The sequence below is a fragment of the Canis aureus genome, chromosome 21 (genome assembly GCF_053574225.1).
Source record: "Canis aureus isolate CA01 chromosome 21, VMU_Caureus_v.1.0, whole genome shotgun sequence".
Lineage (NCBI taxonomy): Eukaryota > Metazoa > Chordata > Mammalia > Carnivora > Canidae > Canis > Canis aureus.
In genome coordinates, this window is record NC_135631.1 from 4,005,671 (window position 1) to 4,143,697 (window position 138,027).

Genomic DNA, 138,027 nt, shown 5'->3' on the forward strand with positions numbered 1-138,027 from the left:
TGCTCAAGTAGGGCTCTTGCCCCTGCCTGTGCCAGGCACACGACCTCTGGTGTCAGGCTCTGGGAGGGGCGTCGGTGGGAAGGGGGCAGAAAGCCTAGGAGCTGGGGCTGGGCCAGGGCTCCTGGGACCCTCCTACCTTGGAACCCCCTTCTGTTTGGTGGCATGTCCCCTGGTCCTGGCTGTGCCTGTCCCCTTGAGACACAAGCCTAAGAGTGGAGCAAATGGTGAGCAAAATCCCTGTGCTCTCACCAAGTTTCCTGGCTCCATGTCCCAGACCTCGTGCCCGAGGAGGGCCACTGCCTCTTCCTCACTCACAGGTGCTGGTAGCCTGAGGCTGCCCTCCCTATACTCTTGCATGGCCATCCTGTAGGATTCAGGCTCTGTCTCCAGGAAGGTCAGGGGAGAGCTGCTAAGGGGGACCCCAGTGGGATCTAAGAAGGAAGCTGGGGGATTGGAGTGGCAGAGGCACCCAGAGGAGGGCTGGGGCAGGGCCATGACTCTGCTCCTTGGGGCCTCCATCCTGCTCTGCCTCTGCAATGACTTTGGGCTTGGCGTTTCCTTTCCCTTGACCTGGGGTCACCCAGCCTGGCTCAGCCTGTCTTGCAGCTTCCCCTGTTGCTGGGAGTAGCCTTCTGGGCTGATTTTTCATTTCTGTTTGGTACATATTTCCTTTCCCCTGGCTGAGCCCCCCGAGAGCCAGTCCTGGTTGGCCACACAGGGCGTCTTCCTCCACACTTGAGCCTTGTAACTAATGAGACATGAAGGGCCTTGACTGGCTGGGAGGAGGGGGGAGGGTTTTTTTAAAAAACTTTTTAGGGATCCCCGGGTGGCGCAGCGGTTTGGCGCCTGCCTTTGGCCCAGGGCGCGATCCTGGAGAGACCCAGGATCGGGTCCCATGTCGGGCTCCCGGTGCATGGAGCCTGCTTCTCCCTCTGCCTGTGTCTCTGCCTCTCTCTCTCTCTCACTGTGTGCCTATCATAAATAAATAAAAAATTTAAAAAAAAATTTAAAGATTAGTGAGATATGTGACCAGCATCATACCATGTACCATTCAGTGGGTTTTAGCACATTCACAAGGTCATATAAACATCATTACTATTGAATTCCAGAGGCTTTCCATCACCTCTGAAAAACCACACCCCCATTAGCAGGCACTCTGCACCCCTGGTCACCCCCATCCTCTGGAAAAGAGACCTACTTTCCACCTCCACAGACTTGTCTGTTCTGGGCACATCACACAAGTGGAATCACACAATTCATAATGCTCTGCATCTGGCTTCTCTGAGCATCATGTTTTCAAGGGTCATCCACGTTGTCACAGGTGTCGGGAGTTCGTTTCTTTCTTCCCTCGTTTTTTTTTTTTTTTTTTTTAAGATTTTATTTATTTATTCATGAGAGACACAGAGAGAGAGAGGCGGAGACACAGGCAGAAAGAGAAGCAGGCTCCATGCAGGGAGCCCGACGTGGGACTCGATCCCCGGTCTCCAGGATCACGCCCTGGGCCAAAGGCGGCACTAAACCACTCAGCCACCCGGGCTGCCCTCTTTCTTCCCTCGTTTGAGTGATATTCCATCATACAGATAGTGTTTTCTTTTCTCACCCATTGGGTGATGGACACTGCGGCTGTTTCCCCTTTCTGGCTGTTGTGAATGATGCTCCAGGGTCGGAACATCCGTCTTCAGTGCTCTCATTACAAACCCTGGCATGGGAGGGAAGGGGCTTTAGGTTTATGGGGGAAGGGAATGCAAGGAGGGAGGAGGACAAGAGGAGGAAGGGGAGGGGCAGAGAGGGACAAAATGAAGCTCCGCCTGGGATGGAGCTTTGGAGCCAGATAGTGAAGTAAGGAATGCCTTGCAGAGGAGTTTGGACTTGATTCACCCCAGGGAACTTTGGAAGGCTTCTGAGTAGAGTGGAAGGACAGTATGGAACCTGCGTCTTAGGAAGGCCTGGCAGTGCCACAGAGGGCAATGTGGAGCTAAGAGAGGCTGGAGGCCAAAGACACTCTAAGAACTATGGGAAGACAGAGCCACCCGGTACCCACTCTCCGTTCCCATGGAAACAGGACCCCAGTTTCCCTGTGGGCAACCACCCCTCCTCCACACTCCTCCTTTGTCTAAACCAAGCAGCACATTGCACCTCCCTGGCCTGGTGAATGGCCAAGGATAAGCATGACCAAAGACAGTCCAAACAATAACTCCAGGACTTCTGCAGAAACGGTAGGAAAGACACAGCCAAAAGGTGGAGCTGCTGCAGCCATCTTGCCACAATGAGGGAAACCCATCCTGAATAGGGACTAACCCAGAGGACACATTGCCAGGAGTTAGAGAGGGAGAGGTTAGCACCAGGCCACGTTGTCGGAGCTCTGATGAAGCTAGCCCCCACCCCCCAAAATCTAAGCCACAAATACCACCCCCGCTTTTTCTTAAACTAGTGGGAATTGAATTTTCTGTCATTTGCAACCAAAACAATGAGGGCCTGATCCAGGACAGAAGGACTAGGATGACTGCCAGAGGACAAACGGAGAAAACACAGTTCAGATGGGAAGGTGAGAGAGTTAACATTTCTGAGGATGTTCTGTGTGCACTTAGAGATTATGTCAAACTCTCCCAACAAACCCTGCTGGCAGGTGCTAAGAGGTTGGAGGGCAGCCCTGGTGGCTCAGCGGTTTAGCGCTTGCCTTTGGCCCAGGGCATGATCCTGGAGACCCGGGATTGAATCCCACGTCAGACTCCCTGCATGGAGCCTGCACCTCCCTCTGCCTGCGTCTCTGTCTCTGTCTCTCTCTGTCTATCATGAATAAATAAATAAAATCTTAAAAAAAAAAAAAAAGTGATGGAGCTGGGATTTAAGCTCCAAGTGCTTTGTCTCTCTGCCCTGCCATGCTGACCAACTTGGCACACAGCAAAGACACACTCAGAAGGAGTTGGAGGTAGCAGTCCAGGTGCCTGGGAGCCCAACAGAGTTGGGGGAGTTCAAGGAGGGTTGTTTGGGGGGGGGGTGCCTGGGACTACTGCGGGCAGGTTGGGATGAAGGGGGACACCCAAATGGCTACTGGGCTGAGCTATTGGGTGACAGGAGCAGCACTCTGGTGAGGAGTGGGACTAGACTGATTGATCTGGGAGTTGCCCGCCTAAAGCTCACCGCACTCAAAAACTAGAGGACTAGGAGGTACTGCAGGTCTGGCTGAGGAGCAGGGAGCTGGAGGTGGAGCTGACACTGCTGGCCTCCCAGTCTGGAGGTCACTAAGGTGGCTGTCATGGAGGCAGGGCTCCATCAGCTGCACTCGGGCTTTTGGGTGCCTTTGTCACCCTGGCCTCCATCGTTCTGGTTCCCTATCCCTGAGCAGCCAGGTCTGTTTGCTCCCTCCGGTCTGCTCCTACCTGGGCCCACAGCCAGTTCCAGATTCCCCCCACTCGACCCACCCTCCTGGGGTCCCAGGCTCCCTGCCACCCTGCCCTCCACAACCTGCCTGACAGCTGAGAGGCCAGCAGCTGCCTGGGCCAAGGGGTGCCTTGAAGGTCTCTGGGACAGCTGCTGCCCTGTGACCCTGCTGACCCTCTGCTCCCTGCACTCTGCTGCCTGAGGGCCCAGCCAAGCCCGTCTCCTCTGCCCACTCCATCACTCCCAGATCTTTGCAGGCTCTAAAGCATCTACACTAAGAAAGACCTCAAAGGTTGAGTCAGCAGGCCCCACTGCTCCCTCCAGGAGCAGGAGAAGAACCAGGCCAGAATCTAGAAGGCATAGCCATTCCTGATCCCGACAGGTCCTTCCCAAGGCTTGCATTCCCCGCGAGGACTCTGTTCTCTTCAAATGCTCTGTCCCTTAGGACACTTCTATAAGAGTGGTTTGCTTCTGGGGATGGATGTGGAAGGGCTAGGAGTCAAGGGCAAGAGAACTCGGAGAATTAATTGTGTATTACATACACACACAGCGGGCAGCCCCGGTGGCGCAGCGGTTTAGCGCCGCCTGCAGCCCAGGGCATGATCCTGGAGACCCGGGATCAAGCCCCACGTCGGGCCTCCTGCATGGAGCCTGCTCCTCCCTCTGCCTGTGTCTCTGCTTCTCTTTATCTCTCTCTGTGTCTCTCATGAATAAATAAAATAAAAAATCTTAAGAAAAAAAAAAAAAACATACACACACAGCGATCTGGCCCCTCCACTCCTCTGCTCTCCATGTCCCATCCCATGGGTAACCCCCTCCCCATGAATCCATCAGGATGCCTGCTTCCTGAGAGCAGGGAGCCTGTCCCATCCCTGTGCAATGCATCGCGGGCAATAGGCCCACGGGAGATACCTGCAGAAGGAACGCCTTCCCTTCCACCTTCCCAGGCAGGTGCCTAGAGAGAAGGAAGCAGGAGTGCCTCTGCCCCTGGTGTGTGGACCTGAAGCTGAGCCCATCAGTTCCCACACCTGCTCCTGTTTGCAAACACTAGCTGCGGGCCCACTCTGTGTCAAGATGGCATCAGGATGGCTTCGGGACACAGAGGTAAACCGAAAACACAATGCCTGTTCCACCCAGAGCTCCCGTCCAGTGCAGAAACTGCAAACAAGCAAAAACACCAGGCAGAGATGCAGGCAAATGCTGTGGAGAAAACCAAGGTGGGCAGAGCACAGACAGAGAAGCCCTTGCCTCTAGGCTCTTACTTCCTAAACCCTGTCTCCTCTCTGCCCCCTTCTGGTTGTCCCAAACATCATGCCATTTATTCGCGGATCTAGTCGTTTGCTCAGCTCATCAGTTACCTGCTACGTTTCACACACTCTGGGGGAGACCCTGGTGGCTACATCTGGTGGGGGGTGGACATGAATCTGTTGCCAGTGGCACAGAGGGTAGTCCAGAGTTTCTTCAAAGGTATCAAGGGGACTTGACATGAACTGGGGGTGCAGAAGTCTTCCCTCGGGGAGAGATGCAGCAGCCCAGAGCAGCAGGATGTGCTAGGGAGGTGGTCAGATGAGGCCAGGGACCCGGCATGCGCAAGGCGGCTGCCCCTGCTACAGAGGGAGAGGGGGCAGGGGAAGCCCTGCTCAAGGATCATGGGCCAGGACGTGTGTAAGCAAGGGTATGTGGGTGCAGAATGGGCAGGTGGCATATCATCTTCACCCTCAGAATCCTCCACCTCCCTTGGTGGCCCCACTGACCTCCTTTCCCTCTCTCACCCACTCCACCCTGAGTCATCACCCTGGATTGGGCTCGACCTTTCCTTCTCCTCCCTGCATGGGCCCTGTGGCTGGTCTGTCACCAAATTCCAATCTTTTTTTTTTTTTTTTTAAGATTTTAGTTATTTATTCATGAGAGACACAGAGAGAGGCAGAGACATAGGCAGAGAGAAAAGCAGGCTCCATACAGGGATCCCCACGTGGGACTCGATTCCAGGATCCCAGGATCCCGCCCTGGGCCAAAGGCAGGCACCAAACAGCTGAGCCACCCAGGCATCCCAATTCCAATCTTTCTATTTTATTATTCCAACTCTGGCTTTTACACCACAGCTCAGAGCCAAGTTCTGCCTCTTTCCTGAACCAACTGTCTCCGGAGTGGCCCTTGCCTCTGATCAGGCCTCCCTCCAGATCCCCCCTCTGAAGCCACCTTCCTAAGCAAAACTATGCAGCGAGTCCACAGAGAAGAAACTAGGAATGGCCCTGAAGCCAGTGCAAAGATGGCCAAACTCACTTAGTGTAAGAAAATCACAAACTAAAACTCCACTGAGGCTTCTTTAGCTTGGTTTAATTTTTCCCTTGCAGGCTGGCAGAGATCAAAGAGCTTGAGAACCAGGCACTGGTGAGGCTGAGGAGGAAGGGGCCCTGCAGTGTGCACAGGGGCCTGGTACCCAGCATATCCCCTAGAAGAACCAATAGACAGAGCTGACCAAATGACAACTGCAAGTGCCCTTTTACCCTCAGGCATGTAGCAAGTATTCTGCAGCTGTGCTCACATGTGTGTGAATGGACATCCGTAGAAGGTGACTCACTACAGCCCTGCTTGTCATAGGAGAGGGTTGGGAACAACCGAGAGGTCCACTGGCTGAAACCAACTAGGTATACTCTGACACCCTGGAATACTAGGCAGCAGCCCCAAAGTGAAACTGGGGACATTTTCTGTGTGCTGATATGGGGTAGTCAAACATATAATGTTAACCGGAAAAAAATAAGGTGCAGAACAATAAGAGGAGCAGAAGCTTATGAGCTGTGGTTTCTCAGACTCCCTGCAGAGTCACCTCCCCTGCCTGACAGCAGAGACTGTCCTCTCCCCACTGCCACCAGGACCTGCAGTACTTGGGGGGCTCTCCTTGCCTATATATTGCTATTTGAGATAAATCAATCAATCAATCAATCAATCCTTGGATGGCTCAGCAGTTTACTGCCTGCCTTCGGCCCAGGGCATGATCCTGGAGGCCCGGGACTGAGTCCCGCTTTGGGTTTCCTGCATGGAGCCTGCTTCTCCCTCTGCCTATGTCTCTGCCTCTCTCTCCTCTCTGTGTATTCTCATGAATGAATAAATAAAATCTTTTAAAAATATAAATAAAATATAAATAAATAGATAGATAGATAGATAGATAGATTGATTGATAGATAAATAATGAGAGGGGCTCTGCTTGCACAGGCAAAGAGTATCTCTAGAAGTGTTTGTAAGAAGCTGATGAAGCTGGTTGTCCCCGAGGAGAACGGGTGCCTAGGGAACAGAGGTGAGAGGGAGATTTTGCCTTGAGGATGGGGTTAGTCACACTGGAAGCTCTGGAAAATTGAGTGATGGTCACCAGAATAAGAGGGATGGATGCTGGGCAAGGAAAACAGAGCTCACCCACTATCCTCTTGGACTCTCCCCCTCTCCTATGCCATGGTCTAACTGGATAACTCTTGTTTTCTTATCACACCTCACATCTACCTGTACTCCTCCTGACCCTTGCCTTTGCCTCTGCCTGCTTCCCCTGGAAAAGCCTTCCCTTTCCTTCCTTGGTGAACTCCTACTTATCTGTTAATACCTGCTCATATATCACCTCCGCCTTGAAGTTTTCTTAGCACTCCCATCTGCTTCTTCACCTCTAGCAAAACAAATCCTTCTCATTTCTGTTCTTTTGAGTTCTTTCAATCCACAGACACTGACGGAGCTTCATCCATGCTGGCCTGGGATAGATAGAAGTGAATCAGAGCCAGCCTCTACTCTGGATGACCTCCTTTATGGCACAGAATGTGCAATTTTAGAATTGGTTATTTGTTTTATTTGAGGTTATCTGTTCCCTGCTGGCTGGGGACCAGCCTTGGCCACCTACGTCTTCTCTAGTCCAGCCCAACCATAGGCAAGTAGAATCAAATATGAATTTTCTTTTTTTTTTCAAATATGAATTTTCAAAATCAACAGTGATAAGGTGTCTGGAGGAGGTGGGGAGTGTCAAAGACTGCCTCTGCTGACTCTGTGTTCCCCAGGCCAAAGGACAGCAATGTAGCTTGGATGCTCCCAGAGGCCTCTGGGGAAAATGCCTGGGCCTCCTAGGACAGAGCTGTCACCACTCTGGAAACTGCCATGGCCCTAGGCCTGGGGCCAAAATCCTGACCCAAAGGAAAGTTCCCCCACAAGGTCCTGACACCCAACTCCCCAGGAGGGGTTCAAGACAGAGGCAGAAACTGGGGGGCAGCTCCAAGGGGACTCTCATCTGGAATCCCAGCCCCTGGCAGATCAGAGTTTGCTAAAGGAGGGTGAAGAGCGACAAGGGCAGGGATGTAGTTGGCAGGAGCCCAGGGGAGGAAGGAAACAAGAAACAATCAAGGAAAAATCCAAACCAGGCCTGGGGTTGGCTGAGGCCATGGGCCAGCGGCTGAGCTCAGGCTGGGGTGGAGGAGGCTCCTGCCCAGCTCCCTGCTGCCCTGTGGCCCTGCATGGTGGGGGTGCTAAAGCCTCTTCCAGATACTTTATCTCTTTTTACTGGCCCCCGGAAGTTCCCCCAAGATTCTTACTACACTTCCTTTGTGACCCTCTGCTCCTAGACCTGCCCCTAGACTCCTGGTCACTATGGTCCCACCTGCCTCCCAGGGCCCTACATTGCCGGGTAAGTGAAGCTGCAGAGAGCTTGTGTCATCCTGGGGTCCTTCCCTGCCAGCTGTCCATCCTCCCCAGCCAACCTTGGAGGAGGGGGCTTCTGACTCTCTCCATGACTGCTGGGGATGCTGACGTGAATGATTTCCAGGAAGAAGGGCCTGGGAGGGAAGGAAGGGCTGAGTCAGTCAGTCACTGTGTGGTGATTACAGAGCTCTGTTGGTGGGGGCGGGGGGGACGGTGTGGGAGAAGCCAGCGAGACCCATCCCAGGGCCAGGGAGAGCTCCCAGCGGAAAAGAAAGTTGAATAGCCCATTCCAGGCATTTCTCCATCCTAGCCTTCCCTGCAGCTAATCCCTCCCAAACGCCCTTCAGGGTCCTGCCCCCACAATCACCAGGGTGTCCAGGAGCCCTTCCAGTGAGAACAGTCCAGGCTGTGGCTGAGGTATCAGACCCTGAACATGAGGTGCATGCAGGAGGGGCCGGGGGTAGGACACTTGTCCAGAATATCTGTTGCATCAGAAATGCAGGAGCACCCTGGTTATCCCCTGGCCCAGGATCCCATCCTCCCCACCCACACTCAGGCCGTTACACACAGCCAGAGAAGTTGTGTAAAAAAGTCAATTTTAGCAAATGAAATCCTGTTTCATAAATGTGCATTAATTGCAGGGCTTCCATAGCAGCTGGGTGTGTATGCAAAAATCCTGCCTATTCAGCAAAACCTTGAGGAGAGGAGCCGTCAGCAGGCTCCTTAGGGATTCCTCCAGCCACAGCCTAGTGACATAACCTCATGTGCGCATGGAGAGAATGAACTGCTCACCTGAGTGCTTGTAAAGCACAGAACCCACCACCAGGCCCAAATCATGCTTTGGATGTAGGCTTCGTGCGGGTGGGCCCTGAGCTCTGGCTGATGGCAGGAGTATACTGAGCACCATGGGGAGATAGCACTTAGGTGGAAGCTCGTCACGTCCAGGCGAATTTAAACAGTCCCCAGAGCACAGACGGTGATTCCTATGCTCTGAACCTTGGTTAGGAGTCCTGGCCTGGCAGTCATGCTAGAGAGGTTTCTAACTAGTCCCTGAAGGAGGTAGCAGGGGCTAGGCCAGGCTGAGGGAGCCAAATCTGCTGTTCTCTGCTAATCCCCCAGTGCTCCCCATTGCCCACCCCCTCAGCCTCTCCAAAGAGTTCTGGAACTGGTTCCCAGTTTCATGTGGCCCACCTGCTGTCCCCCAAAGAGACTGTTAGCATGTATGCATGAAAGTGCCATCTGTGGGGCCTGTGTTCCCATCCACAAAACACACATGTTTCTTATCTGGTTTGGGATTCATATAACTCTCTTTTTACAGGCAGAGAGGCTCAGAAAGAGACTGTCCTTTGCCTGTGGCCACAGAGCAAGAGGACAGCAGAGCCAGCCCAGAACCCACGTCCATGGCGCAGAGGCAGTCCTCAAGGCTTGGCACAGAGCTGTAGTCCCCTCCCAGGGCTGTGCGACAGAAGGCAGGGCAGCACAGAGGGGACAGTGGCTGGGTGAGAAGCCTGAAGCAGGAGGAAGGCCCAAAGACCACAGGTCTTGAACTTTCAGGCCAAGCAGATCACCATCAGGGCCCTGAGCTTCAGTTTTCCATCTTTCCTAGGGCGCTGAATCCCCAGCGACAAGAATAGCACCTGTCACCTAGTAGATGCGCAAGTCTCTGTTGAATCACTGAATGGAGCGCCCTGTCTCCAGCGCCCTGCAAAGGGCCTGCCCTTCAATAAATATTTATAGTACTGAGTGAATGAATGAATGAATGAATGAATGAATGAATGAAAGAAACAGTTGGAAGGAGTCTAAGTATGGATTGCACCCTCGCCCTGGAAGCCACCTAGACTGATGGCACACCGGCGTACCCAGGTCACTGCCCACACACCCTCCGTGCCCTCTCTTCAAAAGGGCAGCAAACTCCTTAAAGCTCTCACCAAGTGTGTAATATTTTAACTCGGGGCCTCCGAGGCCTCATTCATTCCCTTAGCCCCCACTGAATACACTTGCGCCGGCCCCTCCCCGGACCCAGCCCCAGGAAGGGAAGGGTCCAGAGGCACTCGGTGAATCCTGAACTGTAATTCGGTCTTCCCGCTGCCGCCCCCTTAGCCCTCCGAACACCGAGAGTCTGGGCCCGGCAGGCGCAGCGGGAGTCCGCGGAGTCAGCCCCGGGCCCCACACCTCCTGGCCCGCAGCCGCCGAGCCCGCGCTGGAACCCGCGCTCGCCAGCGCCTGCTGCTCGCGGGCGCCGCGCCACGGGCCGGGGAGCACCGGCGGGGCCCGGAGGGGGCGGGGCCCGGAGGGGGCGGGGGCCCGGAGGGGGCGGGGCGTGGGCGGGGCCCGGCTGGGGCGGGCCGAGCATTGGCTCCGCGGGCCGGGGGCGGGGCCTCGGGGGCCAGGGACCTCTCTGCGAGTTCACAGCCGGGATCGTGTCCCAGAGCCGCTCGGTCCAGCTCTCGAGCCGTCGTAGCCCGCGGGTCCACCGCCTGCGCGCCTCAAGGTAAGTTCGGCCCGGGACTCTGCAGCCCGTCTGCGACTCCCAGGGGCCCCCCGAGAGGGCTACCCCCGTGGGGTCCCTGCTCCTGTGTCACTACCGCACAGGCCCTTTCCCCGGAGCCTCGGGCTACACGGTGTTTCCCGCCCGCGCCTCGGTCCAGGCGGCCACGCCCGCGCCTCCTCCGCCTGCGAGGCGCTGCTCATCCCGCACCCGAACTCGTGGGCCCGCCCTCACTCTGCGCCTTCGCCCCCTCCCCACACCCGGACGCGGGAGCGCCCTCCCGCCGCCCTGCGTCCCCGCCCGGGCTGGGGGTCGTATTTTTAGTCTGTGATGAGGTGTCCTCCTATCTTTAGCCGGGGCCGCGAGTGTCCTGAAACGGATCCGGGCTGGGCGCTCGGGCAGAGGGCGGGGAGGCGTCGGCGCGGGAACCCGAGCTGCGGCTGGGGAACCGGACCCGCGGGAGCCAGGGGTGGGGGCCTGCACGCCCGAGCTCTGGCCCTGCGCCGAGCGGACACTCGGACATCGCCCAGGCCGGAAAGCACGGGGGAGGCTCCTCCCAGAGCTTGGAGACCCTGGCAAGGTCCCCATCATCCCCTCTCCCCGCTACTGTCTGGTTGTGAGACCAGAACGCTCCGAGACAAGAAGATCCCTCGGACAATCAGTCTCTGGTACGTGAACGTGGGGCCCCTTGGAGGGCCCCTGTCTGGAACCCCAAGCGCGCTGGAGACCCTACAGCGCGCCGGGACTCCTGAGAAGCGGGGCGGCAGAGCGCGCGCCACCTAGCGGCCGCGGAGCCGAGCGCCGCCCCGCGCAGGGACCCCGGGAGACTCCGCGGCCAGCAAGCGAGCCAGCGCCCTCCGCCCCCAGCGCAGGCAGGCAGAGGCGGTCGCTTGGAGGATGGGGGCATTCGTTGTTGGTCTTGTTCAGAGCGCTGTCCTTGGATAATCAAAATGCTCGAGGAAGGCCCTACGGCTATTTGCGGAATGAATTGACGGGACTGACAGTGACCCGCTAACCCTGTCTGTTGTACATCTGCTCCCACTTGCACTGTGGCGGCAGCGTCTTCCAGTAGCCCTCTGTTGATGGCTTTGTCAGCCCATTTTATAGATGGGGAAAGTGAGGACCAAAAAGCTGAGGGCCACAGAATGAGTCCCAGATGGACATGGATTCAAGGTCCGGCTGCTGATTTTAACATCAGGGGGCTGCTCTTTGAACATCACTAGTGGAGAGTGGCCTAGTACTCCTCAGGCGACAGAAGGGGCTGTGCCTCCCGGAAGTCATTTTCTCTGAAGGAGGCCCAGGGCTCCTGCCCAGAGCAAGCTCCCGTCTGCTCCTCCCACTGCTGGGGGAAGCTGCCCCTCTGAGGCCCCCCACAGCCTTGTCCTGGTGGAGAGCTCATTCTCATATCTCTGGATCCTTGCAAGTTGGGGACCAAGTGACCCCAGCCTAGCTGGGAACCTGTCCTGCTCCTGTTTTCAGAAGTTGGGTGGCCCACTGCGTCCGAGCCACAGGGACCTGGTGCGTGCTGATACTCACTTGTCCTCTTACCAGCTGGGTGACCTCAGCAACATTCAGGTCTGTGAGGTTCAGCTTCTGCCTCTGTAAAAGGCTGTGCCTGGGAGCTTTAAAATGGGAACTATGCAAGGGCAGCTGGAGCCTGGGGTCTCACACTTGCCAAATCAGAATACTTGGGGCTTGATGATTGCAATTCCCAGCTCTCCCCTGGGTGGCTGACGCTGGCCCAACCCTCCCCCCCAGCGCCAGTTCTCCTCACATCTGGAATTGGGCGGGTACATCTGGCTCAGAGTGAGACAGCTGTCAGGGACGCCTGATTTGTTGTGGAAACACTCAGGCTGTCTTGGCGCCCTGTATGATTGGAGGGGGGACGACAAATCCCACCAGTCTGCCCCACTCCTTATGAGTGGAAAGGAAGGAAAAGCTGCCCCAGGACTGCTCGCCTACCAAGGAGACAGGTAGGATGTGTATGGGCATGCCCCCTGGTCTGGCATGGTAGGCGCAGGTAAATGTCTGTTCAATGAGTGAGGGATAGGATCCCAGGACCTCGAGGTACCCACTGCCTCCCCCACTCTCCCTCCAGATCCTTTCAAGCTTAGCTGGAATTCTGCCATTGGAGACTCATTCCTTTGTTTCCTGTTAAGCGGCAGGTGCTCAGGGAGGGGCAAGATGTCCGGTCTCTGTGGCTCAGTGTGGCTGACCTGGGGTGTCCGGTCCTGGGGTGGGGTTTCCTGAGTGAGGGCCTGGGCTGGGAGTTGGGACTCTGCCTCTCCTGCATCCTCCTTCCTGCTCCCTCCTACCAGCCCCCTCATTCTCCCTTCTCCTTGCCCAGGATAGAGAATTGGACCGGCCAGGCCTCCCAGCCGTTTCTCCGCCCCTCTCTGGCCTATTTCCCACCTGCTCAGCTCCTGGCCGCCTGGGGAGGGGGCCGTGGAGGAGGGGTGCTCATCTGGCTACCCTCTGGATGACCTTGGACACGTTTCTTTCTTTGCTTTTTGTGCTCTGATTCTCCATCTGGGTTCTCTCGGATCCATGTACAGGGGCCAATCCCCCACCGTGGGAACGCCAACAAGGCCTTGCAACCCTTCCTTTTTCTATTAAACCACTATGACACCCCACCAGAGTGCTCTTATTTTCTCCACAATAAAAATAGCTTTAGTCTTTCTGATTGCATAAATACTATGTGCATCTAAATAATACATGCTGGGATCCTTGGGTGGCGCAGCGGTTTGGCGCCTGCCTTTGGCCCAGGGCGCGATCCTGGAGATCCGGGATCGAATCCCACATCGGGCTCCCAGTGCATGGAGCCTGCTTCTCCCTCTGCCTGTGTCTCTGCCTCTCTCTCTCTCACTGTGTGCCTATCATGAATAAAAAAAAAAAAAAAAAAAAAAAAAAAATTAAAAAAAAAAAATAATACATGCTTATATTAAGAACTGAGCTTATAAAAGTATGAAGAAGAAAGTCAAAGTCATCTGAAATCTGCCACCTGAAAGATGAAAGAACCATCACCAACATTTTGGCAACCATCCTTTTCACAGTTACGTATATCATTTTAGATTAACAGTACTGAATATTGCAGGGAATTTTTTTTTCCAAGAGAAATTTTTTACTTTATAATGTATCCTTTGGTTACCTCAGCTTGCTTTCCCAGCAAATATCACAGATAATTTTTATCGAGGACACTTTTCCTCCCTTGGCACTGACCCCACCCCACCTTCCCTGCCCCCCACCCCAGTCTACACAGCCCATATAACCCAGTGCTGGTCTTCCAGATTCTTCTCTCTCTTCCCTAAAGCTGGATTATTTATTTATTTATTTATTTATTTATTTATTTATTTATTTATTTATTTATTTATGAGAGATACAGAGAAGCAGAGAATTAGACAGAGGGAGAAGCAGGCTCCCTGTGGGGAACCCAATGTGGGACTCTATCTCAGGACCCTGGGATCACAACCTGAGCCAAAGGCAGATGTTCAATCACTGAACCACCCAGGTGCCCCCTCTTCTCTTTTTATATAGGATATTATCCTATTCGTACCTGTATCTGTAGGTACACGTGCATTCACGGAAAGGGACAGAGAGGAGGGGAGTTGGTCACTGCTATCAGAAATGGAATCTTTGGGCAACCTGGGTGGCTTAGCGGTTTAGCGCCACCTTTTGTCCAGTGCGTGATCCTGGAGAACTAGGATCAAGTCCCACGTCAGGCTCCCTGCATGGAGCCTGCTTCTCCCTCTGTCTCTCTCTCTCTCTCTCTCTCAATCTCTCTTTGTATCTCTATGAATAAATAAATAAAATCTTTAAAAAAAAAGAAATGGAATCTTTTTTTAAGATTTTATTTATTTATTTATTTATTTATTTATTTATTTATTTATTTAAAAGATTTTATTCATTTATTCATGAGAGACACAGAGAGAGAGAAAGAGACAGACACAGGGAGAGGGAGAAGCAGGCTCCATGCAGGGAGCCCGATGTGAGACCCAATCCCGGGACTCTAGGATTCTGCCCTGGGGTGAAGGCAGGTGCCAAACCACCGAGCCACCCAGGGATCCCCTATTTATTTTATTTTAGAGACAGCGAGTGCTCAAGTAGGGTAGAGGCAGAGGGAGAGAGAGAGAATCTCAAGCAGACTCGCCACTGAGTGCAGAACCTGTTTTGGGGCTAAATCCATTGACCCTGAGATTGTGACCTGAGCCAAAACCAAGAGTTGGATGCTTAACCAACTGAGCCACCCAGGCACTCCAGAAATGGCATCTTCCATACTACTCTTTTGCATTTTGCTCTCTCCCTCAGCAATGCCTGTGCAAATCCCTCCAAAATGTTTTCTTTTTTTATATATATATTTTTATTTTTATTTATTTATGATAGTCACACACAGAGAGAGAGGCAGAGACATAGGCAGAGGGAGAAGCAGGCTCTATGCACCGGGAGACCGACGTGGGACTCGATCCCGGGTCTCCAGGATTGCGCCCTGGGCCAAAGGCAGGCGCTAAACCGCTGCACCACCCAGGGATCCCTCCAAAATGTTTTCTGGCTCCAATTTTTAAATGGGGATGAGAGGAGGGTGGTTGCAATGATGAAATGAGATGCGTTTGCAAAGAACTCAGCAAAATACCAGGCACAGAACAGAGTCCCCCAAAATATGTGTACCCTCCACTCCATCTTCCCCTCAGGTGCAGGGCAGGGCAGAGGGATGGTAACTATGGTTAGACTCAGTCCCAGAGCAAGGAACTGCAAACCTGGATGATAAAAGAGGAGCTGTGAGGTGACCTCACTTCCGGATGGGACTGAGATTGGGTCAAACAGAAGGGATCTGTCATTCAGTCCTGTTGGCTGAACACATACCATGTGTCCAGGCCTGGCACAGACAGGTAGGAGAGACAGAGGTTACGAGATCTCTCTCCTTGATCAAGCTGGGGATTGGGACAAGTCTGTGAGAACCCCACAAACTTGGCACTTGCTATGTCTTGGGGCACAGTCAATGTGCAGTAGGTGGTGAGTACCCAGACAATGGTGATGAGCAGAGCCGGAGCCCCAGGGCAAGAGACTCAGGCTCCCAGGACTCAGGTTCGCCACTGGTCAGGAGAGGGGCTCGGTTCTAGCAATCAGGCTGTAAGGTGCAGGAAGCCTGTAAGCAAATACCTGCTTCCTCCAGCATGGCTCATAGAGGGAGAGTGACCCCACTTGGACTCCCCTGGGGCGGCTGATGCAGGGGGCCGGGAGATGACACGGATGCTTCTGCCTTTTGTCCTTCTGTCTCTGACTTTAATACCTTTGGTGTTTCAGCTCTTCAGCCCCCAGGAAGACACCTACGAGAACAAGACCTGAGAGCATCGCTGCATACGAGAGCTCCACCTTTCTGCTGCTGACTTTCCAGATCCATTTCAACTCTTTTGGGAGAAAGTGATTTTTGTTGTCTCAACCTTCTGACTTCATTGACTATTAATCTTTCTTTTTCTCATTCCTTGGGCCAACTTCGATCACATTCCACATCATAGTTTTAGTCCTTTGGTAGGTGTCTGTGTCAGGAAACCACGCTCAGGGTGTCTCTGGCTGAGGTGATAAGAGGAGGCAGCAGGAGGCTTCTGTCCCCACGGGTGCATTGTCCCCAGCCCCAGCAGCCAGGCCGGGGCACCGAGGTCACCATGTCCACCAAGGTGCCCATCTATCTGAAGCGCGGCAGCCGCAAGGGCAAGAAGGAGAAGCTGCGGGACCTGCTGTCTTCAGACATGATCAGCCCGCCGCTGGGGGACTTCCGACACACCATTCACATTGGCAGTGGCGGTGGCAGTGACATGTTCGGCGACATCTCCTTCCTGCAGGGCAAGTTCCACCTCCTGCCGGGGACGGTGGTCGAGGGACCTGAGGAGGATGGCTCCTTGGACCTCCCCTTCCAGTTCACCCGCACTGGCACGCTGTGTGGGCGTGAGCTGCCCGACGGGCCGTCCCCTCTGCTCAAGAATGCCATCTCCCTCCCTGTCATTGGAGGGCCCCAGGCCCTCACCCTGCCCACTACCCAGGCCCCACCCAAACCCCCGCGCCTGCACCTGGAGATCCCACAACCTTCCCCGCACCCTTCCCCACAGGAGGCAGGGAGTGTGGACATCTGGAGGATTCCAGAGGCTGGCTCTGTGCACAATGGGCTGACCCCTGAGTTGGGGGCGGAGGAGCCCTTCCTGTCCCATGCCAGCTCCCTGCTCTCCCTGCACGTGGACCTGGGGCCTTCTATCCTGGACGACGTCCTCCAGATCATGGACCAGGACCTGGGACACATGCAGATCCCCACATAGGACCAAGGCTGGCCAGGCCAGGAGATCAGGATGGAGTGAATGTTAGAAGGCAGAGGGTGGCTGCAGCCCTGGCCTAGATGTCGGGATCCCGAAGTCCCACTGTGTGGTCTCTGGCCAGTGATTTCTTTCTTTGAGCCTTTGTTTCCCTGCCTCCCAGCCTCTCCCCAGGGGCAGTGTGCCTTACTGCTTTCCCCTAAAACCCCCCGAGGACACCTGCGGAAGTCAGCCCAAAGTGCTCTGAGCATCTTGGGCCAGCTGGACCCCCAACGCCAACTGCTCCTCCTCCTGCCCTCACATCCCTTGGATGAAGGTGCTGTCAAGGTGGACTCCTCTTCCCATCTGACTTCTGCCTCAGCCCCATGGGAGTTTGGAGGCAGGGGAAGCAGGGCACAGCCAGCCAGACCTTTGGCTCCTTGTTCTGGATTAGGAACATGGCATCAGTGACCGAATGTCCCTCTGCCCCACCCTCTCACATGTCAGGAATTCTGGTGGCAATGAAACTTGCTGCTGCTGGTAGTCACACTCCCCACACCCTTAACCTAGGTTCCCTCCTGAAAACAGACCCATCTCTATGACCTGGGCTCACCCTGGGAAAGACCCCAACCTCAGAAGTCTTCGTGCCCTTTGAAATCTTCTACCTGATTCCAAGCCCATAGTGAAAAGGGAGCAGGAACAACCCAAATGGCAACTGGGGCAATTACAACATTGCTTCTGGTTTACAAGAGGTGGCTGAGAGCTGGTGTAAGTCAGGTGCCATCCCCAGGCTGCTGGGGTCTATTGGGGGAGACCCAAGCATGAAAGAATAACCCCAAGTCCTAGTGCAAGGGACCAGCAGCTTCTCCAGCTTCAGAGGACTAAGGGAGCACACAGGAGTGAGGACCCCAGCCCGGGGCTGAGAGGGATCCAACAGCGCTCATCAGCACTACTTAGTGAGCATTTACAGGGCACGCAAGGATGTTCCAGGTCCTGGGGATATCAGGCAGACTCAATCCCTGCTCTCCTGTAGCTTATATTCTAGTAGGAAAAGATGTTCAATTTGTAAGCAAGTAAGATGATTTCCAATTTTGTTGAACACCATTAAGATAATGAGATCAGGAATTCCTGAGGTGGAGGTGCAGCTGGTATCAGGGCCCATTAGGATGGTCAGGTGTGACTCTGAGCCAAGCCTGAAGGCTAAGATACGCTTGTGCATAAGCAAAGGGCCTGAGGCACCAGAATGAATGACAGAGGAGCCTCCATGTGGTGAAGAGAGCATAGATCTCGGAGTGATCTAATCTGTATGAAACTCAGTTTTTCCATCTCTAAAATAGAGTCAATGATACCTACCTTGCAGGGTTGTGGGAAAAATTAGGGACAACGTTTACGAATTGCCACGTGGAAGGTATTCAAAAGTGGCTGTGGATATGAAGGAAGGGGCTTGGGAAAGGCAGGACTGAAGCTGGAAAAGCAGGTTGGCGTCTGCTGGGAATAGCTTTGCTTGCAAAGCTAAGGAGAAAATGGGGAGCTAGAAGGATTTTAGCAGGAGAAGCATGTGGTCAGATCCAGGTTTTAGAGGGATCACCACCCGGGCCAATGGATGATGGACCATAGGTCAGAAAGGAGGAAGCCATTGCAGGATGTGGAGGCCTGGACGGGCCAGGGACAGTGGGGACAGAGGACGGGACAGTGTTAAGGTGGGGGTTGTGTCTGATTGGTACAGACCACGGAGGGGGGCCAGAGGCAAGTTCAAGTCTTGGTCTCCCCTTCTTCCATTCTCTGCTAATTCTTCTCCATCCTTCTGACCCTGCGAATCCAAGCCTCCCACCTTGCCCCCAGTCTTTCCTGCCTCCAGCCCCTGTGTCGGATGTCATAGTGGGGAATTTGAATTTGACCAGGAGGCATTTTGTTGGCCACAGGGCTATGAGTGTGTGTGTTAAAATATATACAATATGAAATTTACTATTTTAACCATGTTTTAAGTGTATGATTCAGTGCCATAAAGTATATATTTTGCAACCATCACTACCAACCATTCCCGAACTTTTTTTATCTTCCCAAAGTGAAACTCCATACCCATGAAACACTAATTTCCCCTTTCCTTCCCCCCAGCCCCTGGTAACCACCATCTACCTCCTGTCTCTATGAACCTGACTACTCTGGAGACCTGATGTAAGTGGAGTCACACAGTATTTGTCCTTTGGTGACTGGCTTATTTTGTTTAGCCTGACGTCTTCAAGGTCATCCACCCTGCAATGTGTGTTGGAATTTCCTTCTTTTAAAGGCTGAATAATATTCTATTATCTACCTTTACCACCTTCTGTTTATCCACTCATCCATCAATAGACACCTGGTTGCTTCTACCTTCAGGCTATTATTGTGAACAACGCTGCTATGAACATGAGTGTACAAATATCTGTTTGAGTCCTTGCTTTTAATTCTTTTGAATATATACGCAGAAGTGGAATTGCTGGATCATACTATGGTATGACATACTGTGTCATTCTATATTCCTCATTTCTTGAGGAACCACCATACCATTTTCCATAGAAGCTTCATCATGTTATATCCCCACCAAACTTTGTCTTTTTAATCTGAAAATTTTGCCATCACTTAGAGATTAGGGGTTTCACTATCAGTAGTGGGATTTTATTTTATTTTTTTTTAAGATTTTATTTATCTATGAGAGACACACAGAGAGAGGTAGAGACGTAGACAGAAGGAAAAGCAGGCTCCTCACAGGGAGTCCCATGCAAGACTCGATCCCTGACTCCATCCCTGGACCCGGGATCACACCCTGAGCTGAAGGCAGACGCTCAACTGCTGAGCTACCCAGGTGTCCCAGTAGTGGGATTTTAACCCAGGCCTGTGCCTCTACCTGACTGCAACCCCCTCCTCCAACAGGGGTTCCACCTTAGCCCCTGGGAAAGTGTGAGGGCAAAGCAAGAGGAGCCGAAGCCCAGCAGCTCCTTGCCTGCAGGCTCCCTCTCTGTGCTTAAAAGGCTTGTCCCTTCTGCCTTGGAAAAGGGAGACAAGAAAAAAGGAAACCCTCCTTAGAGCTCTACCCAGCTGGAAGACCACACCTTCACCCTGGACCTGAGCTGAGATCAGGGTAGCCATGCCTGTCTTGGTTCCCCTGGAACCGTTCCTCACCCACCCTGCATCAGGGACCCAAGGGCCCTGGGAAACCACTCAGGGCTGCTGTGTCAAGCTGGAAAAAGGGGCCTAGGCAGGCCATCTGACCTGAAGCGTCAGATGAACTAAATTAGGAATACTTGTGAGACACCTGGGTGGCTCAGTGGTTGAGCATCTGCCTTTGGTTCAGGTCGTGATCCCAGGGTCCTGGGGTGGAGTTCTGCATCAGGCGACCTACAGGGAGCCTGCTTCTCCCTCTGCCTATGTATTTGCCTCTCTCTGTGTTTCTCATGAATAAACAAATACAATCTTTTTTAAAATAAAAAAACTAGGAATACTTGCTTGCACCAAAGTAGCCATGGATGAACAGAAGGATCTTTCCTCTTCAGTTTGTACAGTACTACCCGGGCACCATGCCCTACAAACACCACCCACAAAAAGGAATTCCCAAAAATAGGAACAGAAACTGTGGGGTGGCCAAAGAAATGACTGATGCCCCTATAGTCTACTGTTTTAAATGCCCAACATCCATGCAGTACTTACTATAAACGTAAGATAATATAAGCCTCCCTAGTATAATGCATCTACTCTTCTTTCTGTCAAAAATATATTCACACACACAAAAAATATATATACATACATATATGTGTATATATATATATACACATATATGTATGTATTCACTCTTCTTCCAAAGAGAGACAACTCAAAATCTTGTCAATGATCATATCCACTTACAAGTCCAGGATTCCCAGGTGTTTTGTTTGGGGGGTTTTTTGCAATTTTTTTTTTACCAACCCATCACAATGTTTTGCAAACTATGAACCATACTGTAAAGTTAGTTACCTCCAATACATCCTATATTTGAAAGTGGAAAGGAGAGAAGAATGGGAAAATTAAAATATGTAAAAATATACTTGACACAGCAAGAAGAGAAGTATCTGTAGAAGCTATAAACTTTGGGACGCCTGGGTGGCTCAGTGGTTGAACGTCTGCCTTCGGCTCAGGGTGTGATCCTAGAGTCCCGGGACAGAGTCCCCACATCAGGGTCCCTGCATGGAGCCTGCTTCTCTCTCTGCCTGTGTCTCTGCCTCTCTGTCTCTGTCTCTCATGAATAAATAAATAAAATCTTAAAAAAAAAAAAAAGCTACAGACTTTTTCTACAATGGAACTGTAGCTGGTATGAATAACTTCCCTTCCTTCACTATCCAGTTTGTATTCCCTTTGCCTTCAAAGATTTTCTTTTACTTTTTTTTTTTTTTTTTTTTTTTAGGGATTTTTTAAAAAAGATTTTATTTGACCGAGAGAGAGTACAAGCAGAGAGAACAATAGGCAGAAGGAGAGGGAGAAGCAGTTTCCCTGCTGAGCAGGGAGCCCAATGTGGGGCTCTATCCCAGGAAATGCAGGGCTCAATCCCAGAACCCTGGGATCATGACCTGAGCCAAAGGCAGACACTTAACCGACTGAGCCATCCAGGCATCCCTATTTAAAAAAAAATTTTAAAGTAACTCTACCCCCAACATAGGGATTGAATCCACAACCCTGAGATCAAGAGTTAGACTTCTATTTTTAAAGAACCCGAGTCCTCCATGGATCTCTCTGTATAAGAATTGACTTTTTCCCCAAAACACTTACTTTGAAACATGTCAAACCTACAGAAATACTGAAAGACTAGCACAATGTACATCCACATACCTTCATCTAGATTTGGTCATTTTTACCATTTGGCCTCGTTTTGCCTTATTCTTTGCCTATAAAAACTTTTTTCCTAACCTTTTGAAAATAAGTTGTGGACACTGTTACCCTTCATCCCAAATACTTCTAGCCCATGAAGTCTTTATTTAGCTTGCTTTAGTTTTATTTGGCTTCTTCAATCTATAGATTCACATCTTTCACATTGTTGGAAAATTATCATTTTCTTTTTCAACGTTGCTCCTGCTCCTTTCTCTCTCCTTACCCTCTGACATTCCAATTACAATTAATGTGTTTTAGGAGGCACCTGAGTGGCTTAGTTGGTTAAGCATCTGGCTGTTAGTTTAAACTCGGGTCTTGATCTCAGGGTCATGAATTCAAGACCTGTGTTGGGCTCCACACTGGGTATGGAGCCTACTTAATAAAATAAAAAATTTTAAATGTATAATAGATCTCCCAATATATCTGTTTCTGCTCTACTTCTGTATTTTTTGTTCTTTTGTTTTTCTATGCAGTGTTAAGGACAATTTCTGCCTACCTAGCTTCTAGTTTCTATGTTCCTTCTTCAGCTATGAGTAATCTGCTTAAAGGATTCATTCACTGTGTTCTTAATTTTGGTTATCTTATTGTTCAGTTTGAGAAGTTCCATGTTGTTCTTTTAAAATTCTTTTGTGGCACTTCTTAATAAGTACTTGTCCCCAAAAGATGTTTTTCTGCTCATTTTTAACTCCTCTAAACACAGTAAGCCATGTTATTTTATGGTCAATATAAGATAATTCCAGTATGTACAATCTTTGGGTCAATTTCTGTCTTATATTTTTTGTATTGTTTCTTGTGCCAGGTTTTTCCTCTCTGTTTGCCTGGGTATCTTTGATTACAGGCTGGATGTCATATCTGAAAAAGCTAAAAAAATAATTTGAGGACCAGGATAAACAGTGCATTCCTTCATAAAACCTATTACTCCATACCAATATGCATGTATCTGCCAGGTGACCTGGGGCAGGATAAGGATGGGTCTATTTTAATCCAAATTCAAGGCTTAAGCTTCTCTGAACCACCCAGATACAATTCTGGGCTACAAGTCCATACAAGTTGGGATCCCATCTTAAAGTTGTCCGTCTGTGGAGGGGTGTCCATCTTCCTCCCTTCCGCAGGCTTTGGATTTTGATTTTTAACCCTCCCCACCAAAAACCACCAACCAACACCTCAGTTTCACCTCAGTTATATCCTCCAGATTAGTAAATGTCCCCAGGACAAAAATTGCTTCGAATTCTGAGTTTACCTCTTTGGGTTTTAGTTTCCTAAATATCAGTCCAGTTATTCTTCACATCATTAGCTTTTCAATACCTTTAAAAGTTTTTTTTTTTTTTTCATTTCCTGTTTTTTAGTTTGTTCAGTTGATAAGATTGGAATTAAATACCTAACTAGGGATCCCTGGGTGGCGCAGCGGTTTGGCGCCTGCCTTTGGCCCAGGGCGCGATCCTGGAGACCCGGGATCGAATCCCACATCGGGCTCCCTGTGCATGGAGCCTGCTTCTCCCTCTGCCTGTGTCTCTGCCTCTCTCTCTCTCTCTCTGTGACTATCATAAAAAAAAAAAAAAAAAAAAAAAAAATTAAAAAAAAAAAAAACCTAACTAGGAGCTTGTCTCTCATTAGCTACCCAAATGTAATTTTAGGGAGATGTCGAGTTTCATTTATATTTCTCCATGCCCCCACTGGTTAGTAAAAATCCTATTTCACCTTGACAATTAGAATCAATCACCCCAGCCAATAGTAGTACTTCCTTTTTACTTTTTTGCCCAGTGGCAAGCTGAACGAAAAAAATAGCCAATTGGCAGTCTTAGTTCCTAATTCAAAGGAATCGTTGTTGTGCCCCCTGGTGGAAGCATTCCTCCCTTGGCTCAGGCTGAACCCAGAGGCGCAGGAATAGGAAACATTTTGCAAGTCATTAGTTGAGATTGGGAGAGACTGCATCCCACTTCCATTCCTTTGTTCCTCCCTGTAAGAGAAACACTGTATATGCAGGTCACTGGTTCAGAGCATCTGTTGTTCAGTGATGTGGCATGTCTTAAAAGAATCCTAAAACAGGGACCCCTGGGTGGCGCAGCGGTTTGGCGCCTGCCTTTGGCCCAGGGCGTGATCCTGGAGACCCCAGGATCGAATCCCATGTCGGGCTCCCGATGCATGAAGCCTGCTTCTCCCTCTGCCTGTGTCTCTGCCTCTCTCTCTCTCTCTCTGTGACTATCATAAATAAATAAAAATTAAAAAAAAAAAAAAGAATCCTAAAAGAACTGAAAGACATTCATTCTGGGCCCTTAAACTACCTTTCTGGTTATACGGAAATGGCCTACATATTATTTCTAATGCTTTTCATTTTAAATTTATTTTTTTTTTAGATTTATTTATTTATTCATTCAGAGAGAGCGAGAGAGAGGCAGAGACACAGGCAGAGGGAGAAGAGAAGCAGGCTCCATGCAGGAAGCCCAATGTGGGACTCGATCCCCGGTCTCCAGGATCACACCCTGGGCTACAGGAGGCGCCAGGGTGCCACTGGGGCTGCCCTCATTTTAAATTTCTTATTGAAATATACATGCTGTGAAGTGCCCAGATTTTGTGTGGTTCAATAAAATTTTATAAAGTGAACAAATCTATTGTACCCACTACCAGATGAAAAAGAACATAACTAGCACCTTTCATTTTTTTAAATAATAAATTTATTTTTTATTGGTGTTCAATTTGCCAACATACAGAATAAGACCCGGTGCTCATCCCATCAAGTGCCCCCCTCACTGCCCGTCACCCACTCACCCCCACCTCCCGCCCTCCTCCCCAACTAGCACCTTTCATGGCACTTCTTGTCACTATCCTCTGAAGAGAAGTACTCTTGAGTTTTCACCCCAGAGATTAGTGTCTGAGTAAGTTTTTTTTTTGTGTGTGTGTGTAAGTTTTTATAAGCGGAATCATACGCCATGCTTTCTTTTGAAACTGGCTTCTTTCACTCAATATTAAGTTTTTGAGATTCGCTCATGTTGTTGTAGAAAAATAATTTGTTCTTTCCATTTTGTTTAATTCATCCTACTGTTATGGGCATTGTTTTTTTTTTTTTTTTTTTCAGGCTTCAAGCTACTACAATTAATGCTGTGGTGTACATACTTGCACGTGCTTTTTGGTGTATATATCCACAAGTGAAGTTGCTGGGTCATAGTATCTCTGTGTGTTCAGCTTTAGTGATAAAACTGTCTTAGTCAGCTTGGGCTACTATAACAAAATATTATAGACTGGGTGGCTTAAACAACAGACATTTATTTCTCACCATTCTGGAGGCTGGGAAATCCAAGATCAAGGTGCCAGCAGATTTGGTGGCCGGTGAGAACCCGATTCCTGGCTTGTAGACATCTGACTTCTTGCTGTGACATTACATGGCCTTTATCAGGGAGAGAGATCTCTGTCTTCCTCTTCTTATAAGGGCACTAATCGCATCATGAGGTCCCCCCCACCTTCATGACCTCATCTAAACCTGATCACTTCCAAACAGCTCACCTCCCAAATATCATCATGTTGGGGGTTAGTGCTTCAACATATGAAGAAGGGGAGCACAAACATTCAAGCCACAACATACACTGTACTTTTCACTCCTGCTTTGGAGTCTCCTCTGATACTCTTTGTTCCCACAATCATTTAGTTCCTAGGGGTAAAAGAGTGGACCGGTATTGTTTCTGGTTTTTTTTCCCAAGCTGCTGGCACCTATTCTGCAAGTTGAGTGCAGGGTAGGCAGTGACAAACACCTTGCAACTCTCAACTGCCAAAAATTATTTTAAGGCACAGTGATGGTAAGATGTCACCTGGTTCTGAAATATTAAAATAGGGGATGGGGGCAAGAAATATACGCATCTCGGAATTTATGGAATGAGGTATATGGCAAAGACCATGGCCTGAGGACTGTGACATTTACAAGTGGAACAAAGGACAGACTTAACAAAAGAGGTAAAGGAACTTCAGTGTGCTTAGAGCACATCTAAGAGAATGCTGGTCTCAGAGACCCTGAAAAGAGCTTGAAAAAGGAGGGAATGTGGGGGGAATGTGGGTTGAACGCTGGACTCTTGATGTTGGCTTAGGTCATGATCTCAGAGTCATGGGATCAAGCACCCCCACCCCCATCGGGCTCCTTGCTCAGCGTATCCCTCTCCCTCTTCTTCTCACCCCCTCCTTTCACACGCTCTCTTTCTTAAATAAATAAATCTTTAAAAAGGAAAAAGGAGGGAATGGTCAGTGGTGTCATGGTGTCTGTGTTTCAACGAACCAGTAGGAACAAAATCACCATTAAACTGGGCAGAAGGGGATCCCTGGGTGGCGCAGCGGTTTGGCGCCTGCCTTTGGCCCAGGGCGCGATCCTGGAGACCCGGGATCGAGTCCCACATCAGGCTCCCGGTGCATGGAGCCTGCTTCTCCCTCTGCCTGTGTCTCTGCCTCTCTCTCTCTCTCTCTCTGTGACTATCATAAATAAATAAAAAATTAAAAAAAAAATTTAAACTGGGCAGAAGGGGCCTTGGAAATAAGTCAGTAGAGATACGGAGTATAAACAGAAACTTTGCCTTGAAAGGATGGAAAAAATGGGACGATAATCCAAGGCCACCATGGGCTGCAGGAAGGGCTCTCTGATTTTTATTTTTTAAATTTGTAATTTTTGTTGTATCATTTATTTATTATTTATTTATTCATGAGAGACACAGAGAGAGGGAGGGAGAGAGAGGCAGAGACACAGGCCGGAGAAGCAGGCTCCATGCAGGGTGCCTGACGTGGGACTCAACCCCGGGTCTCCAGGATCAGGCCCTGGGCTGAAGGCAGCGCTAAACCGCTGAGCCACCGGGGCTGCCCAGGGCTCTGATTTTTATTTTATTTTATTTTATTATTTTTATTTTTTTTGATTTTTACAGGGGCTCTGATTTTTAAAGATGTTAAGCCATGTTCGTACACGAATTTGCGATTCAACGGTGAAGGAGAAATGAATGGTACGAAAGATTCAGGGATAATTGCAGGAGGGAAGTTCTTAGAGCCTAATTGGAGGGACAGAAGTAGGAAGCAAGGGAGGTGGGTAGCACTGAAGTTGGTGGCAGGGTTTTGTGGGAGGAAGGGGAGGCAATTTTTGCCAAGACTCCAATACTCATGCCAAAGAACTGCTCAGTTCGGGACGTTAATCTTCCTCTCCCTGAACGGGCACACGACTGGAGGCCCAAGCGGATGGTGCACCGTCTTCTGCTGTCCACCAACAGCCCCCTCCCCGCGCCCGTGAGTGAGGACAAAGGGTTAACCACAAGGTTAAAGGTCGGTGAGGCAGCAGTACGCATAGGCTCCATCTAGCCTAACTCTGGGCCTCCAGTTTTCACCAGCTTCATGTCATCATTTCATCAATCCTCTCCTTTCTGTACCAGCCCAGACGCTCCCTCCCCGGTCCGGTCCTCACGGTGGAAGACCCCGGGCTCCCCGCCCCCCGCCCCCGTGCCCGTCGCGCCTGCGCGTTGGGCTCCCTGGGCTCCCCCGCCCCTGTGGACAGTCACGAAGCTGCTCTCGGGCGCGCGTGCTCGGGCGGCGCCTGCGCAGAGGAACGAGGAAACCGGTTCCCCGGTGCGGTCCCTGCGCCTGCGCGCTGAGGGCTCCGGGCCTCCCGGCCTGAGGGAGAGGAGCAGGGAAGATGGCGGCTGTGGTAGAAAATGTAGTGAAGCTGTGAGTAGTGGTTTCTTTCTCTCCTAGGCCAGGAGGTCTTGTAATGGGCCTGGGAGTAGGGGGCGGCGCGGCAGGGGACTAGGCGGAGGGAAGGACGTGCCCGAGAAAGCCTCGTTGCGACTCCTAGTAGGGAGGGCAACAGGAGACTCACAGGAAGACGTTGCGCTTCTTTGGAAACTTGTGGAGGCCCTGAGGGGGGCACACGGGAGCCCCTTACGGGCAGCCTCCCTGCGGGGCTGTGCGGGCTGAGCGCTCCTTCGGGCTCGCGGTGTCCTGAGTATGGCGCCCACGTTGCAGACGAGAAACACGGTCTGAGTGCGCTCCCGAGACCAGACGCCTCGGTGCGGAGGGGCCGGGGCCGGGCCGGGCCGAGGGCGGCCCCGGGACCCACCCGCGTCCCCGCGAAGCCAGGCGCCCCCCCTTCCCGCCCCGCTGCCCGCAGCAGTCCCTGGAGCAACAGGCTCAGCAGCCCTTGCGTGGTTAAGCATGGCGGGGCTGTTTTAACAGCCCTGTGACGTTCGGGGGTGGGGGGTGGGGGTCTTGAGTATCTGATACCCGAGACCAAAAACATTATTGGGAAGAATTTGTTGAGGTGCGGATGCAGCAAGGAAAGAACTTGAGGGCCTTTGCGCCGGCCAGTCCAGCCACCGAAAAACGGGAAGTGGACGGAAGCGGTCCAGGACGCCTCTGCAGCCTAGAGGGGCATCTAGGTCGGCGTGCTGCGCGCTGTGCAGTCAGTCCTCTGCTGCTGGGCAGGCTGCGAGCAAAGTTAAAGTTCATGGTTGTTGGGGAAATGGAGTGTGGTCTGTTGGCCGTGAGTTAAAAATGCTTTGGGACTTGATTTAACCCAGCCTCCTCCCTGAGGAAGATCGAAATGGGTTCCTACCTGGTGGACGAATAGAGCAAACTCTGTTTAATGGGTGAATTGGGCTTGGTGCAGAGGTGGGAAAATTGAGAGGTGACTAGTTGTCCAGGCAGGGCTTGTGGATTTTGACTGGATGACAAGGTAAAGATTTGGAACTATTCTGAGGGACTCAGCTTCTCAGCTGCCTTTGTGGTGGGCTGAGCCCCCACTCTTCCCAAGAGTCTTTATAGAGAGTACGTTGCTTTGCCCACATCCCCCCACCCCCACCCCTCCCCGCCTGGAGCCTTTTCTTTGAGAATGCATTCCCACTTCCATTAAGCTAAGTGCCTTCTTCTCCTCTTGTGGGTTTTTTTTTTTTTTTTAACTTGCTTTCAGCTCCATCCTGCGGCCTCTTCAGCTACCCCTCCTCCCAACACTATTATCTTTCTCTCTGATCTGCCCACTCCAGTTTCCCCCAGCTCTTTCTTCAGGCTGACATTTCCCTCAATTTAGAAATGTCGCTGTTGATCTACCATTTATATAGTTATCCTTCCTGACTCCTGTTCTTTGTTTCCCTGCGTTTCTCTTTGTTGATTACCCTCCACCCCAATCCCATTGTAAAGGGAGGTTTTACACAGTTTTCATGCTTCCCAGAAAAGAATCAGAGCTCCTACCTTGGAAATTTACTGTACTGGGGGAATGTAAGACTTGCCTAGGTTTTGCGAGTTCACGGGTAATGGGACTTTATGTTGGAAGACTTTCTTCAGGGGAATAGAGTTGTCAACCCTTTCATGTAGTACTAGAAGGGAGGAGTTGCCCATTTCAACAGAGCATGACTTACTTCTATTAAAGGGACTACAGAGATTGTGAGGGGCACCAGCCACTAGTTCCTGAGTACTAGTAACGAGAAACCAACTTTCTCCTCAGTTCTAGCTGCAGAGGACTATGGACCGCAATTAATACATTTCCTTACAAAACTTGCCCTTTGAGAAGGGGTTTCCAGTCTTCCTGTACTATTCTCACCCAGGAGAGAGATACTTTTCTGGAGCTTCTCTTGATCGTGGTATGCTTGTTTTTTGAACAGCTGAGGTTATACATTGAGGTCAGCACTACTAGCTCATCTTCTCTGGCTTGCATCTTGTTCTGAGAGAATTTTCTTATTTATAAATTCTCTCACTCTCTCTTAGTTTCTCCTCATCAGATTCTCTCTCCCCCCCCCAACTTAGGCATTTCATTCCCAGTTCTCTTACTCACAAGACAGTTTGAACCACCTTCTGAAATCCCACTTAACTCACAAGTGCTTTGATAGAACATCTCTCATTGTTCCCCAAAAAAACCAATTCTGGCCTCCATGCTGTGACTTTGCAGCCCTCAGCCTGTCTCTCCGTCCTTCCATTTGACTTCCAGTGTCAGTATCCATTCCCATCAGCAGAAACAAAGGAGCTGCTGCACTCGGCCTGTTTATCCAATTTTCCTCTGTGTGGTGAGGACATGGCTGCCTCCTAAAGGCCAGCTAATGTGAGCCTGTTCCCTTCTCTTCACTCTCCAACACAAAATTCATGCTTACCTCAAATTACAGGCATTACTGCTCATTGAATCAAGCCAGGCATCGCCTTGTGTGTGATGTATGTCTTTTTCAGTTGCTTGGGAACATACTAAGCTGTGCCTAAGTACTATATTGTGACTGCTCTGGGAAGCCCCCCTCAGATTCCAGAGCATGGTTTGTCGGTGTATCTTGAATTACGGACATAAGCAACAGAGACTCACTCTGCCCAGCTTCTCATGCTAGGGGTCTCCCTCATGTAGAATATGTTAGAGCTTATCTAGTCTAGCAGAGGAACTTGAGCTGCATGTGGGCTGACTAAATGTCCACGTTTGTGTGACTTGCGGCCATGCAAGGTCTTTTTACTCCCAAGTCAAATGTCCCAGACACCTTCATGGGTGCTGGGGAAACTATGGGTAAGAAACCACCTCTGCCCTCAGTTTATTTAAGATTGATTGTATATGTAAATACGAATCACTGTAGTTAAAGTTCCAATATTAACATGCTTGTTAAACCCTGAGGATGAGGGATCCCTGGGTGGCGCAGCGTTTGGCGCCTGCCTTTGGCCCAGGGCGCGATCCTGGAGACCCGGGATCGAATCCCACGTCAGCCTCCCGGTGCATGGAGTCTGCTTCTCCTCTGCCTATGTCTCTGCCTCTCTCTCTTACTGTGTGCCTATCATAAATTAAAAAAAAAAAAAAAAAAAAAAAAAACCTTGGAAGATGAGATTGCTTCTATATACATGCTTCGTAGAACCAGGTTAACTCCTGGCACTGTGTAGTTTTCCAGCTTTTTGAAGCACTTAAAGGTTTGCCCTTGATTTAGATTTCAAACTGAGTCTTTTGAGTATAAGAAGGTTCTTTCCTATATAATTTGATGGTGTGAGGGGCGCTTGGGTGGCTCAGTTGGTTAAGCATCTGCCTTTAGCCCAGATCATGATCCCAGGGTCCTGGGTTGGAGCCCTGAGTCGGGCTCCCTGCTCCCTGCCACTCGCCCTGCTTGTGTTCTCTTGTGGGTGTGTGTGGGTGTGTCAAATAAATAAATAAAAATCTTAAAAAAAAATAATTTGATAGTGTGAGAATGGAAAAGGGCCTAGGATGGGCCTCTCTGAGCAAACAGGGTTTACATCACTCTGATAGTACTCAGTGAAAAAGTAGGCTTCAAGGAAGTTCAGGTATTTTCAGATGTTTTCCATTGACTTTAAAATTAGCATATAGGGATCCCTGGGTGGCGCAGCGGTTTGGCGCCTGCCTTTGGCCCAGGGCGCGATCCTGGAGACCCGGGGTCGAATCCCACGTCGGGCTCCCAGTGCATGGAGCCTGCTTCTCCCTCTGCCTGTGTCTCTGCCTCTCTCTCTCACTGTGTGCCTATCATAAATAAATAAAAAAAAATTAAAAATAAAATAAAATAAAATAAAATTAGCATATAGAAAAGAATTTTTTTAATTTAGCATATAGAATTAATTAGTTGGCTAAATACAAGTTTCCCCCCACTTCCAAACAAGTAGAGTGTTCATATGAAACTGTTTATAAGCCAACATGGCATAAAGCAAAGAAGCAATTACCACTTCTTAAAAGTGACAATCGGGCAGCCTCAGTGGCTCAGGGGTTTAGCACCACCTTCACCCCAGGGCGTGATCCTGGAGACCCCGGGATCAAGTCCCGCATCAGGCTCCCTGCGTGGAGCCTGCTTCTCCCTCTGCCTGTCTCTGCCTCTCTCTCCCTCTGTTTCTCATGAATAAATAAATAAAAACCTTTTAAAAAAATAAAAGTGAAAATCCTCTCTGGATCTTTTGGTTAGTGAAAACAGATACTAATGTAGGTCTTTTGTAAAAGCGAAGTGACATAAAGTAAATATGTCAGATAAGTAAATATGTCAGGTAGTAGGAGAAACCTGTACCTAGTTTAAAATTCAAAAGACATAAAATAGCATATAGGAAAAATTCCCCCCAGTCGCCCCGTCTTCCTTTCTAGAGGCCTACAGTTTCTTTTCGCCTCTCGTTACATAAATGGTAGCATCCTAATACACTTCTCAGCCTTGTACCTTCCTTTTTTTCCCCTAGTCACCTTGGAAATTGTTTTATGTCTGCACATGAAGAGCTTCCTTCTTTTTTTAATGGCTAAACAATTTCATTGTGTAAAGATGTGCTATAGTTTGTTAAATATATTTTAGAAAGCCCCACCATCCCCACCCCCAGAACTTGAACTCTTACTCATTTGTGATAAAACTAACCTCTGCTTCTTAGAGTCATGAGGGTTCAGAGAAACAGCATCTTGACTAGCACAGGGCTGGACTCAAGAGGCACAGAATGAACATTAGTTTCTCTCTCCCTCTTTGTGGGTTAGGCTTAAGTTTGAGTAGACACATGAGAGATCATGTTCCTGAAGGTAATTTATTTATAAAGTTCCTTTCCTCATAATGACTTAGTAAAGGAGCACAGTGTCCCATGAGGCAGAAATGGAGGCAAATAGGACCAAAGCCACAGTCTCCCGGTCCCTTGAGCCTTCCAAAGAAGCAGATGGCAAGGGAAAGGGGTAGCTCAGCACCCTGTGCTCCACCCTGCCCCAACATACACACACCTGATGTTTGTCTCTCCTGCAGCCTTGGGGAGCAGTACTACAAAGATGCCATGGAGCAGTGCCACAATTATAATGCCCGCCTCTGTGCTGAGCGCAGTGTGCGCCTTCCTTTCTTGGACTCACAGACTGGAGTAGCCCAGAGCAACTGTTATATCTGGATGGAAAAGCGGCACCGGGGTCCAGGTGAGGGTTCAGGCTCAGGAGCACAAGGAAGGAAGAAGCTTCTTTATCTTAAGTGATTAGTCAGCTGAGACGGTTTTCCTTACTGCATTCCACCCATGAGTGAATACGGTCTTGCCTTGATTACAATCCCAGGGAGGATGAAGCAGACAGGTTCATAACAGCATCTTTGTTTTCTGCAGGGCTACCCTACTAAAGCTGTCGTTGGGCTTCTGGGGAGCTATGTGTTAACCAAGGCCCCTGAGCTTACATCTGTTTTTCTTTTCCATAAACTGTCCCTCCTACCCTCAGGCCTTCACTGACCATATTCCTCCCTCACTCTAGAACATGGTGGGCAGGAGGGGATGGGGAGAGAGTGCTACTCCCCTAGAAAGTGTTTGATATTATTACCTAGGACTCGATTAGAGCTTGACTTTTCTCTCTTTTCTGTATTTCCACAGGATTGGCCTCTGGGCAGCTATACTCCTACCCTGCTCGGCGCTGGCGGAAAAAGCGGCGAGCCCACCCTCCTGAGGATCCAAGACTTTCTTTCCCGTCTATTAAACCAGGTAAAGCACGCCCCTCCTTGAGCAGGGGTAGGACCTGCTGCATGTAAGAGGCCTGTTATTCACCTGTTCTGTACCAGGCCCAATGCTAGATGCCGAAGATGCTAAAATGAATGAGATGTCATTCCTTCCTTTAAAGAACTCAGTCTAAAAAAAAAAAAAAAAAAAAAAAAAGAACTCAGTCTAATAGAGGAGACAGGTAAACAGGTAAGTTGCAATGCCGAGTGTATTGAGTGTATTGGGGTGTCTTCGTTCCTGGGCAATCAGAGACCAAAAGACAGTTACTGGCCCATGGCTGGCCTAGCACTGTGTAGACCCAGAGCGGTCTGCTTTCAGCCCTTCTGAGTCTCGCCTCATCCTGATCTTGCCTACAGACACAGACCAGACCCTGAAGAAAGAGGGGCTGATCTCTCAAGACGGCAGTAGTTTAGAAGCTCTATTGCGCACCGACCCCCTGGAGAAGCGAGGTGCCCCAGATCCCCGAGTGGATGATGACAGCCTGGGCGAGTTTCCTGTGACCAACAGTCGAGCACGGAAGGTACAAGATGAATGCTGTGGCTAAGGGAGCTTTGATGGAAACCAGCCTCCTCTTCATCAGAGGTCACCCAGTCAGTAATCAGAATGGATGCAAAAGCTTTGGGCCAGGTGGCAGGCCCCTGGGGTTCTGTTCCTGCTCAATCTCTAATTAGCACTGGATACTGACTGGCTTCACAATTAGCATCCAGTTTTTCCTATTCCTTTCCTTCTAAGTGGAGACTCTCCCTCATTCATCTTCTTTTGTCACAGATGTTTTTTGGTGCCTGGGATTACATGGGTGAAGCAGACCGGGTCCCTACCAACAGGGAAGATAAAACTATACACAAAAATAACAAGAGCTAAAAATATGATAGGCACTGCACTAAGTGCTTTTCCATCATATTCTCTAGTCTCTACAACCTTGTCCTTGTGAAGTAGGTATTATGGCCCCTGTTTCACATACGGGGAAACTAAAGCAAAACAGTTAAAAAAAAAAAGGGCGGGGGGACCCTGGGTGGCTCAGCGGTTTAGCGCCTGCCTATGGCCCAGGGCATGATTCTGGAGTCCTAGGATCGAGTACCACATCGGGCTCCCTGCATGGAGCCTGCTTCTCCCTCTGTCTGTGTCTCTGCCTCTCTCTCTCTGTCTTTCATGAGTAAATAAATAAATAAAATCTTAAAAAAAAAAAAAAAGACCTCCTGTAACACCACACAAAAAAGCAACAGAGCTCTAATTTATTTTATTTTATTAAATACTTTATTTATTTATTCATGAGAAACACAGATAGAGGGAGAAGCGGGCTTCCTGTAAGGAGCCCGATGTGGGACTCGATCCTGGACCCCAGGATCATGCTGTGAGCGGAAGGCAGACGCTCAACCACTGAGCCACCCAGGCATCCTCAGAGCTCTAATTTAAATCTGAGAAGTAAGGGCACCTGGCTGGCTCAGTCAGTGGAGCACACGACTCTTGATCTCAGGGTCATGAGTTTAAGTCCCACATTGGGTATAGAGATTACTAAAAATAAATAAACTTTAAAAATTAATCTAAGAAGTGAGATGTCAGAAGGAAACCACTGGGAGTGTGCTCCTAGGACAGCAGATCAGAAGCAGGAGAGGGCATGACTACTTGGGGTGCCAGGGAAGACTTTATGAAAATACGGCGTTTGATTCGGCCCCTTGGAGATGGTGGGGAAGGCATCCCAGGGGAACAGCAGGGAGAGAGGCACAAAGGAAGGAAAGCCCAAAGCATTGAAGGGAGAAGAAATGGGAGTCTAGGGAGTTGAAGGACAGTGGTAAGGAACAAGGCCAGAGTGGAGGGGCCAGCTCAGGGAAGAGGTTCTGGGTGAGCTGGCCAGGCCCCTCGGTGGGGGAGCTTTTGGATGTACTACATTGCATCTGCCCATCCTAATGCTCCTGTCTGCTCAGCGGATCCTAGAACCAGATGACTTCCTGGACGACCTGGATGACGAGGATTATGAAGAAGACACTCCCAAGCGTCGGGGCAAAGGGAAGTCCAAGGTGAGGAGTCAAGGTGCTGCCTATAAGGGAGACTGCAGAGCCACTGTGCTCTTGCTTATTGCCATTTTTCCTCTTGAGTGAAATTAGCAGCCACTTCCGGGAGAGTTTAACTTCTTGGGCCTAGGTGACTTTATAAGGGCATCTTTGTGTTTTCTTTTCACAGGGTAAAGGTGTGGGCAGTGCCCGTAAGAAGCTGGATGCTTCCATCCTGGAGGATCGAGACAAGCCTTATGCCTGTGACAGTGAGTGCCTCATGAGTGGGTGGGTAGCCCCTGCCTTGGACCCAGCCCCTGCTCAGGATATGAGAGGAGGGAGGGTTGTATTCTTGCTCAGAGTGGTTGCAAAAAGCCTGAATGCTTTCTCCTGCCTGCTGACCAGTTCCCTCTGAGACCCTTGGGAGGCTCCAGCCTCTGCTACCCAACGGGTGGGACCTGCATGCTCTGGGAGAGGTTTCTGCTTCCCCCCCCTGGGGTGGGGTACTGGGGCCGGGGGCACACACAGCAGGCAGAATTGGCCCTTTGGTAGACCACGTACAGGTCTGCTGGCCCCAGTCAAGCCAGGGCCCCCAGAGTCCAGCACCGAGTTTTTCAACGTCTGCTCTCCCCCTTTTCTCTGACTCCACCCTTGGGAGTGCCATCGCCGCTGGTTTCTCTCTCGTTTGCTCCGCTTTCCTGCTGCTGCTGCTCCTGTCTCAAGTGTATCAAGGCCTTCTTCTCATGACTTTTCTTTCTGTCTTTCAGATAGTTTCAAACAAAAGCATACCTCGAAAGCGCCCCAGAGAGGTAGCTCTCTCAACTTTTCAGACTTTTGGTTTTCCTATCCCTTTTCCCTCCTCCCTTGATTCTCCCACCTTTCTCATCTCCTGTGATGCTAGTATAAAAATCTCTGGAATGGCATGGGGGTAGGAGCGATGGGCTTTCTGTTGTACTCCACTCCTCATGGTCCTGGAAGCTGCCTTTACCACTGCTTGTCTCCCACAGACTTGCTCCTAGGGCTGCTTGGCCCCGCTGCATGTGGTGGCTTCAAAAGCATTCTAAGGGCCCTGCTACAAACAGATCCCTCTGCTTCCCCTCCTAGAACAGACACTTGGTGATCAGCTCATGTTTTTCACCATCCCTTCACCTCCTCCTATCCTCTCCCCATTCCTTCCTGCTGGTCCCTTGCTCTTCTTGATACCACTGCTTAAGAGTACAAGATGCCTCGTGGGGTTCTGCTTTCCTTGCTGGTTGAAGGGGTTGCGGGTGGGTTGGGCCAGGCGCTAATGTGGGAGTGTCTTTGAATTGCCTTGAGGGCCAGATACCCTAGCCACTTATTGACACCCCCTCACCCCCCCCCCCAATGATCCACTCCCTACTCCTTTATCCTCATTGGGCAGAGATGAGCTCTGTGGGATACAATGAGTAGCTTGAGCTTCCCATGTTTACTGAGAGGTAAAAAAAAAAAAGTTTGGAGTCGCTTCCTTATCTTTTTTCCTTCCTGCCATATTGCAAAATTATAGAAATTCCCTTCCCTTCCTGACCCAGAGCTCCCCAGACTATTCTTAGGGGAAATGGTATCAGGGCCAGGGTTCAGCCTCCCAGACAGCCAGTGTGGAAGAGCAGAGGGGACCATGGGCTGGGGTGTAACAGAGAAGAGCCATGGCAACTGGAGAGCCCCAGGGCCTGATGTTCCTACCCAAGGACAGGTGGCTGTCACTGAAGGCCTGTCGCAGACAGAGCCAAGGGGGGCAGGGTGGTTGCCTCTGCCTCAGGTGGAGCCCCACAGCTTGCGGGGGTGGGGGGGCGGCGGGGGATGGCGGGGACATGGCACTCTTGGATCCTGACACCTTTCTCTGTCATCTTCTCCCTACTCAGTTTGTGGAAAACGTTACAAGAACCGGCCAGGCCTCAGTTACCACTATGCCCACTCCCACTTGGCTGAGGAGGAGGGTGAGGACAAGGAAGACTCGCAGCCACCCACCCCAGTTTCCCAGAGGTCGGAGGAGCAGAAATGTAAGCTGACAAGTCAAGCAGGAATCATCTGCTCCTGAAAAGCCTTTCCTGTAGGGCCACTGGGTGCCTAGAGGCCCCCGTGAGCCTCGTCAGAACTTTCTTCCTCTCTGTAGCCAAGAAGGGTCCTGATGGACTGGCCCTGCCCAACAACTACTGTGACTTCTGCCTTGGGGACTCCAAGATCAATAAGAAGACGGGGCAGCCTGAGGAGCTGGTGTCCTGCTCCGACTGCGGCCGCTCAGGTACCTCCAGTCTGGGGCCCAGGGCCTGCCCGGGAGCCCTCTGCGTGCCCCAGCTGCCTGTGTGACACCCCCTCTCCCTCCCGCCCCTAGGGCACCCTTCTTGCTTGCAGTTCACCCCAGTGATGATGGCGGCCGTGAAGACCTACCGCTGGCAGTGCATCGAGTGCAAGTGCTGCAACATCTGTGGCACCTCCGAGAACGATGTGCGTGTCCCCTTGCCATCCCCCTCCCCTCTCTCCCCTCTGTGCTGTCCCCCACACCCCAGGGAGGACTTGCTTGGCCAGTGCCTCTTGTGTGCCATCTTGGCGTCAGATACCGTTCCAGGTGCTCATCGTGCTAAACAAGACCAACAAGGTCCCTGCCTTCACGGAATTTACCTCCTTGTGGGGAACAAGCAGTGGGCAAGGAAAGGAGCGACGGTTTTGTGGCATGCTGTGAAGAGAAGGACAGCAGCAGTGGGCAGTCATCTGGTACCTGATGTAGATAGTCAGGACTGGCTTTTCCAAGGAGGTGGTCTTGGTGTTGAGATTTGGATGAAACAGAGGAGCCAGTCCAAGGAGATTTGCGGCCACAGCATGCCCAGCATGCCCAGGAGACAAGCAACCAGGATGGGGCCTCAAGGCAGACGGGCCAAGTTTACCAAGGCTGTTTGGCTGGCTGGGGCTTCCTTGAAGCGGGAGCACACTAGGAGAAGGGATTGGAAGGTGGCCATCACCAGGTCTGAGGGTTTCATCGAGAGTGATGTGCTATCTTAACTTTTTTTTTTTTTTTTTTTTTTAAGATTTTATTCATGAGAGACACAGAGAGAGGCAGAGACACAGGCAGAGGGAGAAGCAGGCTCCGTGCAGGGAGCCTGATGTGGGGCTCAATTCTAGGACTCCAGGATCACTTAGCCACCTGGGCCAAAGGCGGCACTAAACCACTGAGCCACCCGGGCTGCCCTGTCTTAACATTATTTTTTTTTTAAGACTTTATTTATTTATTAGAGGCAGAGATATAGGTAGAGAGAGAAGCAGGCTCCAGTCAGGGAGCCTGATGGTGGGACTCGATCCCAGGTCTCCAGGGTCATGCCCTAGGCTGAAGGCGATGCTAAACCGCCAAGCCACCAGGGCTGCCCATGTCGTAACATTTTTAAAAGATAACTTCACTCTCTGAAAAATAGAATGTAAAGGATGAGTGGAGGCCATGAGCTGAGTTCGGATGCTGGTACAGTTCAGGTGGAATGACAGCGACTCAGTCTGGATGGAGAAGGACGGCAGCCTGAATTTCCTATCCAGAAATTCCTGAATCTGCTCTTCCCTGCCATCTGCCCCACCCCTCCTGAAAGCAGCAGTGTCTGCAGAAGCCCCCATCTCTGCCCACCCCTGGTGGGCCACCTGAAGCCCACCAGTCACTCACCTGCCTCTTCCTCTTCCATCTGGCCTTTTCTAGGACCAGCTGCTTTTCTGTGATGACTGTGACCGTGGCTACCATATGTACTGTCTCACCCCGTCCATGTCTGAGCCTCCTGAAGGTAGGTTGCCCTAATCTCTTATCAGAACAAGTATCTTATCAGTAACAGGAAAGGAGTTCTCTTACTAGTAATCTGTTCTTTCAAAATTGGGAATAGATGCTTTGCCTTCACTCAGAATGCTTTCCTAGTATTTTGACTTCCAGGGTCTAACGTTTGCACATTATCACCAGATGCATTTAGAAATGCAGAAAATCAACAGCCCTTGAGACGACTGGTGTTGAGTGGAAAACAGTTACCAGAAGGAGCGGTTTAACTTCCTTCAACCAGTCCAGGAAACTCAGTTTGTAGTTACATGAGGCTTTGGTAGCAGCTCTTTGAACATGAAAGGTTTGAGTGTCCCATTTCTTCCTATTTCCCTTGCCCACTCTGGAAAGGTGTTGAACCTAGAGCCTGAATGGATCACTCTGCCCTTCCAGCAATTTGCTTAATCTCCAAGTTTGTGGAAGCTCTTTAGCCACACCAGTGGTGGCACCAGAAAGTGGTGGTCTCTCTGCAGGTCCCCCTCCAGCCAGATCTCTGTGCCCCAACCCCTCCTTTATAGAAATTCAGGAGCTTACTCAGGAGGATGTGAATGCCCAGTGGCTTTTACTGTGCACAAAGGATGTGGGCCAGCATTACAGACCAGAGAAAGTGGCTCACTGTGTGGTTAAGCTGACTTGTAATATAGGTCAAACTGCTGTCAACCCCCTAGGGAAGGAGGCATGAACAAAGTCTGAGAGTCCTTTGGCAGCTGCAGGGGAGCACACAGCTATTGTCATCTGTCATGCCCAGTTTATAAATCTACTTTGGGGAGAAGTAGTGTGTTCTTTTATTTTTTTTTTAAACCATAAAATATCAATTTACAGACAAAATTCTCCATGAACTGTAGAAGGGCTTTCCTATTGAAGTACTGTCAGAGGCCAGTGAAGAGCTGCAGGCAGCTGAGGGAGAGCCCTCTAGAAGCCACGAGATTCTTAAGTCAGGGCGTCAGCAAACTATAGCCTGCAGCTAGTGTGTATAGCTCATAAGCTAAGAATGGTTTTTACATTTTTAAAGGAGATTTAAAAAAAGAACATTGAAGCAAGACTATATGTGGCTCACAAAGCCTAAAATATTTAACACTCTGGCTGGCTGTTTACAGAGAAGCCTGCCAGTCCCTGTGGTATTGACCTTTGGGTTAGAAAGGACCTCCTTACATTTTGAGAGCCCTGTATCTCTGAAGAGCTTATAAAAGTGTGGATTCTTGCCCCCATATGCATCCACATAAACATACGTACAGTTGCACTTACAATTTTGAGGCATTAAGAGCTAGCTTTGTTTCTATAAAAAACACGGGAGAATGCACCCATAAGCAAATTATGAAATGCTTATTTTTCTGGCCAGGGACATTTTTCCCAGTTTTCCTGAGGGGCAGACCGTAACACACTGGGTCGTCAGAGTTCATCCGTCCCCTTTTCCTGTCACTGGTCCTCGGCCTCTTCTCAAGCACCTGGTGATGGTGGAGGGGCCCCTCTCATCTTTCCATGATTTTCCCAGAAAACTGTCTTATGTGGAGTCAAAACTGGTTTCTCTAAAACCACTATTTGTAATCTTCATTCTGACCTTGGGGGCCATGAGAACAAAGTTGTTCTTCTGTAATCACAAGTCCAAAGCTGAGATGCTTTTAAAAATTCCATCTGTCCAGGCCCTCATAGAGATTCTGATTCAAGAGGGCCTAGGAGTGTATTTGGAAGGAGTCCTCCAGATGATTATTTCCCTCATCACTACTGAAAATTATTTTTCATAATTTTTGAAGCCCTAGAGGTTTCTTCTGGCTCAGGATAACCATGAAACTGTGCTGCTGCAGAACATCTCCCACCCTTCCTGTAGCTGATCCTGCTGGAAGTGAGGTGGGGAGTGGAAGGGCAGCACATTAGGGTTGTGTGGGACCCATCCTGACCCCTTTGTGCTTCTCTGCAGGGAGTTGGAGCTGCCACTTGTGTCTGGACCTGTTGAAGGAGAAAGCTTCCATCTACCAGAACCAGAACTCCTCTTGATGTGCCCGCCCCCACCCCCTGCTCCCCCCATACATCTAGGGCTGTTTCTCTCTTCCTCTCTTGTTTTTCATACCCACCTTTCCCCTCCCCCTCTTTCACAAGTCCAGAGAACCTCGGGTGGTCGTGCCAATCTGCCTTTGGCAGCAGTAAGCTGAGGTGGCAGCTTTGACCGCCTCTGGCCCTAGGCCCTCAGGGAGAACGGAGCAGCACACTGCCCCAAGGTATCCCGTGGCCCAGCTTCTCACTGCTCTCCGTGAAGTGCATTCACTCTGCCTGCCTTGGGCCCCTGGCCTTGGTAATCACAGGGTTCAAACAGTGTCCTCCAAGAAGGAGTAGGAGAGCAGCTCACTTTCCTCTCAGCTCCGCCTCCACGCTGGTCCCCAGGGCTTTTTCCTTCCCCTGGAGGTAAGCCAGACCAGGGCCTCTCTGCTAGAAGCATCTGGGAGTGAGCAACTGAGCAAGCTGAGGCAGCACTTGCAAGGAGCCTCCCAGGCCTCTGTGCTGCTTCTGCCTCCTTCCCCCAGAGTGGCTCTCTACAGTCCTCTTTTCCTGTTACCCAGAATCCTTTGAGCCAGGATGCTCTTGGTCACTCTCCTTGCTCTGCCCTGACCCACTGTGCCCCACCCCACAGGGAGTCGCAGCTTCACCCAATTCTTGTGCTCACCTGGCTCGCTCACAGGCGGTTTCTTAATGACCGAAGCATTCCCCGCCCTTGGAATTTCTGCCTCCTCCTTATTCCCTTTGGTTTTGTGGGGAGAGGGGAAGGGTCAAGGGGCCAGGCCAGCAGCTTGGGGGCCACAGGGAAACGTTGGATAATGTGCCTGTTTTTTAACTCGATGAAAAAGCCTACCTCCGAAATCCCCTTTTTGTTCTTCCTGGACCTGGACATTCAGCTCCTGTCCTTGATTGAATTGGGAGCCACTGGCTCCTGGGTCATAGGGAAGCCACATAGACATCCCTTTCTTCCCTTGCACGCTCGCTAGCAGCTGCTAAGGTCTTCACACTCTGATTCCTCAGTTTTTTGCCTGGTGACACTGACATGAAGTAGTGGGGGAGATAGTCCATGCCAGGACCCCCTGGAGTGGCCTTCTCCTTGGGTGTGGGCAGGCCCTAATTCACTGTCGCTTTGGAGTTGAGGTGTCTTTCTTTCTTTCTTTAGTTCCTGTATTCTAAACATTAGTACAAATAAACATTTTTACACAGAACTCCCTACTGGATGGTTTATCTCCCAACTCCCTTTTCCTGCTTGAGAAAGTCATTTCATCCTAAAACTTTCTTCCTTAGGAGAATGGTTTTTAAGTGGTTTGAAATAGAGCTTTTAATCCCAGATTGAAATTTTTGCTAAAGCCCAATATGTAAAGCAGATATAAAATTGAGTACTTTGTTGTAATTTCCTGGTTTTAAGATTTTATTTATTTGAGAGGGAGAGCGAGCACGAATGGGAGGAGGAGGAGAGGGAGAGGATGGGGGGAAAGAATCTCAAGCAGACTCCACACCCAGCACGGAATCGGAGACAGCTCAATCCCATGACCCTGAGATCATGACCTGAGCCAAAATCAAGAGTCCGATGCTCAACCAACTAAGCTGCCAAGGTGCCCCTGTTCTAATTTCTTAATGTAAATTTATGTTCTAACCACTCTTGTTATAAAGGATAGGTTGTTTTAATGTAAACCTTGGGTTAAAATCCATTCTAGCAACCTGTTTTTTTTTTTTTTTTTTTTTTTTTTATTTTGGTTGGTTTGAAGGTAATTCTGCTAGACATATGCAAGTGGTGACAGTTCTATAGTAGTTGATCTTAGGATTTCAGATACTTTAAATAGGTTCAGAAACTTAATTTTACATAAATAGAAAAGAATGACAAGCCAACGTCACGGTGAGACATGTGAAAGCTTTGTGCACAAGGAGCATGGAGACCCCTCCACCTTGCTTGCCTGGCATTCCTTCCTTTACATGTGTGTGCATGAACTCAGCCCGCCCTGCCACCTGCCTCCAGGCGTGTTTATATGTACAAAAATGAGCTGCTTCTTGCAGCCAACATTTTTTTTGACAGCTTCCATAATGGATCTGTATCTCACTTGAAAGTGTGTTTTGTAGTTCTTAACCCTTTTAAGACTTGGATCAATCAATTGTGAAGCCCCTGAGGTGTCCTCAGGGTTATTTGAAACAATCTGAAAACCACTGCACCCATTGTGGTCTAGGCCATTGCAATAAGTAAGCAGGGTGCTCTGAGCTGAGAATTTTGTTAGTAACAGCACATCCCCTGTCCTTAGGCTTTTACATGGAAGTAGGCCAGAAGCAGAGGGAGCAAAGCAATGATCCTTGGTGGCTCAGTCAGTAGAAGTCAGGAAATAAATGAAGAAAACTGTAAAACAAAGATACTGTAGCAAGCATAAGAAATTTGCGAAAGGTTTGCAGGAGGTCAGATTTAGGAGGGGACATAAAAGGATGGAAGAAGGATCAAACATAGATTGGTTTGGGGAGGGAAGCCTAAGAGTAAGGCAGAGAGATGGGGACCTACCTATCTGTGGCCCTGGGCTTCTCATCAGAGCTGGGAGTCAGGAAGTGGAAAGCAGGCTGAAGTTGAGAGTGGGGAGCACTTGACCGCAGGTTAAGATACCTACATTCAATTCCTAAGAACAGACAGGACTGAAGGTTACTAAGGAAGGGACTGGTATTAGATCTTGAGTTTAGAAACTTGAATCTTGGGGCACCTGGGTGGTTCTGTCTGTTAAGCATCCGACTCTTGATTTCAATTCAGGTCATGATCTCAGGGTTGTGAGATGGAGCCCCTTGTTGATCCCCAAATGGGCTCTGCACTGGGCATGGAGTCTGCTTAAGATTCTCTCTCTGCCACTGCCCCAAATCTCTCTCTCCCTCTCAAAAACAAACAAACTTGAATCTTGCTAACAGGTACCAAAACTAATAAATATTCGTCCTTATTCACCCTACATCAGGGGGAATCAGGGCCGTGGGGCAGGTGGCTGTCTCAGTCTCTAGAGCATGGGACTTGATCTTGAGGTTGTAAGTTGGAGTCCCACCTTGGGCATGGATCCTACTTTTAAAAACTGGCTCCAGTTTTAACCGGATAACTACAGGCGCCAGGCAGGTAGTTATCCCCAGCTGGACGGATCAACCCTCGGCCAGCGCTGTCCATGGTGACAGCTTTCGTGTGGCTTAAAGCTTTCATCCATTTTCCTGACAAACACTCCGTGAAGGGTATTAGCCCTGTTTGGTAGATGAGAAAGCTGCGACTGCATAGGTCAGGGCCGGGAAGGCCTTGAGACGCCAGGTCTGCTCTCCGGCCCGGAGCCTCGGGGACTCCCGCAGGGTCTCGGCCCCGCCCCCAGGAGGGCCCCGCCGCTTCCCCGACGTCCAATGAGGCTCGGCCGGGGGCGGGACGGGACGTCACTGCGGGCCAATCCGGTGGGGCCGGGGCGGGGCTGCGGCGGGTGGGCGCCGGGCGGCCGCACCGCGGTCTTCCCCGCCGGGAGAGAGCCCGGCGCGGGCGGCGCGCTCGGGGTCCTGCTGTGCGCGCGCCCGCCGCCCGCCGCCCGCCGCCCGCCGCCCGCCGCCCGCGCAGCCCCTCGGCCCACTCCGGGCCGTGGCGCCCGTCCCTCCCCTGCTCTCCCCGCCTGGACAGGGGCTCCGAGCCAGGCCAAGCCGGGGCGGGGCGGGGCGGGAGCCGCGGGACGAGCGCCTGAGGTGGGTGCGGGCCGGGAGCCGGGGGGCGGGGAGGCCGGCAGGTCGGGCGCCCAACGGACCCCGCGTCGAGGTGGGGAGAGGCCGTCCGGTTGCGGAGCCCGGCTCCCGGCCTGCCTCGGCCCCAGGCGCTCGTGCCGCGTCCCAGTATCCTTCCCCGGCCACCACCCTCCCCTCCGGGGACAGCCGTCCCTCTCGCTGCCCGCGGCCTCCTCACCCCTCTTGCCGTTTGTCGCCTGTGCACCTGCCGTCTCGGCCCTGTGCTGCCACCCCCCTCCCCCTCTCCAGGTCGGACCCCCGCCCAGTCTTACCTCCTCAGGACCCAGGACCGAATGAGCCTCCGTCCTTCTGCCCCATCTGTCCCTCTTTGTCGTCTGTACACTTGTCACTTCAACTCTGCTCATCCACCCGGCACCCCGCCCCCAACATCTTCATTTAAATACCCCCCAGGCTATCACCCCCATCCCCCTCCCAGGGACTCCTCCCTCCACGCCCCATTATCCCCTACACCTGCCCCACGCAGCCTCAGTCCCCGGTGCTCCCCCATCCATACTCCTTTGTTGTCTCTGCAGCTGTCCCCATGGCTTTATTCATTCTTCCCCCCGCAAACCCCAGCTCTCTCTCTGACCAGTGAGCCACCCCCTCCCCAGCTCTGTACTGGCGTCCCTCCTGGTCCGAGCCCTGCCCACTGCTCCCGCAGCCTAGCCATCCCCTTCCTTCCAGCCCAGCCCTCTGAACACCCAGCCAGTGTCCCCTCTCACTCTCTCCCAGCTGGCCTGGTCTTCCCTGTCTCTCGCACACACCAGCCTACTTCCCTGTCCTCAGATATTCTCTTTTCCTGCCTGCGCTCCTTTCCCCTTCGCCTGGCCTCGGCCATCTGTACCCCGCTCACCGTTTCCTCCCGGACAGGTGCTGCGGAGAAGCCATGGAGCTGAGCAGCAAGAAGAAGCTTCATGCCCTGTCCCTGGCCGAGAAGATCCAGGTGCTGGAACTCCTGGATGAGTCCAAGATGTCCCAGTCGGAGGTGGCCCGGCGCTTCCAGGTCTCCCAGCCTCAGATCTCACGCATCTGCAAGAATAAGGAGAAGCTGCTGGCAGATTGGTGCAGTGGCACAGCCAACCGGGAGCGCAAGCGCAAGCGGGAGTCCAAGTACAGCGGGATTGACGAGGCTCTGCTCTGCTGGTACCACATTGCCCGGGCCAAGGCCTGGGACGTGACGGGGCCCATGCTGCTCCACAAAGCCAAGGAACTGGCTGACATCATGGGCCAGGATTTTGTACCCAGCATTGGCTGGCTGGTCCGCTGGAAACGCCGGAACAATGTAGGCTTTGGGGCCCGCCACGTACTGGCGCCTCCATTCCCCCCTGAGCCGCCTCCCCCGGGCCCCACGTCCCAGGCCCAACCTCCTCTTTCTCTTAAAGACTTTTCCCCAGAGGACATTTTTGGCTGTGCCGAAGTGCCCCTGCTGTATCGGGCAGTGCCTGGCAGAGGGGGCGGCACATGTGATCGGGTACAGGTGCTGCTGTGTGCCAACAGCAGAGGAACAGAGAAGCGCCGGCTGTTGGTCAGTGGGCTCCAGGCTGCGCCAAGGTGCCTCTTTGGAGTCAGCAGTGAGGCCCTGCCTGCTTTCTACCACCCTGACCTGGGCATCCCCTGGTCAGAATGGCTGGCACAGTTTGACAGGGACATGGGACAGCAGGGCCGACAGGTGACCCTGCTGCTGGCTGCCCGAGTGCTGGAGGAGTTGGCAGGCCTGCCTGGCCTCAGCCACGTGAGGCTTCTGCCTCTGTCGGCCGACGGTGGCGCGCCTTCCCTGCCCAGCTCTGTGGTCCGGGCCTTTAAGACCCATTACCGGCACCGTCTCCTGAGCAAGCTGGCCGCCGTGCAGAGCAGGAGGGCGGGCATCTCACTGGCCGAGGCTGGGGCGGGCATCACGGTGCTGGATGCGCTGCACATGGCGGCGGCGGCCTGGGCCAAGGTGCCCCCCCAGCTCATTGTAAGCAGCTTCATTCAGGAAGGGCTGGCTCCCCGCAAGATGGTCCCGTCCCCGGAAAGAGCCTCTGAGATGCCGCCAGTCCCCAGTGGGCTGAGCCTCCAGGAGTTTGCCCGCTTTGTGGACCTGGAGGGTGAGGAGCCCGTGGCCGGAGTGTGCAAAGAGGAGACAGGCACTGAGGACGAGCAGGGGGCCGGAGAGGGCAGCTTCCAGCCCCTGCCCACCAAAGCCGACGCCCTCCAGGCCCTGGGCACGCTGAGGAGGTGGCTCGAGTGCAACAGCACCTCCCCTGAGCTATTTGAAAAATTCTACGCCTGTGAGGAGGAGGTGGAGCAGCTCTGCTGCTTGTGAAGGGCCCCTTGCTGCTCGCAGAGCCTCTCCTCCTGTTTCCCATGGAAACGCCCTCTCTAGGAAGGCACACTGGAGGCTGGTCTCTTTCCCGTGGAAATGGGGCTCTTGTGAAAGTTGTAGAAGGGAGACAAGCGGGGAGACCAAGTCTAAGCTCTGAGAGAAAGTTGTCCAAGCCTTGAGAAAGAGGGGTCTAAAGGTGGGGCTCCAGGCGGGGGTGAAGCTAGCGTATAGTTTCTGGACCTCTAGGGAGGCTGGGACTTGGGAAGGTGGAATTGGGGCTTTACGGACAGGCTGATCCCCTTGAACTCTGTGTTTGAAACAGTTCTGCTTCTGGAAATAAAGTTTTTAATCAGAAAAAAGGTCAGGGTGTTAATTTCCTGGGAGGAGGGCGAAAACTTTCAACTCAGATTCTTTTTTTTAATATTGATTTTATTTGTTTATGATAGACATAGAGAGAGAGAGGCAGAGACACAGGCAGAGAGAGAAGCAGGCGCCATGCACGGAGCCCAACGCGGGACCCGATCCCGGGACTCCAGGATCGCACCCTGGGCCAAAGGCAGGCGCGAAACCGCTGAGCCACCCAGGGATCCCCCATCAACTCAGATTTTTTTTTTTTTTTTTTTTTTTTTATGATAGTCACACAGAGAGAGAGAGAGAGGCAGAGACACAGGCAGAGGGAGAAGCAGGCTCCATGCACCGGGAGCCTGACGTGGGATTCGATCCCGGGTCTCCAGGATCGCGCCCTGGGCCAAAGGCAGGCGCCAAACCGCTGCGCCACCCAGGGATCCCCTCAACTCAGATTCTTTAAGTCAACCACTGAGGCTTGCCACAACGCAGCTGTCTGGGCTGTCTGCTGTGTCTGGCAGATGACCAGCAGACTCCCCCTGTTCCAGAATTCCAGCAGGAAGGCTTCCCAGGGGAATGGGGACTCCTTACCCGCTGACAGATCCCGAGTATGGCCCCAGCACAGTCTCAGATCCCGGCTGGGCCGTGGTGTCAAGAAGAAGGGGGACAGGCTAGGGAAACCGAAAGGAGCCAGAACTTGGAATAGTCATTTGTTCATCTGATCATTTCGCAGCATCTCCAGCAGGCGTCCTGTGAGGTTATGAAAATGGAGTCTCTACTGGGCAGGACCTTGCACACAGTGACAATACAGCATGGTTAAAGCCTGTCACGGGTGTGTGCAATGTGCTGTGGCCCTGCAGAGCCTGGGGAGACTCCTAGAAGGGGTACGCTTTGAGCTGCAGCTTGAAGGACAGACAGAAGAGCAGGAAGGACAGTTCGGGCCCAGGGATGGCAGGTGTGAGGGCCAACTAGGAGGGAAGGCCCACAGTGTGGTGGACAAAGGCCAACGGTCCCTCCAGAGCACATGGGGAGGCCTGGAGAGTGGTGGGGCTGGTTAGCTCACCAAACTTGGTTGCGGGGCACCCCAAAGTGTCTCCATCAGGGTGGGGACAGGTCATTCATAGAGGTTTTAGAATAACAGACGTGGAGGGTGGATCAAAAATGTGAAAGCTACAGGCAGAAAGAGTCCAAGTGGTCCAGGTGAGAGATGGGCAGCCTGAGCCAGATCGGGGAGCAGGAATTGAAGAGGATGGATTTACCTGGAAAGGCCATGGGCTGTAGACACAGACCCCGGCGTGGTGAGGAGTCGAGCTTGGGCCAACATCCTGCTGTGGACTAAGGAGCCAGTGTGGTGCAGGTTGCTAGGGGGCATTGTGGTCCAGGACTCAGCTCCCTGACTCTTAGGCGTCTCCTCACTAAGGGCACTGAGTGGCACTTTTTTTTTCTGAAAGTGGTACCTTTCACCCAGCTCTTCTCTCTCTCCCTTCTGTGGTCCTTAAAGAGGCAGGAGCCTTTTATTTGGGGTTCCTGACAGATCACCCATATGCCCTGCACATTATCCGACCCTCACCCAGCACTGTGTAGTTGGGGAAGACAGAAGACTGGGAATGGTGCCTCTTTTTGCGTTATCATCACTTTCAGTTTGGCTCATTGTCCTAACTGACCACCTGAACACCTGGCAGCTCAGTGATTGACTATTCGCTTTTCTTAAAAGATTTACTTATTTATTTTAGAAAGAGCGCACAGCGGGGGATGGGGGTAGAGGGAAAGAGAGTCTTAAGCAGACACCCTGCTGAGCCTGGAGCCTGACATGGTGCTTGATCGATCCCACGGATCCCAGGGATCCCAGGATCTATCCCACGACCCTGAGATCATGACCTGAGTCCAAATCAAGAGGCGGACAGGACACTTAATTGGCTGAGCCACCCAGGTGCGCCCTGACAACTCACTTTTAAACAATTCTGAGGCCAACTGCTGATGTTCCAAATCCCAGATCATGTAGAATTTCCTCACAGATTCTAGTTTTCCTATCTGTGTTAATTTAAATTGTCCCTTTTCTTGTTTATCTCATTAAACTTTTGTGTGTTTTTTTTTTATTTTGCTTATTTATTCATGAGAGACACAGAGACAGGGAGAGACACAGGCAGAGGGAGAAGCAGGCTCTCTGTGGGGAGCCCAATGTGGAACTAGATCCAGGACCCCGGAATCATGAACTGAACCAAAGGCAGACGCTCAGCCAGAGCCACCCAGGTGCTCCTAAACTTTTGTTTTAATGGATCTCAAAATTCTGTGACAGATTTTTGGTCAGGTTGTTTCCATTAAAAAGTACTGATTTTTAAAACTAATAAAACTGCCCCCCCCAAACTCCAAATGGTCCACAAAACATTCTCCTTTCATTCTGAAGGTTTAACAATGCATTGGCTTTTTTTGTTTGTTTTTGTTTTTTAAGATTTTATTTATTTATTCACGAGAGACAGAGAGAGAGGAGGCAGAGACACAGGCAGAGGGAGAAGCAGGCTCCACGCAGGGAGCCCAATGGGGGACTCAATCCCAGGACTCCAGGATCACACCCTGGGCTGAATGTGGCGCTAAAACGCTGAGCCACCCGGGCTGCCCTAAAATAATCTAAAAAAATAAACTGGGGCACCTGGGTGGCTCAGTGGTTGAGCGTCTGACTTTGGCTCAGGTCGTGATCCTGGGGTCCTGGGATTGAGTCCCACATCGGGTTCCCTACATGGGGCCTGCTTCTCCCTCTGCCTATGTCTCTGCTTCTCTCTGTGTGTCTCGAATGAATGAATGAATGAATGAATGAATAAATAAATAAATAAATAAATAAATAAATAAATAAACAAACTAAATGGCCAATTGACACAAACAGTTCTGAGACCATTCTTCCACGACTGATTAAGACTGGGGTGGCAGGTATTGGGGATAATATTCATTTAGCCTTTTGAGCTTTCTGGGCAGACTTGGTGACTTTGCCAGCTCCAGCTGCCTTCTTGTCCACTGTTTTGATGACACCCACATAAACCGTCTGTCTCATGTCACGACCAGCAAAACTGCCCAGAGGAGGATAGTCAGAGAAGCTCTTAACACACATAGGCTTCCCAGGAGCCATATCAACAATGGCAGCATCCCCAGATTCCAAGAACTTGGGACCATTTTCCAGCCCTTTTCCAGTACAATCTATCTTCTCCTTCAGCTCAGCAAACTTGCAAGCAATGTGAGCTGTGTGACAATCCAGTGCAGGTGCCTAGCCAGCACAGATTTGGCCTGGATGGTTCAGGATAATCGCCTGAGCCGTGAAGCCAGCTGCTGCCAGTAGTGGGTCATTTTTGCTGTCACCAGCCACATTGTCATGGCAAACAACTTTGACAGATACGTACTTGACATGGAAGCCCACATTGTCCTAGGAAGAGCCTCATTCAAAGCTTCATGGTGCATTTCAACAGACTTTACTTCAGTTGTAACATTAACCAGAGCAAAGGTGACCACAAGCCAGGCTTAAGAACAGCAGTCGCCACTCGACTCACTGGGACAGTACCAATACCACCAATTTTGTGGACGTCCTGGAGAGGCAGGCGTAAGGGCTTATCAGTTGGATGAGTTGGTGGCAGAATGCAATCCAGAGCTCCAAGCAGTGTGGTTCCACTGGTGTTCCCATCTTTACGGGTGACTTTCTGTCCCTTGAACCAAGGCATGTTAACACTTGGCTCCAGCATGTTGTCACCATTCCAACCAGAAATTGGCACAAATGCTACTATGTCAAGGGTATAGCCAATTTAATGTAGATGCTGACTTTTTTTTTAAGATTTTATTTATTTATTCATGAGAGACACAGGCAGAGGGAGAAGCAGGCCCCACGCGGGGAGCCCGACACGGGACTTGATCCTGGGTCTCCAGGATCATGCCCTGGGCCAAAGGCAGGCATTAAACCACTGAGCCACCCAGGCTGCCCCAACTTTCTTAATTGTAGATACTAACTTTCTTAACAATTTCCTCATATCTCTCCTGGCTGTAGGGTGGCTCAGTGGAATCCATTTTGTGAACACCAACAATTAGTTGTTTTACATCCGGTGTGTAAGCCAGAAGGGCATGCTCAAGGGTCTGCCCATTCTTGGAGATACCTGCTTCAAATTCACCAACACCAGCAGCACAATCAGGACAGCACAGTCAGCCTGAGATGTGCCTGGAATCATGTTTTTGATAAAGTCTCTATGTCCTGGGCCATCAGTGAGGGTCACCTAATACTTGCTGCTCTCGAATTTCCACAGGGAGCTATCAATGGTGGAACCACCTTCACGTTCACCTTTCAGTTTATCCAAGACCCAGGCATACTTGAAGGAGCCCTTTCCCATCTCAGCAGCCTCCTTCTCAAATTTTTCGATAGTTCTTTCATCGATCCCACCACGCTTGTAGACCAGACGGCCAATAGTGGTAGGCTTGCCCGAATCTACGTGTCCAATGACGATGTTGATGTGAGTCTTTTCCTTTCCCATTTTGGTTTAGGTTTAATGGTAGATTTCACACCTGCATTCTGGCAGCGAACCCATTGCGGAAAAAGCTAAATTGTCCCTTTTCGAAAAGGTGGCCCTATTACCAGCTTCCTCCCAGAGCTTTTCTTTTAAAGCCACAAGGGGCTCCTTCCTTTCGTGCATCGCTGTCCTACGTCATGCTTTGCCTGTCTGTGGGAGACTTTATTGGCCCCTTCAAGCAGTATTTATTGACCTTTTTGCTTGTGGGTCGGGCAGGCCCCGTTCTGGGACCCTGCAGCTCATACAGAACAAGACGGAAGGATCCCTCCTCTCTAAGCCCTTACTTTCTGGTAGAGGGAGATCAAGAAGAGACAAGTAAACAAACTAAGACGGTCATTTTATTTATTTTTTAAAAAGAGTATTTATTTGTTCATGAGACACACACACACAGAGGCAGAGGCACAGGCAGAGGGAAAAGCAGGCTCCCTGCCAGGAGCGGATGTGGGACTCGATTCCCTGACCCGGGGATCACGCCCTGGGCCGAAGGCAGACTCTCAACTGACTGAGCCACTCAGGCACCCCACAAATGAACATTTATAAGATGTTTACTGTTGGGGCGCCTGGGTGGTGCAGTCCATTAAAGCGCTGACTCCTGGTTTTGGTCTGGTGGTGATCTCTGAGGTTGTGAGATCGAGCCCCAGATCCGGCTCCATGCTCAGTGGGGAGTCTTGGAAATCTTCTCTCTTCCTCTCTCTCGGTCCCTTCCCATCTCTCAAATAAATAAATAAATCTTTAAAAATTACAAAAATAAAAGCAAAATGTTCACCGCTTAGTCATCACCCTGGGTCCTGAGAAGATGATAAACTGGGTGCAGGAAGCCCACAAGCCCACAGACAGGCTCCCTGACATGTGTCTCTGCCCTGCACGCTGAGTAACTTCTTCCCACCTAAGCTTCCAGCTCTCTTCAGCCACGATTGTTTTTCTTTTTTTTCAAATATAAATAATCAGGACAGCTCCGGTGGCTCAGCAGTTTGGCGCAGCCTTCCACCTGGGGCTTTATCCTGGAGACCCGGGATCGAGTCCCTTGTCAGGCTCCCTGCATGGAGCCTGCTCATCCCTCTGCCTCTCTCTCTCCCATTAATAAATAAATAAAACCTTAGGAAAAAAAAAAAATATGTATATAAATAATCACATTTATACTCTCTTGCTTCTTCTAATTTTTTTATATATTCAAAATTTTCATGAATGATTATCCTGACATGCTGTATCTGAGAAATCTAGTATCTGAAATCCTTGGTGGGGGGCTAAATCTGTTGCTTTTGTTTCTTTTGATGCTTTAACTCACGGTGGCTTTTTTTTTTTCATTGTGTGTTTGTTAATTTCTGGTTGTGGGAGTAATTTTTAAAAATATTTCGTCAGGGGATGCCTGGGTGGCTCAGCGGTTTCGCGCCTGCCTTTGGCCCAGGGCATGATCCTGGGGTCTCAGGATCGAGTCCCGCATCGGGCTCCCCGCATGGATCTGGCTTCTCCCTCTGCCTGTGTCTCTGCCTCTCTCTGTGTGTCTCTCATGAATAAATCAATAAATAACATCTTTTAAAAATATTTTTTATTTTTCATCTCTGGAAAACCAAAGGTTTGATTTAGGAAATGCTCCTTCAAAAAATCTGTAGTTACTCCTACCAAGCACGAGAGGGCGCTTCTACCATAATCAGTTAAGTTCCCGGAGAAAAACGTCCCAGACCTGAAGAACCCAAGTAGGCGTATGGTTCCTGGTTCACAGAGACTATCTTATTCTTAATTTCTTTTTTTAAAGATTATTTATTCATGAGAGACATGGAGAGAGAGGCAGAGACACAGGCAGAGGGAGAAGCAGGCTCCATGCAGGGAGCCCGACGCGGGACTCGATCCTAGGTCTCCAGGATCACATCCTGGGCTGAAGGTGGCGCTAAACCGCTGAGCCACCTGGGCTGCCCTCCATGAAGTTGTTTTTTTTTTTTTTTTTAATTAATTAATTAATTTCTTTATTTATGATAGACATAGAGAGAGAGAGGCAGAGACACAGGCAGGCTCCATGCCGGGAGCCCGACGCGGAACTCGATCCCGGGACTCCAGGATCACACCCTGGGCCAAAGGCAGGCGCGAAATCGCTGAGCCACCCAGGGATCCCCTCCATGAAGTTTTTTAACCTCCAAGGTCTCAGCATTCATGTGAGCCGGAAAGGTAGCTCCAATTTATCACCCTGATTCACACTTACTTCCTTGATTGGAAGGGCCCTTGGGAAGTTCCCTTACTTCTTGAAAAGTTAGCAATGGTTTTAAGATCATATGTAATAATGGATCTGTAATCTAGTTGCCTTGAAGTAGGAGGGCTCCGGTAAAGCCTAGAGCACCAGCCTGCCAGAGGGGAAGTTGGGAAGACCAGTTTTCTTTCTTTCATTTACTCATTCATTCATCTGTTCAAAGCTCATTATTGAGCAACTCTGTGTGCCAGCTAACATTCTGATGATGAACAAAAGCAGACAAGGTCTCTGCTTGACGGGGCTCATAGCTTAGAGGAGAGACAATTATAATAAAAGAATCACACACACAAAAGTGTGTGCTTACAGATGAAGAGGGGATTACACGAAAGTGCAAGCTACTGGCTCTCAAGCTGTGGCTCACACCGGCAGCATCAGTAGGAACTTAGTGAAGCACAAATTCTTCTCAAACCTACTGAATCAAAAGTCCCAGGATGAGACCCAGCAATCTGTATTTTAATAAGCCCCCCAGGTGATTCTAAACCACTGGCATAAGCCAAAGGAACTTGACCTAGACAGAGGGGCTGAGGAAAGTTTCTCTAAGGAAGTGGTGATGACAGCAGAAGGAGGAGTGGGAGGCACACAGGCAGTGAGAACGGTGAGAACGCAGATGTCCTGTGGTGCGGGGGAATGTGGTTGTTTAAGGAACCAAGAGAAGGTGAATGTCTGAAGGCCTTGAAGGTTGTAGAAGGAGCTTGCCCAGATTCCTCAGAGTGATGGAAAGCCATTGAGGGGGACAAGGAAAGTAGGAAAAACTTATTTGTTCAGATTCAGGGCAGGACCAGGCTGTGGTTTGAGGACAAAGAAAGAGGGAGTGATTCCTAGAAAACTTTAAGAGCAGGGTTAGCAGGAGCTGGGGACTCCTTTGATTTGGAGGAGGGGAGCTGCTCCAAGACATCTGGCCTGACGACATAGCTGTGCCACAGAGCACTGCAGCAGGAGCAGGCTGGGAGGACACGTGAGGCACTTCTGGGATGCTCAAGCATGTGTGACCAGGGACAGCCAGCAGTGTGCACCTGGGGCTCAGGACAGTGGTTGGGCTGGAAACACCAAAGCAGGCACATTTGCAAAGTGAATCCCCATGGCTCAGCTGTTTAGTGAGTCTGGAAGCAGAGATCTCAGCCAGAATTGTCCCAAGGTATGTCCTTTCCCCCAACCCTGCACTGGAGTCCTCGTGTCACTATCCATGTAAGTTAGTCACCTGTAATTTCTCCTACTGTGATCACTGAAAAATAAGTGTCATGTTTAACAGCACGAAACCAGTGAGATGTGATTTACATTTGTCCAAGTCACAGGCTCCTTACACACAAGCCTCAGACACTACCCCCACTGGCAAGCTCAAAGCAGGTACATTTGCTATTTGGTTCTCAGGGATTTGTGTTCTTTACTCCTATCCTACTAATCCTTCCATCTCAGTGAGCTCTCAAAAAGAATGATGACCTCTAACAACACGTTAATTCTTTGAGGAATTTTTTTTTTTTTAATTTTTATTTATTTATGATAGTCACACACAGGGAGAGAGAGAGAGAGGCAGAGACATAGGCGGAGGGAGAAGCAGGCTCCATGCACCAGGAGCCCGACGTGGGATTCAATCCCGGGTCTCCAGGATCACGCCCTGGGCCAAAGGCGGGCACCAAACCGCTGCGCCACCCAGGGATCCCTCTTTGAGGAATTTAACATGAGTATTATGAGACCCTGCTGATGTAAAAACATGTGGCTTTTAAAAATATCCTTGGCCACAGGGACACCTGTGTGGCTCAGTCAGTTAAGCATCTGACTCTTGATCTCAACTCAGGTCTTTTTTTTTCTCCCTTTTTTCCTTTTTTTTTTTTTAAGATTTTATTTATTTATTCATGAGACACACACACACAGAGGCAGAGACACAGGCAGAGCGATAAGCAGGCTCCACGCAGGGAGCCCGATGTGGGACTCGATCCCGGGTCTCCAGGATCACACCCTGGGCCAAAGGCAGGCGCCAAACCACTGAGCCACCCAGGGATCGCCCTCAGCTCAGGTCTTGATCTCAGAGTTGTGAATTCAAATCTCGTGTTGGGCTCCATGCTTAGAGTGGAGCCTACTGAAAGAAAGAAAGAAAGAAAGAAAGAAAGAAAGAAAGAAAGAAAGAAAGAAAGAAAGAAAGAAAGAAAAGAAAGAAAGAAAGAAAGAAAGAAAGAAAGAAAGAAAGAAAGAAAGAAAGAAAGAAAGAAAGAAAGAAAGAAAGAGAAAGAAAGAAAGAAAGAAAGAAAGAAAAAGAAAGAAACCTTTGGCCACTTCCTGCCTGATCTTTGTCTTTCCACCCTCTTTCCCAAGCTGTTGTGACCTTTTCCTGGGCCCCTGAAAGTGAAATGAGTTGTTTTCTCACTAATCACGTCACACTTAACCCTAGCCTCACTCCAGCTCTGTGGCAGCAGCCCGTGAGCCCAGCTAGCAGTGCTGGTCAGGGGAGTGGAAGAAGCGGGCCTGGAACTGAATGGCCGGCCCCATGGGAGGCCTACATTCCCTCTGGTTGAAAGTGAGGAGCTAGAGGGGAAGAGCTCCAGCCCCCAGAGACACCTCTGGAAGGAACCCAATAGGGAAAGCTGACAGTACAAAGGCAGGCTTATGGGTGTAATTACTACCCCCAAAAGAAGATTTAACTAAAACCGAATCATGAAAGAATTTTTAGGGGCACCTGGGTGGCTCAGTGACTGAGTGTCTGCCTTGGGCTCTGGTCATGGTCCTGAGGTCCTGGGACCTAGTCCCACATCAGGCTCCCTGCATGGAGCCTGCTTTGCCCTCTGCCTGTGTCTGCCTCTCTCTGTGTCTCTCATGAATAAATAAATAAAAGCTTTTTTTTTAAAAAAAAAAAAAAAAAGGATTTTTCAGTTTTATTCTCTTGCTGACTGGTAATGTGACTAAGGGCAAACTACAGAGACCACTCTGACCTCTGGCTCCCTTCTTGCCTATTTGTATGTGCCACCTCCTCTTTCACATGCAACCCGCCCCCCCTCCCCCCCCCAATGACTGTGGTACCATCACTGCTTGTATCCAGCCCCAAACCTCTGGCACTGCAGCGATGCTGGAGAGCCACTGGGCTCACAAACTGACCAGACATCAGAAGAAATTGAGGCACAGAAAGGGCAGTGACTGGCCGAGACAGACCCTGCTTTTCCATGCCGGGAACACCGGCTTCCTGAGTCTGAGCAGGAGGAGAGGCCACCGGAGTTAGGAGTTCAAGTCACTTCTACTGGATTCACAGCTCCCTTAGCTCGAAGGGGCAGCACATTTCTGCTAGGAGGAGCTCCTGAACACCATTTCTTAAACTTTAGCGTGTATAAAAGGCACCAAAGAGCTCTGCACAACATGGATTCCTAGGCCCTAATCTCAGAGATTCTGATTCGGTCCATCCCCCAGGGGGACTCAGGATTCTGCATTTCCAGCCAAATGCCCCTGCTCCACAGACCACACTGGATTCATCCCTGACCTGGCAACTGGCAGACCCCTACCTACTGTGTCAGTAAGGGCAAGGCAAAACTAGCAGAGCAAGCAAGTGACAGAGTGCAGGGGCTTGGGTGGTCAGATGGGCTGTGCTCCCCTCACCCAGGGTCCCGGCCAGGGAAGTGTCTCCCACATCCTCACCAGAGCCAGTGAGGAATCTCCTCAAGGACAAGAGAGGGCAATTGCACACATCACACATTTTTCGAGCAAGAGTCCACATATGTGGGCACATTGAGTTGCAAGGGAGGTTAGGGAGCAGAGCCTGACTCCCCATCCACAGCCGCTGCGGTCACACTGTGACAGTAGAAGAAGAGGAGACTGATTTGGGGGCCACCCATAGTTGGTAGCCCATGATCCAGTGAAGGAGGGCTCTGACAGGCACACGTGGGGGCCAATGCCATCAGGCCTAGGCTGGGGGAGTCTGAACTTTGATGGGAGACTGTCACAGGCCCCAAGTAGAGCAGAGGAGCAGAGTAAGGGCTCTGGAGCTGGAGGCTCAGATGTGTCCAGGTGAGATGTGTGACCCTGGACAGGTTACACACTGTCTCTGAACTGAGGCTGTGATCATAGCTATAACCTTATAAATGATGATAACAGTGTGGGTTCTTTTTAAGATTTCATTTTAGTTTTTTTAAGTGTGCCCAATGTGGGACTCGAACTTACAACCCGAGATTCAGAGTCTCATGCTCCACCAACTAAGCCATCCAGGTACCACTATTGTCACGGTTTTTATAGGGAGCCCCCAGCAAATGGCAGGAATTCCGGGCATTCAGGTCATCATAAAGTGGGCCAAGGTTGATCTCAAACCAGATCGGGACACTGGTGGGTACAAACTCTGCTCATCTTTATTGCCAATCAAGTAAACCTTCTTGGCCAGCTTTTAATTGCCACTTAGCAGTTGAGGTGGGTAAAGCAAACAAGCACCATCAATGAGAGTGGGCCAGGCAGACACCCTGGAAAAGCGGCCCCGACTCCTGGCACCACGCCACCAGAGATGGCTCCGAGAGGGGCCAGGCAGGCCAAACCTCTCAGTGGAAACGTGGGGGCGGAGACAGGACCCAGGGAACAGGTGTGGTGGTTGGAGTAGGGGATCCCATTGTAAGTCTGACGCCCGACCTCAAGGAGCTCTCGGTATAATGGGGTTAGGTTGAGAATCAAAACAACAACCCAACAACCACGGCAAAGCACAGGGAGGGCTGTGATCTTGGCCTGTGGGAGATGTGGGAGGGACCAGGGGCCCGGTGGAGGTGGTGTGAAAACCCACAGCCAGTGGGGGCAAGGGAGACTCCTGTGCTCGCCAGGAAGGACTCCAGGAGAGGTGCTCAGCCTGGGCCCAGGAGCAGGTTCAGCCAAGGAGAGATGGAGTCCCCGTGTGGGCGCTGCCCCCTCCGGCCAGGAGGGAATAAGCCTTCCCGGCCAAGGCCAAGGATAGTCCAGTTTGCAATCCCTGGGCAGGGCTGGGCTGCCAAACCCCCCAGGGAGAAGAGGGGGAATAGGCAGGGAGGGCCCCGGGGGTGGGGGAGGTGGGGCTTGTCCCCAGAGGCCAAGGGAGCCGCTGAAGGATTCTGGACCAGAGGAGACTGCAGGCTGCTCTCCAGTGGGGGTGAGGTGGAGCAGTTAGAAAGGAGGTGAGGTGGGGGCAGGGGAGGATGGAGTGCTGCCCAGGAGTGCAGGCTCTGAGAGCTCTCTGAGGGTGAAGTCCCTGGGATGTCACCAGCACCACTGGCCAATGAGTGTGCTTCACGGCCTCTCCGGGAGCGTGGGAATGCAGGCAAGTGCAGCTGGGTGGCCGAAGCCAGCCTTGCCTTCCCGGAGTCCAGGGCCCTGGGCCTCCTGCTGCTCCCCGCCACTGCCTACCCTTAAGGAAAGGCCAGGCCCCTCGAATTGGAATCGCAAGCTGGTGCTTTCACCTTGGCCTCCAGTCTGGGCGGCTGGGCAGTGGTCTGGCCGGGAGCTACAGGCCTCACCTGGCCACGCTCATCCCCATGAGCTGAGGAGGTACTCGTAGGTGAGGAAGGTGACAGCGTTCACAGGAAAGGCGCGGGCACTGTTGATTGTAAGCCCCCGGAAGAAGACCCCCAGTCCTTCCTGCCGGGCACTGCTTACCATGCAGTCCAGCACCCCCTGGTACACCCTGTGCTTCAGCCCGCCCATCTGCATCCGGGACTTGATCACGTCCAAGGGGGTGGCTACAGCCCAGGAGGCAATGCCTGCAAAGCCCCCTGCCACCAGCACTGTGGCTGCGCCTGGGGTAGAGGAAGCCCAGGCAGGTGTCAGACTGAGGAGCAACAGCATCCTCCCATCCCATCCCATCCCCAGCATCCCTCTGCATCCTCCACGGCCGGGGCCAGCTCCCCGCCCCACTCCTCTCTGTCCCCCACCCTCTCATCCCACTCCACTCACCGGGGTTCTGGCGATCTGGTGTAGACTGGCGGCAGAGCCACTCATAGGTGACAAAATAGATCCCCAGTGTGGGGGTGTCCCTCAGCGTCAGGGCCCAGGCTCCCCGGAAGAGCCCCCAGGGCCCGTCCTCCCGGCAGATAGAGACTGCACAGTGCACAGGACCCCGGTACCGGGGTGGGGGGCTGCCCGGCCGAGCCCTTGGCTCCGTCTGGTTTTGTAGCCGGACTTTGATGAGGTCAAAAGGGGCCAAGCAGTAGGCCTGTAAGGGAGGAAGCACGAAGACCTGGGTCGGGCTCTGGGTGAGAACAGCGGCCCATTGTAACAAGAGGAAGGGAGTGGGCAGAGAGGGTTGCATCTTCCCAAGGGGCCTCGCCACCCCCGTGGCACCCAGGGTGGGCCATGGGCTAGACTGCTTCCCTTAGTATCACACCCCTGATGGCGGGTGGCACAGCCCACCCCCTGGATGGCACCAAACCTGCCTGGCACCTACATGGTGCTTGGAGACAATCCTGGATTATTTCTCCAAGAGTAGGTAGGTTTCTAGCCTCCCAAAAGCCAGAAGTGAGAACCCCCCTGCAGTGATTGGGGATTCAGTCCTCAACCATGAGACAGCTCTGACACCTCCCCAGAGTGAAGGAGGTCACCTCAGTACTGTTGGGGACTCGACTTCATAGATTCTCACTCTCCAGCTTCCTGTAGGACACCTCTCAGAGGCCCCTGAGGGGGTCAGGTACTGGGCCAGCCTTTCCTGCATCCCGCAAATCCCCAACCACTAGAGTCCCAACAGAAGACAGGTGGGTGGGGTCTATGGGTCCTAGGACTCATCACCTGGCTGAGGCAGATGGGACAAACATTTGGGGTAGTATCAGGACTGAGGGTGGTTCTGGGTGGATGCAGAGGGAAATGGAGCCAGGGCCTAATGTGAAGGGCAGGGGTGCACTAGGTCAAGGTCAGCTGTTAAAGTTCAGATGAGAAATCAGGCTGAGGCTAACATGTCATGAGGGGTTTCTGTGGATTTTGTTTCTTTTGTGGAAAGTACACAAGCTTAGCTCTGCAGCCCCGGAGATGGCTGATGGCAGAGGCAGCTGGAAGCTGGCTCTGGCTGTGATGTGCGGAGGTGGCAGGCCAACTTTGCTTACTTCCTCCCCTCCGGGAAGGGCAGTGAGCTGGGCTCTCTCCTGAGGCAGGATCCAATGTCATCCTGCAGAGCCCATGGGCAGCACCAAGCTGAGGGCTTCTCCAGGGGACATGCCCTTGAGCCCAGGGCTCCTGACTAAGGAAATGGCTGAGCTAGAGGTAGGGTGGCTAGCAGGGACAGGTTAGGGCCCCTCCCCTCCCCATCCCGGGTCCATGGCAGAGTGGGGATGGCAGACGCTGCCACGGTGTTTGCCAGGGTCAGCTTTTGCTGAGCCAAAAGCAACTTTCACACATCACAGGTTGTCGATCCCTGCCCTGGACTGGCCAGAGTCACACCCTGCCTCTTCCTCCCCGTCTCCACACTAAAACACAATTTCTGCCCCGAGACCTTGTTAAGCTGAATCCATGGGCTTGATGGCAAACTGGGTTCCAGTTGCCTTGAACCTGGTCCCCATCAGTGACCCTACAGTCCCCAGTGGCGCTATCTGTTCTGCTTTGCAAAGAGCTGGTGGGGAGGGTGACTTAGGACCTGGGCCTGGCTGGGCCAGCCACTAGCTTAGAGTCTCAGTTCTCTTCCCTGTTTTCATGGGATGCAGGTCTCAGGGACTGAGAAAAATGCAGGCATGTGCCCTGCACAAGAAGGGGCAGAAGAAAAGCCAGAACCTTTTGGGGTCTCAAGAATCACTAATTCACTTGCGTGAGCCCTCTGAGTCTGTCTTTTGCCCTTGCTCTCCACCCCAGGAAGTGTGTCAGGGGCATCAGGGCAGGTGCCAAACATAGTGTGACCCTCCCCGCCCCCTGCACCTGACTGGGGTGTGGGGTGGAGCCAGGCACCAGTCCCTCGGCCTCTATGCTCACGCTTCCCCCATCAGCTGGGGTTCCCCCTGCTGCCTGAGGCCCCTCTTTCCTCCACCCCACCAATCAAAAGCTGGATACTTAAGTGCTCAGAACAGAGACCAAAACAAATGATGGAATCTATTTAATGATTAATACCCTGAGCCCCTCCCAGTGAGATCTGTGGACTGGGGCCTGATGAGGCTCGGAGATCTCAGCCAGCTGCATGCTGTGGGCAAAGGGGCTGAGCAGGGCATGGGCTGGGCCAGGATCACACTGGGGCCGGAGGGGCTGGGCTCAGGGGTCTGGGAGGGCAAAAGGTCACCTTAGAGGCAGCACTGAGGCTGGCAGACCCCTCCGGAGGTGGGCGAGCCCTGTCAGCCTCAGCATGGGGCATCAACTCTGCTCCATGGTGTTCTCTTGGCACCATCTCCCCCCATCCGACCCCCAGCTCTCTCAGCCTCCTGCCCCCTCTGCTCTCTGTGACACTCCCCTCCAGACCTGCAGCCCAGAAGGCCACAGCTCAGCCAGGCCAGGTCACTGGGAGCAGCCAGGAGCTGGCCATTTCCCCACAGCTCCTCATGTACTCTTAGGAAGGCCTGGAGTCTACAGGGTGCCCCTGTGCGCATGTGTGTGCATGTGTATGTGTGCATACTCACAGCTGTTTGTGTGCTTGACAGCACCTGTGTACACATGCCCCCGTGCCTGCCTCTCACCTGCACGAACCCTCCAGTGCAGCCAGCTATGAAGACATGCGTGTAGCTGGGTGGCTGGGCCCACCGCTCCTGGTGGGAGGTTGCTGTGAGAGCCAGCAGCGTGTTGCTGTAGACTCCAAACAGGACGGAGTTGACCACAGCTATGCTCGCAATGGGGAAGCTCATTCCCTTGAAAAAACCCAGAAGCTGTAGAAAGACATGGTGGCTATAAGGCAAAGGAGCCTCCTCTTTGCCCTTTCCAGCTCTGGCAGGGTCTCCTCTGGCTGGAAACCACTCCTGAAACCTGACACAGGGAGGTTGAGGCAGGCTGAGGCTGGGGACAGCCTCAGCTCCATCATCGGGGTTACTAAGCTATACCACCCAGCCCCGGGTAGCCCCAGACTCTGGGCTTCTCTCTTCCAGGGGCAGCACCCTGCCAGGGGAGAAGAAAGCTGCTTCTGACTACCCAGATGCCTCCCATTCCAAAGCCCCAAAGAAAAAAGACACCCACCGACTCATGGCGGTAAGTCTTAACCATGCAGTCAATGATGCCCTGGTATGTGGTCTGGGTCTGTAGCCGCACCTGGATGAGGAGGACAGGGCAGGCAGCCCAGCAGGGAAGAGCAGGGATGGGCAGGGATGAACAGGGTGGCTCCATCCCAGCTCCTCCCCCTGCCCAGCAGGATGCCATCAGGGCAGGATTGATGAGAAAGATCCCCCATCAAAGCTGGGCCCTGCTCTCAAGGCATCCCGCCCTACACATCCTGACATCTAGCTCAGGTAACATCCTTCATGCTTTGGGAGCCTCCCCTTGACTCACCTTTACAGTGTCAAAAGGGTGTCCCAGAACCAAGCCCAGAGCTCCTGTGTGATAAGAAGATGCTATGAGCAAGGACCCTTGCACCTGGCTGAGGAAAGAGGGATTTGGGCAGGAGAAAACGGGCCAAGGCCTTACAACCAGATCCAAAGAAACTCCAGCTGGCCCCTTTGCATCCTCCTCCGCACCAAGCACTGGGCTGGGAAGGTGTGGGGACAAGGGGAGAGCCCTGGCCCTGTCAGGAGGACATATAGGCAGAAGGGAGGAGCCAGCCACAGACACAGTGTCCTCACAGTGTCCAACCCTGACTGTCCTGCTTGCTTATCTGACTGTGGGGCTGTGGGACAGATTCTCTGGTGCTCCTGCCTCCCTGCCAGCCTGGCCTCTTCCTTCCTTCACCTCACCACTGCTGTTGAGTACGGAGCCTTGATCCAGACCAGGTCCTGCTCTCCCAGCACTCTATCCCATCAGCCAGCAGTATGGGGCTGGAGGCCCCAAGGGGAGTCTTGCTGGCCACAGTGGAAAAGAGTCAGCCCCCAGGTCACCTCCCCACCTCTGGATCTTGCCTTCCATAGCAGACGCTGGTCCTGGAGCCTGGAGTGGAGGTCATAGCCCCAGGAGGCAGGTTCAGAATGTCCCCCTCTTTCTTCTGAGAGAAATATCACCCAGGAGCTGGGGTGGATCTACGACACACCAGGCCTCAGTGCCAGAGCATGCAGGCCACCACCAGGTAGGGCAGAGGCCCAAAGGGGAACACAGTCCAGCTGCTGGGGTCCAAGGGGAAATTCCCTCATGAGCCCCACAGGGCGGGCCTAGAGAGTGGGGTTCTCAGTGGAGGTCTGCAGGTGTGTCTGGGATAGTGCTCACCTCAGCTCCAGAGGTGAGGGCAGATGGCTCAGGGACCTGCTCCCTACTTAGGCAACTAACTGCCAGGAGGCTCTGGAAAGCTGGCTCTGGGTGCTCCAGGGCCACCAGGACTTTGGTCTCTGCTCCTTCTATGTCCCCAGGAAGTGACCTACCACTAGGGGTGATGTGAGGAAGGAAGAAAAATGTCTCACCAGAGATCCAGCCGGCCACAAACTCCTCCACAGGCATTGTCTGGCAGGGGCGGGAGCTGGTGGCTCCAGCAGAGGAGACGCTGGAGAGGGAAGGTCCCTGATCTCCCTCCCCCCAGCCCGCCTGATAACTTCCCACTAATGTTTAACTCTGCCTGCAGGGTGAGCAGTGGCCTGGTGCCCAGACCTCAGCACCAGGAGAGGGGAGGGAGTCAACTTGGGTGGCCCTGACCTTGGAGGAGGTGTGCAGCGTGTGAAATCTCAGGACAGGGATGATGCACCCTCCCTCTCAGGAGGCCTACCCGCCCCTGCCAGCCAACGATGGCCTTGTAACCTTGCTTCCTGACCAAGCATGGCAGCCAGGCCCCAGCCTCTAGGGCTGCCTTACCCAGCATGACTTTAAGGGGGGGCCAGGCCCTGCCCGCCCAGCCTAGCCAGCCCAAACCCCCTGCGTCCCCACAGCACCACACACCAGGCTGTCACCCACCCTGGACGGGCCAGCAGAGATGGAGTGTGGCCGCCAGGGGACAGGGCCAGTGAGGTCCCCATATCCCTGGAACCCCAGAGCCTATAGGGTGGGAACAACTCAGAGAGGAATGACTCCCAGGGCCTGAAGCCCTGCCTTCCCCCAGGGTAGTGTGCAGCTCCCCCAGCTCCCTTGCGTGAGTCATAAACAGCCTCCCTCGCTCGGCCTTCTCTTCCCTGGGCCTCCTTCCCAGGGGGAAAAGCTGCAGATATGAGTGTATAAAGGGCTGCGTGTGTCCCAGCTCTGGGGTGACAACTGTTCATTTCTCTGGACAACAACCCGAACGGACAAGGCAGGGACCTGCATCCCTTTCTCTTCCTCTCTGCTTCCTTCAACCCACCTTCTCTGTTGCCAATAGTTTTTTTTTTTTTAATAATTTTATTTATTTATTCATGAGAGAGGCAGAGACATAGGTAGAGGGAAAAGCAGACTCCCTGAGGGGAGCCTGATGTGGGACTCTGATCCAGGACCACGGGATCACAACCTGAGCCAAAGGTAGACGCTCAACCGCTGAGCCACCCAGGCATCCCTGTCGCCAGTAGGTTAAATGAGTTACAGCCTGAGTCATTAACTCCACTCACCCATTGGCTCCTTACGAGCCCAATATAGTTAAATACCCTCACTCTTCAATGTTGACTTGAGAGTGATATTTTACATCATTTTAAAATTTGTGGCATCTTTTAACAAACCAGATGACTGCTCACGCCCCGTGTTTCTCACACCTGTCTGGTACTTTTATTTTTCCTGCTTCCATCTTCTCTGTCACCTGAGAGGGGGCCGTGTACATCACAGAGGCAGTGGGGGCTTTGGTGTTGTCCACACTGGGGTTCCAATGTCAGCTCTGACCCCACCAGCCGAGGGATCTGTGGCAAGGCACGTGCTTCCTGAGGCTCTTTTCTCCTGTGTCCTTTGGGAGGCTCTGGAGTTCATCTGAGGGGTCCCTTGAAGGGGGGACTGGTATCCGCATTCAGGATCACAACATGTCCATTACACTTCGTGATTCTGACGCAGTAGGGCACAGGAGCACAGCGGCGGTCCCGTATACTTCGAGCAGGACTCGGATGCACATGTGCAGCCAGGACGCCAGGCAGAGCATCAGAGCAGACCTGTGGATGCGGGCAGGCCAAGAGCTGAGTTTGCTGCAGATGACAAGTATCCAACATTAAAAGAGTGTCTGGGGTGGGACGCATATGTGGCTCGGTGGTTGAGCCTTTGGTTCAGGGAGTGATCCTGGAGTCCCAGGATCGAGAAGCAGGAGCCTGCTTCTCCCTCTGCCTGTGTCTCTGCCTCTCTGTGTGTGTCTTTCATGAATAAATAAACAAAATCTTAAAAAAGAGAGAGAGTGTGTCTGGGGTGCTGATGTAATGTGTTGTTTGCATCAACGGCCACAAGATCTGTCAGATTCTATTCTTAGGTATGCTGGGAAGTGGGACAGGGGTGGGGTCCTCTTTCCAGGGCACAGAGACTGGAAAGGGGCAGGGGCGGAGACAGGGAGGCCAGGCAGGAATCTGAATGGAGGCAATGGTGGCATTAGGCCAGGGCGGTAGCAGTGGAGGAGTGTAGTGTTAAAAAAAGATTTTATTTATTTGACAGAGAGAAAGGGCACAAGCACTGGGGAGGGGCAGAGGCAGCGGGAGAAACACACACCCCACTGAGCAGGGAGCTCGATGCAGGGCTCGATCACAAGACCCCGGGATCGTAACCTGAGCCAAAGGCAGATGCTTAACCGACTGAGCCACTCAGATGCCCCCATCTTATGTAGTTTTAAATATGCATTTCTTTCTCCCGGGCTTCTTTCTTCCTCCTCTCTACCTCCACTCCCTAATTGAGCCATAAGATAAGCTTCCTGAGGGTAGGGCAGTGTCTCACGTGGGTCTCCATCCCCTGCCCCAGCCCAGATCCTGCACCGAGTAAGCACTCAACCACACTGGACTTTGATCCAGCTAGTTAAGTGAGGTCACCAAGCCATTGTGTCCTGGTCTGAGGGTCCCAGAACTTAGAACCTGGAAGAAGAGGCATCTGTGTGGCTCAGTGGTTGAGCATCTGCCTTTGGCGTAGGTCATGATCCCGGGGTCCTGGGATCAAGTCCCACATAAGGCTCCCCATAGGGAGCCTGCTTCTCCCTCTGCCTGTGTCTCTGCCTCTCTCTATGTGTCTCTCATGAATAAATAAAATCTTAAAAAAAAAAAAAGAACCTGGAGATGCTTGTTCTATAGCACACTCTTGTCTCCAGCTCCCATCTGAGCTTCCTTGAGTCTTTAGTTCACACAAAGAAGACATGTTGTAATGGGCTCAAGTGTGGGGTAGCGTAGATCCTGGAAGGCTGGTAAAGAGCTGTTCCTATGAGGAAACTTGGCCTGGGTTAGGAGATGGGCCTGCCTTCCAAAGCCAGGAAGGAGGGCAGGGTGAGCCCACTCCTTCTCTTGCACCCCTACCCCCATCCTTGATCGTCTAGACCATTGTCGTGGCTAGAACAACTTCTGGTTCTTCTGGCTCAGGAAGGTGCCCCATGGACCTGTTTTTCTCCCTGAGATCTACACCTCAGGCATACACAGGCTGGCGTTGCCAGGACATGTTGGTGACGTGACCCTGGGAGAGGTGGTTTCTCGCCTGTCTCTTCCAGGCCCCAGTGCCTCTTTCCAGGCTGGGAATGGCTCAAGGTCTCCCGGCTGTGTGTCTAAGATAGAGAGGGCTCATGTGACTGCTCCTTGGAAAACTCCAGTGTGCCTAGCTTGGGTTTCCGGCATATAATTGGAGAGTCGCTGGAGATCATGGAGTTCAACCTCTTCACTTTACAGACGGGAAACTGGGGCCCGCTGGAACAGGGGCTTGTCCAGGCTAAGTCCGACAGGGACCCAGTCTTCTGACCGCAGCCAAGAGTCTGCATCACCCATCACGGCCCAGGGGCGCTCCATTACCTGCTGCGGCCTGAGCCCCTGTGCCCGGCACCCGGAACGGTGTGCATCCCTGATGCGTCCCAGGAAGCATCTCCCTTTTACGGGTGACGGGACCAGCCCCAAACCACACGCGAGTGCCCAGAGCTAGGCCACCGCTCCCGACCTCTTGAACCTTCTTCGCTACACCTTGTCACAGGCCGGCGGGCGGCCCTGCGGGGGGCGGGGGGGGGACCCGCCGACCACGAGCGAGAGCAAACGCGGATCCACGGGGCGGGGCGTCCCAGGCCTGCGCGGGCCGGCAGGGCGCGTGCGCAGCAGCCCCGAGCTCCCATTGGCTCCCGCGGGCCGGGAGGCGGGGCCGCGCGCGTCGGCTTCCTCCGCCCCAGCTTCCGCGTCGCGGCTGGGGCAGCGGGACCCCGATCGGTGGCGGAGTCCCCGCTCGCTTTGGGGCGGGAGGCGGAGCTGGAGGTCGGAGTCAGACCCGGAGCCTGGGCTCAAGCGGCGGGCGCTGAGTCCCTCCGAAGTGAGAGCGCGGCGACGCCCTGCGCGGGTTCCCGCCCCGGACGGGAGGGCGGCGCGTCCTCCCGGGGCATCCCGGCCAGCCCCAGCCTCGATCCCCTCCCGCCTGTCGGCGCCCTGACCCCTCCCACCGGCCTCGACCTCCAGTTGGGTGAAGACCCGCTAGCCTGCGCACCAGTGCCTCCAGCGAACGCTGTTCACCTTTGCAGATGAGCGGGGACTCCGCCCTTCCCTGAGAACTTGAGGGCTCCCCAACCCTCCCATCCCTGGATCCCCCCAGTAACCAGTTCTTTCTCTTCCTCTCTGCAGATGGACGGGACAGAAGGCAGTGCTGGGCAACCGGGCCCCGCCGAGCGGTCCCATCGAAGCAGCGTGTCCTCCGTGGGAGCCCGAGGTGGGTCCCTGTCCCCGCCACCGACTTCTCTATACCCAGCTGGGGCCCTAGCCCTGGGGAAGTGGCCGTGGCCTGTCATCTCTTTCATTAGAGAGAATGTTATATATTAACAGGCAAGATCTGTGAAGGTGTAGAGAAAAAGAAAAAAAAAAAAAACAGCACCTGGCCTCTGTCACTAGGCTGTTGGCCAAGGTGGGTACTGTTCTCTAATTTCCCTTTTCTCATTTGTAAAAGGAGTATGCCTTGCAGAGCTGTGAAATTCAAATGAAACCTCATGAATGAAGAGTGACACATTCACGTTCTCTGATTTCTTTCTCACAAACAATGGCTTGGAAGCAGGGATCATTATCTTCATTTTATAAGGAGGGAAATTGGGCCCTAGAGAGGTTAAGTCACTGGGTACTGGAGCCTGCAGTGCCTCTCAGTTGCCCCTACCTGAAAAGTGAGTGTGAATCACAGGCTCCTGGAGATGATTTTATGGTCCGTCAAGAAAATAGCAGTTACAGAAGAACAGACTGGAAATCCAAAATGCCCTTTCACTTGTGTTAGTGATAAACTATGCCTTTGCCTTTCATTGGCTTCACTCCGTTTGATCCACAGCCACACTTTGAGAGACGGGTGTTCTCCCTGCTTTAAGATGAGGCAACTGACATTCACACTTGCTGAAGAAGTCCGCGTGTTAGCGGGGGCCCAGGCTAGGATTGGAACCCAAGTCTATTGGCCTCCAGGCTCGGTGCTCCCCTATGGTTCCTGCAGCTCCAGGGATGGGGATTTGAATCTGGCTACTCTTCCAAGGGTCTTCCTTCAGCACCAGACTCCAGATAAGATCATACGGGCTATCACAAGTAACCACTCAACGTTTTAGGTTGTATTTCTCCTGGCCTGTTTAGACAGTCCTGAAAGCCCATAGAATTGGGTCCTGGGGCTTGAAGAATCCTGTGGGAGCTGAACCCTGGAAATTGCTTTACCCTGGGGCTGCCTTGGGAATCCTCTATTCCATCTTAGCCCAGGCCAGAGAGAGACAGCTACTTGCCTAAGGATAACAGTGAGTTTGGCAGCTCTCCTGCCTCACAGCCTGATATACTCCTATAATCTCAGGACAGATTCAGCCTGTTTCTACCTCAGTACCCACCTGTGGAATGTTCTCTGTCAAGGAAGAAGCTGAGCAGAGTTGTTGGGGCTGCCAGGAGAGTGTGTGGGGGTGCAGTGACCAGTCTTAATTTGAACCTTTGGGAGTTAGGGTGGGGCTGGTCCCTGGGCCAAAATTGCTGGATTTCCAGGTCTCAAGTAAGTCTTAACAGCACCCTACACAGGATCCTTTGGGGATGCTGGGGCTCTGTATCTGCAGGGTAACCTTGGTCACCCCAGGGGGTGTAGGGTGGGAACTCCAGCCCCAGTGGAGGGTAGTGAGTTCCTTGTCAGCATATGTATGCTTAGGTAGCAGGCTCAGCTGACCGTGCCCTGCCTCCATTGCAGCAGCTGACGTCCTGGTGTACCTGGCGGATGACACAGTGGTGCCCTTGGCTGTGGAGAACCTGCCCTCGCTTAGCGCCCATGAGCTGCACCGAGCTGTCCGTGAGGTCCTGCAGCTCCCGGACATTGCCCTAGATGCCTTCGCACTCTGGCTTGTGTCCCCTCTGCTGGGTAAGCCTTGGCAGTGAGAAGCCCATGCTGGAGGGTCGGGAGGGCAATGAACCAGTGGGAAGGGAAGGGGCAGCTTCCAGAACTTATGCCCGTTCTCCATAAGAAGAAGGTGGGACCTGTGTATGTCCTGGAGCTATCCCCCACTTTGAGGCCCTAGAGCCCTAAGAGAACACCTGGCTCTTCTGCCCCCACCTTCTTTCTCTCCTAGTGGCAGAGGAAGGGTCAAGTCTGACCCTCAGCCTGGATGCTGGAGTCTGGGGCACAAGGTGTAGCAGGGAGGAAAGGGATCCACATTCAGTGAGCATGTAGTCGGTGCCACAACCTGAGCTGGCATTTCTTTCTTTCTTTTTTATTTTTTTTTAGGATTTTCTTCATTTATTCATGAGAGACACAGAGAGAGACGCAGGGACACAGGCAGAGGGAGAAGCAGGCTCCATGCAAGGAGCCCAGCCTGGGACTCGATCCCGGGACTCGATCCTGGGACTCCAGGATCACACCCTGGGCCAAAGGCAGGTGCCAAACCGCTGAGCCACCCAGGGATCCCCTTGAGCTGGCATTTCTTGAGCACGATTTCTCCTTACCCTCACAGCCCAGCCCGGTGTTGCAGATAAGGCCATTGAGGTTTGGAGTAGCAGGTTCACTGAGTAGTAGGACTGAGGCCAGAGTGGAACCTGGGGGTACCCTCAGCCAGCCTCTTTGAACTGCATTCTGCTCCTTGGAGGAGGGAGAAGACCTGGCCTAGGGGAGTGGCCACTCCTGAAGGCAGGGAGAGTGGAACAAGTGGGAGCCCCACTTTTCTGCAGCCCTGCAGGGAGGGAGTCAAAGGAGAGGATGCCTTGCGAGGTGCCAGGGCCAGGCATATCTGCCAAGCTTAAATATTCTCCTTTCTTGTAGAAGAACAGAGGCTAGAAGAGGAGTGACTGGTTCCTCGGAGGCCCCTAGCAGTTACCTCTTTCTTGAGACCAGTAGAATTTATGCCTCTACCATAGAGGGAGGATCTCTGCCAGCCTGGTGGGAAAGGGAGTGCCCTTCCCATATGTCCCTGTCCTGTCCTTGTCTGTCCTCCCATGTCCCTTCCCATATGTCCCTGTCCTCCCTCCCATTGGAGCTTCCTGTCCAGCTGCTACTCTCGCCTACGCTCTTCCTGCTGACATGTCTCCTCCGCCTGCTCCCCACCCAGGTCAGCTGCCCCGTCGTCCCCCCCCCCCCACACCCTGGGTGTTGGTCAAAACTGTCGGTCCCTTGGTTTGTGTCTTTGAGAAGCTGGGGGTAGCTGGCCTGTGTCCTGCTTCAGGCTCCCTGTTCCTGCAGCTGGGTGGCTGTTTCTTCCTCCTCCTTCCTCCGCCCCCACTCCCTCCTCATCACATTCCTTTTCCCCTGTGGCAAGAACATGAATGGGCTGCCTGTGTGGCCAGCAGGGTCACCCTGGGGCACCACCCTATCCAGGACGAGGGTGGCTAGAGGCCCCAGCACAAAGTCAGCGCCCACTTGGTTCCCAGGCTGGGTTCAGGAAGGCTGAAAGGCGGTTTCAGCTTTGACTCGGGTCCTTCAGAACTCTTGGCTGCTCTCCATCCCCCAGAGTGGGTTAAGCGGGGAGCAGATGGCCCAGGGCTAGGCAGCCGGGGCAGGGTGCTGTCTGCTAGAGCCACCCTTCAAGCTGGATGTGTGGGGAGTTTTCTCCTTCACAGTGCCCTTGTCACTGCACGGAACAAGCTCCAGGGCACACGAGTCTCACTTGGGTGAAAGCCTCCAGACAGGAAGGGCCCATCTGATAGTGTGTGGGACCACAGGATCAGTGCCCTGCTCTGATCGTGGGAGTCCTCGGAGCTGCTGGGGCACAGGGTCGGGATGGGCTGTAGGCAGAGGGAAGGGCACCATTGCCCAGGGTCCCCTCTCCTCCTCAGTGTGTCCAGGGACCAGCTCATCAGGTACCTTGTTCATCTCACGAGTATGTGTAGAGCCACCTCCTCCACCCCGTTTTGGCCGGTGATCTCGATGGCTTGGGGACGCAGTATCCTCGCTCTCAGGGACCTCACGGTCTAAAGTGTGCTACGGGAGCTCTGGTCCTGGTTTAGCCACTAACACTTGGTGGCCTTGGGCAGGCACTGTCCCTCTTTGGGCTTCAGTTTTCCACCTGGCCAGCGGGTGGCCTCATGCACTCCAGCGCTGACATCCTGTGAATGTCCAGGCAGAGAGCAGGTGGAGGCCCTGCTGAGTGGCCTGGCCAGTGGGGTTGCAGAGGGAGCCTTTCCTGGAGAGGAGAGGACACTGTCACTGGGGGCTTGTGGCCAGTCCCCGTCCTGGGGAGTGGTGAGGCAGGGCTGGCAACAGATGGGTGTGGCAAGCACCTAGGTAGGAAACGAGGGCTGAGGAGAGGTCGGAAATCTGATTCTGAAAAACGTTGGCAGAGAAAGGGATGTGAGGAAGCAGGGTGCAGGATTGGATGGGAGAGGCTGCAGGCAGGAGGGAGGCCAGTTTGGGGGCTGTGACTACTGTTTTGGGTTAAGATCAGGAACCAGGGGATCCCTAGGTGGTTCAGCGCCTGCCTTTGGCCCAGGGCATGATCCTGAAGACCCGGGATCAAGTCCCGCATCGGGCTCCCTGCATGGAGCCTGCTTCTCCCTCTGCCTGTGTCTCTGCCTCTTTCTCTCTCTTTCTCTCTCTCTCTTTCTCGCTCTCTCTCTCTGTCTATAATGAATAAATAAATAAATCTTAAAAAAAAAAAAAAAAGATCAGGGACCAAATGGAAGCCTGAAGAACAGAGATGAGGACCCTTGACTTCAAGCTGGGAGGATAAGGCTCTGGGGCTCATAGTGGGAGATTAAGCAAGGAGAGAGGGGTCCAGAGAGGGGTCAGACGGCAGGGGAGGTTAGTTGATGGGATAGATGTTGTCATTCCCATTCCTTACTTCCGCCAGCCACCCTTGTTTATCACCTGTGGCTTAGAAACAGAGTCTGACTTCTCAGAGGCCGTGGTTGCTGGCACATGAGATGAGAGCACTTTCTCATTACTGGCCCAGGTTGTTGAGTCCGGGGTCCCTCTGGCTGCCCAGAATCAAGAGACGGGCATGAGGGGTGCACTTGGCCATTCTGCCGACCTTTGTGAGGACCTATGGCCGGCCAGGGGTACAGCAGTGAATGGGACAGAGCCACTCGTGCTGGAGTAACCTGACAGCTCACCAGCTCGTGGGGCATAGACCAGGAGATGACATCAGATAGTGGTAGACAGTGTCAAGGCAACCAAATGAGGGTGTAGTTGGTGTGGTGGAGGGTGACGGAGTGGGATGCTGCCTCAGTGGATGGTCTGGGGAAGGAGACACTTGAACCAAGACCCAAGCCAGTCAGCCAAGTGAAGATCTAGTGGAGAGAGAGCCCGAGGCAGGAGGAACAGCAAGTGCAAAGGCCCTAAGGCACTGACAAGCTGGGAAGGTTCAAGGGATTGAAGAAGGCCAGTATGGCAGGAGGAGAATGGGAAGGGAATGAGGTGGGAGAGCTGGATGGCATGGAATGAAGGTCAGCTGGAGCCCCTGGGGGAGATGCTGGAGGTGGGGCCTGGCGAGGGAGAGGTCCAGCCTCTGCCAGGGGCAGGGGAGGGCAGCCCCTTGGGCCTCTAGGCTTCAGTTACCAACTGGGCTCTGCTTCCTAAAGGCCGTGCAGGGTTCACCTGTACCACCATCCCTGGCACCTTCCATCAGCCACAGCCTCTCCACCCCGGGCCACCCCCATGCTGCAGGGAGTCCGAGGCTGGCACTGTCTAGAGCCTCATCCTCTCTCACTGTGTGACTTTGGACAAGTAACTTAACCTCTCTGAGCCTCATTTCTCCCAACGAGTGAAATGAGGATAGTGTTTTCATGGGGCAGATGTACATAATCCACTTGAAGTGCTTCTGACCGCTGGTACCTGCTCAGTTAACACTGGCCGTAACTGGGGTGCCTCGTGGCTCAGTTGGTTGAGTGACACTCTTAGTTTCTGTTCAGGTTGTGATCTCAGGGTCGCGAGATTGAGCCCCACATCGGGCTCCACACTTAGCAGGGATTCTGCTTGAGTTTCACTCTCTCTCCCCTCCCCTCCCACCCTGCCCCAGGCATATGTGTATGCTCTCTGTCTGTCTGTCTGTCTCTCTCTCTCAAATAATAGATAAACAAATCTTAGAAAAAAAAAATTCCTGGCCATGACTGCCATCGTCGTTGCTGTGTTAGTGGGCGGCAGTCCTATCAGTCAGAGGCCGCATACACAGGCCGCTTCCTCTCTCGTCCTGCAGAGGTGCAGCTGAAGCCCAAGCACCAGCCCTACAAGCTGGGCCGCCAGTGGCCAGAACTGCTCCTGCGCTTCACTGATGCTCCTGACGATGACGTGGCCATGGGTTAGTGCTGCTGCCAGTGTGCCCCTGTCTCAGGCCCACCTAGGCCTCCCCTGGCAGGTGGGGCTGCCCTTGCTGAGGGGTGGGACCAGCATCTCCCCCCCGAGCACCATCAGCTCAGGATGCTGGAGGTGGGGCCTGGTGACAGGGAGACCCAGCTCTGCCAGGGCCAGGGGAGGGCAGCCCCACAAGCCTCTGGGCCTATTACCAGCCTTTACAAGTTCCTCGAGGGGAACCCAGGAGGGGGTGCCCTGGGGGACAGCCATGCATCCCCCTCTCTGGACAGTCCTGAGGTTTTGTCAGTTATGGTGGGTGAGGGGGCACTGGGCCTGTCAGGGGAGAGGGTGAGGCTGGGCCAAGCCAGGGGGCCAGGCAGTGACCCCAGCCTCTCTCCTCAGATGAGCCTTCCCTGCAGTTCCGAAGGAACGTGTTTTTCCCAAAGCGGCGGGAGCTCCAGGTGAGGCCGTGAACCCCAGGTGGGACCACCCATCTCTGGTGCCCTGTGTCCCTCCTCCCCTTGTCCCTAGACCCCTGAACACTGGTCGTCGAACCAGCTGAGCAGCCCCTCCCTACCACACCGGCCCGTAGATCCATGATGAGGAGGTCCTGCGGCTGCTCTATGAGGAGGCCAAAGGCAACGTGCTGGCTGCACGGTACCCATGCGACGTGGAGGACTGTGAGACCCTGGGCGCCCTGGTGTGCCGCGTGCAACTCGGGCCCTACCAGCCTGGCCAGCCCACTGCCTGTGCCCTGAGGTGAGGGCCAGTGGGACCTGAGGCAGGGGCATGGGGTGGGGAGGGTTGCCCTGGAATCCTACTTCCAGGAGGAAGTCAGGAGGCCTAGGCCCTAGGGCTGGCCCTGACACTGTGTGACCTTTGACAAGTCACCCTACCTTTCTCAACCCCTTTCCCTCATCTGCACTAGACCTGAGAAGTAGGAGATTTGAGTGAAGTGACATCTTGAGAAGAGCCCCAGGTGTGCATGAGGGTGGAACCCAGCCTCCACCTGAGGTCAGAAGGGAGTTGAGCTTGTTCTTCTCGGGTCACAGCCCAGGACTGACCAGATACTGATCCCCAGTCACCAGGAACAGTCCAGCTTTGTCCCAAACTCCAGGGACGAGGCCCTTTTCCTCAGACACCCCAGGATGCTGGCTCTGTGTCTTCCATCTCAGGAAGCCATGCTCCTTGCTCTGTGAATTGAATCTGCCGTGGAAGCAGACCAGGCTATTCTCTGACCTCCTTGAACAATGATCCTGAGGCTCAGAGATAATCCCAATGAGGATGAACTTTCAGCACAGCCTGCTCCTAGACCCTGGGCCCATCCCCACCCCAACACTGCAGTGGACACTGTGTTGGAGGAGAGGATGTGCAGAGACAGGGCCCTGTGCCAGGTGACTTAACAGCTGGGACTCCGCAGGGACCACCCAGCTTAGCTGAGCCTAAGGGCTCCCACCGAGCCGGCTAAGGCTGGTGGCCATAGGAATCCTGGCTCTGGGGCGTTTCTATTCTTGCTGTGGCTGATGGCAAACGCAACCCAGACTGTTTATACTTGAGGGACTTTGTCAGCCAGAATCACAGACAGGTCCAGAGGTGGTCGAGATGCAGAGGTTCTCGGATCTGCAGACACTTGTCCTCTCTCTCCTGGGCCAACCCTGTGTCCTCTGGGCCGGCTTACACTCAGGCCAAATGGCCCAACAGTTGTATGTTGGCAGGGAGAGGCCTCTCCCCTTACACACCAGTCCTCAGACTCACTCTGACACCTCCTTCCCCTGGCTGAGCCTCAGATCCACCCAAAGGAGACCCAGTGGCCAGGGCACTGATCGGCTTGCCCTGAGCCTACACAGACCCCGTGCATAGGAGAGTGGGGAAGGCCAGATTTCCAGATGACAAGCGAGAGTTGTTGCTGGAAAAAGGGATGTGGGGGCACAAGCAGTGGAAATGCCCACAGCAGCCCCGAGAAGGGTGTTGGGCCTCCAGGTCAGCATGGGTTCTTTCCTCCCCTCAGCCCTCCGGAAGCTCCAGCAGAGCCCCCTTCCCTCTGGTGAGAATGGCATCCTCAGCAATAAGTGTTTGGTGCCAGGCCCATGCTGGTGCCCTTCCATGCAAGTAGCTGTCTGCGCCCTTGTTTCCTCTGTGGAGAAACTGGGCCTCTGAGAAGGTGCTCCCCACTCCCAGACAGAGCTCTGGCTACAGGCCCCCCAGTGGCCCCGGAAGCAGCGCTGTTACCTCGAGGTGCTTACTGTAGGGTTGCCTGTTATTGGAAACCTTTCCTTCTTGAACCTGTGCTGGTGGATTGTGGGTTGCTGTTTTGTTTTTGTTTTTCATATCCTTGTTTGGCAGAAAATTCACGAAGAGCTGTAGGTCACTTGCCACACCGTTTTTTCATTGTAAAAGTTCCACTAGCTCAGAAATCCAGACCTTCCTGACTCCATGACAGGTGCTATGCTGGAAGCCTCCAGCCACAGGCTGGCTGTGAGGCAGGTCTGCTTTCAGCCTGCCCACTGGTCCCCTGACCTGCCTTTCTGGCCTCTCACCAGCCAGGCTTGCTATTGGGCTCACAGCCGTGGGCTCTCTGATGGTTCCCATCCAGGACCTTACCTGCCTTTGCTGTGAGCGAGCCGCACCCTGAGGACCTCAGCACCTCCAGCCGGGCCCCCAGCCCCAGAGCCTCTCCTCATGCTGGGCACCCATCTTCTTTCCTGTGCAGGGAGAAGCTGGATTCCTTCCTCCCTGCCCACCTCTGCAAGCGGGGCCATGGGCTCTTTGCGGCACTCCGGGGCCGAGGGGCCAAGGCGGGGACAGGTGAACAGGGCCTGCTGAATGCTTACTGCAAAGTGAAGGAAGCTGGCGACGGTGAGCACGGGGCCTCCCTGAGCACCCACTACCGTGCCTACCTCCTCAAGAGCCACGAGCTGCCCTTTTACGGGTGAGTGATTCCCTGGCTTTGTCGCCATGGGCAGCCACAGCCCTGGGGTCTCTGCTGTCCCTTTCCCCTGACAGCCCAGCCATCGGTCTTGGCCTTTGCTAGCACGGCCTGCCAGGGCATCAGTCTCTGCTCCAGCCAGGCTCTGTCTTCACATGAGCCAGCACTGCAGGCCCCACGGGTACCGAGCTAGACGCCTGTCCTTGCCTCGTTCCTGTCACAGGCCAGACCACCAGACAGGTCTTCCCCTTCCGCCTGCCAGTCACTTGGTCGGTAGGCCTGCTGACCTCCCGTTGAGCCCACTCTCCCTCTCACACCTGTTCACATCTGTTCGGTAGCTCTTGGGCACCTGCTGCATGCCAGCGTTCTAGGCGCCAGCAGGACCTCAGTGAGCAAAGGGACCTGGTCTGTGCCTGATGGGGCTAACGATCCAAAGGGAAGAGAGACAGCAGCAGAGGTTGAGAACAGACTGCAGGTGGGCAGAGGCACCAGCCAGGTGACCAGTGAGGACAGTCACCAAAGGGGACAATACTCCGAAGGGGAGCAACGGCTCAGGCCAGGTGGTGATGATGCCAGAGGTGAGATATGGTCAAGTGTCGGAGATGTTGAGGTGTAGAGTCAACAGAATTTGCTAGACAGGTAGACAGTGGAACAGATGAAGGAGAGGAGACAGAGCTCCCAAGGTCTGGTCAGAGGCAACTGGAGGATGACGTTGCCATCAAATGAAGTGGGACCGTGCCGTGGAGCAGACTGGGGAAGGTTGGGGGTTTGGTTTTGGATGTGTTGATCTTAGATGCTTGCTGGATATCCAGGTGGCATTTCTGAGCGAGCATTAAAGTTTCTGAGTCTAGAGGCAGGTAATAATTGGTGGGCATCAGCATTTGGGTGGTTTGAAACCTGGAGCTCCAAGACATGGCCAAGGAGGTGAGTGTGGACCAGACACAAGGAGACCCTGGGCCAGCAAGGCAGGCAGGTGGGTCTCTACAGGCCAGGTAAAGGGGCCTGTCAGGGCAGGAGAGAGTGATTGAGCCTCCCATGCTGCTGCTTCCAGGTCAAGTTCAACCTGTCCTGTGCGGCTGGTGGTTGACCTCCAGCATCAGGGTGGCAACGGGTGAAGGAGATGAGAAAAGACTGGAGACAGTGAGTGTGACCAACACCTTCAGGGGTCAGTGCTGTGAAGTGGAGTCGAAAGATGCAGCATTTGTGGGTGGGGTCGGGGCAGAAGATCATTAATTTTCCTGATGGACGAAATGTGTGGGTACAGACAGGGATGACCCTCTAGAGGAGGGGGTAGATGAGGCTATGCAAGTGGCTGCTCCCGGTTGCTTCAGTGACTCAGTGAAGTAGGAGTCCCAGCCATTCGCTGGGCTCATAGAAGTTCTTCCAGGAGTAGGGACAGGAGTGAGGCTGCTTGCGGGAATCAGAGGGAGCACATGCTGGCCTCCAGGCCAGGTCTGGGGTGAGGGTACAGCAGCGCAAGGGCTCTGGCTTCGCCTGCTGCCAGGGGGCAATAGGCCAGACTGCCAGAGGAGGAGGAAGGACACAACAGGGTAGGGGAGAGGGCGGTAATTCAGTGGGTCGGCGTGCCAGGGCCACATCCTTCCCCCTTCCCCGGTATCAAGCCCCAAAGCCTCCCTCATGGACCTTGAGCAAGTGTAGCTTGACCCCACTGCTGCTGAGGGGCCTTGTCCTGACAGACAGCAGGCCGAGGGGCTCTCCCAACCCTGACGTGGCCTGGCCACCTCCACCTCTGCCCCAGCCCCTACAGCCCGAGTCCTTGGGCTCCTGGTAGTTCCCTGAGCACCGCTTGCTCCATCCCACACCCAGATTCACGCTCTTCCTCTGTCTTCAGTGGCCGCCCTCCTCTGTGCCACTCACTTCCTCCTCCTGCCTGTTCAGACCTTCCTGTCTGGTGAGACCAGCACAGATGCCGCCACCTCCAGGAAGTCTCCCTCCTCTTCCCTCACGATTTCTCCCTTCCCAGGGGCAGGTTTCATTGAAACTTCAGGTCATCCAAATGGCTTAAACTTCTCATGTGCCTGGGGCAGGCCGGGCCAGAGCATTGTGGTGGTGGAATCCAGACCCTGGACTGTCGGTTCTTAGTGCCAGAGGCGACAAATTAATAGCAGTTCTCTCCCCAGGTGTGCCTTCTTCCATGGCGAGGTGGACAAACCGGCCCAGGGCTTTTTACACCGGGGTGGGCGAAAGCAAGTGGCCGTGGCCATCAGCTTGGAGGGCGTGCATGTCATTGACAGCAGGGAGAAGGTACCTCCAGCTCCTCCAGGGCGGGACCTGGGTTGGGGGTGGAGGGCCTCACTGGAGAGGGAGTGGGGCCCTTACCCACGCCTTCTGGTTCTCTTGGGCCAGTGGTTGGCCTGGAGGCAGACTGGATGGCTTGCTGACCTCCCTCCCTCAGATGTCCCCACAGCCTCCAGTGCCACCCCGGGGGCTTCCTTGGGGTCTGTTCTACATCAGCTTTTCTGCCTAGCATGTGAGGTACGAGCGTGGCTAGGGCAGGGGGAGGTGCAGCTGGGGTGAAAGCCTCTGAGTGGAGGGAATCTGGCATGGCCTGGCCGCTCTGTTGGACCAGTGGCTGAAGACTAGTTATTGGATTTCCAGAAAAGCCTCACGACTAGAAGCCTTCCTTGGCTGCCTGAGTCCTGCTTCTCCCACTCCTGCCCTGTGGGGCGATTTCTCGGCACTTGGGCAGGAGTCTCTCCTAAGCTAGCAGGAAAGTTTTAGATGACTGCTGCTTGTCCCCAGAGTGGCACCCCAGCCCTTCCTTGCGCCCAAATATGCCGGGCCCAGAGCCCAGCTCAGCTTCTTGCTGAGTTGCTACCTAGTTGATTTCCAGGAAAAGGTCGTCCTTCCCACCTGCCTCTTGCCTCAGGTGACTGTCTCAGCTGTCAGGGGCCTGGCTGGCTAGTGAGAAGTGCTGTGGGTTAGGAGTTGTCAGCCTCCCCAGACCACAGCCTCCTCTGAGGGTCTGATGAAAGCTGCCACTCCTCAGAGAAATTCACACAGGAATTTAGCCTCAGCCTTACAGGTATATAGCCTGGTAAGGTGTCCCCTCCTGGTGGTACCTGAGCAGGATGGGGTAGGGGAGTGGACTGCTCAACCGAATCCAAACTCTGCATCTCCCTCTGGCCAGCATGTCCTGCTGGGCCTGCGCTTCCAGGAACTGTCGTGGGACCACACCTCCCCCGAGGAGGAGGAGTCTGTCCTGTGGCTAGAGTTTGATGGGGACAACGAGGGCACACCGGTCAACAAGCTCCTTAAGATCTACTCCAAGCAGGTAGTGGGTGTTGCCTACACTGGGGGTGGGGATGGGGTGAAGTGTGGTAACCCTGAGCTTAGGGTGCCCCAGGCTATGGGAGGCTCCAGGCTGGCTGACAAGGAGGTGAGAGGGCTGCTGAGGGCCTGGGGACCAGAGAAGCTGACATCAGCTTATCTATGGCCACCCTTGTGAGTCAGAAGGCCTAGTTTGATGCCACCCTGGGCTTCCTAGTTCTGTGTGACTCTAGGAGTTGGGTGCTTTCAGAGCAGGAGCAGGTGTGGCAGGGTGAAGGCCCCACGTGCCTTGGTTTCGCTCTGTTCAGCCAGCCCCCACCCCTGCCCCTCCTGCACCTGCCCTGGTCATGGCACAGGCCTTCCTCCCACACTTCCTCCTTTCTTCTCAGCAGACACTGGTCAGAACCCCTGTCCTTGAAAGCACACCTCCACCCCTGCTGCCATCTGGGGTCCCTGGACCCTCCATAGGTGCTCTCCTTACTCTGGCCTCCCCTCCCACTTGGCCACACATCTGGCCACAGCCAGCCTCTGCTTTGCCACACGTCTGTCCTCCATCCCCACTCAGCTTGACCTGGGGCTCCTGGACACTCCACCCCTGTCCCCTGTGGTGGCTGCCCTGACCTCCTGCCCTGAGCATCCACAAGCTCTTCCCTCTCACAGCTTTGAATACTCAGCTGGCCCCGCCTTTTTGCTGATGATTCCATAATTTTTGCACTACCAGGCTAGACCCCTTTTTAAAGTAAATGTTTTATTGAATTATAGAGAAAAGCACCCAAATCCCAAGTGTAGAGCTCAACGGATTTTCCCAGAATAACCCATGTAATACCTTTCAGGTTGCAAAATAGAACCAGGACCCCAGGAGACCCCTCGAGCCCCCCCCTCGCCTCCCCCCGACCACCACCAAAGGGACCCCCATTGTGACTTGTTTCAGCCATGAGTCGTTCTGCCTGTTTTTGAACCTTCTGGTGGCAGGTCTGCACCGTGTGTTCTGTCCCATCTGATTTGTTCTGCTCTGCGGTGTGTTTGTGAACTTCATCCTCACTGTAGGTAGCAGTGACTGGATCTTTTGGGGTGCTCTCTGATGTTCCAGCATCAAATTCACCTGTCTTGACTTTCCATTCCATTGCTGAGGGATGCTTGGGTTTTCGGTTTATGACTATCGCCAGTGACACTCGTGATCACTGCCATGCGTGTCCTTTGTGCGCGTGTGTGGGTGTACACCCGGGAGTGGAACAGCTGGGCCAGCAGGTCAGTGCATGCACCCTCGAACAGACACTGCCCATTGTCCACGAGAGCTTGCTGCTTTGCATCCTCTCCCCCGGCCCATTGTAGCCGCTCTGGAGGGACAATCGTGCTATCTCCTTATGGTTTTTTCCTGTTTTTTAGTCCATTTTATTGAGGTATAATTTACAGTAAGCATCCATTTTAAGAGTAAGTTTTGATGCATTAACGTGCTTGTGTAACCACCACAGTCAGGCAGCAGAGCAGCTTATTTGCTGAGCTTGTATCTTTCTAGATGTTAAATGTCTGTTCACACCTTTTGTCCATTTTTTATTGGAGTATTTGTATCACCCCCCAAATGTCCACCTGGCTATTGTTGGCCTCTCCCCGCTGCCTAATGAGGTTGGCAACTTTTTTTTTTTTTAATTCTTTTTTTTTTTTTTTAAGATTTTATCCATTTATTCATGAGAGAGAGAGATACACACACACAGGCAGAGGGAGAAGCAGGCTCCACGCAGGGAGCCCGATGGGGTACTCGATCCCGTGTCTCCAGGATCCGGCCCTGGGCTGAAGGCGGCGCTAAACCGCTGGGCCACCGGGCTGCCCCTTTTTTTTTTTTTTTTAAGTTTTTATTTATTAATTCATGAGAGACACACACACAGAGAGAGGCAGAGATACAGGCAGAGGGAGAAGCAGGCTCCATGCAGGAAGCCCGATGTGAGTCTCAATCCCGGGACTCCAGGATCAGGCCCTGGGCTGAAGGCAGCGGGCTGCCCCAGGTTGGCAGCTTTTATGTATTTATTTGCCATCTGGGTGTCCTCTGTTTGTTGAAATTTTTGCCAGTTTTTCTTTGGGGTTGCCTTTTTTTTTTTAATTCATCCTTTAGTACCTTTCTTGTCTGCTTTTAGAGTCATCTCCCACCTGCTACTTGATGCTTCCCACAAGCTCTCCCTAGAGTTTCGCTTTCTCCAGAGCTCGCTATAAATACACTCCGCTACACATGTACATGCATGTAACCCTACATATTTACCCAAGCAACATAAAGACATATGTCTACAATGATAGGTGTACTCAGGTGTTCATGGCAGTTCCATTTATAATAATTGAAGCATCAGAAACAGCACACATGTCCATCAGCTGGTGACTAGGGAAACAAATTGTGGTATACACACACTATATGTAATGTGTGCAGCCTTTGCAACTGGCATTTTTCCCTGACTTTATGTTTTTGAGACCCATCCATTGTATGATGTGTCAGTTGGTCCCTTTACGTTGTCAAATTGTACTCCACATTGTGCGTAAACCTCATCCACTGAAAGATATTTGAGTTGTTTCCAGTTTGGGGGCTTTTGTGAATAAAGCTGCTGTAAACATTTGTGTGGGCTTATGCCTTCATTTCTCTCGTATAAGTCCCCAGGAGTGGGATTGCCAGATTGTATGATAAACCTCATATCGTCCCTATCAGAAACCAAACTGCTAAAAAAAGAAAAAAAGAAAGAAAGAAACCAAACTGCTTTCCAAAGTGACCGCACCATTTTGCATTCCCACCAGCACCATCTGAGAGTTCCAGGTGCTCCAGTCTGCCCAGCACTTGGTCTTTGCCAGTCTTGTCTGCCATTCTCATAAATGCAGCGGCTTCCATTTGCCTTTTCCTAAATTTCATGATGTTGATCATCTTTCCAAGTGCTTATTCTTCATGCACATATTGTCTCTGACAGAGGGTGTGTTCAGATCATTGGTCCATGTTTTCATTAGTTTCTTTTTCTTTTTTTAAGATTTTATTTATTTATTCGTGAGAGACACAGAGAGAGAGGCAGAGACAAAGGCAGAGGGAGAATTAGGCTCCCTGTAGGGAGCCCGATGTAGGACTCAATCCGGAACTCCAGGATCACGCCCTGGCGGAAGGCAGGTGCTCAACCCCTGAGCCACTCTGGTGTCCCAGTTTCTTTTTCTTTTAAAGATTTTTATTTATTTATTTATTTGAGAAAGAGAGAGCACAAGGGGGTGGGCAGAGGAAGAGGTAAAAGCAGACTCCCCACCCAGGACCTGGGATCATGACCTGAGCCAAAGGCAGAAGCCACCTAGGTGCTCCCTCATTGGGTTATTTTCCTATTGAGTTGTGAGTGTTCATTCTATAGTCTGTATCCTTTATCAGATATGTTTTGCAAATCTTGCAGTCTGTGATTTGACTTTTTACTTAATTTTTTGAAGAGATGTTTTTAATTTTGATAGAGTCCATTTCATCAGGTTTTTTCCCCTTATGGTTCCTAAGAAATTATTGCCTTAAAGAAAAAAAAAAGGGGGGGGATCCCTGGGTGGCTCAGCAATGTGGCACCTGCCTTTGGCCCAGGGCGCGATCCTGGAGTCCCTGGATCGAGTCCCACATCGGGCTCCCTGAGGTGAGCCTGCTTCTCCCTCTGCCTGTGTCTCTGCCCCTCTCTCTCTCTCTCTCTCTCTCTCTCTCTCTCTGTGTGTGTCTGTCATAAATAAATAAATAAAATCTTTTTTATTTTTTTTTTAATTTTTTTTTTAAATTTTTTTTAAAAATTAAAAAAAAAGTAATTATTGCCTAACCCGAGGTCACAAAGATATTCTGTATTTTTTCCTAGAAGTTTTATAATTCTTAGTAAAATTTCAGAAACTAGACGTTTTATAATTTTGGGTCTGTGATCCATTTCAAGTTGCTTTTATACATGAGGTGTGATATATAGATCAAGATTCTCTCTCTCTTTTGTTTTGTTTTGGTTTGGTTTCAGTGTTATTTGTTGAAAAGACTGTGCTTCCATCATTGAATTGCCCTTGTGTCTCTGTCGCAATTCAATTGGCCAAGTGTGTGTGGGTTTATTTCTTGATTATCTGTTCTGTGCCCTTGATCTATGTGTTTGTCTTTCACTAATAATCATACTCTATTGATTACTGAAACTTTATAGTAAGTCTTCAAATCAGATAGGATGATTTCCAGAACTTCGTATTTTCCAAAATTGTTTTTGACTATTCCAGTTTATGCATTTCCTTATAAATTTTAAGATAAGCTTGTCGATTTCTACCCTTTCTTCCCCAAAAAAGCTTCTGGGGTTTAGACCAAGATTGTGTTGAATCTGTAGATTAATTTGGAGAGAATTGACATCCTAAGTCTTCCAGGCCATTTATTTTTATGTCTCCATTTATTTGTCTTTGATTTTTTTCACTAACATTTTATTGTTGTCAGCATACAGATGCTTTTATCATATTTTTCTCTAAGTATTGCTTTGCTTTGCTTTCTCTTCTTGGTGCTAGCCTAGGTGGTACTTTTTAATTTATTTTTATTTACTAGTTTTATAGTGACATAAAAGTTTATTGCTCTCTCAATAACATTATAGGTAGGCAGTCCAGTCTAGATCTGTTATTGTGGACTCACAATCCTTTAACCTTATTGCTCCACCATGCATATTCCCTACTCTTATTTTTTTTAGGATTTTAATTATTTTTTAAATTAAAAATTTTATTTATTAATGAGAGACAAGAGAGAGAGAGCAGCAGAGGGAAAAGCAGGCTCCACGCAAGGAGCCCGACGTGGGACTCCATCCTGGGTCTCCAGGATCAGGCTCTGGGCTGAAGGCGGCGCTAAACTGCCGAGCCACCCAGGCTGCCCAAGGTTTTAATTATTTATTCACGAGAGACACACAGAGAAGCAGAGACCTTGGGAGAGGGAGGAGAAGCAGGCTTCCTGCAGGGAGCCCAATATGGGTAGGACTCAATACTGGGACTCTGGGATCACACCCTGTGCTGAAGGCGGACGCTTAACCACTGAGCCACCCAGGCGTCCCTATTCTCTACTCTTTTTTTTGTTTTTTAATTTTTTTTTTAACTTTTATTTATTTATGATAGGCACACAGTGAGAGAGAGAGAGGCAGAGACACAGGCAGAGGGAGAAGCAGGCTCCATGCACCAGGAGCCTGACGTGGGATTCGATCCTGGATATCCAGGACCGCGCCCTGGGCCAAAGGCAGGCGCCAAACCTCTGCGCCACCCAGGGATCCCTCTATTCTCTACTCTTAAATTCACCTCATGGTCCAGGATAGCTGCTTCAACTCCAGCCATCACATCTACATGCTAGACAACAGGAAGAAGAAAAAGGAAAGGACAGGCAATCCCCCCTTTTAATTTCAATTTTTAGTTGTTCATTGTGGTATGTAGAAATACAGTTGATTTTGTTATCTACATATTCATATGTCCTGCAACTCTGTTAAACTCACTCACTGGTTCTCATAGTTCTGTTGCAGATTCTTTGGGGTTTTCTCTGTAGACAGTTGTGTCGTCTGTGAACAGGGATAGTCATGTTCTGGCTTTCCAGTCTGCATGCCTCTATTTACTTGTCCTGATTGCAATCCCTTGGACCTCCAGTACAGTGTTGAGTGCGTGTGAGCAGACATCGCAACTTGCTTCTGACCTTAAGGGGGACATATGTCCAGTCTTGCTCTCAATAAGTATGGTATCGGCTATAGGTCTTTGAAAGACACCCTCACTGGGTCGAGGAAGTTCCCTTCTGTTCCTGGTTTGCCAAGCTTTATCTTGAATGGATATTAATTTTGTCAAATGTGGTATAATTTTAATGGCAGGCAGCATCACACCGTGATTGGGGTTTTGTTTCAAGGAACTTAGAGGGCTCCCCTGTTGTGCTTACGGCGCAGGGGCCTCTGTTCCCACTGGCCCTCCTGTTTACCAGCCTAGTGCCTGCCAGTTCTGCTTGGTGGAGTCACTCGTGAGAAAAGGAGGCAGGGGTGGAGAGTAGATGCTGGCTTCCGCTCCTGGGCCTGGGCTGAGTCTCCTGCCCTGCCCCCCCCTCCCCCCCCAGGATGGGTTGTGTTACTTCAGAGAGGCCTTGGAATGCACTGGATGGGGGCAGGTACCAGGCCATTCTCCACTTGTCTGTCACCTGGGGGCCATTCTCTTGGCCTCTAACCCTGCTCTTCCTATGAGTGCTTTTTGAAGCACAGGCAGGTATTGATCCACCTCCGTCCCTGCTGCATCCCACTGCCTATAGCAGCACCTGCCACAGGGTAGGTACTCAGTAAATGTGTAACCTGACTAGAGGATGCCACGTGCTGACGGCTTTCTCTATATGGATCCACCAGACTCCCGGCATCCCTGTCATACGGTGTCCAGACCATGCTCACTGACATCCGGTCACTTCTCCTTTTTTGTCAACATGTGTTATATTTAAAATTTGTTGAGAAGGTAGCACTTTGGAAGAATGTGCTCAGAGGGAACCCGTAAGCCTGTGGTCTGACCACCATCTTCTTCATAGGCCTGCAAACTCTTCTCTCAGACAACTCCCCTCCATTCTTACAACCCAGAAAGCTCTGTCCTGGGTCCTCTTCTTCATCAGCCTCCTGTAACTGCTGAGATTCCTCCCCTATCTGGCTTGACTGCTGCAGCCCATGGCACTTAGCCTTCCTGGCCTGGGCCTTCTGCCAGAATGTTCTTTCTTACCCATCCCACCTCCCAGACCTGAGACGGGAACTCATTCATCAGGCCTGACCTCCAAATTCAACCCAGATGGATACCTCCCCTGTCCCCTGGCCCGCAGAACACCTGACCACCTCTTCCTTTTTTTGTGTTTGTTTCATCATCTGCCTCCCCCAGCAGAAAGCAGGGGCTAGTCCATCTCATCCATCTCACTCCGCAGAGCATGAAAAGGCTGGGCCTGGGCCATCCGTAGCTCACCACCCAGGCCTCAGGGTGGTCCCTCTGTCCTCCCCAGGCCGAGCTGATGAGCAGTCTCATCGAGTACTGCATTGAGCTGAACCAGACTTCAGAGCCTGCTGCCTCCCAGGAAAATGTGTCTGGCACCCCCTCAGCTGCTGGTGCCCCACCACCTCCCATTCAGCGCCCACAGCTGCGGAGGCAGGGCAGCGTGGTATGCAGCCGCCTCCAGCATCTCTCCACCATTGACTACGTGGAAGAAGGTGAGCACATGTTCACGTGTACACACATACACACACACATATGCACACCTAGGGAGCCCTAGGGACAGGGAGCTGCTAAGTGATTCCAGAGGCATCGAGTTAGGGTCCAGCTGGAAGGGACCTAATTGGAGGATGGGGGTGAGGTCAGGGGAGGGTCGCATCTGTGAGTTCTGTGATTGGGAACGGGCCTTTGGGACCCTGGCAGGAAGGATCCCTCCCTGTCCCTGTCCACAGATATGTTCCCTGCGGCTGTGTCCAGTTGTGAAAAACTAGAAACTCCTGAAGTCTGATCTTTCAAGTGTGGATATAGAAACAATGGGCCACATCCGGTGGACTCAGGGCAGGTGGTAAAAGGGCAAGACCCTTAATGCAGTGTGGTGTCTCACATCAGGCCCCGGAGCAGACAGCCATTTGTGAAAGAGCTGGTGAAGTACAGAAGTCTGTAGTTTAGTTAATCATGTTGCATCGATGTTTATTTTCTAGTTTTGGCAAATATATGATGGTAATGGAAGATGCCAGCATCAAGAGAAGCTAGACGAGAGTACATAAGAACTCTTTGTATTATCTTTTCTTGATAAATCTAGAATTATTCCAAAATAAGAAGGTTTAAATGTAGTAAGGATGACCTGCATTTAGATAGCAAAATGTAGGGGATTCCTAGGTTGCTCAGCGGGTTAGCACCTGCCTTCAGCCCAGGGCATGATCCTGGGATCGAATTCCACATCGGGCTCCCTGCATGGAGCCTGCTTCTCCCTCTGCCTGTGTCTCTGTCTCTCTCTGTGTGTCTCTTATGAATAAATAAATAAAATCTAAAAAAAAAAAAAAAAAGATAGCAAGATGTAGGGGCACCTGGCTGGTTTAGTCAGTGGAGCAGGTGACTCTTGATCTTGGGGTTAGGAGTTCAAACCCCATGTTGGGTATAGAGATTACTTAAATATAAAATTTTTAAAATAAATAAATAGCAAGATGTTCACAATAAGGTCAAGTAATAAAAATCAGGTAATAGGACCACCCACGCAAGACTGCATCTGTGTATAGGAGGGACATGTGCCAACTGGTGGTGAATTGCTGTAACTTCTACTTTTTTCCTTGTGTTTCTTTGTAGTATTTACATTTTTGATGACAAACAAGCATATCTTTTTTTTTTTTTTAAGATTTTATTTATTAGAGAGAGGGGAGAGGCACAAGTAGAGGGAGAAGCGGGGAGCCTGATGCGGGGCTCAATTGTGCAACCCTGAGATCATGACCTGAGCTGAAACCAAGTTGGCCACTTAACTGACAGACACCCAAGCGCCTACAAGCATGTCATTTTTATCATCAGGAAAAGCAAAACAATATTTTTTTAAAAGATTTTATTTATTTGACAGAGCATGAGCACAAGCAGGGGGGAGCTGCAGAAGGAGAGGGAGAGAGGGAGAAGAAGCAGGGAGCCTGACACGGGGCTGGATCCCAGGACCTTGGGATCATGATCCAAGCCAAAGGCAGATGCTTAACCAACTGAGCCACCCAGGTGCCGCGTGAAACAATTTTTCTGTAACGACCGTTTCCCCGTTTCTACACCTTGGTGTGGCTAGCAGGCGTGTCACCCAGCTCCCTATTGTGGGACATGACAGTTATTTCCAGTTTTCAGCCACTATAGACAACACAGGTATTGCTAAATCCTTGCTTGGAATCTGAACCATTTCCTCAGGATCATTCCCTAGAAACAGGGTTGCAGTGTCAGACGGCATGCCTGCTGGCCCCCTCCTGGGAGGGCATACACTCCAGTCATCTAGCCACTCTCCAGCACACTAAAAGAGAACTTGTTTGGGTTTGGTTTGGTGTTCGAGCATTAGTGAGGTTGGACCGATTTTGTGTGCTTGGTCATTTTTATTCATGGATCATTGTTCACTTATTTGTGTTGTCTATTTTTCTTTTGTTGCTAGATTTTTTTTTTTAAGATTTTATTTATTGGGCAGCCCCAGTGGCTTAGCAGTTTAGTGCCGCCACCTTCAGCCCGGGGCGTGATCCCAAGGACCTGGGATCGAGTCCCACATCAGGCTCCCAGCAGGGAGCCTGCTTCTCCCTCTGCCTGTGTCTCTGCCTCTCTCTTCTTCTGTGTCTCTTGTGAATAAATAAATAAAAACTTAAAAAAAAAAGATTTTATTTATTTATTCGTGAGAGACACAGAGAGAGAGAGGCAGAGACATATGGAGAGAGAGAAGCAGGCTCCCTGCAGGGAGCCTGATGTGGGATCATGTTCTGAGCCAGAGGCAGACACTCAACCACTGAGCCACCCAGGTGCCCGTTGCTTGATTTTGTTAATTAACATCTTACGTTAATGTGGTGTATTTGTTACAGTTACCGAACAAATAAGGATACAGTATCATTAAACTCCTTTATTTTAGCCTAATGTTCTTTCCAGTGGTAGGCTCCCATCCAGAATGCCACACTACATTTAGTTGTCATATCTCCGTAGGCACCCCTGGGCTGCGACAGTTTCTCAGATTTCCCTTGTTTTTGATGACCTTGGCAGTTTGGAGGACTACTTGGGGATATTGTAGGAGGCCATGTAACTGGCATTTGCCTGGTGCTTTCCTCATGCTCAGGCAGGAGTTGTGGGCTGGGGAGGAAGGTCCCAGAGGTTAAAGTGCCATTTTCATCACACCTGTCAAAGGTGCATTATCAACATGACTTAGGACAGTTGATGTTGACCTTGGTCACCTGGCTTGAAATTTAACTTCTATGAATTCCTTTTTTTTCTTATGGAGGCTCACCTTCAGCCAGCCTCCTGTGCTGTAGATGTTTTATTTCTTTGGTCTGTTCTTGAACTGGGTTGAGCAAAAGCTCCTGGGACAGCAGAGCTGACCCAGCATCAAATGCAAAACCCAGATTTGCCTCTGATGCAGAAGGCTAACCACATGTCTTGCCCTTGGCAGCACTGGCAGACGAGCTTCGGTGGGGTCTGAGGCTCAGACAGTTCGTGGATGCAACGAGGGGGACCCAGTGTGAGCAGGTTCTGGAAGGAGCCAGCCCCTGGTGCCAGAACCCAGGCTCCCAGGGGCCTGGACCATCACACCCCAGGAAGCCCTCCCTCAACACGTTCCTCTTATTCCTTCATAGGTCAGCAGATCAAGCGGGTGAAACCAAAGCGCACCACATCCTTCTTCAGCCGGCAGCTCTCCATGGGCCAGGGGAGCTACACCGTGGTGCAGCCCACCGACAGCCTGGAGCAGGGCTGAGGGTGGCAGTGCCGGGCAGGGGGAGGGCACAGGGAGGTCCTCCCTGGACCTAGCCCAGCGCTCTTCTCCCAAGGGGCAGGACCAGGCTGTGGCTCTGGTGTTGCGTAGGAGGATTACCTCGGAGAAGAAAGAAGCGGCTTCTGTGCCCGGGGTGGTACATGGGCCACGCAGAGCTGGCTGGGGACTCCCGCAGGGTCTTCCTTGCAGCCTGCCTGCCTTCCCCCTGGACTCAGCCCCACTGCTGTCTCAGGACCATCTGAGGAGGTTCTGGCCACCTCCTCCCAGCCAGGGATGTGCCCTTCTCAAGATGGACAGTGTCCCCGGCTCTGAAGTCCTCAGTGACAGCCCTGATGGCAGGTGGCCAACAAATAGGGTTCAGGACTATAGGTCCGATGTGTGTCTTTGGTCTTTTCCCTGGACTTTGGTGACCACATCCCTGCATTTCTTCTGCCACATTCCACCCACGCTGCCAGTCTGGGCATGGCCCTGAGCGGTGGGAAGGAGGCCTCCCTGGACTGAACCACAGCAGGAACAGAGAGAGTGAAGCCTCCCACCCATACTCTCTCTGGCTGGATGGAACTGGAGGGAGCCGGGCAAGGCCTGGCTCAGGGAGCACTCTGTGCTCCTCACTCAGGCCTCTTGTGGTCAGGACACATTCTGACTGGAGGGAAAGTGCCTTTTTGCCAGCTTTTGATGACAACACTGTTCCAGGAGGTGGCTGCCCTGTGGACCAATGTGCCCACCAGATCCACACTCTACACTTAAAGAGGCTCCCAAACCACCCTGGGCTTCAGGTTCTAGTTTTGCTCTTTTTTCATCTGCTTCAGTTCCACAAAGCCTGTGAACTCTGGGGTAACGAGAAGATGCCCCCACCAACCTCAGAGCTGCTGGCTCTCCTTCAAGATGGCGCCATGGCGTCCACCCTCCTGACCCTGGGGGTGGCCCATGCAGGCAAACGTCCTATGCAACTTGGTCTCCTCTTTCCAGGGACATTGTAGGGAGGCTGGATGTGGCACTGGGCATGGTTTTTAACCTGCTTCCCCCCCCTGGCATCTCCCAGAGGAGCCGTCCCAGCCCCTCTGCTCCTCCATGGTGGGTCCATGGCCCTCACAGCGCTTCCTGGGACTTTCCACAGGAAGAAGCAGGCGCAGCTCAGCACTGGATTCTGCTTTGTCCTCCGTCTTCCCTCCCTGCTGAGAGCCTTGGCAGAGGAAATGCAAACTGGTCTCCAGGGTCAGAGCCCATTCCCTCCTCTTCCTTATGGTGGCTTTTGAGCACTCCAGATGTTCTGGGGCGGGCTTGCCTCCAGCAGTAGGGACTTTGTTACTTGTTATAATTAAGTAGGTGTCCCCAGCCTTGTGGAATGTCCCAGCCAGAGGACATCTTGTCTCCCCTCCTGGAGTCACTGGACCTGAGTGGCTGACAGCCCGCCTGGCACCCAGCCCTCTGGTTATCTCCTCTTGCTCTTTTGACCCAAGTGAATGTTTATCTGCTGGGCTGATGGGTTGAGGGTGTCGGGCGTGGACACACATTACTTGTTTTTATCCTTCAGTCTGTCTGTTTTATCCTTCAGTCTGTCTGTTTTATCCTTCAGTCTTCTGTTCTCTGAGCATCCTTTGTGCCATGACCTTTTCTGCCTGCCCTTTGGGACAAAGCAGTATTTTACCAAGTGCCCTTTGAATATTCTCATTCTTTTGTATCATGTGACTTCTTAATAATAAAATAAATTTCTAGCGAACTTTGAGCGGTTTATGTTACTGAATAATGAGGGTGTGTTGGTTGCACCCTGGGAGTTGACTACAGGCTGCTTGTTTGCTTTTTTTTTTTTTCCTTAAGATTTTATTTATTTATTCACAAGAGGCAGACACAGGCAGAGGGAGAAGCAGGCTCCATGCAGGAAGCCCGACGTAAGACTCCATCCCCGGTCCCCAGGATTATGCCCTGGGCTGAAGGTATCGCTAAACTGCTGAGCCACCCGGGCTGCCCTTGGTTGCTTTTTTATTAAACACACAGCAAAAGGGCAGCCCAGGTGGCTCAGCGGTTTAGCACCGCATCTGGCCCAGGGCCTGATCCTGCAGACCCGGGATCGAGTACCATGTCAGGCTCCCTGCATGGGTCCTGCTTCTCCCTCTGCCTGTGTCTCTGCCTCTCTCTCGCTCTCATGAATAAATAAATAAAACATTAAAAAAACAAAACAAAACAGCAAGGTAATGCAGCTTTCTGGGCTGCTGAGCTGAGTTCAACGGGAGAGCCCAGAGTGCGGTTTTCCAATGTCAGTGATTGGTCAGGGATGCCTTTGGTAAGAAGGTCCAGGAGGGGGTTGGGGATTCATGGTGGGACCAAGGTGGGGGGGTGTGGAGGGAGGCGGGGGCAGGAGGAGTTGGTAGTGGGCAGGCTAGAGCCTTTGTCCCTGTCCCCTGAGCCTAAGCCATACAACAGTGGCCTATAGATCCCCCACTGCCCTGTTCTTCCTCACACTGAGGGCTTGGGGCTCTGGGGAGAGTCTGGATGCCAGCACATCAGCCAAGAGGCCAGAGAACCCAGAACCCTTAGGCGATTCTTAGGCCCACCCTGGGGGCTCTTCGTGGCCTGGGCCCCGGCCAGGAGGCAGTTTGTTCCCCACAGATCCTGTTGGTAGCCACGGGCTTTGGCCCTGTAGGGTAAGCACCATATGGGGTCTGGAGCTCCCATTGTGAACGATTTGGGAGCGTCTCTGTGGCAGCGAGGTACTGGGACTAGGGCCCCCTCCCCTAGTCATGCCTTCTGTGGGGTCCTCAGACGGGGCCGCATGATGCCTCGATTGTGGGCCCTTCGTGACCCTCCACACCTTGACCTTTAAGATGGGAATGATAATACTCACCTCATAGGGTTGTTGGAGTGCTTTGGGGTCTGGTGGTGACGAGGCCCTTGGTGGCTCTTAACTATTTTCACCATCATCTAGAAGTCCTGTGTCTGGAAGCTGGCAGAGATGCCAGGATCCCCTGAGAGGCCGGGGCCTGCTGACTGCACACCGCCCCCCCCCACTCTGGTGGATTAAGGGAGTGCCTGGAGCCTGGCCCACCTGGAGCCCCTTCCTCTTACCCATGCTGCATCCACCCTCGCCACCTGTGACAGCCCTGAGAGGCAGGCACAACCTTAATGGCTGAAAACCACACACACTCATTATCTCACAGTTGTGTAGAAGCCTGAAACGAGTCTCACTCTACAAAGGTCAAGGTGTCGGCAGGGTCTCACTCCTTCTGGAGGCCCCAGGAGAGAGTCCCTTTCTTCTCCCTCTGCAGCTTCTAGAGGCCACCCGCATCCTCAGCAGGTGGCCCCTTCCTCCATCTTTGCCTCCAGCCAGTGAAGGCGAGTGAGGTCCTCACATCTCTCTCCTGCTCTGCCCTTCCAGGCTCGGGGTCCCTGTGATTACCTTGAGCCACTGTGGATAATTGGGGACCCTCTCCCTATGAAAGCTGGCTCACAAGCACCTTTAGTTCCTCTTTGCCACACAACCCAACAGCTGCAGGCTCCAGGGGTCAGGATGCAGACATGTTGGAGGGACCTTGTTCTGCCTGCCTCGCCACCCTCCCGCCACCACGGCTCTGCTCCACTTTGTGCCCTGTCGGCCACGCTGGCGTCCTCTGCCGTCTCTGACCCAGCCTCGTCCCACTGTCTGCCCTGGGAGCTGGGTGAGCAGGCGCGGCTGCCTGTCCTGTCTGTGGGCAGGCCCGAGCTCCCCGGGGGCCTCCCTCCAGGACCACCACCCAGTCCCCTCTGCTAGTTCTCCAGTTGACTCGTGGGCATAAGTTCAGAATGTGTCCCCCCAGCCACACACACACATACACACGACACACACCCCATTTCAGTCATCAATGGGCTGTCGCTCCCAGAAGGGATTTTGTGCTCTCTCTGGCCACCCAGCATGGCAGAGGGAGAGGACACTTGCCCACCCCTCACCGTGTGTCCTCCCCCACCCCCCACACTAGCTGACTCGTACAAACCACCCCTTGTGATCTGTACAGACACCTGGCCGTGGTCAGGGAGAGGGTGGGTGCTGGGGGAGGCCTCTTAGTCGTCTGAGGGCTTGGAGCATGTGCTCCCAATCCCAGGCACTCTTGAGATGACCAAAGAGGGTTCAGGGGAGAGAACCCAACTAGAACCAAATCCCCTTGGGGAGAGCACCTCTACATGGCAAGGTGGCTGCTGAAGCTCCCTGGGAGTCAGCTTCCTGATCTGTGAGGTGCTCTGCCCCCCTTTTCTGTGCAAGCCTGCTGCCCACACTGTGGGGGGGTGGTCCCACTGCCTCTCCCATGATCATCCTGGGGTCAGGTCCTGGGTTACACATGCCCCTGAGAGGCCATCAGCCCAAATCCCTGCTCTGAGTGGGTGGTCAGCAACATCTGACTGGATGGTGAGGGCAGTGATATACACTCCAGGCCCTCTGCCATGTCCACCCCCACCCCCCACCCCAACCTTCGATCAGCACACAGAAGGCAAGCGTGCGGCCCGCCACAGCCTGGGCAGCCTGAATGAAGGTCAAGTTTCACAGCCCTCCCCTTTGCAAGAGCTCCCCACTTGCCTCCAAGGCTCTGCTAGCACCATGCTCAATGGTTTTGTGAAACAGGCAAAAGAAGGATTTAAAAGATTATTTTTTTGGAAAAAGAAACCCTAAAACTAAGCTTCAGTCCACACAAACCCTAGACTTCCTTGTCTTCCAGAGGGATTAAATCTTTCTCCTCCAGGAGGCCAAGACCTATTCACTGTCTGACTCCTCCTCCCTGCTGTGCAGCCTTAGGCAAATGTTATCACCTCTCTGGGCCCTCCATTGGCTCATCTCTAAAATGGGACAGTAGCAACATCTACTCTTCCCGTGACTGGGGGAGATACGAGGCCTAATGATTTCTTCCCCACGCTCAAGGGCAGAGCACAGTGTTTTGCACACATTCACAACTGAGAGGCAGGCACCTGTTTGCAGAGGCAGGAGAGGTGGTCAGAAAGGTCGGGATCCCCCACCCTTGTGAGGTTAGACGTCACCTCTGCGGGGCCCCAGTCTCTTCACATGTGAAGTGGAGATAATCAGCCCTGCTTTATGAGGTTGTGGGTGATGCTGGGGAACGGATATGGAACCATCCGCAGTCTGTGTGACTGTGTCTGTGATTTTGTCAGGCTCCCTCATTCACTCATCTTGGAAGAGCGTGTTCCGGAAGTCATTTTCACGCATCTCTGTTCGACCTTTATTAGGTTCCTGGAGCTGCTGTAACAAAGCGCCTTGGGCTGGGGGGCCTAAGGCAATGGAAATTTATCATCTCACAGTTCTGGAGGCCAGAAATCCCAAACCAAGGTGTCGGCAGAGCCACGTTCCCTCTGAAAGCTACAGAGGAGCCCCTCCTCGCTCCTTCCTGGCTTCCGGTGTTTTTCTGCAATCGTTGGCATTCCTGGGCTCAAAGCTGCATAAATTCAGTCTGCCTTTGTCATCACATGGCTTCTCCCTGTGTGCATGTATCTTCATAGGGGTGTCTTCTTCAAAGGACACCAGTCACATTGGATTAGGGGCCCACCCACCCTAGGCTTCTTCATCATAACTAATTATATCTACAGCGACCCTATTTCCAACTAAGGTCACATGCTGAGGTCCCAAGGGTTGGCACTTGAGCATATCTTTTTGCAAGGGACACAATTCAACCCCTAATACCATCCTAACGGTTTACAGTCTCGGTCTTCGTTGGGGCTGTTTAGTGCATCAAAGGTGGTTATTTTAAGATACCAGCTGCCCTTGGGTTGCATAGTGACTTACCTCCCCCAGGCTGGCACACACAGACTGCCTCAGCCAGCACCTGCTCCAGAGGCCCTAGGCCAGAAGAGGTTCATGAGGGTCAGTGCAGCAATACAAGGGTCTTCTGAGTCCCTCAGGACCCCTAGTTCTTCCGAACTCCAACAGCAGAGATCACTGGAATAATCAGCACAAGCAATCCCTTCAGAGGTTAGGGCATTTCTGGGCCATTCTCTACCACTTAACAGCATCCGGGACCTTTCCACAAGCCTTCCCAATCCCAGCTTCTCAGTGAGTCAGGCATGGGTGGCTCCTGTCACAGCTGCAGCCAGTAGGCCTGCCTCAGATCCAGCCACAAGAGGAGGGCTTCGTGCTGCTAGTGGGACAAGATACCCACAGGAAGCCGGAAGCCCCACTGGACTCAGAATACAGCAGGGCAGCCGGGAAAGCTTCCATGCTCCGTGTAAGAAGCCAAAGGCTCAGGCAGCCCCAGTGGTGCAGCGGTTTAGCGCCGCCTGCAGCCCAGGGAGTGATCCTGGAGACCCTGGATCGAGTCCCACGTCAGGCTCTCTCTGTATGATGCCTGGTTCTCCCTCTGCCTGTGTCTCTGCCTCTCTCTCTCTGTCTCTATGAATAAATAAATAAAATCTTAAAAAAAAAAAAAGAAGCCAAAGGCTCAAGGTACACAGATAAAGCTGGAAAAGAAAAGTCCAGAGTGACCATCCCAGGGTGGCCATGGGAACACACATGACCAGGAACACAAACCACTTTGTGGCTTCTTTTTTTATTTTATTTTATTCATAGAGAGAGAGGCAGAGAGAGAAGCAGGCTCCACGCAGGGAGCCCGACGTGGGACTCGATCCCGGGTCTCCAGGACCACACCCCAGGCTGCAGGCGGTGCTAAACCGCTGCGCCACTGGGGCTGCCCCACAAGCAACTTTGTATACATATGGTTGCCCAGGCAGAGGAGCTGGCCATACCCAAACTCAAGAAGACAAAGGAACAGGGATCCCTGGGTGGCACAGCGGTTTGGCGCCTGCCTTTGGCCCAGGGCCTGATCCTGGAGACCTGGGATCGAGTCCCACGTCAGGTTCCCGGTGCATGGAGCCTACTTCTCCCTCTGCCTGTGTCTCTGCCTCCCTCTGTGTGTGTGTGTGTGTGTGTGTGTGTGTGTGTGTGTGTGAGACTATCATAAATAAATAAAAATTTTAAAAAATATATTTAAAAAAAAGAAGACAAAGGAACAGACAACAGATGGGAACGAGAGTCAGTGATCAAAGAAGGCTTCCTAGGGGAGAGATCCTGACAGGTTCTGTAATAATAGAGACAGTGAGAGGGTATGGGGGTGAGGGGCCACACAGGGGAGCCACGCCCAGCCTGGCTGTGACCTTGAGCCTGACAGCCCAGAGCCAAGGGAAGTGGGAGACTTCAGGGCAGATTCTCATGGCTCCTCCCTCTCCCAGGCAAGGAGGACATTTTACAGCCACCTGACACTCTCTCCCTGCCCAAATCAGAGAAGGCAGGCAACTTACCCCAGGGTCAGCCAGAACGGGGTGGTAGGGTTGGGCCTGGGTCAGGACTTGAGTTTTAAGCAGCAAAGTCAGGTGCTCCAGGGTTGGCCGCCTCTTTTGGCCTCCACCAGGCTGACAATTTGGCAGGGGCAGCGGTCTGTGAAACTGGGGGAGAGTGGACAAAGGTCACTGCCTGCAGGTCCAGCTATGGCCAGAAGGGGGCAGTTGAGCCCGCCCTTTCCTCCTGCAGCTGCACCGCAGAGGCGGTGTCCCGGCATTTACCGCCCAGATCCCTGTAATCTGGAACCTGAGGCAGAATCTGGGGGGCCTTTCACCTGGCGCTGCATACGTCCCTCGTCTCCAGGCAGGGGCTGTGCCTCCTGACTGCCACCACCTTCCTACAGTCCATGATAGGGGGTCCTGGACCTCCAAGGGCACTAATGGGTGAGGTGACCCACATTTTCCAAACACCAGGATCCATGTCCTGCAAAGAGATTCTGCTTTGGAATGTTTATGTTTTTCTGTGAAATGATAACCGCGTCGAAAAGAAAAAAGAAAAGAAAAGAAAAGAAAAGAAAGAAAAGAAAAGAAAAGAAAAGAAAAGAAAAGAAAAGAAAAAAGAGAAATGATCGCGTCAAAATATTTAAAACTAGGGCTTTTTTGGGAAATCCAAGAGGTGGGGTGGGCACACCCTGGGCTAGTCATCTCCCTCCTGCTCCACCCTGTGCTCACAGGAGCTGACTGTCCCAGGTCCCAGCCCGGTGGGCCCCACCCCCATCCCAGCTGTCTCTCTGGCACCTGCCTCCCCGACCCACACTGAGCCCGCTGGTTATTTTAAAACTACTTGTCATAAATACAGTTTGCAAGAAGGAGAATAATAATAGTCCTGGCTCTTCCTCAGGACTACAGTGTCCCCTGCCTATCTGACCTTGGCATTTGGTGAAGAGGGTGGTGGTAACTGCTGATACTCTAGGCCAGTGAGAGCATAGGCCTCCCTCATAGTGTCAGGGTCAGCAGCCTCCAGGGCCAGTGGCACCACTCAGAGGGTTTCTACTGCACCTGCAGAAGCCCTGGTGCCACGCACGCCTTGTTTAAGATGCCACTGTGGGGGGAGCGGAGGCGGTGCACAGCAGAGGTTAGAGCAAAACACGCTCCTTCAGAGGTTCGAGGACAATTTAAATTACCAGTTCTGGGGATCCCTGGGTGGCTCAGCGGTTTCGCGCCTGCCTTTGGCCCGGGCGCGATCCTGGGTCCCAGGATCTAGTCCTGCGTCGGGCTCCCGGCATGGAGCCTGCTTCTCCCTCTCCCTGTGTCTCCGCCTCTCTCTCTCTATCATGAATAAATAAATCTTTAAAAAAATAAAGAAAAATAAGTTACCAGTGCTCTGGTGGAGTCACGGTAGGGACAAGACTCAGGCCTGAGGACAAGGACTCTAGCAGCAGGGACCCTAGTAGAAGTGGGAGCCTTGGCAGTAGGGGCTGCATGCAGCCCGGAGAAGGAAGAGGGTTTCTCGGGGGTTATGCAAACCTAGTAGGATGTCAGCGTCCTCCAGCTCCCTGCCCAGAGGAACTGTCACCAGACAGTTCCTGGTGGATTCCTGGTGGATGGGGACCAGGAACAGGCTGGCAAGGTGAGTACAAGCCAAAGAGTGGTGCCTAGGAAAGCGGGACCTGCTCAGCCAGCAATAGGGAGGTTGAGGAAGTTTGGGGGCTACTGGTAGGACACAGCTGGGGTCAAAAGAAACAAGGCTTATGGGATCAGGTCTCTAGATCCATAGGATTTCCCTCTGCTGGGGGCTGAGGAGTGATGACACAGGTGCTCAGATTTGGGGGGGGTAAGGGGGATGGGGAACCCTTGGGGGCAGTGGCTGCAGAACACAAGGAGGTGACAGTGAGCCAGAGAAAGAGTTGGCAGGAGAAGGGCAGGGCAAGTTCTAGGCAGCAAGTCAGCTTAGGCAAGACTCAGGGAAAGCTGGAAGTGGTCAGCAGGACTGGGCCACCAGGGCCCTGATGCCAGGAGTCTCGGGTGTATGTGGCGGCGTATCCAGGAGCTCCAGAGGCAGGAGACTAAGTCTCATCCTCCAAGTTGTTTCCCCAGAGGCACAGCCAAGGCATAAGTAAAGTCTGGCTCTAGCAGCAGGGAGGCCTCAGGAAAGAGCATCAGGGACTGAGAGCCCACAGGCCCCATGCCCCGACCAGACACAAGGGTCAAGTATGGGGATCCCTGGGTGGCGCAGCGGTTTGGCGCCTGCCTTTGGCCCAGGGCGCGATCCTGGAGACCCGGGATCGAATCCCACGTCGGGCTCCCGGTGCATGGAGCCTGCTTCTCCCTCTGCCTGTGTCTCTGCGCCTCTCTCTCTCTCTCTCTCTGTGACTATCATAAATAAATAAAAATTAAAAAAAAAAAATAAAGCCGAAAAACCTCTTTAAAAAAAAAAAAAAAGGGTCAAGTATGTAAGGACTTCTCCCCTAACCCCTCCCCTAACCTCCCTGCTCCCCCCACTGGCTGCCTGCCTTTTGGTCCATGTGGGCTTAGAAAGTTCAAGCATGGGGATGCCTGGGTGGCTCAGTGGTTGAGCATCCATCTTTGGCTCAGGTCATGATCCTAGGGTCCAGGGCTCCCCAAAGGGAGCCTGCCTCTCCCTATGCTTATGTTTCTGCCTCTCTCTCATGAATAAATAAGTAAAATCTTAGAAAGAAAAAAAGAAAAAAAGGAAAGGAAAGGAAAGGAAAGGAAAGGAAAGGAAAGGAAAGGAAAGGAAAGGAAGAAAAGAAAGTTAGTTCGAGCATGAGATGTAGGTAGGTATGTCCAACTCCTCTCCCTCATGAGCCAGGGTCTGGGGAGTCCGAACCCTGACACTCTCTCCCTCAAATGCCTTCTGCCAGCACCAGCAGACAGGGACCCTCTCAGTTGGGCCCAGGGGTTCAGGGTGAGAAGCTGGGCCCCGCCCACAGGGAGCAGCCCCTGATGCTTTCTCCTCATCTCCTGACCTGGGCATCCAGGCTGGACAGGCCCCTAAATCTGGGTCTGTCATTGAGTTTGTGGGACTGCTGCTGACCTGGGCACTTGTTTCCTTCCTTCTATCCACCAATATCACAAATATTTGTTGAGAGCCTCTCAGTGAACAGTGACCTTTATAAAAACATAGGCTGCTTTCTTCAACACACTGAGGTCTGCTGTGTGCCAGGGACCAGGGAGCCAGCGGAGGGCAGAACAAACAGAAACCACCACCCCCTCAAGGAGCCGAAGCCCCAGTGCGGTCCACGACCCACTGCGGACGTGACCTCCAGGCAGAGGCCTGAGCCCCTGAGGGACGGCTGGCCCAGATGGGCACTGGGCGAAGAGCCTTCCAGGCAGAACCGTAATAGGTCAGAATTACCTAAGTGGAAATGAGAAAAGAATGTCTGGGAGGGGTTAAGAGCCGGCCCAGGCCCACACTGTGAGATGGGGGCCGCCGTCCTGAGCCTGGGCTGCTGGGGGTGGGGGTGGGGTGTGTGGAGGTTGTTGATTCTGCTTGGGCTGCTGCGAGGCGGGGCCTGGCAGGGCAGTCAGGGCTCCCGGCCAGCACACGGTGACTGTGCAGCTTCCTCCTGGGCTGAGACAAGAGGCCTCATGGCTCAGAGGGTAAAGGGCCCAACTGATAGGTTCTTGTGAGCAGACGGCCAAGGTGACCCAGGAGGCCACAGCCCTGGAACTGGACCTGTGGGGAGTGGGAGCAGAGTCTGGCACATTCTCTGGTCGCCTGCCCGTGGTGTGAACCTGAAGTACAACCCCTTTTTCTCCCCTCTTCTGTTTTCCAGTGGCTCCTGCAGGAAATCTGGGTGCTTTCCTAGGCTGGTGTGTGTTTGGAAGCAGAGCTGAGCTGGCTTCAGAACAAGGTGGGGGGACAGCCATGGGTGTATGAAAGGACTTGGAACCGCGGCCCTGACCCTGAAAAACCCAGATGTTGCCCAATGGGTCCTTTCCTGTTCTCCTTTCCCCTCCAACCCTAAGCTCACAAGTGGGCTCCCGAGGGAGGAGAGGACTTCACTCCGGTTGGGTGGATCCCTCACCAGCCCCACCGAGTTCCTGTTTACGGCTGTTTCCTGGAACAGCTTGTTTTGATCCAAAGAAATCTGCTGACGCACTGCCTGCTCTCTTCCTCCCTCAGGGTGGAGGTATTTTTAGCCTTATTTGCAGAAAAAGAGGCAGAACCCAAGCACCACATTTGTCCACCTCATCGTAAGACTATCTTGGCCTTCCCTAAGGCAGGACAGAGATGCCCCTGTGTGGTTTTCTACTGTTAAAAAAACACACACACACAAAATTCAACTGAGTAAATGTAAAGACCTAACTGGCTGTATTCAATGATTCATGAATTGGGTGTTCCATCCGATAAATGGAAAGGAGCTGCAGAAAATAGAAGGTATTTCTATTTGACAAGGAGGTATGACAAGGAGGATCTTAGCAAAAGAAAAATAGTTCTTTTTCAAGGTCACCTTACTTTAGGTGGAAGAGCAGGGGCCTTCTAATGCAGGCTGCCTCACTAGAGTGAATCAGGAAATTCCAGACTGATTGGTCTGACACTGCAATTAAGTTAGGCATTAAGTTTTGGTGGGGTTTAGCACACATGACTCCGTTTTAGATATATCATTTCTTTTTAACACTATCCTCCACTCCTCTCAGTAAGTACATTCCTTTCCCAAAGAACACCAGCTGTATAGAACTGGAGGCCAGGAGAGCTTCTAAACAAGACCCCCTGAAACTGCCATTTTGTCCTTGCAAATGGAGTCAGTGGCCAGAGCAGCTCCAGACACCAGGGCACACAGGGCTTTAGGGCCTTTTGTGATGGAGAATCCTAAGCTTTGTAGAATCCTAATGTTTTATGTTGCTAATTCCTACTACTACTTTTTTGGGGAAAAAAAAAATCTAAGGAAGTTTGTTTCTGGAACTTGGGAATGATAACGTTGAAGGACGATTTTTAAACTACAGGTAGAGAAAAGCAAGGTAAGACTTCAAGTGGGCCCAGGAAGCAGCCACAGAGCCATGGAGACTACCGCCTCTCTGGCGCCTTGTAGATAAATATAGGGCTGACTCCACAGCCTGGCACTGTGACGCAGCAGGAAAGGAACTTGCTGAGTATTATACACACCTCAGAGCTTCTAGAACATTCTGATGAATCCCTCTTCTCACATTGTTCTTTCACGCCAAGTCTCACCAACCGACCCCTGGAAACATTGTCAGAACAAGACTGAGGGGGCAGATCTAGATGAGGGTGTGCTGCAGGAATCTTTCCTTGGCAGAAGAGCAGCTGCTAGAGGACAAGCCTGGACTTGCCACAAATTCTGTTTTCAGTGCTGAGGGTCACATGAGAGTCATCAGTTTTGTAAGAACCACAAGGAGGGGCCCAGCCCCACCTGCCCACGCCTTGTTGCAGAGGCTGGGGAATAGTTCTCTCCCAGTTTCCTCTCAGTTGCTAAGGGAACCTATTGTCAGGGAACGTTTTGTTTTGGGGCATGGGTGGTTACTTTTGGAGGAGACTTTCTGGCAGAGAGTTGGTCAAGTCCTCCTCACTTCTGGTTAATCTGACCACAGTCCCCCTCCGCCCTATACTTCAGGGGGCCAGGGCTGAATGGAGGCCACATGGTCTCAAGCTGTGGTTCTCCCCTCACCCTGACAAGGAGATGCTAACTGCCCTTTGCAAAAGCCTCACCAAGCACTCAGGCCTGGCCTTGGTGGAGGGGCTGAGTCTGAGGATTTGCTTTTACCACTGCTTTAGAAGATCCACACAGCGGGCACCTGGGTTGCTGAGTCGGTTAAGTCCCACTCCTGGTTTCTGCTTAGGTGGTGCTCTCAGGGTCATGGGATGGAGACCCGAGTCAAGCTCCATGTTCAAGGAGGACCCAGCTTGAGATTCTCTCTCCCTCTCCCTTGATTTGTGCTCTTTCTCAAATAAAAAAAAATTTTGTTAAAAATAAGGATTTTATTTATTTATTCATAGAGACACAGAGTGAGAGGGGCAGAGGCACAGGCAGAGGGAGAAGCAGGCTCCATGCAGGGAGCCCAGCGTGGGACTCTATCCAGGGTACTCAGGACCACACCCCAGGCTGCAGGCACCCACCAAGGGCCGCCCTCAAATAAAAATCTTAAAGAATAAAAGACCCAGTTTGGAGGCCTGCTGTACGTGAGCAGCCAGCAGGCAGTGCCCCCACGTCCTGTTTGATGACTCAGAGTCCTGAGGCCCAATCACAGGCTGTAAACTGCCCTGGACAAATTCAGTCGTTAATTTTTTGTCTCCCTTTTCCCCCACCTCCCAATGCAAACGTAGAACGAGCTGGTTATCTACACCCTTTTGATCTTACAGCCATGCAGTTCTGCAGTTTTCCCCCATAAACAAGACTTTGATTTCATTATTTTGCCAACTACTTATTTCCACTTAATACATCACGAAAAGTCATTAAGTAGCCTATTCCAGGAGGGGGTTTTGCTATGAAAGACCAAACCTTCAGGCCCCCGGCCACGGAGCACAACAAAACCATAAACACATTCCCCAGGAGCCACCAGGCAGCAACGTCACGGGGCTCAACGTTCGGATCAACTTGCCCGCAGCCATTTCTAGCAGCACAAAATGACAGTTTCTGAAGCGGAGGCGCTTCACAGAGGACATCGTGCGGACAGTCCCCTCCTTCCGGGGGACGGTCGTGACTCCCGCCGCGCGGGCCCGCCCCGCCCCCCACGCGCGCCTGGGCGCTGACGTCACCGGCGCTCACGAGGCCGAGCCGCCGCCCGCGGAGTCACGCGGACGCGCCCCGCCCCCACCCGCCGCCGCGGGGAGTGATGCGCCCCCTGCAGAGATCCCTCCGCCGCCGCCTGGAATTTTCCAGACGCCGCGCCGGCCCTTCTTTCGGACTCGCGCGGGGCGGGGTGACCTGAGGCGACCCCGGCGTCTCCTCCGGGCCCCTCGAGAGGGCGAGCCCCAGCCGGCCTCCCCCACGCTGCCCCGCTCCGTCTCGGGGAGCGCGGCTTCCACCCCCTGCCCCTCCCCCGCCCGGAATGAAACCGGTTTCTCGCTCACGGAAATCGCATCCCAAATAGAACTTAGAAATATTTTCCCCGGGTCACGAAGCGCTGCTGAGGGGGAGGCGTGGGTAACCCGGGGATCCGCGGGACGGCCGCCCCGAGACCCGCCCGGGTCGCTCCTAGGGGAGGCTGGGGGAGGGACTTTTTTCCCCGGCGGCGGTGGAGGAATCGTCCCGCTGAGCAGTGCCCCAGTGATGCGGCCGTCGGCTATAAAAGCAAAAGTTGTGGCCTGTCCGTCAGGAGTTAGCGACAAGGAGGGCCGCGGCCTTGGGTTCAGTGGCGGGGCGGAAGCGGCCAGTTCAGGGCCTCAGGGGACAGTGGGGGAAATGGCAGAGGAGACTCCAGGGGGTGGGGATGCCAATGCCAGGACGAGGAGGGTTAAAGAGGAGCCTAGGTCTGGGGGGAGCTGTGGTGGGGACAGTTGCCCTGAGGGTTCCCGCGGTGACCCCGGGGAGGACGGCCCTGGCCCTTCAGCCGCTGCCTTCTGGGGAAGGGGAACTTGACCTCTGGGAGGGCGCTGCTCTGCGTGGCCCCCGGGGCCCCAGCGCCTTGGTTTGTGTGGCAGGAGGAAGGCGGGTAGAAGCCAGGGGAGACGGGATCTCGCCGCTCTTCTGTGGAGGAAGCAGCATTGGGCAGTTGATGCCCCGGGAATGAGGAGGAGGAAGGAAGGCAGTGGGGTGCAGGGCTGCAGGTGGGCTGCTGGCATGGCAGACCTTGAACTTGCCAATGCCAGCAGCCACCCCCCCCCCTTTTTTTTCCAGAGGGTTGCGAACCCACGAGGGGATGAGGCCTGGTCTTGTGGAAACTGAACTTAGCTTCGCGGGCCGACAGCTCTGGCCTAGGGTAGTATGTAATGTTGGTTCGGCTTGGGACAGAGTCCGGGCCATGCCCAGCCTGGTGGAACCCAGGTCTGGGTGTGAGGCCAGACCCCTCATTGGAGGGGAGGGTGGTCTCAAGGGTGATTGAGGAGGTAAGGTGCCACCTAAGCGTTATTGATGTGGTGCCGCATGTGACAGGCTGGGGATTGCCGAGGCAGGATGTTGGTGTGTCTGTGGACAAAATTGACCCACGCTTTATTTTCCAGGTGCCAGTGTTCCCATTTGGACTTTTCTCTCTAGCTTCGGTGCTAACTTCTGTGAGCTCACTCTGCCCCTCCTCCTCCCTTTAGCTTTCTCAAGGTTATCCATTCACTTAAAGCATTGCTTCTGGTAACCTGGTAAGCCTGGGAACGTTGCAGAAGGCCCCGAACAACTTGGTTGGTAATCGTGAAGGAGGGAAGGCCCTCCTTGCTGAGACCCAGGGTGGGGTGGGGTGGTGTTGCTTTCCTGCGGAGAGGGTGGGGATCGAATGTATACCTTGGGCGGGCCTGCAGCAGTGGCCCCCGCTGACGGTTACCAAATGCCTCATGGACCATGGTTTGTTACTGTAGTGTTCATCGTGGTGATCAGATGGCACCAGGAGAATTGGAGCCCCTGGCCAGTGTGAGTCGTAGCAGTGCAGGAGGGGAGACCCTGAAGGAGAGATCCCGCCTAAGTGGATGTCTGCAGATTGAATTTCCAGAGTCTTAAGAGGAGGAAGTTCTCCTGTGTCCCGTTTCCAGGCCTTGCTCAGGAAGCCCTATATTCAGGAGGCCATTTAAGGTTTTCAGATGAGCTTATGAGGGGGCAGTCCTTCAAGGTCCAAAGCAGATGTGTCCGGCCACCCGCAGATGTGTTTGATTGTCTGATCCAGGAGCATCAACTTCCAGGCTCATGAATGCCAGCAGACACCCCTCCTTTTTTCTGAGGTGGAGGTTTTCTGATGCTGCATCTTCTAAATTGAGCCCCCAGTCATAACTAGTTCTGGGCTACGAAATTTGAGCTTCAAGAAGAATCTTAAAAGCTGTAGGACATTCTAACATGCCTCAACGCAGAGTGATGCCTTGTAGGTGAATCTTGCAGATGGAGCCCAGTGACCCTCTCACCTACCCTGCTTCTCGCCTGCCTACCTGCCCTGCCCGCCTGTGCATTGTTTGGAGGAATTAGTGTTCTAGTCTAACCTGTATTTTGGGAACGTGTTCACATTTGAAATGCTTTAGGCAATACTTATGCATACTGGCAAATTGGGGGAGGGGAATCGTGTTTTGCTGCTACAGTCTTGGGTATAAGTTGGTTGTGGCCAAATTGTTAGAAATGACAGGTCTATTTTGGGCATTCCAATTGCATTGCAGATAATAAGCAAAGGGAATGGTTGGGGTACTACCAGTGATCTTTAGTTCTATGTATTTTGTAATGTGAATTTAATTTCTAGGTAATCTTAATGGAGAACTCCGAGGTGAGGGTTGGGCTGCCATTGGTGCTGGGAGGGGTGGGGGTGAGGAAAGGGAGAGGGTCGGTTTGGTTAGCTGTGTGCTGCAGAGGGTGGGGGTGGTAGGACATGTGGATTGAAGGGAATTCTTGCAAAAAGGTCAAGTAGAGCTCTGGGCATTTGAATGTACTAGACAACTGGGCAAAGAAAAGTATTTAATGCTAGTTGTCTCTTGGAAGTATAAAAGTTGCTTAGAAACTTAAAAAGTCCTTTGGAAATCTGCTAAATGCAGGTAAAGAAGCAAAATTGTTTTGCTGTAAAGTAGGGAAGACTGAAAAAAATGTAACCGAACAAGAATGCCAGTCATTAAAGGCGGGGTGCAGAAATTCCCATCAGCTGAGTAATAGCCTTCACTGCTTCGTTAGGTTCTTCAGTGGTTTATGTGAAGGTGTGCAGTACTGGGGAGCTAGAGATCTTAGGGAAAGACTTCACAATTGGGTATTTAAAGTATTTAAAACAAAAAAATATTTAAAACAGTTCAAATTTTTGGTGTGCACTTGAGATTAGATGTACTTGTGGGTCTGTAACATTTCTATTTACTCAAGATTTTGTGATTGAAAATTCTGAACAAAGTGAAAATGACTTTTAAAGGAATCTTACACATCTCATCTTTGGTCTGTATTGGCAGCAGCAAAAAAAAGTCTTGCTATTAGTTCTTGTAATGGTTTCTGTAAAATTACTGTAATATTTGGTAGCAAACCATGTGCCCTTGTGATGGTTAGAGTTAATTATATATTTAATTTGTGCCTTTTAAATTGATTCAGTGTTTGAGGGGCAACTCAATTTGGGGAATTAGCAAAGTGGAGGGGGACCTGTACTCAGATGTGGTCTGTTAAAAATTCAGAGAAAAACCTGAAAACCATTTATGATGACTTTTATTTCCGAGATGCATCTATTGAATTGGTAAAGTAATACTGGTAGCTTTTTTTTTTTATATATAATGTTTATCATTGCAGTGCTGCATTTTTTTAAAGTTTTTATTTATTCATGAGAGACAGAGAGAGGGGGGTGGGCAGAGGCACAGGCAGAGGGAGAAGCAGGCTCCATGCAGGGAGCCCAACCTGGGACTCGGTCCAGGGTCCCTAGGATCAAACGCCGGGCTGCAGGCGGCGCCAAACCGCTGCGCCATTGGGGCTGCCCCAATACTGGTAGCTTTTAATTCTGTGCCTCTTCCCTTAAATTTCATTTTAAAATCCCCAATACTTGTTGCCTCTGGGATTTGTCTTCTGGGTTATTTTTAATGTTTAAAAACATGTTGGTATTGTCCAGTTTTTAATCAGTGACTTAGTATGATGTAATTGCTGTTACACGAATTTAAAGAGTAGGAGTCCTGCATGTATGGGGCAATGTGTTTGGGTGTGCTGTTGTGAAATTGAAGCTGTGGTTAAAGTATTTGTGTTGCTCTGTGGTAAGAACTAGCCCTGTTGCATCATGTACATTACTAATCATTTTTCCTCCCTCTTTACAGCACAAATAAAGGCTTGAGTTCTAAACTCATAATTGTTGTATTGCTATGTTATGATTTCTGACTTTTATTTTTTGTGTAAATGAGGTGTTCTTGATAATGCAATTGGTTACATTACTGTAGATTTAGACTGAGATTTGCTCTTCAGTAGTTTTAAATAATTGAGGTCGTTTAATGGAGCTTGGTGATCTTAAATAGAACTGGTAGGGCCTGAATGGCCTGCAGCCTGGTGGATGGGAATGGGGGCTCTCCTCCCTGTAGTGTCTAATGGTTGTGCAAAATATGATACTGAAACCATCCAGCCGAGGAAGGTCAGTGTCAAGGTACTGGGGGAGTACTTTGTAATATCCTTGAACTTTAACTGGTTAGGTTTCCAAACTGTACTGTCGAAAAGGGGGCGTATCATTCTCTTTGCTTAGAGGAAACCGTCTAAAGCATACAGCACATGTAATCTGTTTTCCGTATTTGTGGTTTTGAGGAGGCTGGAGTGTATCTGGGATTTGGGTCTAACCACATAATTCTCTCCAGTACTAAAGAGTTTGGCTTTATTGGGTGACCAAGAGTTTGGGCTCAGGTGTCTCTGCCGTGAGAACCAGGTCGAGGTTATGCAGAGGGCATGAATCCCGTTTGCCTCATGGCTCTTAAGTTGATCATGTATCCTGGGTGGGGATGTGGCAGTGGCTTCATCCTGGGAGAGAAGCTCTGCTGCTCATAGGCGTTTACTCTTCAGCCCTACAGGAGACAAACTGGGCTCAGAAACTGCTGCCAAAAAAAAAAAAAAACTGCTGCCAGCCTCTTAAGGCTTTTGTTTTCAAGGGAGCTGAAAGGGAAGCTTGTCTCTAAAGGAAAGGTTAAGATGTGGAATGGGGATGGATGAGTGCCTTGACCTGAACAAGGGTGTGGGAGAGCCTGGCCTAAGGAATTCCTTCAAGAGCATAGCTGTGGGGCCTCAGGAGCCTTTGATATCTGCTACTGAAAAACTGGTGCCAGGCAGGAGGAGGTGGCCGGTTGGGGGCGGGGGGGGAGGTCATGGATCTGCTGTGAGTGGGTGCCACTGCTTGCTCCCCCAGAACAATTCAGACTTTCCTATGTAGTCCTTCTCTCTACTTTTTTTACCCAAGCCTTCCATCCGCCCTGCCCTTTCCAAACTTATTTTTTATATGGTGATTACAAAACTCTTACTTCCAGTCTTAAGGGTAACTGCTATAAATGTCTCTCTGAATGTCACTGTTTCCTAACAACTATGTTGGGCTGATAAAGAATTTCCATGAGGGTGTAATGTTTGGTGTGGGCTGAGAGCAGGCAGCTGGGGCTGAGCCCATGCCTCCTAGCCTCCACCCAATCCAAGGGCTCCTGAAATGGTGAAAGAGATTCCTACCTGTTCTGCACCTGCGCCCAAGTGGGGTGGGTTGCAGGTGTTGATGGCAGTGTTGGTGATTTTTGCTAATCAGTTTGCAGTCACCCTTCTCTGAACTCCCACAGGTAGTGGATGATACAATGAAATCCATTAAGTAGAAAATGGTGATGTGCAAATTAAAGGATTGGGGCATAAGGACAGCAAAATGCGCATTTGGAAGTCCCATTCAAAAGGAAAAATGGGGCAGCCCAGGTGGCTCACCGGTTTAGTGCCACTTTTGGCCTGGGGCGTGATCCTGGAAACCTGGGATGGGGGTCCCACACCAGGCTCCCTACATGGAACCTGCTTCTGCCTCTGCCTCTGTCTCTGTGTCTCATGAATAAGTAAAATCTTAAAAAAAAAAAAAAAAAAAGAAAGAAAGAAAAAATAGCCTGAGAGTGAGTATGGGTGGAGGCTCCTCTAGGAGCCCAGGTTGGACCTAGAACTGCAGAAGTGGCTGGCCCTACAAAAGGCATCGGACAGTAACGCCCTCCTCCCCCACCATCAGCTGCCCTTGGTTTGTCTCATTGACCCTGAACAATCATCTTTTATGCTGAACCCAGCATCTCTGTGGCTGTCTCTGGAAGAAATGTTAACTTCTGGTCTTGTACAATACTTTTATTGTGTGGTGCTGATATTAAATGAAATGCGAAACAGGCTTACAGATTCTTGTATGTATTAAGCATTCGTATGTAACAAAAATACGCTGATGCAGCCTGGAAGTGGCAAGAGGAAGGTAGCAAAACAATTAGAAATAAAGCCGTGAAGGTGTATGTACCCAGGAGTATGGCCTTGACCTTGCTCTGGTGGGTGTCCCCTGTGGACCCCTCAGCTCTGTACCACCTTCCTTCTCTTTAATTCTTAACTGAGTTCTGCTGTATAAAGGTTTATTGTGGGGTTTACAAGTAAAATTGGGAAAAACCAAAATCCTCTGTTAATAATTGTTATTGACATTTGCGTCTAGAGTTTTTCTTCCTCCTATGCATTGAATATGCTTTTTTTTTTTTAAATACACTTAATGTATAATGAAACTCTTCCTGTTTGAAGAGCGTTTGGTGGTGACTGTAATCTATTGTATGGCTGTGTCGATTGAAACAATCTCATTTACATGGCATATTTTCCAGGGTTTTTTTTTTTTCTCTCTTGGGAAGTTGTGATGACCTGCCCCAAAGCGCACACTTTATCACATCTGATATGTTTTCTTTGGGATATATTAATATATGAAATGCCTATGTCAAACTTAAGACTTTAGGTTCATTAATATGTTAAATAGCCCTCCCTGGGTGGTATTTTCTAAATTAGTTTTCTCACAATTGATGTAAACCTGGCTCTGTTTCCCTTCTCCACAGAACAATCTTGCCATGTTAAAAACCTTAGATCCTTGGGTGGATCCTTGCTGCTTTATTTACTAGGGCTATGAGCGTTGCTTTGCTGCTACTAAGACTAAACATCTGTGTGGATTGGTCATTTGTAGTGGTGTGTGTGCATGCGCGTGCGTGTGCACGCTTCAACTTCCTATTTTGTGAAAGCACATATGAAGGATATTAATAATCTGATGCAAAAAAAACTGATGCAAATATTTTTCCTGGTTTCTAGATTGCCTTTCATTTTGTTTATTGCTTTGGACATACAAAAGTGACATTGTTCTGAGGTCGTCACTCTTCGGTTTCTATACTTCGTTGTACTTAGATCTCTCCCATCTCAAAGGTATATAAATATTAATCTATATCATGACACTTATGGTTTGATTTTTTTTTTTTTTTTACACTTAAACATATACCACAGCTGGTGCTTATTGTGCCTCCTGTGGGCAGGGAGTGGGAGCTAATGCCCCCTCAGAGCCCCCAGAGCTTGCTCCCCTCCTGGTTCTGGCCCCCCTGGGGCTCCACAATGGAGTGACCGTCCTGTCAGCCATGAGGATTGTTGTCCCAATGGGACAGTTCACTAGAGAAGACCTTGGGGACAGGCAGGTATTGTCCCTACCAGAGTCCTGGTTGTCGCTCCTCCATGACTCCCCATTCCACCATCCTGTTTTGGACATAGCAACCCCCCACGAGAGAGAGCATCAAAAGCAGGTACACAAAGATGGATCTGGGTTCTACCAGTGTGGTTCCTGGCAGCTTTATTTGAATTTGAATCAGAACTACCTAGCCCCACCCACCAGGCCTGCTTTCCCTCATCTGTGAGATGGCATAAAGGTATGTGTGTGTTGGGCACTAGCGTTTACAGTGCTACCTTCCTTTATTGCTGGGCCTCAGGTCCAACCCCTTGGTCCTGGTTCCCTCTCTTGCCCCTTAGGCACCTGCTTTCCTTGCTCTGAGCCTTTTATGTAATGACAATCAGTGTGTATATTCTGGTCTTGTTCTGGTTTTGCATTTAATTTTGTTTCCATCCACATCTCCCTGTATCAGCAGAGTCCACAAACACTTTGGAAATCAGTTTTTTTCGGGGTACTTAATTCTACAGGAATGGCATGGATGGGCTTCTAGAAGTCTGAATGCTCAGAAACTGTATATTTTTCTGTGAAAAGCATAAACTTGCCAAAGAGGTCCAGGACCTCAAAAAAGATCAAACAACTGCATTATTTTATCCCAAAGTACTTATAGTATAGGATATTTAGTCAAGTCTCTTAAGTTGTAAGCAGTGTTTTGACAATTTTCGGTCACGCCTACTGTGAGCATCTCTTTGAATTTGGCGACTGCATTATATTCCCTGGAGTGGTGTTGCTTGGTCAGTGAGCATGCATGGTTTTACAACTTGTATCAGAGACTCAGATACTCTCTGGAAAGCTTACATTTCCTCTTGTGAGTCTATCCATTTCCCTACATAGTTGCTAATACCAGATTTTTTCAATTTTTATTGTAACTTTTTAAAAATGTAAAATACATGTAAAATATATCTTCTTAATCATTTTTAGTGCACAGTTCAGTAGAGTTCAGTGTTGTGCAACCAAGCTCCAGAAGTTTTTCATCTTGCAAAACTGAAATTACATACCCAGAAAACTCCCCATTCCCTTATCCCTTTAGCCCATGGTAACCGTTATTGTATTTTTCTGTTTCTATGAGTTTGAGCTACCTCATGTTGAGTAGAATCCTAAAGCATTTGCCTTTTTGTGACTGGCTTATTTTCCTTGGCATTAGATCCTCTGAGTTTGTGTTACAGCATGTGTCAAAATTTTCATCCTCCTTAAAAGTTGAAACAAGTGCACCTGGCTGGCTCAGTCAGTACAACATGCAACTCTTGATTTCGGTGTCCTGAGTTTGAGCCCCATCTTGGGTGTAGAGATCAAGTAAGTGAGTGGAAACATTCCATGTTTATATGTAACATTTTATTTATCATCTGTCTGTGATAAATGGATGGCTTCCACCTTTTGGTTATTATGAATAATGTTGCTATGAGAGGTGTACAAAAGCCTTTTGAAACCCTGTTTTCATTTCTTTTGGAGATACACCCAGAAGTGGGATTGCTGGATTATATGTATTTCTATTTTTAATTTTTTGAGGAGCCTCACACTTTTCCAATAGCAGCTGCGCCACTCTAGAGCCTCAGCAGTTTGCAAGAATTCCAGTTTTTGAGGATGCCTGGGTGGCTCAGTGATTGAGTGTCTGCCTTTGGCTCAAGGCATGATCCTGGTCTGGGGATTGAGTCCCACATCGGGCTCCTTGCGAGGAACATGCTTCTCCCTCTGTCTCTGCCTCTCTCTGTGTATCTCTCACGAATGAATATTAAATAAATCTCTTTCAAACATTTCAGTTTTCCATATGATCACCAACACTTGTTCTCTGTTTGAAATAGCAGCCATCCAACTGGGTGTGAAGTGGCATCTCATTGTGGTTTTGATTTGCATTAACATAATAGTGATGTTAAGAAGCATCTTTCCCTAGAATTGCTGGCCATTTGTGTCTTGTTTGGAGAAATAGCTTTTCAAGTCCTTTATTCGTTTTTAAAACTGGGTTATTTTTTATTGCTATTTGTAGTTCTTCAAATATTTTAGATATTAACCATTTATCAGATCTGTGATTTACAAATATTTTCTCCCATTGTATAGGTTGCCTGTTCAGTCTGTTCATGGTGTCCTTTGATGCCCAGAAGTTTTTAATTCTTGTAGTCCAGGTCAGCTTTTTTTTTTTTTTTTTTTAAACCTTTATTACTGTGCTTTTGGTGTCCTGTCCAAGAAATCCTTGCCAACTCCAATGTTCATGAAGTATTTGTTGCTACTTTTAAAAGTCCTTTGGTAATCTTAATCCGTGTTTTTGAATTTATTGGTTAGTCTTTTTTGCCACTTGATTTACCATCTGCCTCTTCCTCTGACCACTTACCATATGAAATTCCATATTGGTTTTCATAATGATCATATACTCTTCACTTTGGAAGATCAGCTTTTGCCAGTTATGATTGTCGAATTAACTGTTTTTTTTCCTTTTATTGTTGGTGCAAAAAGTATCTGTTACATGAGGACTTTTTAAAACATTTCGTCTACCAAGTCCAGCGGTAACTACTACTAAGTCTGTTAGGTTTGCTTCTGATTTACTTTTTCTTTGGTATCTAAACTCGTCACCATTTAAGGAGTTATGAATCCACCTTAGGAATGGGTTTAAATTATACTTACAACATTGAAATGTCAAACTTTTATTGAGGAACCCCTCTCTTTACTTTGCTCCAGGTCAGTGTTAGTGTCTGAGGATCATGTCCCTAAATCGCTAGAGTTTTTAGCCTCTAGTTTTTGTTGTTTCTAATCAAATACAGCAAATTTTAATGACTGTCACTGCTTATTATGTTTTAAAACCTAATAAGTGGAGGCTCTGCTACTTCTTAAAGTGCAAATATTCACTCCCTGTTGGAACTGAAGTACACAAAACTAGGTTAATCTTTGGTTGATGACATAACATGGCTCTCTTATTTGCTTCCTTGATGTTTTTAATAATGTGGTAAGCATTTCTGAATCTTCTGTATAGTATGAAAACTAGGGCTTTAGGCAGTAGCTTCCTCTACCCATGTGGTCGTCTTCCCTGCTCTCCCTCTGTTCCCACCACCACCACCCCCATCTCCCTGCCTCACTCTAGGCCAGCATATCTCATCCTGAATACAGGGTTTACCATTACTTGCTTTCTTTTCATAGAACTAAAAAAAAAAAAAAAGAAAGAAAGAAAAATCTAAGTGTGTTTTTTAAGGAAGCTGCAGGCATTCACAGCCCCTCTGGGACAGTACAGCAGAGCAGCTCTACCTCTCTGTGCTATCTGGGTCTGGGACTCTCTGTTTAGCACAAAGCAAGAATGGCCTTAACAAGACTCAGTCTACTTCTGCTGTTCTTTCCCCTAAGCAGGTTGAAAAACAAACTATTCTAGGATAGCAGTTGTGACATTTGCAGAAAGCAGCATTTAATTATATTGTTTGTTTGTCTGGTCTGTTGAAATCTCATTGGGCTTCTGTCTATAGGCATTTCTAATCCTAAGTGGAAAAGGAGTGCGCTTCAGTGGGGCACAGTCCATTCCCTCTCCTGCTGTCCCGCTCAGCACCAGCTTGGCTGATTTAAGTACCTGCTGCCTCTCAGACTCCACCAAGTGCCAAGAGCACAGGTGTGAACCCGGCTCTGTCTCTTACTCACCTAATAGCGTCACAGAGCGCTTAACATTGGGAACCCTGAGATTGGTTCTGACACCTCTGTTGATGTAATAGCTGTGTGACCAGCTGTCTGGGTGTCAGAGCAAGGCCCTGCCTCTGCCCTATGCTGACCTGACAGCAAGGCTCTGCTAGTTTTTTTCTAGTTCATTTAAAGGTGTAAAAATGTTCAAAGTGTAATAGCTGCAGATGTTAAAAATTGCCTCGGTTCCTATAGAGGCAACTATTGTGGCCAGTTGCTGGAGTTTTTCTGGAGAATCCTGTGTATATATTTCACTGTGGAGGTCCTGGTACACCACACACCCCGTCATACACTTTGAATTGTTAAGTTAATGGTACATCAAGGTGCTCACTGCATCTTTTTTTTATGGTCTCCCTTGGGCTTTTCCACATCTGTGTCATAGTCCATGTTTGAATTACTCATTTCCCTTTTGGGGAACAATTTGTTTCTAGCAGCCTTTATTGTATAGGAGGCTATACTGAATATCCGCCTACATGGTTCTTTGTATGTGAGAAGTGACAATAGTATTTCACTGTAGTTTTGACTTCTTTCGGGCTGTGGGCTTATGGATTTTCAAAGAGCTCTTTATATACTGAAGAAATTAACCCTTTGTGATTTGTGCTACAAATACTTTCCTGTTATTGATCTTTTTTTTTTTTTTTTTTTCTGTTATTGATCTTGATTGTACATTTCATGCTAAAATTTTGCTGGTCAGGATTTTAACCTTACTTATTTTTTATCACTGTTTTCTTTTATGGCTTCCGGGTTTTAAGACTCAAGTTGGAACGTACCCGCCTTAAAGATGGGCACACCTCAACCTTCCCCAACCCACCAGCAGCACAGGTTCCCCCAGCCCAGCCCTTGGCTGTTTTGGGTTTTATCTTTGCTAATAGGAAAATCCAGCTTCCCTGTGTTTCAGTTTGCAAACCTTTTGATCCTGTGAAGCTGAATGAACACTTTGTTGGCTGATGTGTGTGTTGCTTTGTGTTTCACTTACATTTTCACTTCCAGAGAATTCTTTACCCTTTGCCCTTGTATACTGCATTTACCCTTGTATATAACAAAACAGTTTTCAAGTTTATAGTTGCTTTTCTTTTTTCTTTGAGTATAGGGGACACACCACGTGGCACTGGTTTCAGATTGTAGTTTGCCTTTAAATTTACATGTCGGAGGGGTGCCTGGGTGGCTCAGCAGTTTGAGCATCTACCTTCAGCTCAAGGTGTATGTAATCCCATGGTCCCGGGATCCGAGTCCCGCATTGGGCTCCCTGCATGGAGCTTGATTTGGTCTCTGTCTCTCATAAATGAATCTTTAAAAAAAATATTTTTAAAAATAAATTTACATGTTGGATCCTGCTGATGTAAGTTTTAAGTTTGGTCATCAAATCTCTTACTGTTATGGTTTCATACTTTGATATTATGCTATATTTTCCACTGGTTTCTTTGTGCTTTAGTTTTTTGACATTTGACTTATTTATGGCTCTTTAACCTATCTAGAAGTTTTTTGGGTGTTTGTATAGTAGGAGGTAAGAATCTTAATTATTTCAAGATGGCTAGCTGATTTTCTAAGTACCACTTCCTGAATAATGCTTTCTCTGCTAATCTGAAATGGTGTGCACTTGTAAGTTATGGACTAAATACTTCAATATAATTGAGTCTATTTCTGAACTTTCTAGTCTTCCACCAATTTGTCTTTCCTCTGCTACCAGTGTTTCATTTTGTTAGCTTCATTGTATCTGATTATAATGTGTGTTAATACAAGCCTCTGGCATTCTTTTTAAAGGTATTCTGATTTTTACTGGAATTGCATTACATTTATCAATATATTATGATATTGAGACTTTGCATTTAGGAACTGGCCTCCCTGTTCAGGATAGGATGACTTTTATGTCCATCAGGAATTTCAGACTTCATGTGCAAGTTAGGTGCATTTATGAAGTTTGCTTCTAGAAATGTTATATTCAGTGTTGTGCTTAGAGCTATTTTTCCTATTAAAATTTCTGATGATGGTACCATGTGTTTAAGACTTTGTTTTGTTTATATACTTTCTTAAATTACTCATGAGAGGCACAGGCAGAGGGAAAAGCAGGCTCCTTGCAAGCAGCGTGATGAAGACCTTGATCCCAGATCCTGGGATCATGCTCTGAGCAGAAAGCAGACACTCAACCGCTGAGCCACCCAGACATCCCAGCAGATATTTAAATGTCAACATTTGCATATTTATTTTAACAGGTATTCAAAAATTGGTGATAATTACATATTTCCTCTTAAAAATATTTTTCCTCTTCTTAATTGAAATATCCCACACATACTATAAAATTCAGGCTTTTGAAGTATATAATTCAGTGGTTTTTAGTATATTTACTGTGTTTGCAACCATCACTACTATCCATTTCCAGAACTTTTCCATCTTCCCAAACAGATGTCTGGTACTTATCAAACAGTAACTTCCCATCCTGCCTTCCCGCTGGTCCCTGGTAACCTTTATTCTATTCTCTATCTCTATAAATTTGCCTGTTCTTGGTCCCCATTCTAGGTACCTCATGTAAGTGAAATCCTAAGGTATTTGTCCTTTAGTGTCCATCTTTGTTCAGTTAGCATAATGTTTTCAAGGTTCATTCATGCCAGGGCGCATAACAGTTCCTTTGTGAGGCTGAATAATAGCTATGTGGCTAGACCACATTTTGTTTATCCAGTCAGCAGTTGGACATTTGGGTTATTTCCACATTTTGTGGGATTATGAATAATGCTGCTATGAACTTTTTATGTGAACATGTTTAAATTGTCTTCGGTATGTACCTAGGAGTGGGACTGCTTGCTGGGTCAAATGATAACTTTGTTTAACTCTTTGAGGAACTGCCAAACTGTTCTCCAGTGTAGCTGCACATTTTACATTCCTGCCAGTAACTTTGAGAGTTCCAGTTTCTCCACATCTTCAACACTTGTTCTTATCTGTCTTTTTTTTGTGGTTTTTATGTAAGCTCTAAGCCCATTGTGGGGCTTGACCTCATGACCCAGAGTCGCATACTCTTCCAACTGAGCCAGCGAGGCACCCCTCTGGCTTTTCAATTGTAACCATCCTAATTAGTGTGAAGGAGTATCTCATGTAATTTTGATTTGCTTTTTTCTGATGACTAATGACATGAAATACCTTTTCATGTGCTTGTTGACCATGTGTAGATCTTTGGAGGAGTGTCTACTGATCCATTTGTTCCCTTTTTATTGGGTGTTTTTTATCTTATTGAATTGTAAAATTCTTTGCATATTTGGGATACTAGACCCCAATCAGATGATTTGCAAATAGGTTTTTCCCTTCTGGGGGTTATGTTTCTACTTTCTTGGTAGTGTTCTTTGACATAAATTTATTTTTTATTTTATTTATTTATTTATTTATTATTATTATTTTTTTAAAGTAACTTGATTAAGGGGAAAAAGTAGGACTGGCCATATTCAGATGTGGCAAAAAATCTCCAGGTATTGTGTGAATGATTGATGTTTGGGAGCAGAGAATAGGGTGTGACCCGATCCTGTAGTGTGATGTGGGATTACTTACTCTGGTGTGACCTTTCACATACAGTGTCCCCAAATGTCGCCTGGTACTTGTGTTGGGATCATCTGTCAGTTTTGTTTTGTCTTTTAAGTCTGTAATAGATATGGAATTTATTCAACTGTCTTTCCTGCATCTTTTTAGATGAGCATCCAGTTTTTCTCTCACTTTCTCATGATTAATTGCATCATGGAATATTAAGCCCTCCTAGGATTTCTGAGACAAACCATTCCAGGCCTGGAACTTTATTCTGTCACCACAGAAATGAATCAGAAGGTCCACTGCAACTTAAGGGCGCTGTCAGGTAGGTGTTGGTATCAGGATGTTCAGAGAGGCATAGACACCATTAAGAGTGGTGGCTAAAAAAAAAAAAAAAAAAAAATGACTGGTGGCTAATGGGACGCCTGGGTGGCTCAGTGGTTGAGCATCTGCCTTCAGCCCAGGGCATGATCCTGGGGTCATGGGATCAAGTCCCACATCCGGGACTTGCATGGAGCCTGCTTCTCTCTCTGCCTGTGTCTCTGTGTCTCTCATGAATAAACAAATTAAATCTTTTAAAACAAAAAAGAACGGTAGCTAAGAGCAAGCTTTGAGCTGGATCACTGGGTTTCTGGTCCCTGCATTGCCACTTATTAGCACATGACTTTGGCAAATTTCTTAAATCCTTGAAGCCAGTTTCCTCAATAAGATGGGGACAAAAATAGAGCTAGAACATAAGCTGTGGTTTGTGTGAAGCTGGAATGAGGTTGTGTGGCCCAGGTGCTGGGAGTGAGGGGTGCTGCTGTCACTTGTCCTCGCCAGGGCAGACTGAGCGAGTTCCCCCTTCACCCAGAACCGTGTTCTGTAACACCGCCTGGGGCTGTCCCTTCTCTTTGGAGATTCGGTGATCTCTAAAAACTTTCAGATTCTTCTGAGTTACATGCTAGTCCATATTTCATTATAAGTCAGTTTTTCAAAATTAAATTTTCTAAGAAAATTGCCATTCTCATAGGTATTAGTGTAGAGCATTTTTAAAAAAGATTTATTTATTCATGAGACACACAGAGCAAGGGGGGGCCGTGCAGAGACACAGGCAGAGGGAGAAGCAGGTTCCATGCAGGAAGCCCGATGTGGGTCTCAGATCCCAGGCCCCCAGGATCACACCCTGGGCTGAAGGTGGCACTAAACCACTGAGCCACCTGTGCTGCCCCACTTTTTTTTTTTTTTGGCATTTTAATATTTTTATCAAGAATTTCCACTTTATTTATTTATTTATTTATTTATTTTTAATTTTTATTTATTTATGATAGTCACACAGAGAGAGAGAGAGGCAGAGACACAGGCAGAGGGAGAAGCAGGCTCCATGCACCGGGAGCCCGATGTGGGATTCGATCCCGGGTCTCCAGGATCGCGCCCTGGGCCAAAGGCAGGCGCCAAACCGCTGCGCCACCCAGGGATCCCCAAGAATTTCCACTTTAAAAAAAATAAAAAAGAATTTCCACTTTTTATACCTGGATTTTATCTGAAACAGACTTTCAAGAAGCAGATTTAGATAGAATAAGCAGTTCTGCTCTCATGTTGTAATTTATCAGTTCTTCAGCTTTGCTTGGACATTGTTTTGTTACACCTTTTTTTTTTTTTTTGGAGTCTTGCATTGCATCCGAATTTCAGGCAACATACAGTAATGGATGGAGGCTGTGGCAGGAAGCAGTCATTCCTGCTCCAGTCAGGCCACCACCCGCTGTGATTGTGGACAAGGGCATCAGATACCAGGGTGTGGACTCTTTCTAAGGGAGACTACTGATACCACCTCAGAGGCTGTACAGGTGCCAGGTAGGAGCTGGAGCCTAGCAGGAGCACGGGAGGGAAGAGCTACCAGGAGTCTAACAGCTATTCCAACAACCTCCTCCATGTTGGCCAGATTCTGAGCTGGTCTCCACATGCACAGGGAAGTGAGATGAATGGCCTTGCCTTCCTCTGGCACCTCTGTTCCATGGAGGACAGGTCGCAGCTGGTGATTATACAGATCATGAGTGAACACAGTGCAGTAACAGCCACAGGGAGTACAGCCTGAGTGAAGAGAGAAAGCCCCAACCCAGGGAGGGGGCCTTTGAGCTCTCACTTGAAGGGTAGGTGAAGCTGTAAGGAAGAGCATTCCCAGCTGAGAGAAGGGCATGAGCAAAGCCTCTGAGCTGTGAAGGGAATTTGGCTCCCTTTCTTCATTGCTTAAGGTATGATTATTTTTATACATGTTCTGTGGCATTTGAGAAGGTATTCTTTGTCACGTTCTGTATTTTGGATCAGTCCCTCTAGATGGTTTTTGGTCCAATCCAAATCCCTACTATATATCCTTGTGTAATGAGAAGAAGGGTGATGACATTCCCCATGCACCCACCCAACTGCTTACCAATTTTGTTCTATGTGTTTTGCTGCAGTGTATTTGGTACTTGGAGATTCCAGGTGGCACAGGCCACCCCTGCTGTGGAGCACTTGATGTTGGCAGTGCCAATGGGAACCTACACCCTACCCTGTCCCCAACCTGTCTTCTCCTTTGCATTCGAATGAAGTGCCTGTGTGTTGGAATTTTCAGCTGGTGAATTTTGAAACTATTTTTACATCTCTTTTCTGTTTCCTGCTCATATATGTGTTTATCTCACAGTTGTGATTGGGAGTTATTTTGCTTCTTTCACTTCAGCCTCTGTTACGGGCACAGTTCCCCATGCTGAAATAATCCACCTGTTCTAGTTGAGGCCCGCGGAGGGGGGCATTCCAGGCTGTGAGCCTGCCCCTGTCCACTTGTATTTTGTGGCTATAAATTACAGGGTCACAGACATCTTTGGGCAAATTCGACCTCAAGGCTGCTTTTTGTGTGTATTTCCCACCGGCCCAGGGGAAGGGGCAGGCAGTTGCCTGGTTCTCTGCTTACTGCTGTGTCCTCTAGGTGGTTCGAAAGGGCCAATTCTGTGTTCCATTTACCCTGCCAACAGTTTTTGACTCTGAGTGTGTCATTTTAACATTTGCCAGCATCATGTTTCCCTGTGTAGACCACTCTGGGTTTTCAAGTACATATCTCGAGCGTTTTGTCACTAACATGTTGAATTCATTCTTTGCTCGTCTTACAGAGTATGTTTTGACTACCACCCCTACCCCACCCCACCCCCATTTCTGAGGCCTTTTAAGGCCAGAGCCTTGTTGCTTCATCTCAGGTTGGGACTTAGATGGCTGTTTCCTCTCTCCTGCTGCAGTAAGTAAGTGCCTGTGCTCTGTGGTGTGTTTGGGGGCTGAAGCCTGAAGGGAGGCCACTGGGGAAGCTAGGAGGTGGGGGGGGGGGCACATAGGGAGATGGGGTGAGGGGGATAGAAGCCTGGCTCTGAGCCCACCCAGTGGCCCCCCAGACCTGGGGGTGTGAGAGAGAGAGAGAGAGAGTGTGTGTGTGTGTGTGTGGGTGTGTGTGAGAGAGAGAGAGAGAGAGAAAGGGGTGGTGGGACTGGCTCTGCTCTAGTTCCTTAGGACTGGTCCCAGAGGACCCTGTTCTCAGCCTGACCTGATGCACCTGTGTGACCCTGAGAACAGGTTGCAGGCCTCTCTGAGCCTCTCAGCTTCTCATCTGGACCCTGCTGTGGAGGGGCCACTGAACTCCTCAGGGTCAACAGGAGAGGTCCAGCTGCCTCCATCCCCTCCATGAGAGCCCAGGCCAGGACTCCTGGATGAGGACCGCAGAGCTTGTGAGGGTGCTTCCACTGGACCCGCTGTGGGCCTACTGGGGCAGAGCCTGGCCTGGGAGCGGCAGGTGCTGTGGGCAGCAGACTGGGAGGGTGGCCCGGGACGGGAAACTGACCAAGGGTCTAGGGTGGGCTTCCTGTTCCTCCTGTCTCTTGGGGCCCAGGTGACTTGGACCCGTCCTCTCGGGAACTCGATGCCTCCTCCCCATGAGAGGCGGGTGGGGGTGCTGTGCTTCTAACTTCATTTTCAAGCAGTGGCAGTTCCCAGGAAGGACCCCACAGTGGGCAGTGGTGGAGAGATGGAGGATGGAAGGTGAGACAGGTGAGCTAGTCTGTGTGGCCCCACACAGCAGGGGCACGGCAGACTTGGAGGACCATTGGCATTTGAACTGGACCAGGGTACTTGAACTTTTCCCTAGTTCTTAGATTTCCTCTTCCAATGAAAAACTTGAGATTTTTGCCTTCAAATATAAAAGTGATCTGCATAGAGTTAAAAATTCAAGCCATGGAAAAGGTATAAAGTGGAACTTAAATCCCTCTCGCTTTATCCATCCCAGCACTACTACACAGAGGTGGCCTCTCAAGTTTCTTAGGATCTTTCTGGAAATTTCCATATACATACAAAGGCTTGCCACTGTCCTAGAGTAGGCAGGACCATAATTTGTGGTTCAGTTTTTCCTCTCACTTCCTGATCTGAAGCTGGGATATGCATCCAGCATAACAAGAAATCTGTAGCCATAAAGCCAGGGGATGCTCGTCCCCTTGGCTGCACCTTGAAAGGGCCCTCAGGGTAAGAAAGGCTGAGCCTGGGAGGGAAGGAGGGAGGTGTGGAGCCGCCGCAGGTGTTTCTTTTACTGGATGAGGCTCATGGCCACATTCAGGTTTTGCTTTTCACCTTTGAGTCTGTGCGAAAACAAGGAGGAAAAAGCAAAAGACGCTGGTGGTGGCACGCCCAGCACTGCTGGGCCAGGGTTCAAGTCCCTGTGGCGTCCCTGCTTCCTTCTTGCTCCCCGCTCTGTGGTCCTGAGGGAGGCATGAGGGCCAGGGCACCTGGGCCTCCCTCCACAGTCCCCTCGCTCACCCCTTTGGAGGGCTGGAGCCAACCTTCAGGGGGCTTCCGCTGCTCCCTCCCTGCCCTGAGCCACATGGAAAAGATGGATCAGTCCCTTTGAGAGGAAGTGAGCTTAGGGGCTCTGAACCACAAGGCTGAGGGGCCCACCTGGAGTGACCACATTCCTCAGGGTGTGCTCTCCACCTGGCCTCTTCCATCTGAGGCTCCCAGGACCAACTCACCACTGCCCTCCACCTCCAAGGACCAGGACAGCTCTTCTGGGAGGGCAGAGTGGATGAGGTCAGAGGCAGAGCTCTGGGCAGGCAGGTCAGGGTGTGGACTGGCCTTGGGGAAGCAGAAGGGAGGGGCTAACTACCTGACTCTGGTGCCAGGGTGGGCACTGAGGGGTATTAGACTGCACTCTCCAGGTACCTGGGACCTGGAGGGAGGGTCCCAGGAGACCCCCCACCCCTCCCAGATCAGGACCCGGCAAGGGCAGTGTGCTATGATCCTAAGCAAGTTCCATGCAAGCTCACAGGAGCTGCCACCTCTCTGTCTCTGGGATTCCTTTTGCCTCTCTCCCAGCTTTGGCCAGCCTCCCCTATCTCTCCCCTACACCCCCAAAAAGGTCAGAAGATCACAACCCATTTCACTGGCCATGATGCTGATGCTGTCTGCACCATAGAACTGGGCTGCCTTGTCTCCAGCCTGAGCCCGTGTTTCCCGGGAACCCCTGCTGTCACTGAGATAATCTCTTCCTTCCACAGCCCATCTCATCAGGAACACTGGAAGCAGAAGGGGAGGTGAGCAAAGTTGACCTAGGAGGCAAGGCAGGCTGGGGGCTCCCCGACCTCTCAGAGCCGGTTTAGAGTACCACATCCTGGTCTCAGCCCAAACTCAGGTCACATGATAAGACAGGTCCTCTCCAGATATCTTGGATCCTATGAGCTGGAGGGGACACCAAACCTGGACAAGCCTGAGGGAAATACTGTGTGCACGGCAGAGGGAGGAGAATCGGGACCCACGGAAGGGCACGAAGCTGCTCAGCTTTGGTTAAGAGAACCTCTTAAGGGACCTTGCCAGGCACCGGGCTGGTTCAGTCGGTGGGACAGAGGACTCTTGATCTCAGAGTCGTGAGTTCGAGCTCCACACTGAGGGCAGAGTTTACTTAATTAAAAAAAAAAATTAAGATTTTTAAGTAATCTCTACACCCAGTATGAGGCTCAAACTCACAACCTTGAGATCAAGAGTTGTACCTTCCACCAACTGAGCCAGCTAGGCCCCTCCCAAAACATTTCTTAGAAAAAATAAGGGACCTTGACTTGGGCCCTTCCAAAGGAGAGTAATGGTGGGTTTGTCATCATCTGCAGTCCCGCGGCCCCGTGGCAGGTTTTGGTGGTGGAAAATTGTCCTCTGGATCTGCTGTTTCTGGCAGAGGTGGTGAGAGGAGGCAGCAAGAGGATGAAGTCTTTGTGGGTGGCCTGTTGTGTCCAGCTCAGCATAGCAGCCACGAATGTTTCCCAGGACCTGTGGGCTGGTGCCTGATACAGGGAAGATGAAGAGCAGTTCTGAGGGACCCAGTGCAAGCATGTTCCCCTTTCATAGCAGGAGCTCCACAAACTAGCACTCAGCCACAGACTCCAGCATGTTAGGGTAACTAGGCAGCCCTGGCTCTGTGTCTGAAGCAAAGAAACCACCATCTTCCTCGCAGCCACTGGATTCCAAGGTTGGGCAGAAACTCGACAAGTGAAAGAACATTCCAGGTAGGGAGCAAAGCAGAAGCAAAGACCAGGAGTCTAGACTACTGGGTTACAAGGCTGGAGGAGGGCTGGCTTCTGATGTGTCTGCTTCTATCTGTGAGGCTCAAGTGAGTTGTGTTTGAAGAGTTCATAGAGATTGTAAACCGTGGAGCTGGGCTGGTTCCAAAGTCTGAACCATTATACCAGGACAAGATCAAAAGTTTTCAATATTTAAAAAAGTCTACCTTTCTAATACAGGCTTTTCCTGGTTTTGGTTTTATGCAGACATACCCAACACCATGCTAAGTGAGAGTCCTACATAGTTCCTGCGATCCTGCAAGACAATATTACCAGTTTCACAGAAGAGTCAAGCCCCAAGGATAAATTCTCAGTTGGGATTCAGACAGGCTTTTTTCCTACACTCTAGGATATAACTATTCTACCTTAAGGATCCTCTTGAGCCAGCGCCTGGCTGGCTTAGCTCAGCTTCTGCCTTTGGTTCAGAGTCCTGGGATGGAGTCCCATGTCCAGCTCTGCTTCTCCCTCTGCCCTTCCCCACGGTTTGTGTGCTCTCAAATAAATAAAATCTTAAAGAGGATTCTTTTTTTTTTTTTTTTTTTTTTTTTTTGAGTATTTCTTTCCAACACAACATCCTAGTGCTGGGATGAGGCCTGAGGGTTACAATGGAATAAAGGCTTGCGAACACAGGGTAGGATGGCAGTCCCATTCGGTCTGCACCCTGCCCCCAGTCTAAGAAAAGAGGGTGTCCAGCTGAACATGCAGTTCCTTATAGCTGAGGCCACTTGGGACCTCCCAGCCTCATCCTCTCTGAGTGGGACCTCTACATCCTGGCCACGCATGAAGCCCCAGAGTCGTGTGGTCCCTCTCTCCCATCTTTTTAAAAAGATTTTAAGTGATCTCTACACCCAACTTGGGGCTCAAACTCACACCCCAGAGATCAAGAGTCGCAGGCTCCTCTCACTGAAGCAGCCAGGCACCCCTGTCTTGCGCTCTTTACCACCTCCCCTCTTGTTCTGCACCCTAACACTGTGCTTAAACAGATGTCCACCTCTAATGAGAAAACGAAGTTCTGGCGGGGATGCCTAGCTCAGAGGTGGTCCCGACAAATAGCTGGACTTCTGAGTGTCAGGCTAAGGGGCTGCCATCATCTGCCCCGTCCCCCAGGGTGCAGAGAGCCCGCGTCTCAGCATCGCGAAAGGTGCCTTCAGCACTGGACACCGCTTTCTGGCCTGCAGCCTCCAGAGGAGGGGGAGAGGAGGCGGGGGGAGGAGGCGGGGGAGGAGGGGGAGAGGAGGCGGGAGGAGGAGGGGGAGAGGAGGCGAGGGGAGGAGGGGGAGAGGAGGCGGGAGGAGGAGGGGGAGAGGAGGCGAGGGGAGGAGGGGGAGAGGAGGGGGGAGGAGGCGAGGGGAGGAGGGGGGGAGAGGAGGCGGGAGGAGGAGGGGGAGAGGAGGCGAGGGGAGGAGGGGGAGAGGAGGCGGGAAGAGGAGGGGGAGAGGAGGCGAGGGGAGGAGGGGGAGAGGAGGGGGGAGGAGGCGAGGGGAGGAGGGGGGGAGAGGAGGCGGGAGGAGGAGGGGGAGAGGAGGCGGGGTGAGGGGGGGAGAGGAGGCGGGGGGAGGAGGGGGGAGCAGGCGGGGGCGGGCAGTGGCGCCAGGCGCCCTGGGTAGCGGGGGAGGTAGTGCGTGGGTGCGTAGCCTCCGCTTCCGTTTCCACGGTCCGGCGGCGCGAGGCGGTGTCGCAGGTAGCACAGGTGGGGAGCGGCAGCTGATGCCTGAGGGGCGGGCGCGGCGCGGCTCAGGGGGCCTGGGAAGCAGGGCGTGGGCCGGGCACGTCCTCACGGTGGGCTCCGGCTAGCTCTGCCCGCACGCGTTCCCCTGGGATGCTGTCCGGGCACAAGTGCTCTTGGCGCCGCGAACTGCCCAGGACCCCACAGCCCTCCCCTGCGCCTCCCATCGGCTGACTTCGCTCTTCTCTGCCCGCGAGTCACTGACGTGCAGCTCCTCGTCCGCGCCTGGGAGCTGCACACTCTTGAGGTGACTGGTCTGGAGGCCTTTGCTCACATCAAGGCGAAGGCAATAGTGTATCCCTGAGCTTCCCTACCCCACGTGCCTTTGCCTGGCTTCCTGTGATTTCCTCAGACAACACTCTTGACTCTCCTTTTCTTCCCTAGACCCATGTAGCCTCCCTGGAGGGCCACACCACTGAGGATAAAGTCGTGCTTCTGGCAGGTTCTCCCCTGCCGGGTGAAGCCATCCTGGGTCGGTGTGGGGTAGAAGCTCTGGCCACCCTGGAGATGGCCGCATGCTAGGAGGTGACTGGGGCCACAGAGGCCAAACTGCTGCCACGGGGCTGTTTACGATCCTTAGACTTGTTTGCCTTTCACAATATCTAATATTTTTTGCTTTAATTTACAATATCTAAAAACAGGCTGATTTTGTGTTTAAAGTACAGTATCTGCTTTTGCTTCAAAAATTGGGAAGATCTGGTGACAGTGGGCCTGCGTTCCCACATAGCAAGAGTCCACCCCAGCTGAGTAATGGCTGCTCCCTTTGGAAGGTTTTACAGTTTGCTGCAGTTTCCACTCCTCCCTCCTCCACTCCTCCAAACCAGTATCAGTTACCATTTATCATCAGGCTTGAGCTGTTGTTTCTCTTATAGTAAAGAGACGTGAACTCTCTTTTTGTACCTATGTCTCTGTCAAAGTGGGAAAACGAAAAATGGATCAAGAGCGCTGCATGTTTCAAGAAAAGTGGGAACCAGCATATTTCTTTGTGGAAGTTAAGAATAGTCCTGTGTTTAGTATGTAACCAGACTTTGTATCAAAAGAAAACAACTTAAGACACCATTATGAAACAAGCCATAAAAAAAAAAAAAAAAAGAAACAAACCATAGTCAGAATCTTGATTGGTATATGGAAAAGATGCGTAATGAAAAACTAAAGGGACGCGTGGATGGCTGAGTGGTTGAGCATCTGCCTTCGGCTCAGGTCATGATCCCGGGGTCCTGGGATCGAGTCCCACATCGGGTTTTCTGCATGGAGCCTGCTTCTCCCTCTGCCTATGTCTCTGCCCCTCTCTCTCTTTCATGAATAAATAAATAAAATCTTTTTTAAAAAAACCTTAATGAACTAAAAAGAGGACTAAACTTTCTTCTGCATTTATCATTAAATACAAATAAGGTAAACGATGCTGCTGTGAAATGCAGTTATGTCATAAATGAAAAAATTGCCTGGGCATCAAAACCTTTTATAGATGATGAGTTTATCAAAGACTGTCTGTTGAGTGCAGCAGAAATCATGTGTCCAGAGCAGAAACAAGCATTTTCAGACATAAAAATCTAAGTGGAAACACTGTTGCTCATTGAGTAAAAGATATGGCTGAGAACCTACAGGATAAGTTGCAAGAAAAAGTGAAATCATTTGTGACATTTTCTATTGCAGTTGATGACAGCACATACATAAATAATACAAGCCAGTTAATTATATTTATCTGGGGTGTTGATGAGAATTTTGACATCACTGAAGAACTTTTGGACATGGTGCCCATGACAGACCCAACATCTGAAAATGACTTATTTTTATATATCGAGAAAAGTCTTGAAAAGTTTAATGTTGACTGGTCAAACTAGTAAGTGTAACCACAGATCCTACTCCCGCAGTGGTCTGTGATAACACTGGACGTGTTGCAAAACTTAAATCCAAGGTCAAAAAGTTTTTCAAAGATGCAGAACTTAAGTCTATTCACTGCATTACTCACCAAGAATTGTTTTGTACTAAAAAGTTAAAATTAGAACATGTCATGGATATGATTAACACAGTGAACTGGATACGCACTCGTGGCTCCAACCACAGGCAGTTCAGTGCTTCGCTTGAGGAACTGGATGCACGATCTGGTAATCTTTTATATAAAGGGTAAGGTGGCTTTCTCATGGCATGGTACTGAAGACATTTTTGGAATTAATAAAAGATATAAATTTATTCATGTCTTCCAAGGGAAAACCCCTTTCCCAGCTCACTAGCGAAGACTGGATCAGAGACCTGGCCTTTTTGGCTGACATTACAAACCACCTAGACACTTTAAATATTTCTCTGCAAAAAAAAAACAAACAAAAAAAAAAAAACAAAAAATAAAAATTAAAAAAAAATTAAAAAAAAATAAATAAATATTTCTCTGCAAAGACGTTCACAAGTGCTGACACAAATGTTATGATTCAGTTTGCTCTTTCCCAGCAAAATTGAGTCTTTGGGAAACTCATTTGGCTGTAAATAATCTGGCTCACTTTCCTACACTGAAATCAATTTTAAGAAATGAGAGTGATGGCTTAATCTATGTCCCCAAAATTGTGGAGCCAAAAATTGAATTCCAAAAAAGGTTCTTTGACTTAAAACATTATGAAAATGAACTCATATCGTTTAGCTCACCTTTCTCAATTAACATTAACGGTGTTAATGAAGAATTACAAATGGAAGTTATTGAACTACAGTGTAATACCGTATTAAAAACTAAATATGGGGACACCTCAGTGGCTCAGCGGTTGAGCATCTGCCTTCGGCTCAGGGCGAGATCCTGGGGTCCGGGATTGAGTCCCACATCAGGCTCCTTGTGGGGAGCCTGCTTCTCCCTCTGCCTGTATCTCTGCCTTTCTTTCTCTCTGTGTCTCTCATGAATAAATAAATAAAATCTTAAAAAAAAAACCTAAATATGATGACATTGGAATACCAGAATTCTACAAATACCTCAGCAAAAGTTACCCTAGATATAGAAACCATTGTGCAAAGATTCTGTCCATGCTTGGAAGCACCTATGTTTGTGAACAACTGTTTTCTGTTATGAAATTGAGTAAAACTAAATTTTGCTCCCACTTAAAGGATGCAAGATTACATTCAGTTCTACACATTGCAACTCGGAATATGAGACCAGACATTGACATCTTGGTACAGGTGTCAGGTTTCTGGTTCTAGGTCAAAGAAATAACAGATTATGAACAAAAATTTTAATAATTAAAGATTTCTATTTTTCAGTGTGTACTTTAAAATTTTATCTTTGAAATATCCAACATCATAAAGTTTATATGTTACATGCCTGCACTGTGGTTCAATTAAAAAAAAAAAAAAAAAGTTTAGGGACGCCTGGGTAGCTCAGTGGTTAAGTGTCTGCCTTCGGCTCAGGGTGTGATCCTGGGATCCGGGATTGAGTCCCCCATCAGGCTCCTTACAGGGAGCCTGCTTCTCCCTCTGCCTGTGTCTCTGCCTCTCTCTCTGTGTCTCTCATGAATAAATTTTTTTTTTTAAGTTTAGATTTTTTTTTTTTTTTAAGTTTAGATGTTTTTTTCCCCCTCCTGGCATTTGACTTTTTATGTACCAAGCCTATTTTACTTGCTTTTGTATCTCCCTTGGCTACCCAACTTTAGTTTGAGACTTCTGCCTAATGGAGCTGGTTACCATAATTAGTTTTTGTTTTTCTGTTTTTCTCAAGCCATGGAAAAACTGTCATTTGCTGCCTTGAGCAAAATGTCTGAGCTGTAGAATTTCTGTGGATAATGTTTGAGCCAGGTTGTGCTAGTTATCAATTTATTGCTTCTCAGCTCCAAATTCATTCTTCATTGTCTGCTCTTCAAAAATGGATCTGGGCCCTTTAAATATCTTTCCTTTGACAGCAGGCATGATGTGAAGCTTAGTCAGTGGAGGGCACTGGAGACACACTGCAAAAAGAAGGAGGTTTCCTTCCTGGTTTGCTCATTTGCCGACTCCTGCAGTGCAGATGGCTTCTCTAGCACCAATCCCCTGCAGTGCCCAGCAGTCAGCAGCACCCAGAGCCAGCAGCTTTCCCTGGCTTACTTCTATAGGCAGTTTTATAATGAAATCCTTCTGGTGAGACACTTTCCCATGAACAGCTTTCCCCAGTATCCTAAAGGGGTGATTTCCAGCAAATTCTGCCATTCGGCAATAATTTCTCGATATTTATTCTGTATGTATTTCATAAATCTGAACCATGCTCTGAAATCCAAACCACGTTCTTTAAAAAAAAATTTTTTTATTCATTTATTCATGAGAGACAGAGAGAGAGAGCAGAGAAAGACAGGCATAGGGAGAAGCAGGCTCTATGGAGGGAGCCTGATGTGGGACTTGATCCCAGGTCTCCAGGATCACACCCTGGGCTGAAGGCGGTGCTAAATCGCTGAGCCACCCGGGCTGCCCTCCCCCCCCAAAAGAATTCTTACCAGACAGTTCATAATTTTTATATTAAATCACTGTTTAAATTCTTGTATGGTTTCTTCTGATTGGACCCTGACTGATACAGGTCCTATTTCTTATCTCTCTTGGGATTCCCCTCAAATAAGCATATTTGGATTCTGGGCTACAAAGAGAACAAATGTCCACATACACAGGCCTTTGCCTTTCCTTGGGTCAGCAAGTCACTTAATGGAAAGGAGAGGCCTCTGGGACCCACAGCATTTAATTAGTCATAAGATTGTCATTATGTGTATAATAATTGGTTATAACTCATCACTATTGTACTTCAACTATAACCTAACTTGACAACAGAAAAAAATAATTGGGCCCATTCAACAAATACTTGTCAACAACATGTCATGTGCAAGATCCTACTCTTGAGTGTAGGCTGGTTCTGTCATTTGTTCATTCCATGACCTTGAGCTGGTCATCTTGTCCCTCTGATCTTCACCTTCACCCATGAAATGAGGCTATTACCACATGTATTAGTTGTTACCACATTCAAGTCACCACAAAGTATAGTGGCTTAAAACAACAAATATTTATTATCTCACTGGTTTCTTAGGAATCTGGCAGTGGCTTAGCTGGGTGGTTTCAGCTCAATGTCTCTTAAGAGGTTGCAGTCAAATTATCAGGTATACCCGCAGTCATCTGAAGGCTTTAGTGGGGCTTTATCAGATCCCCATCTCTCATGACTTCTCTGAGAGAGTCAGCTACCGTGTTGTGAGAAGTCCTGTGGAGAGGCCCATGTGGTTGTAGTCAGATGTTTGCTGAGGCTGAAGTCAACCTGAAGGCTCAGCGAGGCTGCAAGTTCATGATGGCCCTTTCACAGGGCAGCCACTGGGCCTGGGTCCTGTTTAAGCCGGAGGCCCTGGAGGCCGTCGATAACTTCTCCAGCACAGGAGTCTCAAGGTAGTTAAGAACAGAATCCAACACAGGCCATGTCTCCCTCCCCTGACATTTCCTTTGCTTTTGTCTCACCACACTGGCAACCCTCTTAGCCTTCTTTATGGTTCTGGTTCACCTCCCAAATTCTAAATGTTTAAGCTGCTCAGGGTTCTGCACTTTTCCATTTATATTTCTTCCATTGGTGCACATGCCCTGGTCTCCTGGCTTTAAATTAGTATTAATATGCTACTAATTCCCAAATTTTTATCTCCAGCTAGACCCCTCTTCCCTAACTCCAAAATGGAGCTGCTGGTCTTTACTCAAAATCTACTCCTACTGTAGTTGATGGCAATTCTCATTCTGCTGCTCAGGCTGGAAACTTTGGAGGTTTCCATAGCCTTTGAAAATTGCCCACTGGAATCCCTGGTGACACTGGGGAGAGCCCTTTGATGGCGTGACTGGGGGCATATCAAAACCACTCGGCCATTTATTTAGTAGGTACTGACTGTGCCACAGCTGTTGGTGAGATTGCATTGCTGGGACTGGGCAAGTCGGCAGGGTACTACATAACCAGTAGCTAGCCTCCCACATCCCAGAAGGGAGCTCTGAAGGCCTCTGAGCAGTTAAAATCAGAAGCATGAGATGGAAGAACATAGCTCCTGGAATCTCCACCTCAGAGCTACTGATTGCTGTTTTATATACATTGGTATCAAGTGGAGTCTGATTTCTAGGATCAGAGCCACTAAAACAAGAAGTTACCATGCTGTAGCAGAACTGTTACAGGTGGGCAGTTCATTGCGATCCAAAACAGGAAAATTATTAAAAAAACAGAGTTCAAGGGGCACCTGAGTGGCTCAGTCGGTTAAGTGTCTGACTCTTGATTTCAGCTCAGGTCATGATCTCAGGGTTGTATGATCAAGCCCCAAGTCGGGCTCTGCACTGGGTGTGGAGCCTGCTTAAGACTCTCTTCCTCTCTCTCTCTCAAAACAAAACAACAAAAAACCTGCCCAGAGTTCAAAAGTCACAATTGCAGTGACTTTTGTCACTTTTAATGTAGGACAGGCAACCTGGTACATTTCACCAGTTGGTGATGAGGTCAAATGCAGAGAAGTCAGGCAGCCCAGGTGGCTCAGTGGTTTAGTGCCGCCTTCAGCCCAGGGCGTGATCCTGGAGTCCCGGGATGGAGTCCCACGTCGGGCTCCCTACATGGGGCCTGCTTCTCCCTCTGCCTGTGTCTCTCATGAATAAATAAAAATATTTTAAAAAATCAGTTTAAAAAAAATGCAGAGAAGTCACAAACACCCTAAGAAAGATCTGGCCTGCCTCCTACCTTTGTCCAGCCTCACTGTGTGGTCTTCAGCAACCACACAACTGGCCTTGTCCTCAGTTTTTCTTTCAGTTTGCAAATTGGAAATACTAACCTCTGCCATGCCTTTTAATTAGAAAAAAATATATGAAAAAAAGATTGTATAAATACAGTTAAAATGTGGCATAAATATAGAGGTTATTATAAGATACTGGACAAGATATAGTCTATGAGAAAACTGAAATAGCCTAATGTTTATTGATCACCTTTTATTAAAAAATCTGTTTGTTTATTTGAAAGAGAGAGAGAGTGTGCACACGTGCATGCATGCCAGCAGCAGAGAATGATGGAAGAGAGAGAGAGAATCTCAAGCACACTCCCTGCTGAGTGTGGAGCCAGACATGGGGCTTGATCCCAGGACCCTGAGATCATGACTATATTTATTATTATTATTATTATTATTATTTAGATTTTTATTTATTTATTCATGAGAGACACAGAGAGAGAGAGAGAGAGCGGGGCAGAGACACAGGCAGAAGGAGAAGCAGGCTCCACGCAGGGAGCCCGACATGGGACTCGATCCCGGGTCTCCAGGATCACGCCCTGGGCCAAAGGCAGGTGCCAAACTGCTGAGCCACCCGGGCTGCCCTATTATTAAGTGCTGTTTTATGATGAAAAAACACAGAGTACAGAGAAATTAACTAGCTTTCCACCATTAGGATATGGCAACACTAGGTCTTCTCAAAAGACCTGAGGTAGTCTCCATCTTCAGGCCCAGCTGGATCCAGCAACAAATGATAAAACCAATGGAACTTTATATCCTTGTTTTGGTTTGCTAGGACTGCCATAAAAAAACATCACAGACTGAGTGGCTTAAACAACAAAAATTTATTTTCTCACAGTTCTAGAGAGTGGAAGTCCAAGATCACAGTATTGGCGGGTATATATTGGTATATATCTGAGGGCTCTCTTCTTATCTTGGTTGCCCTCTTGCTGCCTTTTAAAAAAATTTTTTTTAATTTAATTTTATTTATTTCAGAGAGAAAGCAAGCACAAGTATGAGTGAGGAAAGGGGCAGAGGAAGAAACAGACTCCCTGCTGAGAGAAGCCTAACATGGGGCTTAATCCCAGGACACTGGGATCATGATCTGAACCAAAGGCAGATGCTTAACCAACTGAGCCACCCAGACACCCTGGTTGTTTTTTTTTTGTTTTGTTTTGTTTTGTTTTAAGATTTTATTTATTCAGTTGAGAGAAGAGAGAGAACATACAAGTGGGGGTGGGGGGGCAGAGAGAGAGGCAGAAGCAGACTGCCCACTGATCAGGGAGCCCAACCCAGAGCTTAATGCCAGGACCCCTGGGATGATGACCTGAGCTGAAGGCAGACATTAATGGACTGAGCTACCCAAGCACCCCTTGCTGCCCCTTTAATTGTGTTAAATTAGGGCCTCATCCTAATGGCTTCATGTTAATTTAATAACCCCTATCTCCAAATACAGGACATTCTTAGGTATGGAGGATTTAGACTTCAACCTATGAATGTGGGGTGGGGAGGCACAATTCAGCCTGTAAAAAGTACCCAACAGAAAGGATCTTAGATATTTTATTCCCTTAAACCGTGAATTCTTTACAGACTTATGTCATAGTTCTCCTTGTTCTTTTGAACAATATAGTAACTTCCTTTCCTCTCAAATGTAAATCTAATTCAGCGTTCACTTTCATTTTACCTTATGTATTCTGACTCTTCATTTTCAAAACATGCTTTTAAATTATCATTCTAAAAAAAAATTAAAAAAAAAATTATCATTCTAGGGATCCCTGGGTGGCTCAGTGATTTAGTGCCTGCCTTCTGTCCCAGGGCGTGATCCTGGAGTCCCAGGATCAAGTCCCAGGATCAAGTCCCACATCGGGCTCCCTGCATGGAGCCTGCTTCTCCTTCTGCCTGTGTCTCTGCCTCTGTGTGTGTGTGTGTCTATTATGAATAAATAAATAAATAAATCTTTAAAAAAAAAGATTAAAAAAGAGGGAAAGCCTAAAGTGAATGCCATCAGCTTCCACTTTAAGAAATGAGTTTAGGGGCACCTGAGTGACTCAGTTGGTTAAGTGTCCAACTCTTGATTTCGGCTCAGATCACGATCTCAGGGTCATAAGATTGAGCCCTGCGTCAGCTCCACACTGGGCATAGAGCCTGCTTTGGATTCTCTCTCTCTCCCTCTCCCTCTGCCCATTCCTATCATACCCCTACTATGGGTTCACACTCTCTCTCTCTCTCTCTCTCTCTCTCTCTCTCAAAAAAAAATAATAATAATAATTTTAAAAAGAACTGAGTTAAAAAAAAAAAAAAGAACGGAGTTAAAAGGCATCAATGAAACACCTACAAATAACATTACAATTAACCCTAAAAAAATGGGCAGCCCCAGTGGCCCAGCAGTTTAGTGCCGCCTTCAGTCCAGGGCGAGATCCTGGAGTCCCGGATGGAGTCCTGCGACGGGCTCCCTGCATGGAGCCTGCTTCCCCCTCTGCCTGTGTCTCTGCCTCTCTCTCTCTGTGTGTCTTTCATGAATAAATAAACAAAATCTTAAAAAAAAAATCCTAAAATATGGTTTCTCCCCAAGATAAGAAAATAAGCAATGATGTCCGCTCTTATCACTTCTAATCAATACTGTACTATTGTGATATTGTTCTACCTAGTGCAATAGGAAAAAAGAAAAAGAAGAAAAAGGCATCAAGATTGGAAAGGAGGAAGTAAAACTAGAATCTACAAAAAGACTTCTAGACTTAAGTCAGGGTTGTAGGATATAAAATCATTATACAAAATTCATATTATATATTAAAAAATCATATTATATCTATATACTGGCAATGAACTATTGGAAATTTTATTTTATTATTTTTTAAAGTTCATTTATTTAAGTAATCTCTACACCCAACTCAGGGCTCAAATTCACAATCCTGAGATCAAGAGTCGCATGCTCTTCTGACCAAACCAGCCGGGCACCCTGGAAACTGAAATTTAGGGGATCCCTGGG

General features: G+C 50.7%; 5 protein-coding genes, 5 long non-coding RNA genes and 1 pseudogene across 32 annotated transcripts; 8 read left to right on the forward strand and 3 right to left on the reverse strand.

Moving 5' to 3' along the window:
• The first annotated feature begins 10,404 nt into the window (after window positions 1-10,404).
• CDC42EP2 (CDC42 effector protein 2) lies at window positions 10,405-19,232 on the forward strand. Its single transcript, XM_077862370.1, has 2 exons — window positions 10,405-10,540; window positions 15,836-19,232. Exon 2 carries the CDS (start codon window positions 16,195-16,197, stop codon window positions 16,837-16,839), a length of 645 nt encoding a protein of 214 aa, XP_077718496.1. The 5' UTR covers window positions 10,405-10,540; window positions 15,836-16,194; the 3' UTR covers window positions 16,840-19,232.
• A 7,973-nt stretch (window positions 19,233-27,205) lies between these two features.
• DPF2 (double PHD fingers 2) lies at window positions 27,206-42,053 on the forward strand. 2 transcript variants are annotated; one of them, XM_077862373.1, is made up of 12 exons: window positions 27,206-27,363; window positions 32,352-32,512; window positions 32,950-33,057; window positions 33,429-33,592; window positions 34,995-35,087; window positions 35,251-35,329; window positions 35,828-35,869; window positions 36,941-37,078; window positions 37,192-37,320; window positions 37,411-37,523; window positions 38,752-38,833; window positions 40,772-42,053. In XM_077862373.1, the coding sequence occupies exons 1-12, from the start codon at window positions 27,332-27,334 to the stop codon at window positions 40,846-40,848; spliced, it is 1,218 nt and encodes a 405-aa protein (XP_077718499.1). In that variant the 5' UTR covers window positions 27,206-27,331; the 3' UTR covers window positions 40,849-42,053. The 2 variants fall into 2 exon arrangements, with proteins under 2 accessions (XP_077718499.1, XP_077718500.1); XM_077862374.1 differs by lacking the exon at window positions 35,828-35,869.
• Window positions 42,054-44,403: 2,350 nt separating this feature from the next.
• Window positions 44,404-47,250, forward strand: TIGD3 (tigger transposable element derived 3). Of its 2 annotated transcripts, none has more exons than XM_077862371.1 (2): window positions 44,404-44,550; window positions 45,457-47,250. In XM_077862371.1, exon 2 carries the CDS (start codon window positions 45,473-45,475, stop codon window positions 46,889-46,891), a length of 1,419 nt encoding a protein of 472 aa, XP_077718497.1. In that variant the 5' UTR covers window positions 44,404-44,550; window positions 45,457-45,472; the 3' UTR covers window positions 46,892-47,250. The 2 variants fall into 2 exon arrangements, with proteins under 2 accessions (XP_077718497.1, XP_077718498.1); XM_077862372.1 differs by lacking the exon at window positions 44,404-44,550 and adding an exon at window positions 44,814-44,835.
• A 2,846-nt stretch (window positions 47,251-50,096) lies between these two features.
• LOC144292288 (elongation factor 1-alpha 1-like) lies at window positions 50,097-55,473 on the reverse strand (annotated as a pseudogene).
• A 2,838-nt stretch (window positions 55,474-58,311) lies between these two features.
• Window positions 58,312-64,740, reverse strand: SLC25A45 (solute carrier family 25 member 45). Of its 7 annotated transcripts, none has more exons than XM_077862375.1 (6): window positions 64,429-64,725; window positions 63,374-63,417; window positions 63,065-63,136; window positions 62,575-62,760; window positions 59,888-60,146; window positions 58,312-59,730 (listed from the first exon to the last, which is right to left on the reverse strand). In XM_077862375.1, exons 1-6 carry the CDS (start codon window positions 64,463-64,465, stop codon window positions 59,462-59,464), a joined length of 867 nt encoding a protein of 288 aa, XP_077718501.1. In that variant the 5' UTR covers window positions 64,466-64,725; the 3' UTR covers window positions 58,312-59,461. The 7 variants fall into 7 exon arrangements, with proteins under 7 accessions (XP_077718501.1, XP_077718504.1, XP_077718502.1 ...); XM_077862378.1 differs by lacking the exon at window positions 64,429-64,725 and adding an exon at window positions 64,238-64,397; XM_077862376.1 differs by lacking the exon at window positions 63,065-63,136 and having other exon boundaries at window positions 64,429-64,740.
• Window positions 64,741-68,207: 3,467 nt separating this feature from the next.
• On the forward strand, window positions 68,208-93,106 carry FRMD8 (FERM domain containing 8). 10 transcript variants are annotated; one of them, XM_077862382.1, is made up of 13 exons: window positions 68,395-68,580; window positions 68,677-68,761; window positions 69,362-69,606; window positions 70,238-70,405; window positions 74,667-74,768; window positions 75,164-75,222; window positions 75,354-75,520; window positions 77,472-77,690; window positions 79,829-79,952; window positions 80,839-80,982; window positions 82,026-82,226; window positions 87,943-88,147; window positions 91,250-93,106. In XM_077862382.1, the coding sequence occupies exons 1-13, from the start codon at window positions 68,577-68,579 to the stop codon at window positions 91,366-91,368; spliced, it is 1,842 nt and encodes a 613-aa protein (XP_077718508.1). In that variant the 5' UTR covers window positions 68,395-68,576; the 3' UTR covers window positions 91,369-93,106. The 10 variants fall into 10 exon arrangements, with proteins under 10 accessions (XP_077718512.1, XP_077718510.1, XP_077718514.1 ...); XM_077862386.1 differs by lacking the exons at window positions 68,395-68,580; window positions 69,362-69,606 and adding an exon at window positions 68,208-68,371 and having other exon boundaries at window positions 70,241-70,405; XM_077862384.1 differs by lacking the exons at window positions 68,395-68,580; window positions 69,362-69,606 and adding an exon at window positions 68,209-68,371.
• A 3,451-nt stretch (window positions 93,107-96,557) lies between these two features.
• LOC144292292 (uncharacterized) lies at window positions 96,558-105,844 on the reverse strand. 5 transcript variants are annotated; one of them, XR_013359727.1, is made up of 6 exons: window positions 105,686-105,844; window positions 104,379-104,553; window positions 103,763-103,967; window positions 98,653-98,796; window positions 97,145-97,297; window positions 96,558-96,839 (listed from the first exon to the last, which is right to left on the reverse strand). It is a non-coding gene; the product is annotated as an uncharacterized LOC144292292 (long non-coding RNA). The 5 variants fall into 5 exon arrangements; XR_013359726.1 differs by lacking the exon at window positions 105,686-105,844 and adding an exon at window positions 105,114-105,342; XR_013359728.1 differs by lacking the exon at window positions 105,686-105,844 and having other exon boundaries at window positions 104,410-105,337.
• LOC144292293 (uncharacterized) lies at window positions 102,518-104,588 on the forward strand. 2 transcript variants are annotated; one of them, XR_013359731.1, is made up of 2 exons: window positions 102,518-103,996; window positions 104,390-104,588. It is a non-coding gene; the product is annotated as an uncharacterized LOC144292293 (long non-coding RNA). The 2 variants fall into 2 exon arrangements; XR_013359732.1 differs by having other exon boundaries at window positions 104,455-104,588.
• Window positions 105,845-117,185: 11,341 nt separating the features above from the next.
• Window positions 117,186-123,518, forward strand: LOC144292295 (uncharacterized). Its single transcript, XR_013359734.1, has 2 exons — window positions 117,186-120,367; window positions 122,478-123,518. It is a non-coding gene; the product is annotated as an uncharacterized LOC144292295 (long non-coding RNA).
• A 392-nt stretch (window positions 123,519-123,910) lies between these two features.
• Window positions 123,911-127,147, forward strand: LOC144292294 (uncharacterized). The gene is made up of 2 exons (XR_013359733.1): window positions 123,911-124,086; window positions 125,583-127,147. It is a non-coding gene; the product is annotated as an uncharacterized LOC144292294 (long non-coding RNA).
• A 1,093-nt stretch (window positions 127,148-128,240) lies between these two features.
• Window positions 128,241-129,459, forward strand: LOC144292296 (uncharacterized). The gene is made up of 2 exons (XR_013359735.1): window positions 128,241-128,322; window positions 128,743-129,459. It is a non-coding gene; the product is annotated as an uncharacterized LOC144292296 (long non-coding RNA).
• Window positions 129,460-138,027: the final 8,568 nt, after the last annotated feature.

Coding starts and splice junctions, on each gene's coding strand:
- CDC42EP2 (XM_077862370.1), top strand. CDS start 16,195: ATGTCCACCAAGGTGCCCATCTATCTGAAGCGCGGCAGCCGCAAGGGC.
- SLC25A45 (XM_077862375.1), bottom strand. CDS start 64,465: ATGCCTGTGGAGGAGTTTGTGGCCGGCTGGATCTCTG. Junction 63,418..64,428: donor TGTGGCCGGCTGGATCTCTG/GTGAGACATTTT, acceptor CTTATCACACAG/GAGCTCTGGGCTTGGTTCTG. Junction 62,761..63,064: donor AGACTTACCGCCATGAGTCG/GTGGGTGTCTTT, acceptor GTCTTTCTACAG/CTTCTGGGTTTTTTCAAGGG.
- FRMD8 (XM_077862382.1), top strand. Junction 75,521..77,471: donor CCCACTGCCTGTGCCCTGAG/GTGAGGGCCAGT, acceptor TTTCCTGTGCAG/GGAGAAGCTGGATTCCTTCC. Junction 82,227..87,942: donor TGGAACAGCTGGGCCAGCAG/GTCAGTGCATGC, acceptor TGTCCTCCCCAG/GCCGAGCTGATGAGCAGTCT.
- DPF2 (XM_077862373.1), top strand. CDS start 27,332: ATGGCGGCTGTGGTAGAAAATGTAGTGAAGCT. Junction 35,330..35,827: donor CAAGCCTTATGCCTGTGACA/GTGAGTGCCTCA, acceptor TCTGTCTTTCAG/ATAGTTTCAAACAAAAGCAT. Junction 37,079..37,191: donor GAGGTCGGAGGAGCAGAAAT/GTAAGCTGACAA, acceptor TCCTCTCTGTAG/CCAAGAAGGGTCCTGATGGA.
- TIGD3 (XM_077862371.1), top strand. CDS start 45,473: ATGGAGCTGAGCAGCAAGAAGAAGCTTCATGCCCTGTCCCTGGCCGAG.